Here is a 144179-nt window from a genome sequence, read left to right on the forward strand (position 1 = left end):
AATTTTAAGTTGCTTTCAGAAATCAGTGTCAAAAGCAAAACAATTGTGAAATATAAGGAAATTGAAAATAATATCTTATTTCTGAAGGATGAAATGCTTTCTAACCATGAAAACAATGGAAGAACTAAGAAAACAGACAATATATTTTAAAGGTATATGTTTAGAACTTCTATTTATCAAAAAATATCATAAAGTTAAAAGACATAACAAATTAGGAAAACACATGTCATAATTTTATAAAGAATGAATATTTTCAATATGTAAAGAATTCATAGAAATTGAATAATAGAAATATTAAGAATCAATAGCAATATAAGAAATGAATAAGAATAGCCAATTCATAGAAGAGAAATTTCCTGTGTCTGATAAACATGGGAAAATCAACTCAACCTCTTTAGTCATTTGAAAAATGCAAATTGAAAGAAAAATAAAATATTTTCAAATATCTTAATAGCAAAAGCATTTTTAAATGATAATTATCTTAGTAAGAAGTCAGGAAAATACATATTCTCTTATGGTGTTTGGACATGTAAATTAGTATAATTTTCTGGAAGCAATTTGTCAGTTTTAAGAACTATATACTCTTGCTGAAATAGTAATGACTAATTCTAGTGATCCACCTTAAAGAAAAGATCAGAAATGTGGTCAAAGACTTATATGCAAAGATGTTCATTACAGTACTATCATAGCAAAAACCACCCAATAATGAGGAAACTAAATTATGGTAGGTGCATAATAGAACACTAGTTATTATTTTAAAAGGTAATTATGGATATACATCTTTTGACAAAGAAAGATAATCACAATACATGTTTAGTAAGTGTTCAGAAATGAACATAGAGTATAATCTCAACCACATAAAGATATTCACACAGAAAAATGACTGCCTAAAAGTATTAGTAATGGTTATCTCCTGGTTGGCAGGCTTAAAGGTTAGGATGAAAGTTCAACTCCAGTAAAAAAGGCCAAAAATGAGCATAAACAGTTTTGGTTGATATAGTGGCTCTACACTGTCAGGGACCCTGGCTCTTTCCATCTTGTTGCTCTAATATCCTGGAGTGTTGGCTTCATTCCCATCAAACGGGACTCAGCCCTGCACTCACGTTACAAACAGCAGGAATGAAGAAAGAGGACATGCAAGGAGCACACGCCTTCCCTATGAAGGCACAACTCTAAAATAACATACATCACACTCACTTGTATCCCACTGGCCAGAGCTTAATCACACGACCACACCGAGGTGGAAGTGAAGCTGGAAAATGAAGTCATTAATTGGGTGATTTTGTAACTAAATAAAAATTCTATTACTATGTAAAAAATATAACAGGAGGCAATTTCTGCCACAGTCCACCTCTTTGGTCACCCAGAGATCCATGTGTACATAGAACATGCTTACCCATTTCTCAAGATGGTCCAAAAATTTCATCTAATTATTAAATTTATCGTAATGTCCAGGAATTCTGGAAGATTCCCAGTCCTCTCCATAAGATCAAGATATGGTTCCTCTTGGTCTGACATCCTACAAACTAAAACACAAGTTATGTGCCCTCTTCACCCAACACACATAAAATATATTGGTGAAATAGAAACAGGCTAACTGCATTAAAAATTACCACTCATATAATTGCTACAATGAAAATAAAATACTTAGGTATAAACTTAGCAAAACATGTGTATAACCTGTATGCTGAAAATTACAAAATGCTGACAAAAATAAAAGGAGACTTAAATATGTGAAGAGACAAATATTGTTAATGAATTGAAAGACATCATAATAAAGAAGCCAATTCTCCCCAAATTGATATATAGATTAAATGTGATTCCTAAGAAAATCCCAGCAAGGGGATCTTATCTATGTTTTTATAGATATATACAAGCTTATTATAAAATTTAAATGAAAAGGCACAGGTGCCAGAACAGACAATGCATTTTTGGAAAATAAGAATAAAATGGAAATAAACACTCAATTCAATATTATAGATTATAACATAGCCACCATAATCAAGACAGGGTAGTATTAGTGGAGGGATAGACACATGGATTAGTGGAACAGAATATAGAACTCACAAATAGACCCACACAAATATGGGTCTGACATTTGATAAAGATGCAAAAACAATTCAGTGGAGGAAAGATAACCTTTTCAACAAATGGTGTTATAGCAACTGGACATTCATAGACCAAAAACCAGAAAACAGCAACAAAAACTCAACCTAATCTATACTTCACACATTACATAAAATTAAATCAAAATGGGATCACAGACTTAATTGTAAAAAGTAAAATTAAAAACTTTAAAAAAAGAGAGATGATAAAATCTTCAGGATGTAAGGCCAAGCAACTTGACACCAAACCTTGATCCCTGAAAGGAAAAATTGATAAATTAGACATCATCAAAATTTAAAACTTCTATTCTGTGAAAGACCCTGTTAAGAGAATGAAAAGACAAGCTGTGAACTAGAAGAATATATTCGCAAAACACAAATCCTGCAAAGAACTAATGTCTAGAATATATAAGAAAGTCTCAAAACTCAACATCAAAAAAACCAAACAATTTAATTGTAAAATGAGCAAATTTTCACCAAAGCAAATATAGAGATGATAAATAAACATATTTTTAAAAGTTCAACATCATTGAATTTTTAGTTTAGTCCATTAAGGAAGTACAAATTAAAATCTCAGTGAGATATTGCTACACAACTATTAGAATATTTAAAATAAAAACAGCATCAAATGCTGAGGAGGATGTAGAGAAAGTGGATTATTCACACATTGCTAATGAGAATGTAAAATGGTACACCCACTCTAGAAAACAGTTTGGTAGGTCTTATATAACTAAATTTGCAGTGTAACTACCATACAACCTGGAAATTTAAGTCTTGGCCATTTTTCCCAGATTAATAAAAACTTACACTCACACAAAAACCTATACACAAATAGTTCATAGCAGCTTTATTTAAATAGCCAAAAACTGGAATCAATCCAGATGTCCTACAACTAGTAAACTGGTAAACACATTGTGGTACGACCATACCATGGAATACTACTCAGCAATAAGAAAGAACAGATGATTCATATGCACAACAGTTTGGATGAATCCCCTGAAAATCATGCTGAATGCAAAATACTAATACCAAAAGGTTACAAATGAACTATAAAAATTTACAAAAGGTACAATTCAATTCATATAACATTCTTGAAATGACAAAATAATAGAAATGAAGAACAGATTAGTGGTTGCCAGGGATCAAGGGTGGTGGATGTTGTTGAATGTTTATGGCAGCTGTATTCATAGTAGTCAAAATCTATAAAACAGCTCATTAACAGGAGAATAGATTAACAAGCTGAGGCATATCCATATGAACTACAACTCCACAATAAAAAGGGGATATGGACCTACACAACAGCATTGATGGACCTCAAAAGCATTATTAAGTGCAAGAAGCCACACATCTATTCATATGAGATGGAAACCAGTTTCCATTTACATGAAATTCAACTAGAGGCAAAACTAATCTACAGAAGAATCCAGAGTGGGTATAGGGGTGAAGACAAACTAGAAAGGGGCATGTGGGAACTTTCTGGAATGATGGAAATTATCTGTATCTTCTGCAGGGTTGTGTTTACACAGGTCTACACCATTGTCGAAAATCATTGAACTGAACATTTAAAATCTCTACTGTTCACATCATTTTAATTATAAAGCCATTTTTAAAAATGTAAGTGATTGTGAGGTTAGATTGAGAGTAATCTCCATATGACTTCTTTACTCTAGCATTTTCAGTGTCACTGTAAGAGTGTGAGCAGATTTAGTTTCAGCCTCCAGCTGGCCTTGACTCACTCCATATTCATCTCACACCTCTTGAGTTATTTTTTCATTCACTAACTACTAAACATTTCTTGAATCCCTACAAAGTGCCAGGCACTATTGTAGACAAACTCTTCTTCCCTCCCCCAGTATTTCAAGATTGGTGGAACCCAGAGACAGAACTTGTTCAGGAATAGTGTCATGCCTGTTCTGACCCACATCCTCCTCCCAAGCCCTGAAAGGAAGACCACAGATGTCAAAAGAGCAGAAATAGAGGCCACACAGGCCTCCATTCCTTCTTGCTTTGCCATCTTCTGTAACATACACAATGGCTGAGCACATCCACTAGCCCTGTAGACTGTTTAAAAATACAACAGAGATTCTGCACGAAAATCGCAGAAAGAAGAATGTCAAAGAGGTCAGATCCTGATGTGGAAAGACAGAATGAAGTTTTCAAAAGTTTCTTTGCTTTTTTCCTTCTTTCCCTCTTTTGCTTACCTATTATTATTTTCTTTTGATTCTTGTCCCTTTCTGAAACAAATTTGTTCCCAGACTCTCATTTCCTGTCTAGTATTTTAAATATCATAAAATCTTCCTTAAATTAAAATAAACATAAAATACAAATTTTGAAAAATAAGATAAATCAGGGAAGTATAGATATGCAGAAATGGTGAACTTCTGTCAAAGCTTAAAATTAGAAGCTAAAAATGGGGTGGAACCATTAATATCATTGCAAATAGTAAGTCATTAACTGTAACTGTAGCAAAAAATGGTACATTCACATGGCATGAACAAGTCTAAGTTTTAAACATTGAGGGATTATTTAACAACAACAAAAAGGATTGCCAATGAAAAAGATGAGCCTACTATTATTAATTTTGAAGGGTAGATGTGAAATCCATTCATCAGATATAATTAAAGTTTCAGGAAATGAAACCTTCCAAGACATTATTATAAGCAGTAGTTTCTTAATACTTGCTTTATTCACATAGTTGGGAGGTAAGTATTTTCATAGAACATATCTCAGGGTTTTAATGACTAGCTTTGATGATTAGGCGGTAACTGAATCATAAATAGAATCTAGATTTTCCAGATCTTGGTTTAGTGGCCTGGCTCTAGACTAAAGAAATATACCTTGTCTTTAAAAAATATACCTTTACATTTGAGAGTTCTCTCAATTATTTCATGGACCACCTTTAGCTAATAGCAGCTTAAATAGAATTTTGCACTGTACTCACATCGAACTAACATCTGTTCTAAACAATATATGCTTAATCGTTGTTGCTTATTTCTCATTTGACTCAAAGAAGATCATTTAATATTGAATTTTTAAAATAGTTTTGTGCTCTAAGGATCCATGCCATGAATTCAAAAAGGATAAATCAGCATATTATTTTTCAAAGAAAAAAATCAGAAGCTTATGTTTTAATATGTAAACTATAATAAAACCATTCTCATATCATAATATCAGTATTGATTTATGGATTAGTTGTTGTAGATAATCAGCCAAAGAGCTCAGAGACCCCCAAATCATTCTATAGAAGGCAAACTGTCGGTTTCTTTAGAATCCACTTATTCGTGCCCAGCGGGAGACCATGCCCTAAATAGGGACAGAAAGCTTGCCTTAATAAACTCAATATTTCATATAAACTGAAGATGGGATTATTTAATTTAACAGAAAACAAATATTACAAAAAATACAAGAAAGTAGCACAGGCTTCTATATTGAGGGTATTACTGCTCATATTACTAAACAGAATTCTAGTCCACAGCAAACAGTGCCAGCCTGGAATGGCAGTGGCATAAAGTTAGAAACTGGCATACCTCGGAAGATGCCAGGGCATGAGAAGTCTTACCGAGGTTAATTTTATCTGTCCTTGTGGGTTCTTACTTTTCTCTTTTGTCTGCAAACGCAACTATTAAGACTTATTATCAAGAAGTTGGTTTACTAGCATTTGTGATAAATCCACATAATATCAATAAAGTATATAATAAGCCCATCAAAGTTATTGATGTGGGTAATTTATGAAGAAAGGAAGGACCTATAATACCAGAATATCACCAGTACTATAGTACTATAACTAACACTAGATGTTAGTTCGATGTTATTCCATTTTGCCTTAAGAATGAATAATCTACTTTTTATTATTAGTGATTTTCTGCTTTAAAAGTCCACATCTTGCAAAGTTGTAATATGAATAAAAAAATGTAGCTACATAGGAACTGCCAGACACAGAAACTGCTTTTTTATATCTGTAATCTCATGAAAATTGTCATAATTCAGCTTTGTTAGTGAATTAGCGTGAAGATTCTACAATGCATAAGGAAGTAGTGGTAGAAAAATAACATTGCCAGGCAGAGGGGGGTGATATTAATACATACATAACACATAAGATACTTAAAATATCCTCTTCAAAAAGTCTTAAATGAACACTGTAACTCTGGTCGATTCTTATAGAATTTTATCAATAGTTATATATTGGTCTAGAAAGCTGTAATCATGGCAAAATGTCTAAACGTATGCTTTGTTTCTTTCTAATGGAAAACACAAGGTTTTGACATGAGAAGAGCTGAGTGATTTGACTTCTAATAAGCTGTGTGATCCTGAACAACACTTTTTAGAGGTTCAGTTTTCCCATTTGTAAACAAGGATAATACCTGATTTAGGGGCTTGTTGTATGGCTTATTTGGGATAACATAAAAATAACCTAGTGCTTGGTGAAAAATAAATACTCCATAAATGGTGATTTCTTCTCTTTTCCCTTCAGGCAAGGGATCAAGATTTCTATAACTTTTATGATTCCTCCACAACTTAAAGAATTCTGTATATAATGGACATTCAATAATTCTGATCACATCAAAATATTTCAGAAAAATGTGAATATGCAGGTTTTAATCACAACTACCTCCAAGTAATCTGGATTTCTACAACATAATTACAACTATAGATCCACAAAAAGGATTCATAATTAAGTTAAGGAGCAGTATATATTTATGGCTTCTATTGAAATAAATTTTAATGGCTATAGAAAAAAAAAATCTTTGAATTGGTTACATAAGATCAAGTGCTTTCCATCCTTCCTTTGTATCGAAGTTAAATAATACCCAAATACACAAGCATACAGTAGACTAGCAATAGAATTCAATATTGATTTTTTTTCCAAAATACATAAAAAGCAAATCTTATAGAGAGTTTTATGATGGTAATTGTTTGCCTAATCACATCATTTGTAATACAATACTTTTCTCTATTTTAAAATGAGTGTTAAAAAAAATCAATAATCCCCCCCAGACTATCTGTATGGTATGACTACTTGATGCACTCATAATATTCTGACCATAATTTCAAATCAAAATAGCATCAAAGTGGCACCTATATTGGCTTCATTCAGATCTGCCATGAGATTATTGTTACAATATGAACTACATTTGCATATGTTAAAATATAGCAGAAAAAGTAGCCACTATGCATGCTAAATAGTTGTCTTTTCTAAACTTAAATATCTCAGGTGGCTCCCTTTTATGCTCCCAAACCCTTAAGGACATTTTTCTACATTAAGAATTGCCTGTATCCAGGCAATTATTTGCAAAAACTCGAATCAACAATACCTTTGCTTATTTGTGATATTGTCTCTATTTTTCTATGTCTGGTTTCAAGCTGCAAGGCTACCATGAAAGCTGAATCTTTACGAGTTCATATTCTCCTGCTGTTTCTCTCTCACCTCAAGTCAGCCTCCCCTGTTGCAAAGGGCATGTGCTAATGATCCAAGTCACAAGTGAGTATATAAAAGGAGAAATGAAAAGGCTATAATCACATTAATGAAATGAATAAGGAAGTAGTTTTAGGCAGAAAGTCCACAAGGCTTTGAGGAGCAGCCCTGTTACCATTAGCATTATCTCTTCTTCCTCCTCCTCTTATGCCAGTTTCCTACCTGCGGCCTGGTTGATCCAGTATCACAAGCTTGTAAATGCTGCTTGCCTGAAATACCACTGAAACTCACATGCAAAAAATTGTTATTCATAAAATACACAGTTCTATTTTAAACCACATCTCTGACTGCAGGCTAGAGTTAGCCTGAAGGTAGGTCATTGAGAGTCAATGTAAATTAGGATAGTTCCCCAGCAGTTAAAAAAAAAAAATTAACTCAGGGAACTTTGTGGCCATAGGTCTTTCTCAAAGCAGCACCACTGATGCTCTTTAGGATGTGGCCTCGTCACCCAGGTACTAAGCCAAGGTCTCCAAACTGATTACTGAGAGTGGAGGCTCTCCCAGTAGACCTCTCAAAAGGTGACTTCCACTGATTCTGGGCTGCCATCACTTTAAATGAAAATAACATGGGTTACAATGGGAAACACCTGATACACTGTACACTACAATATGGTAATTACCTCATGTCACTCTGCTACTTTGAGTAACATTCATTAGAAAGTGTTAAACACAAATCACAGTAGAAGAGATACTACCCCTAACTTATCCTAACTTACAAGCACTTTAAAGTCATGGAAAATATAGAGTTAAATAGCTGAGCCTCTGGGGAACCTGGGTCTTAAGTCCTCACTGGCTTCTAGCTAAGTTGGGCAAATCGCTCTGGCTCGCAGACTCCCACCTGAAATTGGAGTTTTTTAAAAAAGGGATTCTTCCTGGAAGATCTCTTAGTTGACTAGAGATCACCAGTGCTCAAATTTCACTGCACATTTGGAGTTATTTAAAGGCGTTTCAAAAATTTTTAGACCTTGTATTCCACCTTCAGAGGCTCTGGTTTACTTGGTTATGGGGTGCAGCCTAGGCAAAGATTTATCAGATAATTCAACTGCACAGAAAAGTTTAAGAGCCACTGCACTAGACCAGTGTCTCTCAAAATGTAATGTGCATGTGAATCACCTTGGCATCTTGTTAAAATTCAGATTTGATTTGCTAAGTTTTAGTAGGAGTCTGAGATTCCACATTTGTGACAAGCTCCCAACCCGTCCTGTTGATCTGCAGACCAAGCTTTAAGTAGCAAGGCTTTAGACAAAACTGGTGATGTGGGCAATGATATATTAATTCCCCTTTATTGATAACCCAAATCCCCACCTTTAATCACAATAGAACCCATTCTGGTGAAGTACCTGGTATTTGCAAATATGTGTTTACTTTTTGTATAAAGTTAGGAAAAGATACTAGATTATAATAGGTAGACACTAAATCTGGCACTGGGATATCATCTGACCCTAACTATTGATTGTGTCCTACATCAAATCTAACATATAAAAATATTTCTTTTTATATCAGATAAATGTTTTGCCTTATAGGTCTGCTACATCAAAAATTTAGACTGAGGGAGGGAATCAAGATGGCAGACAAGAAACACCACCAGACAGAGTGTCTCTGCAGAAAAGACAGATTCTAGCAGAAATTAGAAGAAAGAAGCAAGAACACGAGTCTACATCGGACGATGGTCAGAAGGAAAAGTACCTGAGACCATGGGAGACTCCACAGGAGGAGGTCACGGAGGAGAACTGGAAGCTGAAACTGCTGGAGCAGCCAGGAGACCAGCGGGAAGGGTACGTGGATCGGCTGTTTCCCCTCCCCTGCATCTCAGACTACTGGTGGGCTCTCCAGCTGGTGGAGAGACCTGCAGACACCAGCCCAGAGACGGCCACTGCCAGTGAGCGGTAAGCCAGTAGCGGACCCAGCACCAGGCTCCCAACTCTCTCGGGGCACCTCCGTGTCCACAGACCCGAGCTGCGCAGCAGGCGCCATATTGCCTCCTTCTCCCCTCCCGACCCTACCCGCGGCTGCCCAGAGAGACAATACAGCCACCAGCCTGAGGCACCTCCAGGGAATGGGAACTTCCCTTTTGGGGCCCTGCAGCTGACTAAGGGGAACTCAGACTGTGAGCTCCCTACCCGCCAGCCCTCCCAGGTGCTGCTGGCATGGTGATCCCAGGAGAATGGGGCAGACCCTGAGACTGAGAGACATAGACCCAGCTTGGGCTCCCTGTGGGTGAATTGGGACCGGCACTCCTCTCCCTGGTGGGGATATAGTTTGAACTTTGGAACCCAGAGGTCAGACCTGCAGACCACATCCCGTGCACCAAGGTCTCTCATTGCCCGGGCACATAAGGGATATACGTGAACAGCCTACTGAGGTGTGTGTACCTTCAGGGGCAGATCAGCATCCTAGAGGGCAACCCTCCTCCCCAAAGGAGGCAGTGCCCCCAGCCCAGGTGGCATTCCTGCGCAGGGAACCTCCCCACCAGCATCACAGGCAGGGGATGCCTGGTGGCGTGTGGTCTGGCCTACTGGCAGAGGCCCAGGAGTAACCTCAGAGTTGGGGACTGTGGAAAGAACCCAGGCCCACTCCAGACTGTGGGTCTCAGACAGCCCCACCACCACAGGCAGACTCTTTGACTGAGTGGGGCCATTCCATCCCCTCCCTCTCAGCTTTGCCTGGAAGCAGAGAACAGAACTTTGATCCCTGCTAAGGACATTGGTGGTGCCTGAGGGCAGGATTACCCAACCCAGCTCCACCCAGACTCTCTCCTAGACTAGCCCTCACTGAAAGGGAGAAAAGGACACACCTGGAAGTCCCAGGGCCCCACCCCACTGCCTGAGGCACTAGAGTTCTCTCTACAGGAACAAGAGCAGATAACAGGTCATAAAAACAACAGCGTAGCCTGTTCCTCCAAGCAAGCGCCACCTACTGACAGGGAGAGCATCCTGCACACCCTTTTCACAACACCTACTGACTCATTATACAGGGAGTGGTCGAATCTCACCCACAGACACCACCTACCAGCTCAGAAACTAAACAAGGCATGTGAATACCCAAACAAAAACCTAAAGAAAAGACACAACAACTGATCGACATGGGAAGAATCAGTGAAGGAACTCAGGAAATATGACGAACCAAACGGAAAACACACCCCCAAGAGGAGCCCCAGCCCCCTAGAAACAGGCACCAACCTAAATCAGGCAACCAAAATGACAAAAGAGGAATTTCAAATGTGGATCATAAGAACACTCATCGACCTGCAAGAACAACTCAATAACCAACACAAAGAAACCACAAAAAGCCTCCAGGATCTCGAAAAAAGTTCACTAAAGAAATAGACACAATAAAGAAAAGTTTAACCGAACTCCTGGAAATGAAGAATCAATTCAGGGAACTACAAAATACAGTGAAAAGTCTCAAGAACAGGGTAGATCAAACAGAAGAAAGAATCTCAGAGATTGAAGATAACACCCTCCAATTAAATAAATCAGTCACAGAGATAGAGCAGAGAAACAAGAGAAAAGAGCAAAGCCTACAAGAGATGTGGGATTATGTGAAGAAACCTAATGTGAGGGTCATAGGGTTACCAGAAGGGGAAGAAGACAACACTCAAGGGTTGGACAAGCTATTTGAAGATATAATAGAGGAAAACTTCCCGGGCCTTGCTCAAAATCTCGATATACAAGTTCAAGAAGCTCAGAGGACCCCTGGGAGATTCAATGCAAACAGGAAGATGTGATGACATGCAGTCATCAGACTGACCAAAATATCAACTAAAGAGGCCCTTCTAAGAGCTGTAAGACGAAAGAAGCAAGTGACATACAAGGGAAAGCCAATTCAAATAACACCAGACTTCTCTAATGAGACTTTACAAGCAAGGAGAGACTGGGGCCCCATTCTCACTGTTCTGAAACAAAACAATGCCCAGCCTAGAATCTTATTCCCTGCAAAACTAAGCTTCATATATGAAGGAGAAATAAAGACATTCTCAGACAAGCAAAGGCTCAGAGAATTCACCAAGACAAGACCAGCCCTACAAGAAGTACTCAAAACAGAGTTTCACACGGAACATCATAATAATAACCCACGAATATAAAAACAACCAAAACCCAAAATTAAAGGCCAGATATTACAATGGCTCAAGGCAGAAATCATAGCAACAACATCCAACCCAACAGAATGATCAGTAATCTACCTTACCTATCAGTTCTCTCAATAAATGTGAATGGCTTAAACTCTCCACTCAAAAGACATAGGCTGGCTGAATGGATAAGAAAATACAGGCCAGGTATATGCTGTCTTCAGGAAACACATCTAACCTGCAAGGATGCATATAGACTAAAAATAAAAGAGTGGAGATCAGTATTCCAAGCAAATGGAAGCCAAAACAAGGCTGGTGTGGTAGTTCTAATTTTAGATGATTTAGTTTTTAAAGCAACAAAAGTAGTGAAAGACAAAGAGGGTCATTATATAATGGTGAAGGGCACAGTTCAACAAGAGGAGATAACAATTTTAAATATATATGCACCCAACTTAGGTGCACCCAGATTCATAAAGCAAACCTTACTGAAGCTAAGAAAATGGATTAATAGCAACTCCATAATCACCGGAGATTTCAACACCCCACTGATGGCACGAGACAGATCTTCCAAACAGAAAATTAATAAAGAAATAATGGACTTAAACAAAACCCTGGAACAATTGGGTCTGACTGACATCTACAGGACATTTTACCCAAAATCCATTGAATATACGTTCTTCTCATCAGCTCACGGGACATTCTCTAAGATTGACCATATCCTAGGACACAAAGTAAACCTCAAAAAATTTAAAAAAATAGAAATCATACCATGTATCTTCTCAGATCACAGTGGAATAAAAGTAGAAATCAACCCTAAAAGAAACTCACATTTCTACACAAAAACGTGGCAATTAAACAACGTCCTACTAAATGATTACTTCATAAATGAAGAAATCAAGATGGAAATAAAAAAATTCTATGAAGAAAAAGACAATGGAGAGACAAGTTATCAAATCATCTCGGACACAGCTAAAGCAGTTCTAGAGGAAAGTTTATCTCCATAAATGCCTATAACCAAAAGTCAAAAAGATCACAAATAGACAATCTAAGGAAACGACTCAAAGAGCTGGAAAAAGAAGAACAGACCAGCCCCAAACCCAGCAAAAGAAGTGAAATCAACAAGATCAAATCAGAACTAAAGGAAATTGAAAACAGGAAAGCTATTCAGGAGATTAATAAAACAAAAATTGGTTCTTTGAAAAAATAAAATTGACACACCACAGCTAAGCTAATGAAAAGCAGAAAAGAGAAATCTCTAATAAGCTCCATCAGGAAAAAAAAAAGGAGATATCACAACTGATCCCAAAGAGATACAAGATATAGTTTGTGAATACTACAAAAATCTTTATGCACACAAACTGGAAAATGTGGAGGAAATGGACAAATTTCCAGAAACACACAGCCTCCCTAGGCTCAACCAGGAAGAAATAGATTCCTTGAACAGACCAATCTCAACAGCTGAAATAGAATCAGCAATTAAAAATATCCCTAAAAAGAAAAATCCTGGTCCAGATGGTTTCACACCCAAATTTTACTACACTTACAAAGAAGAACTAGTACCTATCTTGCAGAAACTATTCCACAACATCGAGAAGAACGGAAACCTCCCCGACACCTTTTATGAAGCGAATATTACTCTGATACCAAAACCAGGAAAGGATGCAACAAAAAAAGAAAACTACAGACCAATATCCCTAATGAATATAGATGCAAAAATTTTCAACAAAATCTTAGCTAATCAAATCCAGACGCTTATCAAAAAAATAATCCACCACGACCAAGTGGGCTTCATCCCAGGGATGCAGGGATGGTTCAACATACGTAAATCTGTAAATGCAATTCACCACATAAACAGAAGCAAAAACAAAGACCACATGATCATCTCAATAGATGCAGAAAAAGCTTTTGACAAAATTCAAAACCCTTTCATGATATGAACACTTAAGAAAATAGGCATAGAAGGGACATACCTAAAAATGATACAAGCCATATATGACAGATCCATAGCTAACATCATACTGAATGGGGAAAAATTGAAAGCATTCCCACTTAGAACTGGAACCAGACAAGGCTGCCCACTATCTCCACTTCTGTTCAACATAGTGCTGGAAGTCCAGGCTACAGCAATCAGACAGGAAAGTGGAATCAAAGGTATCCAAATAGGGGCAGAAGAGATCAAACTTTCACTATTTGCTGATGATATGATATTATATCTAGAAAACCCCAAAGATTCAACCAAGAAACTCCTGGAACTGATAAATGAATTTAGTAAAGTTTCGGGATACAAAATCAATACACAGAAATCAGAGACATTCATATACGCCAACAACAATTTAATTGAGAACCAAATCAAAGACTCAATTCCTTTCACAATAGCAACAAAGAAATTAAAGTACCTAGGAATATACTTAACCAAGGAGGTAAAAAACCTCTACAGGGAGAACTATGAAACACTGAGGAAGGAAATAGCAGAGGATGTAAACAGATGGAAATCCATTCCATGCTTGTGGATTGGGAGACTCAACATCATTAAAGTGTCTATACTACCCAAACTGATCTACAGATTCAATGCAATACTTATTAAAATCCCATCAGTATTCTTCACAGATATAGAAAAAATAATTTTACGCTTCGTATGGAACCAAAGAAGACCCCGAATATCAAAAGCAATTCTAGGCAACAAAAGCAAAATGAGAGGCATTAATGTGCCAGATATCAAACTACACTACAAAGCTGTAGTAATTAAATCAATATGGTATTGGAACAAATATAGGAATATTGACCAGTGGAACAGCTCTGAGAATCCTGATATAAAACCATCCTCATATAGCCATCTAATCTTTGACAAAGCAGACAAAAACATACGCTGGGGAAAAGAATCCCTTTTCAATAAACGGTGCTGGGAAAACTGGATAGCCACCTGTAGAAGGCTAAAACAGGACCCACACCTTTCACCTCTCACAAAAATCAACTCACGCTGGATAACAGAAGGTTATCAGAAGGTTAAACAGAAGGTTTAAACCTAAGGTATGAAACTATTAGAATTCTAGAGGAAAATTTTGGAAACATTCTCCTAGACATCGGCCTAGGCAAAGAGTTTATGAAGAAGTCCCCAAATGCAATCACAGCAACAACAAAAATAAATAAATGGGACATGATCAAACTAAAAAACTTCTGCACAGCCAAAGAAATAGTCATGAAAGTAAACAGACAACCTACAGAATGGGAGAAAATTTTTGCATCCTACGCATCCGATAAATAGCACATACTTAGAACTCACGAAAATCAGCAAGAAAAAATCAAATAACCCTATTAAAAAGTGGGCAAAGGACTTGAACAGAAACTTTTCTAAAGAAGACAGAATAATGGCCAACAAACATATGAAAAAATGCTCAACATCTCTAATCATCAGGGAAATGCAAATCAAAACCACATGAGATATGACTTAACTCCAGTGAGAACGGCCTTTTTCAAAAAGTCTCCAAACAATAAATGCTGGCATGGTTGCGGAGAGAGAGGAACACTCCTACACTGCTGGTGGGACTGCAAACTAGTTCAACCTCTGTGGAAAGCAATATGGAGATACCTTAAAGCGATACAAGTGAATCTACCATTTGATCCAGCAATCCCATTGCTTGGCATGTACCCAAAAGATCCAATGACACGCTACAAAAAAGACACCTGCACTTGAATGTTTATAGCAGCACAATTCATAATTGCAAGGCTGTGGAAACAGCCCAAGTGCCCATCAATCCAAGAATGGATTAATAAAATGTGGTATATGTATACCATGGAGTACTATTCAGCTCTAAGAAACAATGGTGATATAGCACATCTTATATTTTCCTGGTTAGAGCTGGAACCCATACTACTAAGTGAAGTTTCCCAAGAATGGAAAAACAAGCACCACATATACTCACCAGCAAATTGGTATTAACAGAGCAGCACTGGAGTGGACACATAGGTACTACAGTAATAGGGTATTGGGCAGGTGGGAGGGGGGAGGGGGCGGGTATATACATATATAATGAGTGAGATGTGCACCATCTGGGGGATGGTCATGCTGGAGACTCAGACTTGTGGGGGAAGGGGGTGAAAGGGCATTTATTGAAACCTTAAAATCTGTACCCTCATAATATGCTGAAATAAAAAATATATATATGAAAAAATAATAAAATAATAAAAAGCTTTTGTGTCTTAATAACATAAATAAAAGCATTTTGATAGCATGGACAAAGTAAATAAACAACGCAAAGGGGTATATAAGAATCTCCTAAATAGAAATAAAAAATGTCAATTTTAAAATATGAGACAGTAATATCAATTTGATAAAAAAATATTCTAAAAGATAATAACATTTGTCAAAATCTCTAAAATGTATAATACCAAAAGTGTACTCTAAAGTATAGTATGGATTTTCAGTGGTTGTATTCATGTAGGTTCATTGATTGTAAGGGATATACTACTGTGGGATGTCAATAATGGAGGAGGTTGTGCATGTGCAGAGCAGGGGCATAGGGGAACTTTCTGTACTTTCTGCTCACTTTTGCTCTGAACCTAAATCTGCTCTAAAACTTAAAGTTTAATACTAATAAAAATGATAAAAAAAACTCTTTTTAAATTATTATTCAAAAGAAATTTGGCATTATGAATTTTAAAGATATTGATATACTAGGAGCCTATAATTTTTCATCTAGTAATGAATTCTAAATCATTTGCTAAGAATGCAGCAAAATTTTATGTATAGAGATGGTTAGTACTACTCTATAATGGTAAAAAAACAAACAAAGCAAAGCAAAAACTAATTGTCGATGAGCATTTCGGACTAAAGGATGTACAAAATTGCCGAAGCAAAAGCATGCCTGGAGTATTTAACAATTTAAAATTCTTAAGACAAAATATCACATAAACAAAAGGAAGATGTATATTGCATATGTATATGGTTTTATCTGAATCTAGAAAAATATAAACATAAATGCACCTTAAAATTATATGGAAGTTGATCGATATATTAACAATATTATCACTGGTGGTGAGATTTTGTTTTTTTTTCATATTTTTCTATATTCTGAATGTTCTATAAGCACATATTACATATAGAGTTTAAATACAAAATAAATATGTACTCACTATTAAATTGGAACTAACTGATGAGCACACATGTCCATGGAGGGAAGTAAAGCTCAATGGAAATCAAGCAGGGGGAGGAAGGAGGAGGAGTGAAAAGGAAGGATGGGTGAAAACTGACCTAACAGGTACAGTGAACACTATCTGGGTGATGGGTACACTTGTAACCCTAACTCAACCATTATAAAAGTGATCCATGTAACCAAAAACATTTGTACCCCTGTAATGCTTTGAAATAAAAACCATGATGCTGAGAAATATTTTAAAAAATTATTACTCAAGTCTAGATCAATATTTGAAAATCAATGTAATCATATTAAGTCTTTTTTTAAAAAAAACACATATCAATTAGTACACAAAAAGTATTTAACAAAATTCAATATATCTTCATGATAAAAACTCTCAGCAAACAAGGAGTGGAAGGGAACTTCCTGAATCTGATAAAAGACATTTACAAAAATACCACAGCTAGTATTATACTTCATGGTAAAAGACTGAATGCTTTTCCCCTAAGTTTAGGAAAAAGAAAACTTAAGACTTCTACCACATTTGTTAATAAGAGACAGTAACCTTGCCACTCAAAGTGTGATCCACAGACCAATAGCATGAGCACACCTGAGAGCACGTTAGACGTGCAGAATTTCAGGCTATATCCTAGACCTAGTGAACCTGATCCTGCAGTTTAACAAGATCCCCGGCTGGTCCAAATGCACATGCCAGTTGGAGAAGTCCTTGTGTAGAAGACCAGAATAAACTTCAAAACTAGACAACCCTGGGCTTCAATCTCATATTCCTACTGTGTGGCTTTGGGCAAGTCGTCTAACAATTTTGAGTCTCAGATTCCTTATCAATAAAACAGAGAAAATATCTCCCTGGCTAGGTTGCCATAAGTATAAGTAAAAATAAGGTACCTAGTGAAATCATGCTCCAAAATTGCTAGTGTTATTAAGGGTATTCTTCCAAGAAGCCTGAGACATACTGTCAGCCCTCCACAGGATTCAACCAACCACAGATGGAAAAAAAATTTAAATAACAATGCAACATTGAAGAATAATACTAGTTAAAAGCAGTATAGTGTAACTATTTACATATCATCTATATTATATTATGTGTTTTATATATAAGTAATTGAGGAAGGATTTAAAGTATACAGGAGGATGTGTGTAGGTTACAGGCAAATACATACATTTTACATCAGGGACTTGAGCACTGACAGGGGTCCTGAAACCAATCCCCCACAGATACTAAGGGTTAACTGTATCTGCTACCTCCTTCATGATAACCACAGCTTGCTAGTAGATAACAAGGAAAGTGCAAAAGTGTAACTGTACACAGAGAAAACTAACGTTCCCAAAACCGACAGAAAAAAAGCAAAAACAAGAACTCAGGTCTCCTGAGTGCCAGACTATCACACACTGTGTTTGACTTTGCTGGGCCTTTATCTGAAAACTCATACTCACCTCCACCCTCAACCCATTTTCTGAAGTGCTGAGTTATATATTTCTTGAAATAATATTGCAGTCATAGGTAGATTAGTATTAGTCTATGTGTCTATAGACATAGTACTGCAGCCATTTCTAAAGGCCAACTTGAGACCTAGGTAGGACATCTCCCTCTCCAATACGCAGTATTTATCTTTTAAAACTTTAAAAAAAAGTTCCTTATTTCAATTTTATAGATAGTTCAGAGAAGGAAATGTAAAAAATATTTTATCAGAGTGAAAAATGCAAGGTGGCAAGTAGAAAGACCTGCCCTAGAACTCAGCTTCAGCTCTAAATAGCAATGAGAGGATCAGAAAAATGAATTCCACCATTCATATTGGTCAACAGCAAAGAATTAGTGAGGCTAAGGAGTCAGAATGGGGCTTCTTACTCTTAATTCCAATATTTCAAAAACCTTATATTTAATAGTCATCATGTGCTCCTTGTGTCTGATTTATTACCTCCCTGCTGCTATTTTAGCTGATGTCCCCTTTTTGTCCTTAATGAGGATGTAGGACATTTGGTCACCAGTCATTTTTGCAAAATGTTCTAATGTCCTTATTCAATCATTCTTCACCTTTTTTCTCATCAGCTTTGCTAAATTTTATCTTATGAACAAACCATTTTTCTTGTTGCCTTTCCCTCAAACAGGATCCCAAATCTATTTCTTTCTCTTCATATTTTCCTTAAATCTCTTTCATCCTTTGTTGAGACTTGTTCTGGGTTTCTGTAAATGGTGTTTTTAGAAAGAGCTGTCTTGTTCCCATCTGCCACTCTAACCTTGTGCTGTCTTCACAATGCTGGGGAATGGCCTCCTGGAGAGCCTGATACCACATCCCAGACAGTGTCAACGGGTCTCTGGGCCCTCATCACCACTCAGGACTGCACCAATCCAAGACTCATGCCCACCAGAAACCATGCCCATTGGAAGGAGAAAATTAAAGGCACTGTAGTGAGTTTTCATAAAACTGTATTTGTTTCCATGGAAACAAGTCACCTTGTATTCTGAGATTGTATCTTTCTTGTTTTTTCTGTTTTTAAAATGTCCTTTGTTTTGTTGGGATAGAATATTAAAATCACTCCCTTTTAAAAATAATCTTTCTTTGCAAAACTAAAACACTTTCAGCTCTTAGTCTCTTTATCTTTGCTGTTGTTATTCCTTTTTTACTGCTCTGTGGAATTTCAGAGTCTGGGTATAGAGGTTAAGAGCACATACCTTGGCTTCAGTGGTCAGGGCTGGATGCAAATCCATGCTCTGCTATTTATTGGTAAAAGTAACCAAACACAAGTTCCTAAACCTCACTAAGTTTTTGTTTATTCATATGATAATGAAGATAACAGTACCTATGTTGTGGGGTGGTCAAATAATATATGTAAGGTATATAACATAATACCTGGCACAGAATAATGAATCAGGAAATAATTATGATTATTATTATATTCCCTGGTGTGTTATTTGGCAAACATTTAAAATAACCTCCCATCTGTTATCAAGTTCCCACTACCCCTTCTGAGCAAAAGATCAACATCTAGTCAACCTCAAGACCTCACCTTTGAAGTTTAGCCCTACAGGACTGAGCTTCATGATTAAAGCAAAGCCAATGTATTAGTTGTTTTTTATTTTTTATATTTCATGATGCTTTGACCTTTTGGGGGCCTTGGGGACCAGGGAAGAAACTGCCTCTCCCAGGGTTAGCTAATTCCTAGAGAAAACAAACAACCTGTCTACTAGCACACCTTTCAAATGCAAACCAACCCATCTAAGCCCATACCCTTAACCACCTCCTTTACCTAAGGTGGCAAGTCAAGATTTTCCCTGCCCCGGGGCCAGGTACTGAACAGCTAAAAACTACCAGATAGCCCAGAGCCCACCAGAATTATTCAAACTCAGAATCCCAAGATGTTTATCCTGCCCTACCCTGCCTTTCCCACAGAAACCACAATAAAACTGGTGACCATGCTTTCCCCTCCTACTTTTGCCTTCTGCCTGACTCAGGTACTTCCTCATGTGAGCCTCTATGCTGTGCTTCCTGTTTCCAGGGTAAAAACTTCTTTCATGGCAGTAATCTCTTGATCTATTGGCCTCGCCATACTTGATTAAAACAAATTCCAGGTACATTTTCATACAACGAGTATATCAAACCTGTCCCAGATTTCTTTTTTGCTAAATCCTCCTTCAATTTACACCAACCAAGGTATCCCCATCATAGTCTAAATGTATTAACGACAGACCCCTTCCCACTTCCACTCCAAACCCACCTGGTACTAGATGTGAATATCCAGAATGACTGGAGAATTGACTTGGCTTCCCTAGGGGAACTTCCAGGAATGAATATCATCCTCGTAGATTCAGATGCTCCCCACCCCTGAACTTGAGTTATAGGTATTGATTTTAAAGAATTTTTTAAAACCAGGCATTAGTGATCTTACAACTATCCCTTTATTTTCTTGGAGGTGTCAATAGCAATGCAGAACAAGCAGCATACAAAGAATAAGGAAGTAACTTGGCCACTGTTTCAAATAGAAGCCACAATAGAGCAAAAATCATGTTTTGCTTATTTCCTGGGAAGAAAGTAATTTCTTATTAATTTACCTTCTGTGTTTTGATGACGTTAAAATTTCTTTTGTTTTGTACACTATATGATTTCATGACTATTACCATCATTTTATTTTCTTATCACTTTTGATATAATTTGCTGAGATGCCATTGGGAGGTATGAATTGGTATTGATAACAGATGAGAACTGATCAAAATATGGGCTTTTGTTCCATATAAAAAGTAACCTTTTGAAGTTCAAAAACTCAGAATTATGTTTCTTCCTATCCTACTGACTCCCCTAGAAAAAGTATTCTTGGCCAAACGGAAAGTTCCTTGCAATCGCCTAAGAAATTGTTCACTCTCCAGAGAGGTTTATGCCCCCCACCTTCCATCCTTAAGGATGGCAAATGAAGCACAGAATTTTAGTAGCTCTGAATTCCTCACTTTCTTGATTCATTCTGGACACTGAACAGAATAACCTGCTGGGAGACCCCAATAAAAAGACTGCCTTAACAAACACTTTGCCTTTCCCTTCATTTATAATTGAGTTTGGGCTTGTCAATAAAGCTTTCCAAAGGCCATTCACCACAATACTCTTAGACAAGTATTTACATTCTTTCCTCCTCCCCTATCAAAAGCAAGACTACTTTTGTTACCTTAAAAAAAAATGAATAGTAGTAGCAGGCTATTGGAAGCAGACCTTAGCTTTTCTATCCTGGTATGGTTTTAAAAGATACCCTCTCTAACAGAAGTACATCATGGACAATGAGAACTTGTCCCATTTTTTTCTCCTGCTGTAGCTCTTGTGATGTGGTCTAAAGGAATTTCTTAAATAGGGTCCTGGAATCCTTTTGCTCCTTGCTTCTCCTGCTGTGTCTATTCTGTTGGGCATTCCTGGCTTTTTTTTTTTTTAAGTTTATTTTTTCTTTATAACAAATGAAATGAGAAATTACTGGACTTGGGCGCAGTTTTTTCCCCCATTCATTGTTATTGGGTATTTATGTTTGTGCTCACATTTATGAAAATGATCCTTTGTAGACTACTATTAAGAATGTAAAGTAAAACAACACTAATGAGCTTATTCCTTATCTTTTTCTTGTCAGTCATCATCACCCACTGCCTGCACAATTACCAAGTGCTGAAAGTGGCTCTTTTCCCTATTGGTAATGTTTATTTTACCTCAAAATTGATGCAAATAAAGATTAATTGTACCTAGACTATGTAAATCATTTTTTAATTAACAAAGTTCACCACACTTAGAGAATATAATGATGAAATAGGACAGCAAAATGGCTAATCCATCATAAAATTTATAAGTTCCTTACCCCCAAACTTTCAACTTAAGATGCTTTTATTCATTTGAACAATTCAGCCTTGCAGTAAAAGACAAGAAGGCAACTAATGTGAGTGAAAGTCCCATATTTGCATTTGCATCAGTCATATAGAAGAAAACAACGTAACCTATTTTTCATTAACATTCAAGGTGTTAATCCTATTAATCTGAAAATTATCCATGCAAACATAAATTCCACTGATGAAATATTACTTTCTACTGTAGTAGAAAGAGAAATAAAATCACCCTGGATATAAAGCAACGTGTGGTGAACCCTTCTTACAAACTCTTGCATGGTTTCCCAGAAAACCAAAACTCTGCAGGTGTACAAACTAAAATGCAGATGTGGGCATTTCAAAGAACTAAATCCAGATTTCATTCCTAATGAGGCCAATTCATTATCAGACTTTTATGCACAATACCATGTTCCTCTAAATTGAAATTAAAATGTGCTCTCCTAAGCATGAACACTGATGCTGTTTGAAGATTAACATTTATTCAATCAAATTTGATTTTTAAATTCATATAATATATGATCTCCATAGGCTGGTAACTAGTGAACCACCAGGTAACCTTGTTATTTGGTACCTCCCCAGGGGCCCTGCTGAATCATCGCCTTACAGGTTGTGTGCCAACTCTGGAGCAAACACAAACGTGTATTTCCTCTCCAAATGCCCCACTTCTGCCAGGAAACTAACAGATGCACCAACAAATGTTGCAAGTCTGCCTATTAAACATGGAGCTCATTGAATTTCTATTGCATTTCTCCAGCACAAGTGCATTTGGAGCAAAGAAAGAAATTAAAATGAAGTCAGGTGTCATTCAAGAAAATTACAGTCCCACAGAGGATAGTTTTGAGTTGCAGCTTTGAGTTGCCATGCTGTGCCTTTCACAGCTGCCTACAGTTCTCGTCATTAATAATCAGTAAATAAGATCTGCAGGTGGGCCTGGAAGGCACCCCGAGCCAAGAAGACGGTAGTTAGGGCTTCTGTCTCTAAGATGGGTGGCCAGGCTCATTTGCACAACCCAGCTTATGTTTCCACACAAAAGTGCAACCCTACTTAGCATAGCTTCAGGGAAGCTGCCACAATATAGGGAATGCTAATTACTGTAACCAACTGGCAAGGATGCATCCAAAATTAAATGGCCTGTGACTGAGCAGATGAACAATTTTTATGGCCCAAAGATCAGGGCACAGGGATAGTTTGTTAAATTAACTGACAGCCTCTTTGGTCTAAGTAGGTGAGTTGAAGTCATTTGAAAGCTGTGTTTGCGTGCAGTTACATACCAGAGTCTCTCCTGCGTAAGTACGGTTCCCCCTGCAGTTTTATGTGGGAGTATGGCTACATTTAGTACATAAAATTCACAAAGTTCCCCGGTTCAGTTCATAAATGACCAGGAGAAGCTATTCTGAATCCCTCTGGGGTTGATTTTTCACATACAAAAGATTTGATCTTTTTAAATTCACCTGAAACTAATTCATAGAGTTGTGAAGAGAGGGTTTTAGTAAACCTACAGAACCCTGCGTGAACAAAAGCTTTTAACCTCTAATTTCCAACATTGATCACACTTAGAAAACAAGCCATTTTACTAGCATATCAGAAGTTGCTGTTATCACACGTTCACTCCCAACTGTTAATGCATATTTAAAAGTCTTCCTGAAATACAAACAATATAGAGATGAGAACATGTCCTCTAAAATTTCCAAAGCACTGCTTCTAGCAAACAACACTCTTTCATATCACTATTTAAGCCAGAATGTCTCAGCTTTGGCACTATTACTATTTTGGATGTATAATTACTTGTTCTGGAGGGGTGGGGCTGTCCTGTGCATTGTGAGATATTTAGCAGCATCCCTGACCTCTCCCCCCTCCACATACCAGTAGCAACTCCTTCCACCTCCCAGTTGTGACAACCAAAAATATCTGCAGGCACTGCCAGAGGAACCCTGGGGAAAAAAATCACTCCTGGTTGAGAATCACATTTATTGAGTGCCTATGATACTACACCAGACTCAGTGCAAGATGGGGGATGGGTAAGGGTTAGATTGAGAAATAATAGTCCGACCATGACACAGTTCTGCCCTGGAGGAGTGTGTAGTTTAACAAGGGAGACAGATATATGAACAGAGCATTTTAACCCTGTATGATAAAGGCTGAAAATAGAGGTGTGTACAGGGTGCTCTGGAAATGTAAAAGAGTGGCAACTCCTAAAGATTCTGATAACATTTCCTAAAGGAGATGCCTCTGAGCTGGGGCTTAAAGAATGAGTTAAAGTTGGCCAAGTAAAGAAAGATGAAAAGAGCATTGTGCATTCCAGTCAGAGGGGAGTGCATGAGCAAAGGCATGTGAAGGTTTGAAACAGCAGGGTATACACAAGGTACTACATCCAGTTTTAAGCAGTTCTATCCATTGATACTACAACTTTTAAAAGCACATCGAAAAAATGCTATGAGGTTGGAGTGTATCATAGTTTTTGATGTTATGAGAAAGTTCTTCCTAGTCATTAATTCAACAAATATCAATTTACCATCAAATAGGAATACAAAAATGTATATGAGACTCTTTGTCATCTAGATGCTCACCAGCTGGTGACATGCCAGAAGTACAGATATGACACAAGTATTGATATGTTGCACATTAGAATAGAACTCTGTGTGTATTACTCCAGCCTCTAGAATCTTCTCTTCATATATTGAATTTCACCAGGAAACATTAGAATTGCCAGAGTTCTATAACAGCTTTATATATCTTGCTTATTTATTTATTTACTTAGAGATAGAGTTTTGCTCAGTCACCTGGGCTAGAGTACTGTGGCATTAGCCTAGCTCAAAGCAACCTCAAACTCCTGGGCTCAAGCGATCCTCCTGCCTCAGCCTCTTGAGTAGTTGGGACTAGAGGCATGTGCCACTGTGCCCAGCTAATTTACCCTATTTTTAGTAGAGACAGGATCTCGCTTTTGCTCAGGCTGGTCTCAAACTCCTGACCTCAAGTGATCCTCCCACCTCAGCCTCACAGAGTGTTAGGATTACAGGTGAGAGCCACCGCACCCAGCCTATAATAGCTTTTATATATGAAGAAGTTGAAGACTGCAGCCTGTAAGAAAATTATAATTTAGTCAGAAAGATATAATTCATAAAAAATATAAATCATACCAATTATGAAAAATGCCAAAGAAGAGTTAGACTCAGAGTAGCAGAAGAGACAGAAATAATGGTGGACTTTCATGGTCAGGCAAGAACTTGAGAAGAACTTGGGATTTGTTCTGATCTTAAAATATTGATCATGTTAAAATAGTAGGAAAGAAGAAAACATTTTAGGCAATGGAAAATATGATAATTACAATGAAAAAGATGTTGAATGGTGCCTAGCATTTGGGGGTCAGTAAGGAGTCATAGGTGGGCAAAGCAAAGTTTTTGCAGGGAGGGAGCAGGAAGGAAGAGTTGAAAGTAGACAGTAGCAAGATGTTTACAACCTTCAGGCTGGAGGATGGGCATTGTGGGTGGGGGTGAAGTTAGTGCTTGGTATTTAAGTCTATCCTTGAAAGGTAAATAGAATGTTAATAAGAGGGGAAGATACATGGAAAATGATAAGGAGGAGGGAAAGGATATATGTGTATATCCAACATGGCTAGAAATTTCTATCGGCTTTGGATGGTCTTACATGGTGGATGAAGGGCATGTTTTACTTGCCTGCAGTTTTTTTTTTTGTATTTCATGATAAATACCATTTCTTTTTTAGCATTGTGCTAACATAATGATTATCATAAACAGTTACAGGAAGGTTTATGTTTTGTTGGAAAAAAAATAAAAAGTCACTCCCGAATAGGCATTATATATATATATATCTGCAACCAAATGCAAACCTCCAAGAAACGACTTTTGCCATTCTCCTCCACTCCTGACTTCAATAAAATGACATTCACTTTTCTCAGCCCCACAGAACAGACAGTAAATAATGCCTCCCAACCACAGATGCCTCTTCCCCATGTCCCTTAGGGACTCTGTTGCCTGCAGCCAATAGACTTAGGTGCATTCCAGCCTAGAGCAGGTAATAATCCAGCCCAGCTAGTTAGCATCCTGCAAGTTAACTCCTTCTCTCCCACAGGCATATGTGGGAATCTCTTCTTTTTCTTACACTGTCTTTTGAAGCACATAATTTTGAATGTAAAAGGTATTAGATTGAATATAAATTTTGCCTTCCTAGACCCTTTGGCCCCAGCACAGAGGCCATCATCCATGTTATATAACTGAACATACAGGCAAGGAAAGATAATTCTGCACGGGGTTCTCAAATATGGGTATGCATAAAAATCACATGAAGACCTGCAGACTAGAAATTCTGATTCTGTAAGTATGGGGTTGGAAACAAATATCTGCTTTTATTAATACTTAGATGATTCTGAAATAACAACACATTTTGAGAAATGTGTCCTTTATAAAGGAACACAAACTATTGGTTTTTTTAAAAGGATATTCCAGACATCTCTCTGGAAATTAAAGCTTACCTTGACTTTCTCTCCAAATAAATAAACAAATGAAATGAAATGAGATAAAATGATTAGTCAAAAAGCAAACCAGTTATCTTTGAAGCCTTTGGATGATGACACAAATGGATCAGGAATATTCAATACTTTAAAATCACTTGAGGAGTCCTTCAAGGAAATCTACTACCACGAGTCACACGGCTCAGGCTCAAATCTTCCCCAACTTTCTCCATAACTCATATTTTGCAAGGGGGGATGCAAGGGACTCTAAGAAGACACTTGTAAGAGAATATCCATCCATTTAATAGAAAAGAAAGAAACCCCCTCAAGATTTTGAACCAGGATGAGTGCTAGTCTGGTGTGAACATAAGACCTGATGATATTGTCTATGAAGCCTCCACCTTAACCGATACTCCTTCACTCTATGCCTTAATTCCTTGCCACAGAAACCAGGCAATCACACACATATAGAAAGAGGGATGCCTTAACTAAACTAGGAACAATATGACAGGGCTCTGTTCAAATATCAGCCAAGGTGGAGAAAAGAATCTACCTCCCTCCTAGACTTGCAAGAATCAAAGAAATAAGGGAAGTAAAAAGCAACCAACTTCATCAAAATTAAACACTTTTGCTCTTCAAGACAGACTGTTTTAAGAAACTGAAAAGACAAGCCACAAATGGGGAGATAAGATTTGCAAAATACATCTCTGACAAAGGACATGTATCCAGAATATAGAAAGAATTCTTACAACTGAAACAGAAGACAAACATTCAATTAAAAAAAGGGGCAAAAGCATTTGAGCTGTTACTTCATGAAAGAAGATACATAGATGACCAATGAGTACATAAAAAGAGATCCTATAGGGAAATGCAAATTAATAGAGTAATAGATACCACTATATGCCTATGAAAATGGTTAAACTTATAAAAGCCTGACTGTACTGATTGTTGGTAAAAATATGGAACAACTGGAATTCCCATACACTACACTGCTGGTGGGAATGTAAAATGATAAACCACTTTGGACAACACTTTGGTGGTTTTTTAAAACACAGACACACTAAAAAACTAAAGTCTGTCAGTTGTAGGAGGGTTGCTGTGTACATAGCAATGGTGTATAAGACCTAAGAAATTCAAAATGGAGCCTCCCAATCTCCTTTTGAAAGCAAGAAAGATAATCTGCTGATATTTTCCCCTTGCTGGGCAAGTGAATTACAATAAACCAACTAGCAGAGCAGGAAGAGGCCTGCCTTCTTATGTCTATCCCAGGCCTGGTCTGCAAAGCCCCATGTCCCAGTGCTTAGTCTTGCAGATGCCATGTCACTTCTCTGGGTATTGAGCACGCCTGTCGCTAACAGCAGCGTGCCAGCGGGGGCTGTTGGTTGCAGCTGTTTCCCAACTGTTTACAGCAGAGCTACATTGCTTCAGGCTGAGCTTCTGTACTTTGTCCAACCACCTGGTCTGATTTCTTCCATCTATTTTCTGTAAATCTAATAATGATTAAGTTTCTATGTTATTGACAGCACCACAGTTTGGTGTTCTCCTTAGAGTTGAGTCACATTTTTGTGTACCCCAGAGTGGTCACAGGTATTCCCACTTGCCCTCAGCTTAGGTCACACAGCCCAGGAGGCATGTCTGGCCCCTATCTCTATATGCTGGGTTGATTCCAGATCTTTCTGAAAACTTGGTTTCACATTGGGATGGGGCATTCCTGTTTCTTTACTTTGCCGTTCAAGGGACATATGTCATTGTATTCCTAAAATGACTAGAGCCCTGATGGGAGTCAGTGGTATAATCTCACTCATCTTCATCCTCATCCTCACATCCCAAAACCTCCCCCTCAGCAAATCCGACTATTCTTCTATGCCTAAACCAAGTTATTCCTGCTGCAGGAAACCTTCCAATAGAAATCCATCTCTCTTATTAACGACTTATCATCACACTTACTGCTTAGTACCTTCAATAAACTTTAGTACATGCACCACATAGAATAATTTGCCTTTTTATTCCACAATCCATTTTATACACTGTTGATAGGTTAGTTTTTTAGATGTGTATATTTCCTTGCTCAAAAATTTCCACTGGCTCTCAAGAGCTCACAAAGCAAAGTCCTAGGGACATCTACCACTGGCCTCAGCCCATCTCACTGGCCTCTCTGCTGCTGTCCTTTCCTCAGTTCATGATCCAACTAAACTGAACCATGGATTGTCTCTTAATGCTGCACTATTTCCGTAACTTAGCCTACACTATCACCTCCACCTAGAACACCCTTCCATGTCTATATATAACTGGCTAAAATGGTGTTTTTTATGAAGTCTACTTTTTTATGTGCACTTAAAATAATCTCTCCTACTTCCCAATTCTTACTTGAATATCTCTTCATATTTGAATACTCTTAAGATTCTTGCCTTCTCATTCCTTTTTAGAAGCTACTCCTGTATAAGTTTTCCCGTCCCACTGGACTGCAAGTGCAGTCTCACAACCCAGTACCCATAAGAGTGGGCAGGGTCGGTATTTGATTTATCTTTGCCCATAGTGTCTTGGACATAGTAAGAGCTTAGTAAACAATTCTTTTCTAAAACAAGCTCAATCTTGTCATCCAGAGGCAGGTGGACCAGAATTTGTGAAACAAGAAGAATTTGAGTTTTTGCCCTAATGTTTGTTAGTTCTATAGGGCAAGCCCCTTAGGCTCAGTTTCTTCAAAGATAAAACTGGAATAAGAGCATCTTTCCAATCTACTTGTTAGGTCATTATGATGAGCTAATTAAATAATGTGTTAAAAGTGCTTTGAAAATTACAAAGTTTTATGCAAGGCTTATAGTCTCCAAAGTCAGCATCTAGCACATGCTTTTGGCATACATACATTGTTATACATTGCAGCTGAAAGTGTTAGGTACATAGCACCATCATAAAGTTAGAGTAGCTCAGTGACATCCCACCTAATATCCTTCCAGAGATGTTTGGGCACTTACCTCTAAATATTTGCATCAGAGCCACAATGTCTAACTCTCAGTCTTGTGCCATTTATAGCAAACACTCAAATACTTGCTGAGCCAAATAGATTCTGTGACATTTTGACTGAAAATTCAAAAGGCACTATATACTGAACTCCCTTTAGAACTTACCTGACTGGAAAAAAAAATACTACTGAAGCATAGTGATTAGGAGCACAGGCTCTCCACCCCATCAGATAATATCTATTCTATCCTGGGCAACATCTCAAAGCCTCTCTGGGCCTCCATCAGAATGTAAAGTCCAGGAAAGTAGGGACCTTATGTCTATTTTGTTCATTGCTACACGCCCAAAGCTAGATCATTGCTTGGCACATAGCACATGTTTACTATATATTCGTTGAATGAATGAGTCCCAGTTTTCTCAAGAGTAAAATAGTGACAATTCCATAGGGTTATGCTGTGAATTAAATAAACAGAATCACTCATATTAATAGTTCTTTAAAATAACTGTGATCCAGCAAGTGGAATCCAGTAAGCTGGCCATTATTATTCTCCTGAAAACAAATCCCTTACCATTCCTTTGAACTGGGACTGGGTAGAGAAAGAACTCCAAAAGGATGGGTTCTCTAACCTGACACCCAACTGTGGTTACTATGGATTGCAACTTTAAAGAGAATTAGAAATCACATTCTGGCAAATGTTAGGTACCCAAAGATGCCTCCACCAAATCAAGCTTTATTACTGAAGATCAGAACTTGGACCAACTAAACAGAAAGAGCTCACTGATGCCATATACCAACACCATATGTAGATGTTTTTTCTTAAACCAAAGAAATATCTTTTTCCTACCAACTCTCTCAAAAATTAATGTAGAAGCAAACATACAAACAAGGCAGTAGTAGGGCATCTAGATAATAGTCCTTTTATATTGAAGGAATGTTTTATCAAATATATTTACATCCACAGCTGAAGAGCAGTTCTGAAATCAAATGTGAATGTTAAATCCTTTTTTGACAAATATTCACGCATAGCAAATTAAAACATAGTTAATTAAATATTTAGGTCAAATGAGAGAAACAATGTATAACCCAGAATGATAAGCAATATTCAAATAATATAATAAAATATAATTAATTAACAGTAATATTGACCTTCACATAATTTTTTTTTCCAGAAACAGGGGTCTCACTCTGTTGCCCAGGCTGGAGTGCAGTGGCACAGTCATAGCTCCCAGCAGCCTCAAACTCCTGGGCTCAAACGATCCTCCGATCTCAACCTCCTAAGTATCTGGGACTATAGGCATGCACCACCATGCCTGACTAATGTTTTTATTTTTTGTTGACACAGGGTCTTGCTATGTTGCCCAGGCTGGTCTTGAACTCCTGGCCTCAAGAGCTCCTACTGCTTCAGCCTCCCAAAGTGCTGTAATTACAGGCATGAGCCACCACACCTGGCTAGCATAATGTAATATACCCTAGAGAATCTCAGAGCCATCTCAAGATCCTTCAGAGTCATGGAATTATTAAGAATTCCATTATAATTGTGTAGTATTGATACTGGTTATCTAAATTCTGGATAACAGGTGTTTGTCATTAGGTATATGAAGGCAGGTTTGGAAGGCAATGTGGGTGCACGTACACACATACAGCATGAATATAGTATAAATACAGAGTGCATATGTTTCTTTCTTGCCTTACTTTCCTTTTCTAGAACATTGCTTCCATTGTTTCCTAAAAAGCACAACGGAGTCTAAATAAAAGATTTTCAAAAATGACTCTAGGCAGTTTAAAATTTAAAAACATTCCATTCACCACATGCATTGAATCCTAGAGACTTGTGATTTTGTACTTTTAAAAGTGCATTTTAAAACAGTGATGGTTTGTCCTTTACAGAGCCATTCAAATAATGATTGGAATGACAAAACAAAACAAAACAAAACAAAACAAAAAACAGACAGAGCTAATTCAAACATCAATGAACTCAAAATGTATTTTTAATTATATCCTGTTGTCATTCAACTAGACTGCTGTATCTTCCAGTGATTACCTAACCATTATCCTCCTCCTACATCAGTTTCTCATAACTACGCAAACACTCTAAAACTGAGCTCTCGTATTTCATTAATCTTTTAGGTATAACTTTTAAATCAAAAGACAAGAGTTCCCTTCACTGAAAAATTTGTATATTGAAGCACACCATGTTGTATTCTGTTTTTCCAAACTAAATCCTTAAAATAAAAAAAACCAACCTTAATCAGCTTTTTCTACAATTTATTCATGACAAATATCAACCTCACAGTCTGGAAAGTGTTAATTCTTTCAAGTTATGGATATCTATGTGAAGGCCACAATATTGTCTTTTTTATTATTTGTTATATTTTTATTTTTTAATTGACAAATAATAATTTTATATATTTATGGAATACAATGTTATGTTTTGATATATGTATATATACACATATTACGGAATGATTAAATCAAGCTAATTAACATATACAGCACCTCACATGTGATGTATACGTTATTTGTGTATAAATATATGTATTTATATTTGTGTATTTGATGTATAAATATATACATAAAATATATATATTTTATTTGTGGAGTAAACACTTTAAATCTGCTCTCTTAGTAACTTTGACATATACACTACATTATTATTATCCATAGTCACCATGCTATGCAATAGATGCCAAAGTTCATTTTCTTGTGAAACTTTGCATTCTTTGACTAACAGCTCCCCATTCCCTTTCCCCCTTAACCCCTGGTAATCACAGTTCTACTTTCTACTTCAATGAATTTGACTTTTTTAGATTCCACATGTCATATCATACACCACAATACTGAACCTTGAGTAAATGTAAAAAAGTTAGTTATTGCCTATATTCTACCCCCCAACCTTGTTGTCCAAGATAAAAATCCTAGGCTATTCCCAAGTCTCCTTCCCTTTACACATACCGCTGGGACGGAAGGCACTCTCTTACCTAGTCGGTTTCTCTGTACTCACAGTCCCTTCTGTTCTGAGGGCCTTGCTGTCTGTGATTGCTGCTGGATATTCTAACCATTCTTTCCCAGAGATGGAAAAGCTTACCTGAGCCCTACCCTGCTCAGGGTCCCCACCACACTGTGCAAACCTAATGCCTGGCCGAAAGTAAGTGCTCCCTAAATGGTAGCTGTTATGTATATTATCTGACTACATTTGATCCAGTTTAAAAATATCTACAGCCCCAGAGTGACTCAAACTTCTCAAGGGAGGACACCACGTCTCACTCAGTTTAATATCCTCCAGGTTTCCTAACACATGGTTTCTAGAACATAGTACATCCTTGACAAAGGATTGTTGAATGACCAGCCACTGGAACATAAGGCAGAAAATCCATTAATGGCATTTAATAGCTATGTAGTTTTGCTACCTCTCTCAACTCCAATTCTCTGAACTATAAAGCAGGGAGAATGACAAGCTATCTATCAGATTTGTTGTAAGAAACACATAGTATACTCCACAGAAATGTCTGCTGGGCTGAACTATTCTCATTGGGTTACTTTTTGAAGCACTGCAAGAATTATGTGTCTGAGAAAGAAATTATAATAAAAGTCAAACTTTTCTTTTGCTTCTACTCAGATTTTGCAATGTCAAACAATGAAATTGAGACTAAATTTTGAAAATATATAATGTTTAACTTTACGCTTTGATGGATGAGTAAAGAGAGGAGGCAAGGAGGACATGGGAGAAAAAGAAATTCATCAAGGCACCTCTGGGTTAGTAAAATACCTTTTTGCTTAGGGTGGGTAGGTGGGGAAATACTAGAAGATTCATTTGCCCCAAGTCTTATGTTTATCAGCTGAAACAAGTTTTTACTTTTAGCATCATCTCAAAAAGAATATAAATACTTCATTGTAGAGACACACTGACAATATGAAAAAGAGACATCCATCATTCAGCCTAAACATGCATACTAAGATACTAGTTCTCAAACTTTTCAATATAAACCACAATATAAGAAATCTATTGTACATAAAAATCAGCACAGAACAGTACATATCCTTACCACATGCAATGCACTGTGTATTTGTGCTCCATTCTCATCTATGGCAAATTTCTTAAAGTGTTGGTTGTAATCAGGACAGATGGAGATGAAGGGGAGGGGAAGGGAAAAGTGGAGAAAGTCAGTATAAATTACTGAGGCCCTGTAGGCTGGATGGGGTGAGGGATACGGGGCAAACACAAATCAAAATGAACATTTTCAGCCCATCTACCCTGGGTGAAGGAGTTTTTTACACCTGCTCTTGGTTGTTCTGCTGTTCACCCACTAATTGATTTCATGACCCACTGATGAGGATGTGACCCACAGATTGAAAATAAACAAAATTAAATAAAACACTTTTACAAGACAACACTGCTTGTAGTGCCCCAGGATTTAATATTTTATAATGAATCCTATAATTATTCTGGGCAATGTGAAAGTAATTTTATCGCATCATATTTTTGTACTGAAGAAATGCATCTATTAAATGTAAATCTTCAATACCACCACAATATTTGTAATAGTGTATCCTTCATTTAAAAAAATATATACTGAGGAGCTTAAAAAATAAATTTAAAAAAAAATGCCCCATCCTCTTGACCTCTGAAAAGTCCTGCTTATACCTGTAGTGGATAAGGAATTTCCCCCCATTAGCTTTCAACAAAGAAAGGTCTTTTTCTGAAACTTGAATTTGCACATCTAACATACCTACTGGAAGGGGACAGATGGTCCCCGAGGCCCAGAGGAGCAGAGGTTGGCCACAGATAATCGGTAATAATGGCATATCTCAACAAGGAACAGGTCTTCATAGGAAGGAAGTGGGAAGAACCCGAGACACAGAAGCCTATTGGCAGCAGACATGTGTCCAACCTGCTCCAGCAGAGAGAGCCACTGTTGACAAAGATTTGAGAGAAGTTTCCTCAGTGAAATGTCTTCAGGATTCTCCATAGCCCAGAAACAGCGTACTCCCCAGACTCTGCACTTTCCTCTGCTCCAAAGTCATGGTCACCAAAGGAAAGATGCAAGTCACATGAAAGGGGTTCCCCTCTTTGTCAATTCACGGGATTTGCATTCTTCTTTATGTATCTGTGCTGGCAAGTTTAATTAAAGTCGAATCTGATAAGTATCACATTTTCTGGATTTTCAAGGCTGAAAGCAAAACCTGAAACAAGCTAAGTTCACCAAAATAACACCACCTGTGAAATGTCATCCAGTGTTCCCCAGCACATGTATCCATTTCACAATCTCTTGGGTGTCCCACGGGTCCCCTGGAATTCCTCAGCTACTTATAGCCTCCCTAGACTATAAGGATTTTCTGTATTTGGTAGTTGTTTTCATGCTATAATTAGATTTAGCAATTAGATTCAACATTTTAGACTTTTCATAACACCTGAAAGACTCTTCAGAGATTATTTTGTCCAAACTCCCTGACATGCAGCTGAGAGAACAAAGGCCCAGAGGTGCAGTGACTTGCCCTATGTCACACAGACAGGTGAGGTGCAGTGCTAGAATCACCTTCTACCTCCTGTGTCCCCAGGGCAGTTAACACTGAGATTACTATGAATCAAATGTGCAAGCAATGATCTCTTGAAAAATGCGTTTAGGTTGTCCTAATATGGAGGTCAGTAAGAGAATGTATAAAAAAGGGTAAGATGTTTCAGTGAAAATAAGGAGAAATGGAAAGTGAACCCCTGTTGTCAAATAAGTCCATGCAGAATCTGGGACACGGGCAGACAAATGATCTTCAGGCTCGAAATGTCTCTCAGTTCTCTCTCAATCACTCTCTCTTTCTTCATATTTGTCTTTCTTCCTCCCTCCTTCCTTCTCTCCCTCCTTTTCATCCTTTCGGTTGTTCTTAAACCCAATTGGTTCTTCATAGAATAAAAGGGATGTCCATGAAGCCAGGAATACATACACAGAAAATTAAACAGACATTTTCATTCATGCACACATGAGCACATGCATGCACACACATATACAGTCCCCCATATCATACACCAAGATCAAGATGTAATGCTGCAGGTTGGGCTCTCTCAGAAGCCAACTCGGAGACAGAGTTGAACGTGCAGGAGGTTTGTCAGGAAAGGTCCTTGTGACCAACACCAGTGGAGAGGAAAGGAAAGGAAGTAAGACTGGACAAAAGAAGTCAAGCTGGGGTGCAGGTCCATCAACACCTCCTCTAGAGCTAAACGACCTATCGGAGTTGTCCCCAAATACCCAGGCCTTTACATCCCTCCCTCCACTAGTCACCAGATGTGTGCCATTCCAGGAAGGTCACGACCTTGACTGAGACAGTTCTTTGTAGCTGAGGCTTGTAAAGTGTGAGCATGGAAGAGATGTATGCTACTTCTATTCATACTTCACTGGCCAAAGAAAGCCACATAATGGAGCCCACCTTCACAGGGACTATCAACATAATTGTCTCCTAGAAAGGGGATGAGAAGCAGATTTTGGTGACCAGTAATACAATTTCCCACAGCTACACCCATCCCAAGGAACATCCTAAGGAGACTAAAAACAATTCTGCAAGTCATCATTTAAGTTCATAAATCACAGAAATGGTGTGTGTTGTAACTGTAGAAAGAGAGGTAGGAGATTTGTGTAAGGCCCTTAAGTACAGCACCTATTAGAGCTTCGGCTGGACACAGCAGGTCCTTAATACATCTTGATGAAACTGAATTGAATTTAGGTTTTCATGTGGGTTTCCCTTGAATTTAGTTCACTATGAAGCTAACCAAGGTAGCACATCCACTAAAATATATGATACAAGAATGATGTTTTAAGGTTTTTTTTTTTTTTTTTAGTGTGAAAACATCTATAGTTATAAAAGTAATTTTTAGAAGTTTAAGAAAATCAGAAAGGCAGAAATTAAAAATCATAAATAGGAAAAAAGTGTAAATAATTAAGAAAACATATAAATAAGTATAAATAAGAAAAAAAGTATCCTAGCTCAGGCTGCCATAACAAAATAGCATAGGCTGGGTGGCTTAAACAACTGGAATTTATTTTCTCACAGTTCTAGAAGCTGGAAGTCTGAGGTCAAAGTGCCAGTGTGGTCAGATTCTGGTGAGGGCTCTCCTCTCAGCTGGCAGACAGCTGTGTTCGCCCTGTGTCCTCGTGCGAAGGGTGTGAGAGAAAGAGCTGCTGCCGCTTTTTCTTTCTTAAAAGGCCACAGTCCTATCAGACGAGGGCCCCACCCCTATGACCTCTTTTATCCATTATCTCCTAAAAGACTGTATCTTCAGATACAGTCACATCGGGGGTTAGGGCTTCAACATATGAATTTGTGAGGGGAGAAACACAATTTCAGTCCCTGTCAAAAAGTATACAGGAAATAAAAATAAATCATATTCCCAAAAGTTGTATCAGGAGAGTTTAGGTTATGCTATGGTAACACATCTTAGTCATTTATCGTAATAAAGGTTTATTTGTCATTCAGGCTATTTGCCTGTCAAGAGTCAGCTGGGGGCTCTGCTCCATGTTGCTCCATTCTGGAACCTACATTGAAGGAGCAGGAGCCAGTTCAGATAGTATTGGTCACCATGGCAAAGGGAAAGAGAGCTCTCAACAATCTCAAATAGTCAATAAATTGCTCCAGCCAAAAAGAATGATGGCTTAAATAAATTAATATACATTCTTAAATGGTGGGATGGAAATAAATATGGGAAGAAGGGAAAATTGCCAATCAGTGATTGTTTGCTGAGACCCACACTGTGCTCAGCACTGTGCCATGAATGAATAATACTGGATTCCCATGCTCAAGGACCTTCAGTTTAGCTAGGGAGAATTAACCCACTGTATAAATAATGGTTTACTAATATATTTGCTTTCCTGTATTTAGATTGTAACCTTCACCAGGACAAGGCTAGACCTATCTTTCAACTTTTTAGCTTTAGCATTTAGTATAGTCCTTTGCCCATTGCAAATGGTAAATAGTATAGGTAGAATAAATATAAGGTACAAAATTGATAGATACAAATCTTAAGTGGTAAAGGATTTGAAAAGCAAGGGGTTTATGAGGAGGCCAGAGCAGACAAGAAAAATATTATAAAGTAGATGAAGGCCAGGCGCAGTGGCTCACTCCTATAATCCTAGCACTCTGGAGGGCCGAGGCGGGAGGATTGCTTGAGTTCAGGAGTTCGAGACCAGGCTGAGCAAGAGCGAGACCCAGTCTCTACTATAAGTAGAAAGAAATTAGCCAAACGACTAAAAATAGAAAAAATTAGCCAGGCATGGTGGCACATGCCTGTAGTCCCAGCTACTTGGGAGGCTGAGGCAGGAGGATTGCTTGAGCCCAGGAGTTTGAGGTTGCTGTGAGCTAGGCTGATGCCAAAGCACTCTAGCCCAGGCAACAGAGTGAGACTCTCTCTTGGAAAAAATAAAATAATATAAAGTAGATGAAACTTGAGACTTGGTCATAATGAATGGTATGAAAGGGAAAAGAAAGAAAAACCACAGATCAAAGAGTTCAGGATGGTAATCTGGGGAAATAAAGCCATATCTTAAAAAAATACTTGTAGCATACGATTCAGCTGCTAAAACAATGTCTGGAAGCATTGAGTGTGTAACAGAGGTGTTGAGCCCTATTTCCAGGTAAAGCAACTTGGCAAGGCTCCAGACAGCTGCTAAGGACCCCATGGGCAAGTGCAGGATGCCTTTAAGGGCCAGGTGCCCTCATACAGAATGTGATTATTTGTAGAGTTTCAATAAATCGGATGATGAAAACATTACCTTTATTAAAAGGGACCTGGCTTTGGGTTTCAATGGAGGAACATCACGTTCAAACTTCTGCTCACACCTAAAAATAAGTGCAGGAAGAGAGTGAATGTGCTCTGATTGGCAACTTAAAACAAAAGCAAGTCAGTATCTCAGAGCTGGGTTCCCTATTCTACTACTATGGCAAATCCCACAACCTCTCTGCCTTGGTGGTTCCTGTTATAATATTCCCAAAGACAATATTACCTTCATTTATTCTCTAACATTCAACAAACATTTGTGAAGCACCACTTAGCCTTAGGTGGAACTAAAATATTCTTTTTTATATGACCTAATTTAAAACAATCACCCAATTTGCAACATTTTAAAATATTTAAAATTATAACTTGCTGTGGCACAGTAGCCAGGGGCTCACCAACAATAAGAGCATCCAGAAAAGAAATTACTGTAGAAATACACATTTTGTGATGGAATAGAAGTGTTGGGCTCAGTTGTTCCATTTATAAAGTGGCTCATTAATAGCACAGTGGCTGGCACCTCATTGGTAGTAAATAAAATATTGAATGAATAAATGAAGAGAGGAATCTTGGTTGTCTGATTCATGGCTGTATACCCAGCCCTTAGACCAGTGCCTGGTACATAAAAATATTTAAATACTGGTGGACTGAACAAATAAATAACTAATTACATTTTTTTTATTCTACAATCACTATATTGTGATTACATATAAACTTGATGTGTGGGTTCAGTAATACAACCTCAACTGCTACTTAGGAGGCCAAGTTTAGTTCCAAGCCAGTGAAGCATAACTTTCCCGCTAGAATGTAAGCTCCATGAGACAGAACTTTGTCTAAGATAGTTCTTCCTTAATGTTTTTAATAAGAATACATTAAATGAATAAATGCTAACTTCCATTAGTTTTGCAATAAAAGTAGATATGTCAATCTATTTGATTAAATAAAAAACAAAAACAAACCTACTGTGCATGAGAAACCCAAATTCCTCTGCAGTAACAAGCATCCGTCTTTCATGCCACCATCTTGAGAAATTTTAGCTCAGAATTCTCAGCCTGTGAGACGATGGTACCATGCCTGACGTCCATGCAACTGGGCCAACACCTCTGATTACTTTTAATAAAAGTTATGAGTTTTATCAGCGTTACTCACAATCCAGATGGGGGTGTATAAATTTAAAACAAACAAAAAATAGTCTTTCAGGAATGAAGAATAAATGTAATTTAAAATCAATATTTATGAAGTTGTGATTAATTGACTGATGACCAAATGATTGCAAAATGTCTGTCTGAAACATCTACTCAAATTTATTAGCTTTGACCAAAAAATTAAAAAACAATCTGAACTGGGTCAATGAAAGAATAATGCATTCCTAATCAATTTTTAATAGCACTTAAGATTTTATATTTTCTTAAACTTGCTTTTAAATAATTTATCATCAAAATGAATCTGATTTAAACATGGGGTAAAAGGTGTTCCATAGCTATTTGATGGTTTTCTTAGCAAAGAATTCAATTATGACTGACTTTTTATTACTGAACTACTTTATTAATAATAATACATCTTGCACTTACATGGAGGCATTGGGCCAATAATCTCAAAGAGTCCATCAAGTATGATCTAGGATTTAGCTCCAATTCTACTATTATATGCTGGTTTACCTTCCGCAGGCCTCAATTTCCTCATCTTTGATAGGAAAGATCTGCATAACAACAACTAAGAGCCTTCCTAGTTCTAAAAGTTTGTAATTCTAAGGATTTAGGAGGCTTTCCAGGTTTCATATGTAATAGAAATCCTCAGATCACAGGGCTTCCCATATGGCTACAAAGAAGTTGAGACAGAAATTAAACAGAAATCCAATGAACTATGTATTCTTTGTTTTCCTATTAGAGCAATGGCAGCATCATTTGACTATTTGGGCCAAACAACATCTATTTAGAACATGATTTGTGGAAAACGGAAAGTGTCCCTAATAGAAAAGAGAGAAAAGCTAGTTCTGGCCTTAAACCACTTGTATTGTTAAAAGCAAGGCTTAGAATCAATCTATACCTAGAGAGAGTCCTAGTCAACCTGTATTGCTAATAATATTATTTGTGTCTGTGTATCTGCAAAGCATTAAGTGAACAAGGCAGGTATGTTATGCTTTGATTTTGTTGGTACCTATGCATACAGTAATATATGAATTAAAATGTCTGTAAGGATGTAGTGCAGAATATTGATGGTGATTACCACACAGGATAGAGAGGTGAGGCAAAAGTATAGAGGAAATTTTGCTTATTATTTTATGCATTTTTAAATAGCTTAATTTTCTTAAAATGAGCCTGCATTATTTTTATAATTCGTAAAAAGCAATAGAGTCTTCTATTTTAAGGTGAAAAATGAGTAAAAATATTATTTAACATAAAACAGCCTGGGTTTATAATAAAGGTATGCTGTGGCTAAGGGAAATAGTCACTTAGTACCACATACTAGATAAATCAGATGCAATCACTGACCTCAAGAAACATAGTCTGTTGTGGGGCCAAACATATAAGCAATTCTAATACAATGTGACCAGTGCAGAAATAGCCATGTGGATGCAGCACTAAAACAGCACTGAGAAGCTATGACAATGGTATTTTATAAATGTGGAAAGTGATGTTGGAGCTAGTCTAGATTTTAAAATTTTACTTAGAATGCAGGTTGTGATTTCTAAAATTTCTATTTGTGACTAGGTATTGATATAAATCACTAGGATGGTGATTTATTCCTTGTAAACACAAGGAATGAACTTGACTCAGTAAACAATGGAAATGTCTTTTTAAATAAAAGTGCCTGGCCAGGTGTGGTGGTTCACACCTGTAATCCCAGCACTTTGGGAGGCCAAGGCAGGAGGATTGCTTGAGGGCAGGAATTCAAGACCAGCCTGGCCAACATAGCAAGACCCCATCTCTAAAAGAAATTTAAAAATTAGCCACGCATGGTGGTGCGCACCTGCAGTCCCAGCTACTCAGGAGGCTGAGGTGGGAGGATTGCTTGAGCCCAGGAGTTCAAGATTACAGTGAGCTATAATCACGCCACTTCACTCTAGCCTGAGTGACAGTGAGACCCTGCCTCTTGAAAAAAAAAGTATCTTCACAATAGAATACTATTTGGCTAGGAAAAAAAAGAATGAAATCCTGTCATTTGCTACAACACAGAAGGACCTGGAGAATGCTATGTTAAGTTAAATAAGTCAGACACAGAAAGACAAATAATACACAATCTCACTCATACGTGGAATCTAAAAAAGTTGATTTCACAGAAGTAGAGTACAGACTAGTATTTAGGGTCTGGGGAGGGTAAGGAGGAAGTGAGGATTGGGAGCAGTTTGTCAATGGATACAAAGTTACAATTAGAAAGTAGGAATGAGTCCTAATGTTCAGCACAGCATGGTTATTACTATAGTTACCTATAATGTATGGCATATTTCAAAATAGCTAGAAAGGAATTTTTAATGTTATCACCACAAAGAAATAGCAAATGTTTGAGGTGATGGATTTGTTAATTAACCTGATTTGGTCATTACACAATATATGTATGTATCCAAACATCACATTGTACCCTGTAAGTATCTACAATTATTATGTGCCAATTAAAAATAAAATTAAACTTACAAAAAATAAATGTCTTCAATGTGTCTTCCTGATGCACTGTTTCCAGGAATGGATGTGAGAGGCAAAACATTTTCAGTCCTACACTCCACTCAGAGGGTGTAGAAGGAGGCCTAAAATACCACTTCAGGTATAAGCATGAGCAAGGTGAGGACAAGGAAGAAAACAATTGGATGGGGAAAGGCAAAACTAGAATGACAAAAGGGTGGTGACCTAGAGCTTTCTTATTTCAAAGGCTGGGGTTTACAGCCAGGAATGTGAAAGATGCATCAGCAAAACATGAATTCTGGACCTTATATAAATATGGCGTTGCCTTCAAATAATCAGGCAATAGCCAAACTGAATGACATTTATGCCAAGCACTCTGAAAAAGTAGCCATAGACAGATGATCAATATAGCTACTTTGCTGGGTTCTCCAATTCCAAGCACATGATCATCTCCAGTTGTTTGGAAGAATTCTCACTTTCACTTGTGACCCAATTTTGAACTGGACTTGAGGCTTCTTCATGTGAACTACTAACTGCTCCAATCCCATGGTTGCCTGACCCTTTTATAGACATGATAGTAAGCATGTATTGACTTCATTTGATCCTCATATACACACTCAAAATTTCCCAATGAAGAAGCTAAGATGCAGAGAAGTTAAATAATTTGCCTAAAGCCATGGAGCTAGGAAGTTGTTGGGGGTGGGTATTTTCCTCCAGCAGTCCAGGTCCACAACTCCTTGATCTTAACCTCAAGAAAGAGGTTCTTTCTTGAGATCATGCTGCTTCTTTTCCAAAAAGATTAATAAAATTTGTCCCAGTGGTCTTGTTTCTAAATCTGACAACTCACAGATTGTATCTGTTGTGTAGTTTATCATATCTGCTCTCTCACTTAAAGTATATTGCAGTTAGATTCCAAATCTGTGATAATGCATTTAAAATTCGTTTAGGAACTTTTTAGATTTTTTTCTTTTTCATTGGTAGGAAATAGTTTATAACCTCACAAATTCTCTCTCGAAGTTCAATAACGCAGTGGTACATTTCATAGCCAATCATGTATCTGAAATGAAGACGTTAAAATGCCTTGCCCAAGTGAATGATCCTCTCACTGTTTGCAGTTCTCTCAGGTTGGGTATTAATGAAAGTCCATGACTCCAGTCTTTAACTTCAATCTCCTTTAGGCAGTAACCACAGAAAGGCCAACAGTGAAAGCGCATCTTCAAGGAAAGCTGAGATTAAATGTATCCAGACTGTCTCAGACACAGATAAGGAGACAATCACTGTGTGTTTTAAGTCAATTATTGTGCCCTCTGGAAGCACATTATATCACTTAAGAATGGAAAGGGAGCTGAGAAAGGTGGAAAGTTGTTTTGAAAAATTAAAATGTGTAGACATCTCTTTTCTTCGTGTTTTGATTGCGTCGTATGTTTACGGACTGTGTGGGGTTTAATCTTCAAGCGAAAAAACTCTCTCCTCCATTCAACCCCAGAAAAAGATTCGGGGATTTAAAAATCACCTTTCCGTATCTTCCTCTCTCCTCTTCACTATAACGCTTAACTTTAAATTTTCAAGATCCTCGATGCCTGTAGTAAACCACATTCCTTTCCATTCTCAGGAATTTTCAGCTCCCGAAACGGGGAAAGAGTTTATTTATTTATTTATTTTTGTAAGAAAGGAAAAAGCCCTGGGAGATCGCGCATTTTTGAAAGCGCGTTTTCGTTTCCCGGGCGGGCTATGGCCCTGCCGGGCTGCCGTAGCCGGCCTCGCGCGTCCTCAGTCGCGGCGAGGAGCTGCAGTCGGCGGGACTTCCGTGTTGGCGGGATTCTGAACGCTGCCATGGCTCAGACCGTGCAGAACGTTACATTGTCGCTCACGCTACCCATCACGTGCCACATTTGCTTGGGGAAGGTAATGGATGATTCCGGGCATAGCTACGAAACGGGGTCGGGGATGTAGTCGCCCGCCGGAGCTGAAGGCGGTCTCCACGCGGGGCGAGGAAGGGGCGTGTGGAGCCGAAATGGGAGAAGACGCTGACCCGCGTTCTCCTCAGGCGATGGGAGGCCGCGTCCTGGGGGATGGAGGGAGCGCGAGGTGATTAATGGGTTCATCAGGGCGCCTTTCCGACGAGGATGACAGCGGCCCGGGGTTTGGAGGGAGGGCGGCGAGACGGCCGTGCCACCGCCGGCGGCCTCACACGGGCCGACGCCGGCCTCGAAGGAGGCCCCATCAGAAACGCTTCGCAGCAATATTTTACGTCCCTGTGCAACCCCGCGTGGCGTGTAGTGAAGCTCATTAAAACACATTTCCTAGGAGCCTCGCCTCAGGTTCCTTAGTCTCCTGTATAATCTCAGAGTGTTCTTGTTTTCGGGCCTACAAAGCTGAGTTGAGTCTTTTACATTTCCACAATCCTTTCCTTTTCTTATCGGGGCCTTGTGGATGGCATTTGCTTTGGGTTCATAACTGGAAGGTAAATAGTACGTGCTCCTGGATGGTGTTTAGAATAACGGGCCTGGTCTTTAACTCCTAGAATGGATCTGTCACGAGATAGAATACTCTGTCTTTGTGATGCAAAGATGCCTAATGTGTTTGTGAAACAAGGTGGAGAAAGTAGTTCTGAATTACAGAGGGTGTTTTAAATATTCCCATGCACTTGTCTCCTCTTTCATTTCCGTTTGTGCCACCCATTCGATTTTTTAAACAGCATTTCTGTACCACGTAGATCATGATGGGAAAAGATACTATGCACAACCAGATTTTTTCCACACTGAATTGTTTTTACGTCTGTGGTGTGTCTGGGTATGTGTTTACCCCCAAGTGCAGATTGCAACTACAGCCGTAGGCTTAAAATTGAAAAATGCAAACTTCATAGAGCCAACTTTTGAGTGCCAGCCAATATGATCATCTGCCTTAGATGTTTGAGGTTCTTTGTGAACTCGAGTTCAAGAAGTAGAAGGAAGTCAGGATTGGAAGCAACTGATAACTCTTGATAGCAGTCAGTTCTGACAGGGGAGACCAAGGATGGCTTGTAGAAGGTGGTATTTTAGCTAGTGTTTTGTACAACTGCCTACATTCATGGCTAGGCGAAAAGGAAGTGATGTTTTATAATTGCTGCACTCCTCTGACTCCTGACATAAAGTTCCCAGATGTATGTGTTAATTTCTGTGTGAATTTCCTCCAACACTAACCTTAAAGGCTGATAAAAATATTCTTAGGAGGTAATTTTCCCTTGGTCTTAGTTGTACATGTTATATCCAATATCCATTAGTTAGGAGGCTGTCTTTTGCAATTGTGTGGACAGTGTGTTCTGTCTGTTAGATTTACAAAATCTATGCTTTTTGTGTTTAAGGAAAGTGATACCTAATAGTATATAGTGATTTGTATATTACAGAATGCTCTTGTATGCATTTATTATTTTGTTTACTTTTCACACCAATGCTGCGAGATAGGGCTGGTTTTCCCATCTTTACAATAAAGTTACTAAGGTTTAGAGCCTTGGTTGTTGAACCTCTATCATTATCATTTGTGTCTTAAGTAGATTACTTTGTAAAGCACTCAGCTGAGCTTATCCATGACAGCAGACACGTTTGGTGTGTGTTTTTTTAAATTTTTCTGTATTGGTTAGTTTTATTCTAAAATAAAAATCAGACAGTAAAAATGAAAAGATTAACAGTTTGTAAACAGGTATTTTTTTTCTGTCTACTATAGAAGCAGATACGTATGGTGACTGAGGGCCTGAGTTCTACATTCAGACTACTTGGGTTCTAATCTGGGTTCTACCACTTACAAGTCATAAGAACTTGTACAAGTTACTCAACCTCTTTGAGCCTCAGTTTCATTATCTGTAAAAATGGAAATGGTAATAGTTTCAACTCTCATTTTTGCAGTTTTTGGAGAATTCAGTGAAGCATATGCAATACTTAGCATAAAGTCTGTCACATAATGGTATTCAATAACTGTTAGCCTTTATTATGAACAGTGAGGCAGGTCCTCAAACTGAGGAAACCATCCTTTTCCAGTAACTATTCTTCCCAGTTGCTCTGGGAGGCCACTGTACTTCTAATTGAAGATTTGCATTCCCAGTAAGTAGGTAGGACCTGTTTGTTCTAGAAATTGCCACAGTACATCCAGGGTTTTTAACTGGTTCCATATGACTATTGCCTTTTGTACAGTTAAACCAAAGTTGAGCTGCTTGTGCTGCTCACCCTCCCACACATACTGTATTTGTGGGGTACTAAACATATCATGTTCCCAGTGTCACCACCACCTCCCTGACATACAGCATTTCCAGCCACCTCTGAGAATGGCCTTAAAGTCCTTTATACTTAGCCCTTTTTAATCATTCTTGTGCCACTCTCACCATTTTCTCTCTGATCTCACAGTCGGTATTTGATTATTCAACAGAATTAGGAGCCATTATCCCTGAAAGGTCACTGTAAACACAAACAAAAAAACCCACAAGTATGAATTGTCATGAAAGAGGTTGGGAGAGCCTTAAATCTGAAGAGATAGATGAGAGGCTGAAGGGGGGGGAGATAGGATGGGGATGAACAGAGGGGAGAGAGCCTAAGTATGCACCTGTTGATGCTTTGTCTTTTGACTGTAAATGCACTTAAAATTGGAAATTTCAGACATTTTTGCATTTACTACCTCTTTCTTCTACTTCATTCTTAAAAGGTGGGTTCTCTTTGCCCAATAATGTTTTTAGCAACGTTGCCAATATTGTAACTAAGAGCCCTATGTGGCTTGAGGAAGTTAGGGACTAATCCTGTGGAGTGATTTATGTAGAGCATATTTTCTTGCCTGTTCCTCCTTCATTTTTTCCCATGTCTTGGACTAGTGTGCCAGCAAACAGAAATGTAGTAAGGACCTAGTGCAAAATATTTGTTAAGTGACATTTTGATATTTCTACCATCCTGGTACAGACCAATTTATCTGTAGATAATCCCAGGGATTTATCTATTCAATTAGGACTCAAGTTAGGAAACCAAATTTTGTCATGAGTAAAAGCCAAGTGTGACCCACAATTTTATGAAAAGGTGAAGGGGGTTCTCAAGAGCAGTGCCAAACAATGAATGCTGTTCAACATTAATATATCATATTCAGTTATTCCTCATTTGAGTATGAGTACAGTTTTGGATACCATACTTTAAGGTAAATACAAGTAAACCAAAGTATTTTGAAAGCATTTGGGAAGGAGTTGAAATTGGGGTTGGCATATAGATGGAATAGAATAGTGTTAGAATGAACAGACTTAATAGTGAAATCCTGAGATAATTAAAGTATTTTTCATTTGGAAGGGAATCAAGCTTTGTATAGCTCCATAGTATTAAGATTTCTACTTAATATTAAGGGCAAGCTTTTTGGCTGAAATAACCACAAATGAAATCAGTTTCTTTACAATGTAGGGGTACCTCTCTCTTGAAGTGTTCAGTAATAGGACTGCCTGTTTCTTATAAGGAATACCATCAAAAGGATCCATTCTTTCAAAGATGGCTGCTTTGTGTTTCACTCATATCGTTGATTTAAAATGTTGAAAACATAGAGACTGCGACAATGCCTGGTGCAACTTAAAGAGTCGTCACTTTAGGTAGATGAAATTCATTAATCAGTGTTCCTTGCATGGTGTTGATTGGCCAGCAAGTCATCTTCCTCAGCACATTGAGCCCATCTTTAAGTCTTGATTGCCTCTCAGTTCCCAAGAGTGGATTTAAGAACCAGCCTTGCACATTATTGTCACAAGTAATTTGCTTTGGAAAAAAGCCATATGGAGTATAAGTTCTACATTTTTCTTTCTTTTCCAGATTAAAGTAGCTTGACGAATGCAGTCACTTTCAGATAGAAAAGTATAGCAATATACTTTTTTTTTACATAGCGTATAACAAAAATTTAATTAAAAAATGTGTCCATATATCCTAGAAATTATCAGGGTTGGTATGTAATAGCTGGCATATTTACTTCCCAAATAAGATAATAGTTTATACTAAAAAATTTCTGGTAGGGATGAAGGAAGGAGAGGGAAGATGCATTATCTTTCTTTTTACGTCAACAAGAATGGGAACCCAGTTCAATAGGCATTAAATGACTTAGTTCACAGTTTTAAAGTTCTAGTATTCAAATTCTGACCTAGAGCCTGGTGTTTCCTAAAACATAGCAAGAGTAATCCAGGAATTTTATTTTGAAAAGTTTCTAAATTCCCACGGTTGAAGTAGTAGGGCCTCTGCTTACAAATATTTTTACACTATAGACTAATTCCTTTTCATAATTTTTCTAAGTCTTCATTAGAGAAACCCATAAAGTTTTGGTAAGGTGCAAGAAAGAATAATATTCTTTCAAGAAGCAGGGTTGGCTTTTGTCTCTAGTGAGGGTGCCTAAAGGGCAGAGGAGTTGATTTTAACTGTAATTGCCAAGCCTGTTAGTAAAACTTAACAATAGCCTCTTCCCTCCCATCACCTCCATCAGTGTCTGGGATCTCACTTCTCTCAAGCCTGTGTTTTCTATATCCTACACGTAGATTATTGTTTTCTAACTCTGCTCTAAGGAAGAAAAAACTGTTTCTTGGTTGAAAAAAAAAATGTGATTTTGCAGTTGAATCACATTGAATACAAATGCTGGCTCTGCCATTTGTAACCTGTATCATTATTTCCTTGAGTCTCAGTTTCAACTGAAAATGGATTTGAAACTACCAACCCATTAGCCTGTTAGGTAGATTCCTGTAAATATCCTAGACCAGGGGTCCTCAAACTTTTTAAACAGGGGGCCGTTCACTGTCCCTTAGACCATTGGAGGGCCGGACTATAGTTTAAAAAAAAAAAACTGTGAACAAATTCCTGTGCACACTGCACATATCTTATTTTGAAGTAAAAAAAATAAATGGGCAAAAACACCCACATGTGGCCCTCAGGCTGTAGTTTGAGGATGCCTGTCCTAGACCAATGGTTCTAAATCAGGTGGAGTTGGATTTTGCCCTCCAGGGACATTTGGCAATGTCTGGAGATATTTCTCATTGTCTCCAGGGGATCACTCTTGGCATCTAGTGGGTGGTGCCCAGGAATGCTGCTAATTAAACATCCTATAATATACAGGGCAGCCCCCAAAACAAAAAAATTCTTCAGTCCAAAATGTGAGTAGTGCCAAAGTTGTCCTTTTAAGCCAATTTATAGCTCTTAATTAGGTGAGTCTTGGATATGGATATTAAAGGACTGTCATTTTAGGCACAACTCCTTCCAAATATATTTGCTTTTTTAAGAAAGGGGTTTTGGTGGTAGAGTGAAGTCTCTTAAGACTAAAATGTCTTTAAATAAAAGAAATGAAACAACATAGTAGAGTAAGAGATTATAGGGTTAATCTTTCTGCACCAAAGACTGCCTGCTTAGGCCCGATGAGAAGAGCCCATTTTTAATACCTTGTGTTCTCTTCTCTTCCTTTTCCTCCTTCTCACCAGCCTGAATGAAGGGACATTACCCCAGATGAGTTTGAATTGTACATGTCACTTACCATTGCCATTGTTGTCTTACATTTTTATTTCGTAAGTGTACTGTTTTATTGTCACAGATCTCATTTGAGAGTAAATTGGATAGAAAATATAATAATATTGGCAAATTATGATCATTTTTGTGTCTTAGGAAGATCTTATTAAAGAAAATTATGTGTGTGTTTGGTGTTTTATATAGCAAGATCTGGGTAGAGGAGAATGGGTGAATAGGAATTGAGGGAAGACTAGGTTATTTGTATTTTGCTACTACAGGTTACAGTCAAATACATAACAATAACATGTTTATAAATTTCTATCCTCCTAAGCTAAATTTATACCATTGTCTAGAAATTGTCATCTGATAAATACCTGGCTCAAAGAAATGAATTCAACAACTCTTTCAAAAATTCAACACAACAGCAGTAATAATACCAGTTGTCAAACAGTGAAAAATGTTCTCCTGTGGGTGACATTGGTAATGGCACTTAGCAGACAAAGCCAAATAGTCTGCCTGTGGTTATTCTTCTGTATCATTTTGGAATATTAAACCAAGAGGTTAAACTTTTGCTTTTTCACAGTTTGGTGCTGGCCTTTGATGTTTTGCTTCTTTAGACACTTCTGGGTATATTATCTGAGCCTTAAATTTTTGTACATCAAAATTCACTTTTATTAATTTTACAGTGTGCAAAGCATTGTACCAGTTGCTGCATGTAGATGCAGAGATGAACAAGATGCTGAGCTTGCCCCAAGAAGCCTGATATCTAATAAGGAAAACAACGATGTAAACAGTTTTCTAAGTATAGTACAGTTCAAAAGAGGTGAACATTAAAATAAATGGACAAGGGGTACCCTATCAGAGAAAGACTTGGTTAATTTTTTTAAAAGATGTGTGAAGGCCTTGCAGAGGAGGTAGCATTTGATCTGCATTGTGAAAGGTGGGAGGGATTTTATTTTGATTGTGTGAGATGGAGTGCAGAGATTAGCAGGACATGTCAAGCTAAGAAATGGGAGCTCTGTACACAGGAAGTACCCACTGTCCATATTCTTTTTGTTGAACATCAAATAGATCTGTGTGGTTGAAGTGTAGGCTGTGTCAAATATTGAAATGGCAGATGAAGGGAAATGGCTCTTTAAAGAACTAGATTATGTTACTCTTTGATTGCTATATTTAAGACTATGAGCAGAGAAAATCCATTGCTGTTTGGCAGGAGAGCAGTGAAAGCTGCTGATCCATATTTTAGGAAGGTAGCTCTGGCATCAGTGTGAAAGGTGAACTGAAGTGAACATTTGGAAGCTTGAAAGGAGGTCATTGAATAGATCAAAGGTATTAATAAAAGAATGAGAACCTAAACTCATTGGGATGAAGATGGCAAGGAAAGGATAGATAGTAGGTTAAAGAAAATTTGGAGATAGATTTGTCATGTTTTGGCTATTCTGAGATGTACATTTTTTTTTCAAATTATAACATCTCTGAAATCTGGTTGTATCTTACAGATGTAATTGACAGTGTTTTTCATCCTTTTTTCTTAATGATATGTAGAATATTGGTGAATCTTAAAATCTATGGCTTCTTAAACTCGATACATAACACCATCATCTGGTGACAATCTGGATGGTGAAGATAAATGAAAAGGATGAGTCAGAGACAGCTCTGACTGTTCTAGCTCAAGTGAAAAAGTGGTAACCTCATTGACTTAGACAGGAGGAAGTATAGGAAGAGAGCAGTGTGTGGAGGAGGCCAACCTTGATTTGGGGCATGTTATGGTTGAGGCAGCTTCAGGATCCTTATATGGAGTTGGTGCCTAGGCATTTGGATGTAGTAATACTGTTATCTCTTTTTTTTTTGAGGGATTGCTATCGAAATGTCTGTACTGACATCCATTATTTAATCTTAACACCTGAATCAAAAGGGTACCAGGTTAAGCCACAATTTTCAAAGGCAGAAACTGATGCCTACATTAACAAAGGGACTTACCCAAGATCAAACTGTTCAATAAGTGGCAGAACTAGAATTGGCCACAGTTTGTCTGTCACAGCCTAAGCTCTGCCACTTACTGAGGTCCAGTTACAGAGAGAGCCTTAGAAGTTGTCAGCATGGAATAGATATTAATGCCGTATGACATATGAGATTAAGAGAAAAAATAGAACATATCAGATAAGATGGCCTAGGACAAAACGTTAGAGGAAGCAGTTGTACCACCTCTAGTATTTTGACTGTCAGCATCTCACTCTGATCCTGTTTCCATCATCTTACTCTCCAGCATTACTGCAGCCTTATCAAGATCCATCTGTTGACTCCATCATTTTTTCACTGTCATCATTTACACTCAAGCACTATATTCCCTTATTATTCATGATCATTTTTTATCGTCCTTTGCTCACCCTTTCGTCTTGGCAAAACCCCAACTCTGGGTAAACCAAACTACTTATCTACTTCCTGCCTGAACCTGAGCAGCTAAATATTGTTAAGAAAAATACACACCTATGTTAATTGGTCTTACTTTGCATTTAAAACCACAGACTTCAAATATTAATAGGACTTCAACGATGTGTAGCATTGCTACATGTCCCTAGTAAATTTGCTTTCTCACTTTTCAAAATAACTGCTTTATTTTCCTATTTTCTCAAATCTGTAGCCTACCTCCCTTCTCATTTTCAGCTGATAACCTCACCTCATATTTAATGACAAAATATAAGCAGTTGAGATAGGACATCAATTCCCTCATCTTTCCATCAGCAGATCATTCTACCCCTTTGTATTTGTCCTCACACCCCCTGCTTTCCCTTCTATTACAAAGGAAGTCAGATCCTCACTCCTGTATAAGCCCAAATCTCCCCGAGTGCTTTTCCCTTCTTGACTTGTTAGGGACTTTGCTTCCTATAGCTATGATACCCCTTTCCTTCTTCTTCTATCACTAATATCTCCTCTTTACTGTATCATTCCCGTTGGTATTCCTAACCATGGTATTATTTTTATGCTCTCTTCTTTACAGCAAAACATGAAAGAATTGCCTATATTCTCTGTCTTCACTTCTTCATATTTCATTGTCTTTCAAACTCCAGTCAGGTTTCTATCCCCACCATTCACTGAAACAGTGCTTGTCAGTAACAGATCACAGTGACTTCCGTGCAGTTAAATCCCATAGTCACATCTCAGTACACATCAAACTCAATCTCTCATCAATATTTTACATGCCTGGCCACTGTCTCCCTCTTGAGAAACTTTCTTCTCTTGACTTATGTGATAACAGTATTCTCCCTTCCTAAACAAGCCGCCTCCTTTTCAGTTTCCTTTGCTGATTGCTCCTCCCCTTCCTCTGCTTGCTGGAACGCCTTTTCTCTAGCTGTGGTGTCCATGCAGGGGATCTCCTCCAGTCCTACGGCTTTAAATGCTATTATCTTTTATTCCAGTGACTCTCAAAACCTGCTTTGCTAAATTTGTTTACTTAAAGTGGGCTTGTCGTCACAAATTTAACATGGCCAAAACAGAATTCTTGATTTCTACCACATGTGAAACTTACTTCTCCTGTCTTTGGCACTTTAGTAAATGATAGCACCAACTACTGAGTTGCTCATAACTGATTTTTAGAATAACCTTTGTTGTGGAGCAGATAAAAAGAAATTGATTGCTTTTAAATGTGTATATAATAGGGAAAGCCTATGGGGGGTGGGAGAGAATCTTGAATCCTCTTTTATACTATGCATGGTTTTATGTCTTAAGCATTGGCTTTTATTCATTTTTTAGGTGAGTTCATGACTTATAAAAATCGCCACCACTTTAAAAGTAGATACCAGTCTAAGGAGATAACTCTTTAACCGAGTTTCTTAATTTCGGGGTACTTCTAGGAATATTGCAGGGCTATAGTGTGTGTGTTTGGGAAAGCTACAGAGTAGACATGGCAGTATCTTCCTGGTACTTAGTTTGGGGATTTTATGCTCTTGAAATATTTCATGACATAAAGATGAAATTAAAGCATACATGAATATATTGTGGTGTGGACTTCCAAATCATATAAATTTTTAAGGAAAAAAACAGGACCTGCAAAGAAAGCTTTGGCCTTGTCTGCCTCCTGAGACTGTGACCAGGAATACTTCACAGATAAGCGTTCACTTCTGGCTGCTCGTAGGAGCACTTTGGAAGAAGAGTTTGAGACATTGTGCTTCATGGCCCTTTTTTTTTTTTTAAAAAAAAAAAAAAAGAATCTTATCAAACCAGTTGAACTGAATGAATTAGAACTAGGTTTCTCCAAAAGGAAATTTAAATCCATCCTCAATTAACTTCTCTGTTTAGTTTTCTTAGGCTAGTGTCTAACCAAAATGTTTCGAAAGCCAGCCTAAGGCCAAGGAGCTCTTTGCAGTGAGACTCAAATGATTACCTGTCATGAATAGCCATGCATCTATGATTTCTTTGAGGGTAGAAACCCCTTTCAAGTTAATGAATACTCACTGTGTCTTTCTGAGGCAGACAGAGCAGCACAAGCATTTTCTCTGAGGAAAGTGGTTTATAGTAGTTCTGACTCTTCATTCTCCTTCTACTGCTTGATCTTCTAGTCTTCTAGTCCCTAGTACAGAAGGGCTCTACGCTGATATTGTTATTATTATTACAACAGGGGAATAGTGAAAAGAAAAATGACTATAAAATATTTTGAGCCCCACAGTGAAAGTACCATGTAAATCAAATGAAAACCTAAGTATTTCTATGTTGTTTGTGTTTCTATTGTTAAATTTGTAGTATTTGAAAAATATTGTCATTATTTCCTTCTGACAAGCTCCCTACCTAATTGAATATTAAATACTGTCTTAATAGCAATTAATTCATTCAGCAAACTTTTGCTGAGTACATACTGAGTACCAGGCTGTCTTCTAGGTTATAGGGATTTAGGAATGAATGAGACTAAAGAAAGTCTTGCTCTCATTGAGCTTCCATTCTAATAAGGTAGATAGATAATAAATATGTAAACAAACAAATAATATGAGGTGGTATGAATGCTAAGAAAAAAAACCAAAGCAACTTCTCTTTTTTCTGTTTTCCTCCTGGTAAAATAACTATACACAATCAAAACACCCAGTTGACCCCAAGCAAGCTACCTAATTTCTTCATGCCTACGTTTCCTTATTTGTAAATTATATTTACTTTGTTTACCTCACAGGATTGTGGTATTTAAAAGGGCAAGGGGAGATAGAGGATTCATGTGCAAGCTGTTTGTAAAATATGACTGTAAATGTATGAAGGCATCTGTACTTGTTTAAGTGGAGTCAAGGATTTGTGTATTTGGTGTATATTGTATTGTCAGTATATGTGGTGGCATTGTTTTCTGTTTAGATCATAAACCACTTGAGAGTGGGGGTCATGCTTTTTGGGTTGTTCGTTTTAGTTTTCATGACTGATTTTGGGGAATGTCTACTAGGATGTCAATGCTTAATAGCTGTTGGTTGCTGTTATTCTGTAATAGAGTGAAATGGATTGAGGAAAAGCTTCAAGAATCAGATGTATGATTGTGCTACATGATCTTTAAAATGCCTTCTAATCCTGCCATTCTATAATTTTAAAATAGAATAGTTTGAGGAAAATTGTCCCAGCGTTAGTGGAACAAAAAGAATTTTCTTTTAGGCATGAGAGTGGTTAGGTACAAATTAAAGCATTTCATAATATGTCAGAAGTTTCAGTCTCCGTGACCAACTATCTCAGATAGCATCTTTGTTATACGTACATAAGAAACAATGTGGTCAACAGAAGTGGAGTTTTTAGAAGTCTTAGATATTCTCCTAAACAACTGTTGTGCTGTATTCTAGAAAAGTAATTTGTTTGTATTTGGCATTCTAGTTATTACTGTTGCCCTGTACTAAAAGTAGTTTCTTTTTTTAAAGGTACGCCAGCCTGTCATATGCATCAACAACCATGTATTTTGTTCAGTTTGTATTGATTTGTGGTTGAAGAATAATAGCCAGTGTCCAGCTTGCAGAGTCCCCATCACTCCTGAAAATCCCTGCAAAGAGATTATTGGTAAGGGCCTATTTTATATACACGTAGGAATAGGTTTGAAACAATTTCCAAATAATGTATATTTTGGAGAAGACTGAAATAGGCTATTTTCAATGATGTTATTTGGCCAACATCACAGTAGGTGGATGAGTAATTTGTGTAATGTATATGTGGAACAACTGAGAGGCATGAGGCACTATGAGAGGTACTATGAGAAATAACCCTTATCTCCTCAGGGATTCTAGTAGGGACTGTGCATGCAGACCAGAAGGAAAAGCAGCAGATGCTAAGCGCCAAAATAATGCCCTGAAAGTTGAGACAAAAAAGTTCAGCTAGGAACATCGAGAAAGGCTTCAGAAGTAGGTGGCCTTTAAGATGGACATTTAAGGATGGGCTAAATTTTAACTGGTAAAGATCAGGGAGAGCATTTTCTTCAGGGAAAATAGCATGGACTAAGGTTCAGACATAGGAAAACATAGAGCAGGTTTTTTATTAATAGAAATAATCATTAGTTTAGTTTGGGTCTGATTACTATAACAAGACTATAAAAAGGTAAGTTGAGACTTTAGAGAACTATAAATGACAGCTAAATCAGGGATTCGCTCTATGGGTAAGAAGAAAGATGAAGTGGGTATGATGGTTTTATGCAAGGGAATGGTATGATCCAAAATGTGCTTTAGGAATGTTATTTGGGTGGTAGTCTGTAGGTGGGACTATAGGGGCAATATAGGATGTGAATAGGTCAAGTAAGACAGTCTTGCCCAGGTAAGGCAGCATGTGAGTCTGGATTAAGGGTAAGTAAAACATTCATTGTCACACTAATGTGGGTGAAAGTGGGGATAAAACTTGAACTGGAGGATCTCTGAAAAAGAAAATCTTTAAAGAGCCTTTTTGGTGTTTGGCTTTTATTGTGCTCGTGTAAGTTATTTCTTTTTTATTATTATTATTTCAAGAAAATATGAGAATACAAACATTTTGGGCGCATTTTATATCTTTGCCTCTCCCTAGCAAGGGTTATAGGTATGCCCTTCCCTTCCACAATGCTCACCACATCCCTCAGATGTGGGTCTACTCCACAACCCCCTAATCTCTGGTGAACACCACCACCATTTGAGCACTATAGTGTTAATCAGTCAGTACCAATTTGATGGCGAATACATGTGAAGCCCATTTTTCTCATCTTGTGTCACCTCACTTTGGATAAGGGGCTTAAGCTTAATCCAGGATAATATAAGTGGTGCTAGCTAAAATGATTTTTATTTGTTTTTGCTTTAGGAAAAATTGAAAGTGATTCTATAATTAGCCAAACATAGAAAACATCTTTCAGGAAACTTAAGAAGTCATTGTAATAGTCCAAAATTAGGGAAAATGAACTTAAAATTTTTACAAAGGAAGTGGAGAGGATGATATATGCTAGAGAGCAGAAGAAGAACTAGTGGGACTTCAGAAATAAGAGATCAAAGGAGGAATCAAAGTTGGTTCTAAGATTTCTTTCTTGAGAACCTGGGTGAATTCTGGTAGAGGACTAATTCTATGCTGTGTTGCATGCTACAGGGTTAACCTCTCTGTCTCTAGTTCTAGTTTTTTGAACCTCACCAAAGAGTCAGCTCTTCTCTTGAAGAATATGATACAATAATTTGAATATTTTCCCCCAGCATTTTTTCAAATCCCTTTTCCTGCTTTCACTCATGTCTAAGTGATGTCTCTTAACTTCCCTCAAATAAAGTAGTTCATCCTTCCTTGCATTTGGATAGAACATCCTAAAAGAGAACATCTGTAAAATGCCTTTGCTATTATGATGCTGAGAAGTATAAAGAAGATAGCCACAGCATAAGTGAAGAGCTTTCAGGAAGAATTCATTTTGAGTGTATTTGAAACAAGTCATGGCATACAATTAATGCTGTGACTCATTAGCCATTCATTGTAACTGGGTTGTTAGAATCAGTAAAAAGAAACATTAAATCTTTTCAATTGTGTTACCAGTAACCAGGCATGCTCAAATACCTTAGTTATAATTATTTATACATACATATATACATGAAATATATATTTTATAATCTGTTGGTTAAATATAAATATAATTGGTTTTATCATTATTTAACAATTGTTTAGTTTTCAGAATTTGCAGTAGTTCAAATGTGATAATAATATATAGGCTTTTCCTCCATTAAGTTTGCTATAATAAGATATGTAAGTAAGTAAATAAAATATGATATTTTCTGAGGGTGTTTCTTATGGTGTTATTTGGTACTTATCTTTTCTCAGGATTAGGATAGAGAAAAGGCCTAGATTTTGCAGCCCCAAGTGTGTATATAAGGGAAAGGGTAGATGTTAAGCTGGGGAACTTTATAAGACAGTAAGAAAAAGGTTCATTTTCATTCTGTCCAAATCAGAATGAAAAATTAGGATTTTTTCTTTCCTGTAGGAGGAACAAGTGAAAGTGAACCTATGCTAAGCCATACAGTCAGGAAGCACCTTCGGAAAACTAGACTTGAGTTACTCCACAAAGAATATGAGGTAAACGATAATTGAAATATCAGCAGTGAATTCAAGGTAAAACTGAGCTACATCAAGTACCAAGGAAGAAGGGAATAGGATTCTAGAGAAAGGAACAGGTGGAAGCATTTCCTTTTTTTTTTTCTTTTTTTTCAATTTAAAATTTGTACCTCTACAGATATGTCATTTTATATGTACTCTCTCAAAAAGTTGGGAGATATAGGAAACCCTTTTGTGAAAGTTATTCTGACCCCTGCATTCTTAATTTGTTTCTGCCTAAAAATTCACTGGTGATTATAAGCCTGATCAATTCTGGCAAAGTAAATACTATATCATATGTCAACTACCAGAACTGAGATTTTAGTAAAATATACTATTATACTATAGTAAAATATACTCTTTCCTAATTATTGTCTAAAGGTGAATGAGCAGGCTGATTTGCCATGGTGATGGGATTTTTCCAAATAAATTTATGGTAATAGAATACATATACTTTTGAATAGTACACATTAAGCCCAGTTGTCATTTTGTGTTGACTAATGGGAAGATATTATTGATCTTCTCTTTTGATTCAGAATATCTTTAAGTTAAACTGTATACATGGAAACTACTTCAGCTGCCTCAAAAAATTTTCAAAATACAGTGGAACATAAATAAATGATTGAATAAATGTTCATTCCTATATGTGTTTTCCACATACATGAATATATAAACACTGTGTTTATAATTGTTTATTAATATATTCAAGCTAATATAGTGATTTTTAAATTATATAATGCTGTTTAACTTGAAATGTATTGTAACTTAAAATTGTAAATAGTACTGTGTTATATTTAATTCTAAAATGTACTCTTACATACTTAATGAATATTTGTCATACTTAGATACTAATCAGATTAATCCTTTGGAAGATCACTGGCATATTGAGCTACTTGGAGTTTATTTTCTAACAACAGAATTTTTAACAACCTCAGTTTAAGGTGACGTACCTATTATAAATGAATAAATGGCAACTCTGTACATTCAACTCTCCATATCTGCAAGTTCCTTATCCTGGGATTCAACCAACCTTAGATTGAAAATTTTTGAGAAAAATAAAAATAATACAAATAAAAAATGCAGTATAACAACTAGCTACATAGAATTTACATTGTATTGATGTTAGGTTTTACAAGTGATCTGCAGATGATTTGAAGTATGTGGGAAGATTTGTGTAGGTTATATGCAAATACAGCACCTCACCATTTTATATCAGGGACTTGAGCATCCTTGGATTTTAGTATCCACTGGGGTCCTGAACCAAATCCCTGTGATAATGAGGGAATACTATACTTTTTAATTCTACTCAGTAAAACAATTAAATGTGCCTCAAATTTTTCATCTGAAATAGACTCTACTTCCCTGTTGGAATTCATGTGACTTTTCTTGTTTTCCGGATGACATCTTAAATAGAATCAAAGATTTGGCATTTTTTAAAACCACAAACATTCAAATGGAAAGCAGCATAAATGCTAATTTTTATTGGACTACATTTTGAGAATTTAAACTATATGTGACTTTATCTCTACAAAATTGTTCTAATGTATAAAGAATCTATTATCTATAGAATTTTGAATATAAAATTCAAAAACACATTGGCTTCAGTTTAGCATGTGTGTGTGTTTCATGTCTCTGTCTGCCTCATAACTGTGCAATGCTTTTTTAGGATGAAATAGATTGTTTGCAGAAGGAGGTAGAAGAGCTTAAGAGTAAAAATCTCAGTTTGGAGTCACAGATCAAGACTATTCTGGATCCTTTAACCTTGATGCAGGGCAACCAAAATGAAGACAAACATCCAGTTGCAGATAATTCAAGTAAAATTGACCCAGAAACTGTAGCAGAGTGGAAGAAAAAACTCAGAACAGCTAATGAAATCTATGAAAAAGTGAAAGATGATGTGGATAAATTAAAGGAGGTAAGTTGTGGTTTTAAAAAAAATCTATTATGGTTGTTTTAAAAATTCTATAATATTATAAGCACCTTCAAAAATACAAATAGCCATATTATCTTGACTCAATCATAAGATGATTTGTGAGGGAAGGACAGAATCTCTGGATGAGCATTTATATGCAATAAGAAAACTTTTTCTCATTAAATATCATTAGCTGCCAAGATATATCAGGTGGTTCCATTTGTGACTATAATTGGAGACTCTATTGCTTCTATATGAGATTGCATCTTCTTCTAGAAGAGTAACGTCAATTTAAAGAATGTGTTTCTATTCCCCCCCCTTTGTGGTTTGCCTTAGTTTTTTAAGGCTTACATTAGTAACTGCCCTGTGTGCATAAAAACAGACACATACCCACTTTCCTACTTATAAAAGGAAAAGTTTTGACCATATCTTTTGTAGCACTGCCATTCTCTGATTTTTACGATTGTAAATAGATATTAAAAAGTTAATAACTAATTCCAAAAGAGCAATGAGCAGCTTTAGACTATTCCATGCAAAAGAATATTGTGGCTTGTGAGGCTAGTTTGTTGTGTTTTTTTTTTTTTGTTTTTTTTTTTTCAATTATTCTTCTATCTGCTGTAACAAGATATAGCATAGGTGAAACAGGCAAACTTTTAGAATTTTCCAGTTTAGGAAGGGAGATAAGATCCATGTCATCAGCACTAGATGTTACAATCAAGTGCTATAGCACTCTCTTGATCCAAGTGATAAGCCTTTAGCTTGACTTCAAGTTTATCCACAGTGGAGTACGTTTGGAGATGGTTTTGTCCCATTCAACCTATCTGCATTTCCTTAAAATACTATTCCTGTGCTGAATTACTAAATCCTGCCTCCGGAAATCATTAATGAGCTCCATATGATATTTTAAAGAAGTACTCCTGCATATTGGTTCTCAGATCTTCACTGAAGTTAGTTAAGTAACAGAAAATCATCTGCAACTTAGGTGTAAGCCATCATCCACATATAAAATAAATGTTGTTTGAGCACAGAAAAAACCAAGATGAGAGGAAAAAGAGAACTTACTGCCTTCAGAGAAAAAAGAAACTACAGACATAATTGCACTGAGTTTGCTACAAGGTCAAGGAAATGTGTAGTTTCTTTAGGTATTCATGGCCAACATTAGTCTATTGCTTTGTTAGAAGACAAGAGGACACTAAAACGAATGCCAACTGGGAAGTTAGTTTTTATCAATCTGCCATGCCCTCTTTAACTTTCCTGCCTCTAATTGAGCATCAGTAAGCTCTATATGGTTTCCTTCATAGTTATTAAATTTCATTTAAATTTTTGGCAATAAATGCTTAGAGCCTGGGGCTCTGTGTAGAAACTACTCTGGGCTGATAAGGATGGTTTAGGGAATGTTTATAAAAGAAGAGTACATAAAGCACAGTTGGTTTTTCTTTGCTCTTTTAATGGTGACATGTTAAATCCAATACCCAAAGGTACCCTGAGACTTCAGAATTATTTAGGATATTTAATAAGCCAATTTTGGATGTCTAGTGATGGTATCAGGTAATAGGCTATAAACTGGGGCACAAATGAGTGAAAATGCATGGACTGCAGAGATAAAACTCAAATGTGAAGTGCAAGATAATATCATACTATAAATCAAATACAGGATTACAGAAGTTTAAAGGACTCCTTAGCGTGAATGAAATGGACCTTTTTTTTTTTTATGTTTCCTGAACTAGGTGAGTTTTGAACCATCATGAGGCCAGTATCATTACCCAATCAGTATTGAGAATGTAGAATAGTTAGCTGAAGTCTTTATTACTCTTTCAGGTGCAACAAGTAGGCAGAACTCTGCCCTTTGTAATCTTTACTCACCTAACCTTCCTGAACTTGAAAATACCTCTGATAGTTGAGGAACTAGCAAACCCTAATAAGAAGTATTAGAGAGCCACAGCACTGGTGAGAAACCTTGAAACAGAGCAGTACAGTAGTGGAGGGCAGGAATGGGGAAGGGAAATCAAATGAGTTTCTAATTTAAGCTTGTCATCATCATCAAAAAACATTCACTAAGTGCCTCTTCTTATTGTGCTATGCTTGAGAGCTTAATTCATTGTCTGTATGTAGGAGGAAGTAAATGGCTTTACTTATATCTTCAGAGAGGCATTAATGGTGTTTATCAGTCACTTAAAGAATTAACCCTCCACAATCCTGGTTGGTGTGCAACCATGAAGATGAGCAAATGCTTGGAGCCCCAGAGGAACCTGAATGAGTCTAAGAGAGGGAGTTAGACATTCCCAAAAGAATGTCTTTTACTCTACTTCTCTTAAGATAGTTATGATGCTTTTGTATGTGACTGGGCAAGTAATATAGTCAGAAGTTCTAAAATTAGTCAAAAGCATTGGTCAAATTTTTGAACTTTGTTTTTAAAGCTTCTTGGTTAAAACCTATCTTGTTGACAGTAGTTCTTCTGACCAATTCACATTGAATATAAATGTTCTAGTCAAAGAATTTCCCTTGCCACATAAGTGAGGTTGATTTCTAATCTACAGAGTCTTATTTTTCTTTGGAATACATAAATGCAATGACCAAAGAATCTAAAGAAAGTAGCTTTTAAGATGACTCTAAAATTTAAGCATACTACTTTTTAAGTTATCCAAAATTAATATTGAGCCTCTAGATTTTCTAGAAACAAGTGTCTTGTTAGGTAATTTTTAGGTGTCATACAATTCAAGAAAACAAATCATACTTAGAAAATTGGTTTTTAATCAAGGAAGAATTCATGAAATTTATTAGAAAATACTGACTCAATTTTGAGGACCCAGAGGTTGTGAGCCAGGGCATTGGGAAAGCCATTTTGAAGAAAGAAAGTAAGTAGCTTAATCATTGGATTTGTTATCACTGGAAAAAAAATTAAATATCAACCAAGAAATCAATTTCATAACTCAAGAATTAACTCTTCATCATTAGTTTGCAAATATTTGTATGTGATACAGTATTACCTTGCTTAGAGTATTCAGTTATGTGAAAAAGGAAAAGAAAAGCATATTTGCCATTGATATGGTTCTTTAATGACTCTGAGCTAACATAGCTCCATTTATTTCCCAGGATAGGAGACTTGCAAAGTGCTTTGTGGAATATGGATTAAAAATGCTTATTAGTTGTATTCATAGTTTCAGAAGTCATTCCTGGTGGTGATTTTAAGTTTCTGATGGCCATGTTCTAGTATTCAGTTTTCTAATATTATCACCTAAAAAATACAGATGACTCATGTCATAGTTTTTATAAGGCACCTTTGTTTTGGCTTGTGCTTAATTATTTTCAACTCTTTTTTTTTTTTTTTAAGGCAAATAAAAAATTGAAATTGGAAAATGGTGGCCTGGTGAGGGAGAATTTACGACTGAAGGCTGAAGTTGATAACAGATCACCCCAGAAGTATGTATTTTGCTCACAGAGCAATGTTTCAGATTATGTCAATATGTTAGACTAGACTGCTGTGATAGTGTGTTTTCCATTTGATTCTTTCATGTAAGCATGTAGGTTTTAAGTAGAATATTTTGCCTCTAAAAATCAAGTGTATACTTTGTGTTACTGGTAAAAGCTTTGTTAAGGCTCATTTTGAAGAAAGGATTTCATTGTTATCCTTTTTCCTTATCTGATTAGCAAGATTATTTTATGTGACCTAAGATAGGAGAGCATTCACTTGGCTTTACATATAACTGTTTAACAGTACTAACAAATATTAGTGAGTAAAATTAAGGTAATGTCCTTAAGCTATTTTCTGAGATAATAATATTAGTGATAATTCACATTCATATAGTGCTTTCTCTTTGCCAGATACAACAATGTGTAATGAAGAACTATTATTATTCTCTGATTACAGATGAGAAAATGGAAGCATAAAAGATTAAATTAATTTATCTAAACCTGCTCAGCTAGTAAGTGGTAGAAATAGCATTTGAAGTCAGGTAGTCCAGCCCCAATGTCTTTGTGCTCTTAACAAGTACACTGAAAAGCCTATATGAAATAGAATTTAGGGCATTGTTCATTGAATTTTGGACTAATTTTAAACTATACAATTAAATCAATTTCTTCTTCTCTTATGGAATAGTTTCCATCCCATTCCAGAAGATAAGATCTTGCAAGTATTGGCCCACTTAACAGTTAATTTGTTTAAAATGATAAGAAAGAGCTGGGATTTAAGAAAAGATGGCAGGCAGCACATGAGGTTTTTCTCTAGGAAAAGAAGGGACAAATGAGAAGACAATATGGCCCCCATGGTCATGTAGCCTTTCTGAGGGGTAGCACATCAGAACGCCAAGCTTCTGGATTCATCCAATTCAACCACTGGATTTCATTTCTTTCTAATGGAAAAAGACAAAGCAGGAATAAGAAAACAATGAAAATTTTATCCTACCAGCAGTCTCTCTCTGGTTTTCATTTGAAAAGGAGGAAATGTTGCCCTTAGTAAAACCAAGTGTGGTATCAGGAAATGGTAGAAGTAAACCATAATTACTCTAGACAGAGATTACTAACCAATAGGAAAAGAAGCATAGCTTTTACTTTTAAGTAGTTCCTTCCCTTGTGCTCTCAACCCTGTTTTTCTTTCACTTTAGATAATGTCCTACTTTGACAAATTAGTGAAATAGGCTTAGGAAGTGTTGCTATCATGTGGTGGTTTGAATCTCTACTCCCATCATTTATTGGCAGTTCGCCTTGCCAGTCATAGTAATGCTTGTCCATTAGCCATTTCCCACAGCATGCTGAATGGAACTAAAGCTATTTTGTTTGTAGCTTTTATTTCTTGAAAAGTTGCCCACCAGATTTCAAATTTAATGCCAGCCACAAGGATGTGTGTTTTTAAATATCCATGGCTCCAGCTGGATAAATTACTGAAGAATCTCACCTGAGGAAACCTGGCCTCTACTCCCAAACAAGCAGCCACACATCTGAATCCAATATGACTTTAGGCTTTGCCGTCTTTAACTTCCATTCCTTACCTTCAGGGGAAAGGACCAATTTCACTTGAAAAACGATTTGAGCTGACCCCTATTCTAGATCAATTTGCAATGCATTGAGGTATTAAATGCATTGCATTTGATTTATAGCCTTGTTTACTCTGTATCACCAAACCCTAGTGGGAGTCAGAGAGAAGCTGACCACAGCTGAAAATATCTACATCTGGTTCACCTGAGGAGAAGCTCCTATTTGTATGGAAAAGAATAAGAAATTTCAAGATTTTACAAGTAAATGCAAGCAAATAAAAATCACCCATTCCATTTTATTCCCTTGGTTTAGGAAATACCTTGACTAATTATTTTTCTTTTGTCTACTTGGTTAGCTGTCAAGGTTTATACTTTTTTATACACTTGGCTTGAGTCTCTGATTAATCCTACAAGTTGAGCAGAAGTAGGGAGGGATAAAAATTAGGAAGGTGTATTAGCCCAAGCTAATATTTTGCCATAACAAAATATCATAGACTGGGTGGCTTAAACAATGGATTTATTTTCCCACAGTTATTGAGCATAGAAGTCTATCAAGGTTGAATAGAGTCAGGTTTCTAATGTGGGTTCTCTTCCTGGCTTGCAGACTATCACCTTGTTGTTACATCCTCACATGGTGGGGAGAGAGATTGTGCTCTGGTCTCTTTATGTCTTATAAGGACACTAATCCTTTAGGATTGGGGCCCCATCTAATGACCTCATTTAACCTTAATTACCTCCTACAGACCTTATCTCCTAATACAGTCACATTAGGAGTTAGGGCTTCAAAATATGAATTTGGTGGGGGGGAAGAGCACAGTTCAATCCATAGCAGAATGTATGCTCAAACAAATATCATGCTATTCCCCAAAAACTAGACTTAAATCTGGTGCAAAGAAGGGGGACCCAAACATTTACATTGTTCTCAAGTAGCTAGCATTATATAAAAAGTAATATGTTTTATAATCTTTTAAAAATAGTGCAATAATCTTTTTAAATGAAGGTCTGTCTTATCATTGATTGCCTACAGTTTTTATGTTCTTTTATCTTCCATTATATCCAATCTTAAAGTGTACCTGGACATCCTCTCTCAGCTTTAACTTAAAAGCCCTCTTGAGCAGTGTGGCAGATAACCTACTAAGCATGTTCTTCTAGGTTTCAGTAATATATATTCTGTTCCTTATCAAAATTTCATTATTCTAATATCTAAATTGGTGGTCCAGAAAATGCAGTCTTTTTTCTTTGGCCTTATCATGTAGCCATTTCCTGAATTATTATTTCTCTTTAATATTAATAATAATATTTAATTATTCTTTCTCATTAATATAATTACTGTATTATATTTCACTGAAGGAAATCCACCTGTTTATTTGCCCTTCAGTTTCCCCTAACTTGGACTCCTAAGACAATTGAATTTGATTCTTCAGAACCAACAGGGTGGTGATATGTCCTTTAGTTTGCAAGACTACTATCTGAAGAAAACTTAACTCTGCCTGCCAACCCAGAAATACTAAATTTTTTCTTACTTAACATTGTATTAGGTACTTTGAACTACCGTGTTTCCCCGAAAATAAGACAGGGTCTTATATTTATTTTTCCTCAAGAAGACACCTTGGGCTTATTTTCAGGGGATGTGTTGTCTCAGCTTGCAGCACGCACAGGATGGCCAGGACCTGACAGGGGAAGCCAACCTTGTTAGCGGGGCTGCCCGCACCTTTCCAGTCACCTCTGGGATAGTAGCTGTCATGATGGGGCAGATAAGAAGGGCTGCTCATCTTCTTTACTGCTCTGTGATGAAATGCATGGGTTGTGCAGATACTCTGCATAGCCATGCCCATCACTAGGTCTTATTTTTGGGGTAGGGCGTATATTGCTCAAATGCTTAGAAGTCCTGCTAGCGCTTATTTTATGGGTAGGTCTTATTTTTGGAGAAACACGGCATATAAAATAAATACTCTCTCTGACCCCTAAAGTAGGTTAGAATTCCCTTGCCATAATTTATTTTATTACCTGTACTTTCCCTTAGCACAGGTTTTCTCAAACTTTTTAAACGAGGCCAGTTCACTGTCCCTCAGACTGTTGGAGAGTGCATACTGTGGGCCCTGGACCAGTCAGCTGCTAAGCAGGACAGACAGCAGCAGCAAAACACCCAGAGGCTGAGGTGGGGGCCGTAGTTTGAGGAGGCCTGCCTTAGCACATCTCACAACTGTTAACCCTTTGCACTCGGATGTCCAGTGTGGATAATGTCAAGTGGATAATGAGAAAAAAGCAAGCGAGTGCAAAGGGTTAATAATATTTTATGTAATCTTGTCATGACTTTCTTCTCTTTAAGCCAGAGCTATAGTTGTATTCACTTTTGTGGCCACTGTAGTTTATAGAATTCTGGCTCATATCCTGCTCCTAATACATATTTGTTGTAAGTGAATAAAAAACATAGCACCTAAGACTATAGGGTCTTCCCCATACAGACAAATCCAGACTATAGTACACTCAATAGGAAAAATGACTGGATTTCTTCATCAAATCATTGGCATGGAGTGGGGTGCTACTTTACAATAAGAGACTAAGAGACACAAATACCAAATGTGCAGTACCTGGATCTTGTTTATGATACTGATTAGTAACAAACTGTCAAAAGACATTTTTGAGGCAATTGGGTAAATTTGAATATAAAGTAGGTATTAGATGATACCAAGGATTATTGTTGATTTTGTTTAGGTATCATTGTTACTTAAGAGAACACCCATTTATCTTAGTCCTTTTGGGATACTATGAGAATATACCATAAACTGAGTAGCTTATAAACAACAAAAATTTATTTCTCACAGTTCTGGAGGCTGGGAAGTTCAAGATCAAGGTGCCAGCAGGTCTGATCAAGGCCCACTTCCTGGTTCATAGACTCTCATCTTTTTGCTTTCTCCTGCATAGCAGAAAGGGCAAAAGAGCTCTCTGGTACCTCTTTTTTAAAGGTACTAATCTTATTCATGAGGGCTTCAACTTTATTACTTAAAGGTCCCCAAAGGCCTTACCTGTAAATACCATCACTTCCAAAGGCCCTACCTCCTAATACTATATCACGTTGGGGAATGGGTTTCACCATAAGAATTTTGGGGGGACACAAACATTCATGCTATGGTACCATATTTTCTTTTAGAAATGTATACTAAAATATAGACTATAGAATACTTTAGCAAAAGAATAAAAAGAATATACATACAAGGGCAATAAGGCAAAACTCTCAATAATTATTGAATGTAGGTAATGAGTAAATAGGGTTTATTATACTGTTCTCTATACTTCTGTGAATGCTTAACATTTTTTAGAATAAAAAATTAAAAGCAACAAAGCATGGTCCCTGCCTCCAGGAAATTCATATTTAATGAAGGCAAGAGATGAAAATACATGAAATAATTAAATACTAAACAGATACTAAGCCAAATAACAGAGACCGCAGTGTGAGTTCAGAGAATGGCAAGTGGATTGAAGTAATAAGGAAAGTCTTTATCAGAAAGTCAGGACTTGAGTCCAGCTTTGGCAGATGGAGATTTCAGAGAGGAGAAAGGCATCCTGAGTGGGGAGATATGCTTGCACTGTTAGGAGTGGTCCCTTCGAGTCCAGTGTTTTTTCTCCAGTAGTAGCCACACATTATGTTACTCTTCAGTACACAGTGGCTTCCTTCTCAAATTCATCACAGCAAAAGTCCTCTGTGTAATTTTCACATCTCTTTATTGTGGCCATTATCACCCTACTTATATATAAACTGGTTAGCATGACTCCACTACATCTACCACCTTTTGGTCAAAGTAAAAAGGCCTATTTTTAGTCTGAGTACTTAGTGGGGAATGTGAAGTGTGCCATGCCTCCATGTGGTAAGCAACATCAGGAAAGGGAAGAAGCTGAAGGGAACACTTTAGTATTGGATTTCTTGTATTCCTAAATTCCCTTGACTTCAATAACTAATCCCACATTGTACCAGGAAATGTGAATGTATTTGTCCTTAATGGAGTTAGAAGTTCCTTAGTGATTTTTTAACTTGAAGAGGTGCGAAGAGTTGACTGACAAAACATTTGAAAATTCCCTGCCTTCTCTCCCGCATCTCTGTTCAGTTGTGTCTTTTTTTGCTCTACCCACTCTAGGCAGAGATTGTGCCATGTTGCCAGCTATTTTGCATTAGCAGAGCAGTTCTTGCCGTTAGCTACTAATTCACCTTATAGTAGGAATATAAAACTCCATATACAAAACTCATTTTTGTCATACTTGTTTATACTTGGATTATAACTTGGTTATTTTACCAAACTTCATTATAATCGGATTAGTGGCTTTTCTTTCTATAAATAAATATGCAGGATGTTATGTGTTCTGTCATTGTGTATTTAGTGAGATCTATGGATTTGATAATGTCTCTCTGCATGCAGCTCATTTAACTGCACAGCAACCTCAAGGCTTGTCATTATGGACCAATCTTCACCCATGCCTCAGCTCCTTTTGGGGGTAGATAAAGGCTCTAGACACTCTGAGCAGTAAGTAGCATTTCGTGTTACTAGATTATGAAAAGAAGGTCTCTGAAAAGGAAAGAATAGACTTCATAGATTACGTCCTGGGCTTTCTTCCTTTTTTGCTGTATTTGTGTTTTCTTGAGTCATCAGAAATCAAATTAAAAATCAGTTATACCATGGCTTTAATAATTGCTTAGCTATATGTCAGAGATTACAAAATAAAATCTTAATTTTTGGTGTCACCTTCTCTCCTGACCCCTCTCCTTAATCTTTCGTGTTACCTTCTCTCCTCATGTTCCCGTCTATCTATTTTGTACCCTTACCAGAGATTCTTGTACCTTAAATTTACCACAGAGCACAGTGATTAAGAGCTTAGCTCTGGAAACAAACTTCTGGATTCAAATTTCCCTGCTTCTACTCTGTCCATCCTTTTCCTACCCAATTCATTTTCACCATACTCAAAATTGTCTTTTTATAAAATATAAATCAGATTATTTAAATCTCTTACCTAAAACTATCCAGTGTTTTCCTGAAATAAAATCTAGACTCTTCACTGGCTAGTCTACAGCTGCCTCTTCTACTTCATCTCATTCTCACTCCTCCAGTTTATCCTGCTCCAGCTCTACTGGTTGCCTTCTGTTTCTGACACATGCCGGATTTGTTTCCTCCACTTAGAATATTCTGCTTGCAAATCTTTATGTGGCTGGCTGTCTCCTTCAGTTGTTAGGTGCAGAGAGAACTTTCTTGACCAATCATTCTATAGCAGACTTCCCACTCAGCACCTTCTACTTCTTTGCTCTGTCTTATTATAAGTCTATAATAATAAAATCATGGTGTGTTGAAACAGTAGAGCATGTTTAGAGATTATGAGCATAGGCCCTGGAGACAGACTTCCCTAAGATTGAACACTGGCTTTGGCTACATACTAGCTGTGTGATTTAGGCAAAGATATTTAACCTTTCTGTATTTCAGTTTTTGTCTTTTATACAATGAGGCTAATAATACTACCTACCTTATAGGTTGTAGTGAAGTTACTTAAATGAAATAAAAACTTAAAATACTCTTAAAACAGAGTCCATAGTTAACACTCAGCCAATGTTGTAGTATCATTGTCTTCATAGCCCTTATCACTGTCTGAAATCATCTTGTTCCTTTAATTGCTTGACCTGTTTGTTGTCTGTCTCCTCCATTCTAAACTCTTAAGCTTCACAAGAGTAAGGACCTTGCTGCTAGTCCCTTTTACATCCAAAACCCAGTGCCCAGTGCCACCTGATAAATATTTGTTGAATAATTAAATGACTAAATAAATAACATTGTATAAATTACTTAACCTCTTCAAGTCATCATTTTCTTTATGTAAAATATGGATTATGTGTTATTGTAAGGACTAAAGGAAATAATTTATATCCTTGACACAATATGTATCATAAAGAAGGTGTGGAGGTGGGATAGGGCACTGTGTGTGTCTAAATAATTGTATCCATTATCCTTTCCTCTCATCTCACTCAAAAGATAATTTATCCTCTTGTTTTGTTCCTGTCCTTCTGACTGGCTTTACTACTTATCTAATTTTGTAAGATAAAAACCCCAATCTTCCTATGTTTCTCTACCCGTTCCTCTCACGACTTGGTTGTGCAGTATGTTCCCTCTAACCTACTTTTTTAAAATGCCACTGTAACCCATCTTCTCATTCCCAGTAGTTTAGATCCACTTTATTTCTTGCTTAGCCTATTATAACAACCTTCCTAGTGCTTACCCTTCTTTTCTATGCGGAACTCTCAAGCATCTGCTGTATTGCTGCCTGAATTCTAGAATATAAATTGATCATCTCACTTCCCTGCTTAGTAATCTTTGGTGATCAATTCTTCACTGTCTGCATATTAAAGCCCAAATACTTAGTATAACATTTAGAATAGTATAAAAAGGTCTTTGTGACTTCAGATTAATCTTCTTGCCTCTTCTCTAGGCTCCCCCTTTGTGTACTCTGCACCAACTATGCTGGATTTCTCACTGGGCCCACATTCACCATATTGTGTCTTCCCTGGTCCTCCCCATTAGCTGCTATGTTTTTTGTTCTTCCTGGTTAATCTGTACATATCCTTTGAGATCTATCCTAATTGTTGCTTTATCTGTGAGGCCTTCCATAATTTCTCTAGACAGAAGGAACATTTTCCTCTTGTTTCTTTGATTGTTCTTATACCATATTGTTTTAATGATTACTTTGTCTATTGACTAGTTCCATGATTGTTGTGCCCGGTTAATTGGACAACTTCTTGGCACTAAGACTTATTTTCTAAAATGCACATGTGTGTATATTTAAACAAAGTCATATAGATGTTGTGTGTTTATCTTCCTTCTCTGAGATCTGATAGAAAGAAAGAGTCCTTATATTCTAATGCTCTATACTACCACTTGTAGGTTACTGACCAGGGCAATAAGATTTTGAGTCTGCTTTAAGTTTAAAGTACAAAGGTTGTAAGAGGGCAGGAAATCAGAAATCCCTGGAAATTTCTCCAAATGAGAAGAGCAAAGGATTTCCTGATTATTTCCTTTTTAAATTATGCCAGAGGTTAAGAGTTAAAATGAGGAGGCCGGGCGCAGTGGCTCAACGCCTGTAATCCTAGTGCTCTGGGAGGCCAACATGGGTGGATCGCTCAAGGTCAGGAGTTTGAAACCAGCCTGAGCAAGAGCGAGACCCTGTCTCTACTAAAAATAGAAAGAAATGAATTGATCAACTAAAAATATATAGAAAAAATAAAATTAGCCCGGCATGGTGGTGCATGCCTGTAGTCCCAGCTACTCAGGAGGCTGAAGCAGGAGGATTGCTTGAGTCCAGAAGTTTGAGGTTGCTGTGAGCTAGGCTGACACCACAGCACTCTAGCCCTGGCAACAGAGTGAGACTCTGTCTCAAAAAAAAAAAAAAAAAAAAAAAAAAAAAAAAGAGTTAAAATGAGGAAAGGGGGAGGTGATATTAAGGCTTGGCAGGCTGGAGTACTACGGTTCTTGTCTGAGTCTCTTCACTTTAACCAGATTTTCCTGTCCTTAACCTGTCTCCATGCTGACCTTAAGCTGTGGCTCAGTTCTAGTTCATAGGTCTGCTCTTCCCAAACTGTGTCTGATGATATGCCAGTATTGCCCTGACACTGTGCTTCCTTATCAGCACCACTGGTCTGGCTGGCTCTGGCTGTTGTCCCTTCTTGACCTATTCCAGCCTTTTTTGTTTCTCATGATTCTGCTGTGACAAATGCTGTGATTCCTGGTACTTGACCCTAGCGTGATCTGATGACTGATTCTGCTATGCCCTTTGGTTTCCCCGGAAGGGGAACTTGTAGACTGTCAGGGGAGCCTGATGATACCCTGGGGCCAGACTGTGACAGCCAGTTGTGCTCAGGCCCCTCAGCTGCCTGAGGGGCCCTTCTCTGGATATTCAGCTAATTGGGGATAGACAGTTACTACAGTTTTCTGTCAAGTTGTCTTTATTGTACTGATAAGATATTTTGGGAGCAGGCAATGCATGCTAATGACTAAGCAATAAGATAGTCAGAGAGATTATGAACTGCTTGAGAAGAAGGATGACGACTTCTCCTTCCTTTGTTTTCCTTCTTCATAGCCCCTGAGCACACATTAGTCCTTAATAACTGTCATCTGAATAATAATTACAGGGTATCTGTATCACAGTTTTTTTGTTTTGCTTTATTTTGCTTCAAATTATTTCTCATGCTGGGAGAGAAAAAGGGAGAGAATTTAGCTAATGTGAAAAATGTATAGACAGACACTAGTACAGAGATTTTTAAGTATGCTTTTATCACTCAACAATTATTGCACTCTTTTACACTATTGAGATTTTGTTGTTAAGATTGTTATATTTTGGGAACAGATGTAAGTCCTTTCTTTTTTCCTCTTAGACATGTAAAAAGATATGAAATAGCATGCTTTAATTTACTCTCCTTCCCATGAAAGATTAGGATTCCTATTGATATCATGCAAATTTCAAGACTGGTCTTTTTGGGGATGGCAGAAATTAGGGCATTTCTGCAGAGAATCAAAATGAAATATATTTATCAAATAGAATGAAATTTATCCCCCATTTAAAAGAACTGTCTATCTTCACAGGCAGTGCAGAGAAAGTAGTACTTAGGGTTAGTCATCCTGTTTTGAGCAACGTTGCCCAATGTGCTGCCCAGAGAGAAGGAAAGAAGCCTTGGAAATGGCCACTCACTATTTGTAATTTTCAAACAAAGGGTTAGAGACCAAGTCACAGCCACCACAGAAACACAGAGGTAAAGTGATCAGCGTGGAACAGAATTTTGTTCTGTATTTCTCCATATGAACCCTGCTAACCCTATACTATATGGGTCAGCCCTTATTACAGAGAAACTCACTACAAAGGGGACTATCCATTCCTCTTCAATACACAAATGCTGCCCAACAGTCGGGTTATTTTGGCTAGAATTTTCAACACCACAATTTTTTTTTTTTTTTTTTTTGAGACAGAGTCTCACTTTGTTGTCCAGGCTAGAGTGAGTGCCGTGGCATCAGCCTAGCTCACAGCAACCTCAAACTCCTGGGCTTGAGTGATCCTTCTGCCTCAGCCTCCCGAGTAGCTGGGACTACAGGCATGGGCCACCATGCCCGGCTAATTTTTTATATATATATATCAGTTGGCCAATTAATTTCTTTCTGTTTATAGTAGAGATGGGGTCTCGCTCTTGCTCAGGCTGGTTTTGAACTCCTGACCTTGAGCAATCCGCCCGCCTCGGCCTCCCAAGAGCTAGGATTACAGGCGTGAGCCACAGCGCCCGGCCTAACACCACAATTTTTAACTACAAATGCATGGTTGTTTAATAAAATAAAGACACAAAAATTTTTCTTAAAATTGTGTTAATAATATGAGCTATTAATTATAAATCCTGCTTTCCATTTGAAAGCTTGCAAAACAAACTCTACCTTGATTTTTATATAGTACTTTTAGAAGATGAAAGGAGGAGAAATTACTACAAGGGCCTAATTCTGTGTCTAGCTCCCCTGTTCATGTCAGCTTTGTCTGTAAAGGGAAGATTGTGGCAGTTTTTATTGTTAAAAATATTGAAGCACTTTCTGTTCTGTGATAAAACTTGGATGTAACATAACATAGCTTGTATGTTTTTTATTCCTCAAAATTAGACCCTGAGACAAGGAACCTGTGTGATGCTTAAGCCCTAAAATTTTATATTTGTAATTTTTCTCATTTCACATAAGCAATATCTTTTCCTTATAGTTGAGGATGCCTGCTGATTATGCATGAGGTAAATAAGTTGATCATGTATACTTTCCACATTCACACATTTAAATATGGTATTTTAAGTTTGTGGTTCTGGTTCATACTTAGTCTTCATATGTCTGGTTAAAATATTTGGATGATTTCCACCAGGGTAGTCTGTCTGTGCTATACTTTCCTGCAAGGCCATTTTAATACATGATCTTTGAAAGTTTCAAAGTATTCTTGAACTTGTGCCTAGGACATAGTAGTTGTTTAATAAATATTTATTGACTTTGTGTATACATATCTGTATGTCTTACAATTTTCTTTTTTCTTCTCTATTTTTATTAGCAAATGTGCATATTAATAAGTAGTACAACAATGCTAGCCAACTAACTAGTGTCCACAGACTTTGTGCTCAGTAAACCTAGCTTGCATTTTGATAATGAAGTGCAAGAAGAGAGCTCATGTTCAGGTACTTGATATGGTTTCAAACATGGCATTTGGAGTCAGAAAGACGTGGATTCAAATCCCATTCTTGCTGCTTAATTCTTTTTAAGCTTCTCATTTCTCATCTTTAAATAAGAATAATGGGTCTTGCTTCATAAAGTTGATATGATTAAATGGGATGATGTGTCTCAAGCATATAACAATGTACTTAATAACCAGGTAAACACTCAGTAAATTATGGCTGCTGCTATTCATATTGTCATCATCAGTCAATAGTAGTCACTTAGACTACTGTTAAAATTTCCATGTTATAGCTGGGCGTAGTGGCTCATGCCTGTAATCCTAGCACTCTGGGATGCCGAGTTGGGAGGATCACTTGAGGTTAGGCGTTCAGGACCAGCCTGAGCAAGAGCAAGACTCCGTCTCTAAAAAGAAAAACTAAAAAAAATGAAAAAAAATAATAATTTACATATTATATATTATGCTTGGTAAGTTTTATCCACAGTTTACTGTCCTTTTTATTTATTTATTTTTATTTATTTATTTCATCATATTATGGAGGTACAAATATTGTTAGGGTTACAAATATTGCCCCTGCCCCCCCTCCCGTGTCCTTCTTTTTTAAATGACAAATCAGGGATCAGATCCAGATCAACACTGAAAACCTATCAGCTAGACCACAAAAGCTGGTCCAGGTCCTAAAGATTGTTTTCAGTTTGTCTCATTACTTGACCTAGCAAGTAAGGAAAAGATATCAAATCAAAGATTCATGAGGAATCACTCAATCCCCAGTGTCTTTCTTGTTCTTCAAGGAGGTATTTCTGAAGTTTGGTCGTCTTGGCCACCTAATGGGCTTGCTGCCTTTATCCCTTTTATCGGAGTTATCATTGAGTACCAGAGAAGCAAAGTGAATTGCTCATGATTTCACAACTAGTTAACAGCAAGTAGCATAGCACTAAAGCTTAGTTTTTTTGATACTCAGTTCTGGCATTTATTTTTACCACATTTGCTTTCTTCTGACCCCTTTCACATACATCCTGTTCCTCCTTTGTGATGGGCCGTGAGAAAATATTGTCTTAGGTTTTTGTTGTTAAAGGTGTTCTTACTTATAGTACCCCAAAGGTCAAACCAATAGCACTTTTATTTCTTTCTTCAAGAAGGGACAGGAACAATTTTATATCTCTTTAGCTGTTTAGACAACAAGAACCCTCACCCTTTTCTCTCATCTCGAATGTATACCTCAGTTAACACTGCAAGCTAAAAAAGCCTTTAAGCTTCTGATAGATTTTAGCAGACTACGCTTCCAATATCAGCTGCAGCTCCCAAACTGCTCTATAATGTTTTCTCTGGCATAATGAAGCCTTTGGCCATCACTCCTACTTTGAAAATCAAAGCCTTTTGGTCTCTAATGGAATGTTTATAAAAATACTCCATTTTGAAATTTGCTCAGGAAAAGGAAGTATGGTAAATGATATTAGAAATCCCTCCGGCTTGCCTTGGCATTGCTTCATCTAACGTTTTGTGGAAATATCTGGAATTAGTGTGAATACAAGAGTATTAAAACCCAAAGATAGATAAGCTCTTATCTTCATTGGCTTCTATGGAAGTACAGCATCAGATGTGTGTCCCTAAGTGTTATTTCTATATGATAAAGTAAATTGCCTTGTGCCAAATTTAATATAGGTATATTTGATAAGCTAAAAATCTCTTAACACCTATGTCAAAAGTTTCATCTATTTGTGGTCTTTTACTAAAGTGAAAATTGAAGTTTTTGGATGGAGCAGTATAGAATGTCAAGCCTATAATTAAAAAGCTATATATATGTCGGTATCTGTTGCCTTCCTTGGTGTCAGTGAAAAAGGAGACAGTCAAATGTGTGAAACATATTTAAATGTTTAATAATATAGTGAATGTCATAGTATTTTACATGTAAAAGAGGACTGATATGACTCTCTTAATGTAAGGCAGTGACGTATCTTAAAGTAAGAGGACATTTATTCAAGAAGTATTTAACAAGGAACTGTTATATACCAGGAATTGTTCTGGGGACCTAGCATTGAATATAAGACAGTTAGACTCCCTGGTCTCCATGAGCTTCTATTCTGATGGGGAAGAAAGACAGAAAACAAATAAATTATATGGATTGATTAATTAATTGATCAATTCCATGGCGTTTGGTGTACATTTCTGTCAGTTTGCCCACCAGGACAGGTCCTTTATTAGAATGGTAAAAAAGTCTGATCATTCAAAGTATTATAGATTTGTAAAGTATTGAAATAGAACTTTGGGGAATTGGGAGCAGTGACCTTTTACAAAACAGCCTAACTCTATCAATGACTTCTACTTACTTGTCCCCCTCATGTGTGCTCTGTTACTAGCCTTTGTTCTTAGTTCTCATGCAACTTTCTTTCTGAATTAACATAAAAAATATGGTTAGAGCTATCACTGACTACAACTCGGAACTGTTTGTTACTTCTTTTAAAAATAATTAATTGCTTCTCAGCCTTTTGGCTAAGATCAAATGTAGTATCTGTTCTTATCAGTTTAATATCTGATACATCCTCTATCCAAGGACAATATATTAAATGGATTTCTGGAGCAGGAAGATAGAGTAGGAGCTTGTTCTGTCCATTTCATGTGTCGACTTGGTATTGAGGTATCTCCAGGAATGGTGTACTCTGTAAAAAAAATTAAAAATACGGGCAAATACAGTGTCTTCAAATATCATATTTGAAATTCCAAGCTAAAATCTAGAACAAGAAGCTGCTAATGTTTTAGCAAACATTCCTTATTTGTCACTAATTTTTTCTTATGTAGGCCTCTGAGTTCCCAAGGGCGTCCTCTGACGTACTATCTAGTGGCATTGTTTGATTTTAAGTCATTTGATTTTTCATCTGTGAGGATATCTTTATTATAAAAATTGTGCTGTAGAAAAAGAAAAATTTGATCTTGGTAAGCAAATGTAAGGCTGTCACTTTTGCTATTTGCATTAAATAAACATGCTACATAGTTTTTCCATTTAAAACCGTGGGGGTTATTTGATTATGCCAGAATAGTTACAATCAAGAATTCACAAACATTTTTTGCTTAATGTACTTTAAAAAGTCTTTGTCCACTGTTTTCAAAAGTTCTCTTGTAGAACTATATAGCTCTGTCAAGTACTATATTATAAACCAAAACATTTTTAACAAAGAAGAAAAATTTCTATCATTCATTTAAACAAATGTAATAGTAAACTTCATCTTTAAACTGGAGAGGCTTTTTATTGTAGTTGCTTTTGTTTTTTATAATACCTATGGTTTTTGCTTTGTTTTTTATATGTCAAGGGGAGTGTACTCTCTCAGGGGGTTTAGTTAATTGAAGTGAGTAAATCAATATTCAGCAATCATGTCTTCTAAAGCCCTTCCTAATCTTGAGATTTTTATGATTCTGTATTTACCTTTGCCTCTGCTTTTTTCCTTCAGTGAGAATAGAGCAGGGATCATGTCGAGGCTGAACTGGAAAGTGAATTGGGCTAGAGGTTTAGGAGGTGATGGGCATTAAGTGGGAGTCTAAAACATATTTTGGTTAATTCTAAAAGGTGCAATTACTGTTGACACCTGCTGCTCCCTCATAATTTTGTAAAAATATTTAATAAATGTTATTAATTGTAATTCTTTTTATAATGGACGGGGAAAAGGAATAAAAAGACAAGCCCAAAGATAAAAATAGTTTTTAGAAGTAACCTTCTCAAGTATCTTTCTACAAACAGTCCGTGAATTCTTTGAGATAGGTCAATATGTAAGTCATCAAAGAGATGATTAAGAAAAGGCTTTTGAAAAGAACTTTGGGGGAGAAAAGATATTTTTCACAGGGTTAGAATGTAAGGCTTATGTTTATTGGCTCATAAGAAGATGTTTCCTGAAAGATAGAATTTTCCTTAGTGATAAGATAGAATTTAAGTTAGGTATTTTATGTCTCTTGGAGCTGGGACAGTGTTTTTTATCTTTGTGTTTCCAGTCCCAAATATACCACCTAACCTATATTAGGTAACTCAAAAATTTTCTCAGCTGAACCCAGTACCCATTCTTGACAGGATAATGAAAACAAGATAATCCCAGATAAAAGGAGTGAATTTTTGATGTGTTCTTTCTAAGTCATTCTCTAAAATGTTCCCTTTCAGAAAATATAAAAATGTTTTTATGTGTAGTATATTGGAACCACAAGCACTGACTTTGTATTTCAAAGTTGGAAGAAATGAGATTGATGTCCCATACAACTGTAAAATGCCAAAAATAAGTAGAGCTGAAATGAATTAAAGCCCAGTGCTCAGAAAGGCCAGCGAAAAGCTTCAGATCTAGGGTGGCTGTAATCGAAAGGGTCCAAATAAGTATTTAAAACCACCCTTCCTGGGACTGCTAAGATTTCTGAATTTCAAATTGGCATTTTATGTTTGACAAGGTGACATTGTATAAGAAATGTATTGTAAAACACTGCTGTACGATAGGAAAATGATTGAATGTAAATATTTCAAGATGTAGACCACTGTTCAAATGTTATCATAAATCTTTGCCATTGTTTTAGGGGATAACTCTCATGCATATATGAGCTGAATTGTAGAGCTAGCTCTTGGAAGAAAAATCAACTACGTGTTTCTGCCTCCCCACTACCACTGTTCTGATTCTACCACAAAAAAACCCTATTAGATTTTGGCTATTATTATATGCTTATTATTACATAAGGGAGGAAACCCTTTTTTAAAGATACACATCTGACATTTGCCCTATTCACTGAGTGGTCTGAAATGTCATTGTTATGTGGCATAAGAATGGGCTGGGATAATTTGTACTCTTTATCTTCGAAAAGAAAAAAATTTGAACTGCAAGATTATCCTTTCATTCTTTGTAGGTTTGGAAGGTTTACAGTTGCAGCTCTTCAGTCCAAAGTAGAACAGTATGAACGTGAAACCAATCGCCTCAAGAAAGCCCTGGAACGAAGTGATAAGTATATAGAGGAACTAGAATCTCAAGTTGCACAGCTGAAAAATTCAAGTGAAGAGAAGAAAGCTATGAATTCCATTTGCCAGAGATCACTTTCTGCAGATGGCAAGGGGAGCAAAGGCAGCGAGGAGGATGTGGCATCAAAGAATCAAGGTGATAGTGCCAGTAAGCAGCCTTGCTCATCCACCTCGAGTTCTTCTCACCTGGCAAAGCCCTCCAGCAGCAGACTCTCTGACACGGGTTCTGCCAGGCAGGAAAGCACCAGCAGTACAGAGCTAAATTGTTCTAAGAACAAAGACCTATATCAGAAACGGGTAGAAATCATGTTAGATGTGACAGATACAAGTATGGATACTTATCTGGAAAGAGAGTGGGGTAATAAACCAAGTGATTGTGTACCCTACAAAGATGAAGAACTTTATGATCTTCCAGCTCCTTGTACTCCTTTGTCCCTTAGTTGCCTTCAGCTCAATACTCCAGAAAATAGAGAAAGCTCTATGGTCAAAGCTGGAGGTTCCAAAAAGCACTCAAACCATCTCAGAAAATTGGTGTTTGATGATTTTTGTGATTCTTCAAATGTTTCTAATAAAGATTCTTCAGAAGATGATATAAGTAGAAATGAAAATGAAAAGAAATCAGAATGTTTTACTTCCCCAAAGACAGGATTTTGGGACTGTTGTTCTACAAGCTATGCCCAAAGCTTGGATTTTGAAAGTTCAGAGGGGAATACGATAGCAAATTCTGTTGGAGAAATATCTTCAAAATTGGGTGAGAAACCGGGCTCATGTTTATCCAAGAGGTTGAATTCTATTCGCTCTTTTGAAATGAATCGGACAAGAACATCTAGCGAAGCATCAATGGATGCTGCTTACCTTGACAAAATCTCTGAGTTGGATTCAATGATGTCAGAGTCAGACAACAGCAAAAGCCCTTGCAATAACGGTTTTAAGTCAGTGGATTTGGATGGGTTGTCAAAGTCATCTCAAGGCAGTGAATTTCTTGAGGAATCTGATAAGTTGGAAGAAAGAACTAAGCTAAACCTTTCCAAAGGTTCTCTAACTAGTACTGATCAGTTAGAAAATGGAAATGAATGGAAACCCACTTCTTTTTTTCTCCTGTCTCCATCTGACCAAGAAATGAATGAGGATTTTTCACTCCATCCCAGTTCTAATCCAGGAACTAATGAAACCAAACCCCCAAGCTGTTTGTTTCAAACAGAGTTTTCCCAGGGTGTTTTGCTAAGCAGTTCACATGGACTATTTGAAGATCAAAGGTTTGGGTCATCTTTGTTTAAGATGTCCTCAGAGATGCACAGTCTTCAGAACCACCTTCAGTCTCCTTGGTCTACTTCCTTTGTGCCTGAAAAGAGAAATAAAAATGTGAATCAGTCAACGAAAAGAAAAATCCAGAGCAGCCTTTCCAATGCCAGCCCATCAAAAGCAACTAAAAGTTAACTCATTAGAAAGGTGTCATTTGTGTTTTTGTCCTGAGAGAAGTATACAAGTTTTTCTCTTAAAAATTCTATACAATTTTGAATTGATAATCTTTAGTCAAGGGTCAAGTCAGAATGGTAGATTAACCTGTACCTAGAATACTTTGGTTCATTTTGAAAAGACTTTAAGAGAAAAAATAGAAGACTTTCTTTCTGGGGGGAGGGGCTGTTGAGGGAGGGATCTTTTAAACCAGAGAAGTTAGGGAGAGGGGTGTTTTGTTGTTGTTGTTGCTGCTGTTAGTTTGTTTTTTGTTTCTTTCTTTGTTTTTTGTAATGAGTTTTATATGTATCTGGGTTGGGTGTATTTTGTTTTTTTGGAATCTTATTTAACTGTTAAATACAGTAACCTGTTACTAAGCCTCACTTGTCTTCAGAATTTGGATTTCTTAAATAAAACTTTTAGTGTTGTTTACATACTGCTCACAAAACACTTGAGTTTCTTTAAAGCTTTTTCTAAGGTGGAAATTATTTTGCCTGCCTTTTTAAATTTATGTTTAGTGACGGCTTAACTTTTGTTTAAGGCCATGATAGAGAAAAAGGACTCTAACTTTAGTCAAATATTGATTTACCTTTGTTTTTTAGGTTTTATGTATATGTTTGCATTTTTTCTAACATTATGCTTTGTACAGGTTTATGAAAACATTCTGCTAGTGTGAAAAGATACATTTACTATATGAAAATATTCATTTTATGTCAGGTAACATATTTGCTCATCTTTGTGTTTAAAATCAAAAATTGAGCATACTTTAGAAAGAAGGCATGGAACAGTTGTGTTTAATGGAGCCTAAACATCCTAGCTTCATTTTTCTAGATGTAAAGGTGCAGAAGTACTCATTGCCAAGTTCTTGATCCACTTATATCCCAGGGGAGGTGTTTTTTTTTTTAGAGTGATAAAATGCTGGATTGCATGTTACTGTTCTTTGTGGAAACTGTATGCATGGTAGCATTTTTGCTTGCTGTGTTTTCCATACTTAAGTTTCAGTTGACTAATAGCATATCTTTTATGTAGAACAAAAAATTGTTTTTTTCATGAAAAATATTCAGGGGGTGATGGTAGGTAAGAGGTAAGCACAATTTTTAATTTAGGTTCTGGAAAAGTATATTATTCTAAACATGTTTGTTATGCCTATATAAACCTTTAAGAATGGGTCTGTATGCTAATGATTTGTTTATCTAATGTGTAGTGAACATTTTACATTAATACCATACTGTTTTACATTAATACTGCATGCTTTTCTATGTGAATTGAATAAAAGATGTCATAAACACTGTATTCCTTGGTATTGATGATGATTCCTTGTCTCAGATAAAGACCAGAAAAACTTACCATTTTTAAATTGATTTTATAATACAGAAGTTAGCAAACTGTGGCCCATGGACCAAATCTGGTCTGCACTTGCTTTTGAAAGGCCTGTGAACAAAAAATAGTTTTTACATTTTAAATAGTTTTTTAAAATACAAAGAAAAATATTTCATGACACAGGGAAATGATATGAAATTCAGATTTTAGTGTTTCTAAATAAAGTCTTGTTGGAACACAACTACACTCATTTGTTTATGTATTATCTACAAAACCTAAAATATTTACTATCTGGCCTTTTACAGAAAAACTTGCTGACCCTTGTTATAACAGATTCTGGAGGATTCAATGAAGCCATAAAAGTATAATGAATATTTGGGGAACCATGCCCTTCACTTTCAGAAGTAATAACTAGAAAAGGCTAATTTAAATCATAACTTTTATTTTGTCATATACGTTTTCTAGTAATTGTTCATTTTATCTTTCTGCTATGTTAAAACTAATGGATACTTTCAGAGCTATTAGCAGTGTAAATATTTTTGATAATCTGGTTATACATTAGAAAATCAACAGAATGCAGAAAATGAAAATTTTTTTGTCACAAGGTAAATTTAGGGGTGCTATGGTCAAAATGTATGTGTCCCCCAAATTCATATGTTGAAACCTAACCCCCAAGGTAATGGTATTAAGAGGTGGGGTCTTTGGGAGATGATTAGGTCATGAGGGCTCTTCACCCTTACTGCGATTAGTGTCCTTATAAAAGTCCTGAGAGAGCTCCCCTGCCCCTTCTGCTATATGAAGACACAGGCTAGAGGTCACCATCTTTGAAGCAGAGAGCAAGCTGTCACTGAATCTGCTGGCACCTTGATATTGGACTTCCCAGCCTCTGGAACTGTGAGAAATAAATTTCTGTTGTTTAAAAATTACCCAGTCTAAGGTATTTTATTATAACAGCCCAAACAGACTAAGACAAAGGGTAAGCCTAATTCTAGTTTTGTTTGTAACCAAGGATGTGTCTTTTAAATCCAAATGTATCCTGACATTGTGACATGCATCTCTGGAGTGTGTAATCTCATTTACTAATGACAAACATGGGTGAGAGCATCAATATTGGACCAAAGTATTTCCCAGCTGCTTATTTTCAGAAATGTCTCTCTATCCTCCCTAGAACAGTATTTCATGCATTCTTTGAACCTGTGCCATTCCTCAGTCAAAGGTAATAATCTGTGCAGGATTTAATTTTATTCACACATTCTCATTTGTGCCACATTACCATAATCTAATGTCAAGACAAATATCATGGTCTCATAGATTTAAAATTACACCTGTTACATACACATACTCCAAACAAAAAACAACAAACTGTCTCTTATTGAGAGCAGCTATTTTACTAAACTAATTTCTGTCTCATCTAATCCCCTTTTAAAACTCTGTGAACCAAATACAATTATCCTCAATTTACAAAAAAGCAAATTGAGGATTAGTGATTACACAGCTGGAATTGGATAGAACCATATCTTGGAGGTGGGTCTGTGACTCCAGAGCGTGTGCTCTTCGTCTCCCAAGTGTGAGAATTCACATTCATAGGCCTAAGGATGAATGGATTTGAACTATTCCTAGGATTCTTTTTAAAGTAGTATTGGGGAAGTATTAGCATGTTACTTTTCATGTAGCATTTAATTCCTGCCTATGTTCCTGTGTCTGAATTTACTAAACAGAAGCTCAATGATGGGAGTTGTGTGTGTTCCACTTAAAGATTCACATTAACAGTAACATTTAGATTAACCTCCTATTGGTTAATTTCACTAAGGCTATGTTAGAAAGAGATGCACTCATGATAAGGAAGCAGACACTTAATATTTTTAGAAAATTCTGATCACTCATCTTTCTAAAATGCTACAGAAATGTGACAGGATGCTACATTTTTAAAAAAATCATGACTTTTAGTACTTTTAAAAATCTTCATCCAAAATGACGTCTTTTTCCTATTTCATTGAGTCAGCTGACATAAAAACTGAAGACAGTAGAATGAGATAGTCCCTTGATTTCAAATCTGCTTTGTTTTCCTATCGTTTTGTTGCCTATGTTGGTTTGAAACTAGTTCAGTAGTTCAGAAGAGAAGAACTTGGTCTTGAACCATGATGTTTCAGGAACTTCTTGTTTCTATATACTCAAATGGGTTTCAATTATTCAAAGTGTAATACATATACTAGATTTCCCCTCTTTTTTACCTGTGGATATTTGTAGAGCACATCAAACTGAGATTAACTGTTTGTTATGTGCTTTTTATTAGATTAGAAGGGTTTTCCAAAGCTTCATAAGGTCTTTCATCTCTATTTGTGGGAGTCCTACAACACAGTCTTTGCCTATCACAATGTAACCTGATTCCTTTTGTAATAGTTGGCAGAGAGAAAACCTTTTAAGCAATGATCTCAGAGTGCATAGTGAACATTTATTGCCTAATTCTCGGAACCCCACTCTGAGTGAGGAAGCATCTATTAAGACGCAGATTTCTTTTAAGAACCCATCTGGAGCCCAAGTTAGGGCGATCTGCAGTTTTATATGACTGAGACCATCTAGACTGCCTCCAGTTACAGCTCCACTTCTTGAAACGAGGTAGATGCCTAGGTCTGCTGGGTCTGAAAGGCAGCAGACCCTCTCTAATAATAAATGTTAATTGCGGCAAACAAGTGTGTAGAAGTGTGGGTCTTGTCTGACGTTTGTAATTTGGGGATATAAAGATCCCTTTGCCAGGGGCAGGTATCATTACTGACTCTTACTGGGAGGTGGGAGGAGGTAGTTCTGATCCATTTTGATTCTTAACATTTGTAAGTAGAAAAGTGTCGTGTTGGGTATAGCGTGGAGCAGTGAGGACTTCTGGCGGCTTCACCGAGGTGTTATTTGTACCGGGTCTTGAAGGATGAATAAGAGTTCTGCGCGGAAGAGGACCTCTTTTCTGTGAGCCGAGAGTATGCCAGTGGGCACGCCTATTTAGCTGCTGTCTCAGAAGAGGTGCTGAAGAAACCATTCCCTAACATCAGGGCTCCTGATTGAAAAAAAGGTTTCCCGGATTGCTTCATCCTGAGTTTGGCTTTGCTCCGCCTCCTCTCAAAATCCCCCGAGGCTCCCAGGCTTGCCCTAGCCGCCTGGGCCGGCGGCCTGATGGCTAGACAGCGGCTCCCCGGGCGCAAGAAGGCTTAGGAGGTGGCGGGGGCTGGCCCATCATCTGTCCATTAAGCTGAAGCTTGGCCCTCTGAGGACCTGCAGGGGCGACCTCACCTCACCCACGGGGTCATTCATATTTGTGTTCGGGGCGGGGAGGTGGGCTCTGGCCCGCCAGCCTTGGCTCTGAGTCCCCTTCCCTTCCTCGGATTCCAGCCAACTCGGCTTGGCATTCCGGGATTCCCGCCTCCAGTGCCCGCTCTCCCCAGCCCCTTCTACCCGCACCATCCATACCCGGACTCCCCAACGTCTTGGGAACACAGACCCGCCCTTGCCCTTCCAGCCGGAGTTTCCCGCGTACTTCTGGGCGCTCTCAGCGGGTCCCGCCCAGGCCCCACCCGAACAGCCGGCTCTGCGGTTTCCTTTCATTTTATTACCACTCGTGAAACCTGGCGATTAAGACGCGAAACCAACAAAGAGTTTTCTTTCCACCTTAACCTTGCACACAATCCTTTAACAAATTAATTAATCCTAATGAATTAACACTTCATTTATTTAAACGCGCTACAGTCCATGAATTAAATTTTCATGCAGTGATTAAAGGCTGTTAAAATATGCATGATTTCGTTAAAATTTTATAATAAATCAGGGCAATGTGTTACATGACAAGGCAACTATTTCCCAGTCCCTCGCAAGGGGCTTTGATTTGTGCGGGCGGCGGGGAGGAGGGGCGGCTGGCGGCGGCGCGGGCCAGCGTTGGAGCCGGGCGACGGGACCCAGCTCCGCACTCTCGGCGTTGGACTCGCGGCCTTGCGGTTTCCTCCACGGCCGCCAGACCCTTTGGGGGACCCTGCTCCTGGAGGCAGAGCGGAGCCTTCGGAGGACGACGGGCGCCCGCCTCTCGGCCTCGGAACCGCACGCGTGGGGGTCTGGGGTCCTCTGCTGCCCGTTTAGGCCAGTAGCGCTCGCTCCAACCAGGGCGTGCGGGTGACCTGGTCGGAGCGGCGGGCAGGCGGCTGTCACCAGAGGGAGAAGGCGACCAACTTCCCATCTCGTCGCGTGGGGTCATGAGCAGGCGTGTCTGTTGTAGAGTTTCGTTTGTTTGTTTGTTTGTTTGTTGTTTTAACCTGGAACCTGGAAGCCCCTTCTATGACCAGAGCGCTCTTCTAGCTTTGGAGGGGCCTGGCCAGGGCGGGGCGGGGGCTCCTCTGATCCTCTTCTTGGGACCGAAATCACAGGGGCCCGTGGCCACGATAAGCCGTACGATATTGTCTAGTTGGGCTGCAAAACTGGTTCTGGAAACTAGCAGGCGGGGGAGGCCAAGCTCCCGTTAGGACAGAGACGCAGTGGTCATGCATCACCCATAGGGCTTTCACAAGGTAGGTGGGTTTGCTGTCCGCAGAGAGATTAGGGTGGAGATATACATGTACAGCTGTATTTATATAAGTAACGCCAAGAGTGAGAATAACCAGCAGTAAACTTTGCTAAAAACGCACGCACCATCTGGGTCGCTAGGTCATCAGCGACACCTCAGGGTGGGGCGGTTAACGTCCAGGAAAATGTCCCCAAGGGAAGTTGCATTTAAATTAAACAACCGAAAGAAAGAAAACTGTATTTTACTGGTTTACTTGAGAATCTCCTCTGCTGGTCCCAGCTGGAGCCCAGTCTGAATGCAGAGTTGAGAACCTTATAAGAGGAAATCATCGATCACGACGGGCCCCCATATCTCACCCAGCCGGACCTTGGGTACCGAGGCAGGCGAGCGGCTGCGGGAGCTAGGCAGTGCGCAGTAGAGAGAGGGCACTGACGGCTCCAGGAAATCTCCGAGCCTTATCGAGCGACAGCACAGCCAGGGAATCGAGCCTCAGGGCTGGGCTGGGCCCGGCCGGCCGCCGAGGACACGACTGGGAGGGGTCGGCTCTGCCGCGTACGGGGCTGCGAGAGGAGGTCCCAGGGTCCCCAGTGGGGCCGACGAGGAGCCCAGTAGCCCCTCCGTCACCGAGGGAGACACGGGACCAAGATGCAACGAGTAGCAATAAGAGAGACTGGGGATCAAAGCAGCCCAGGCATGGCCCTGGGAAGGTGGCCCAAAGGGAAACCGAGAGTGCTGCTTTCCCTTCCCCATTCCTTCCTCCATTCCACCCTTCGACAGACTGGGTCGGACCCGGAGAGCGCTGGACAGCCCAGATGTGGGGGTGTTCCGAGACCGAAAACCCCTCCCTGGGCCTGTTCCTCCCCTGCCTGCCCCTTGCCACTGAGCTTAAAACAACCCAAGTGGCCTCTAAAGCCCGCCGACTCTGGGCCCTGGGGGCTTCTCCCGAATGCAGGACCCTGGCTGTACCGCGAAAAGCGCCTCGTTTCAAACTGGGCAACTGCCTGCCTGGAACGTGGCTGCGAAGGGCAGAGCTCCGGCTTCGGCCGCCGGACCGAGGTGGCGTAACCTGCAGGTGGGGCCAGGACCCTGGTTCTGGCAGGAGCGCGAGGCCCGATCCCTTTTCCTGCCCCTTCTACGCGCACAACCTCCACGAATTTACGTCAGCATTCCCCAGAGCCATCTGGGGTCCCTACACCGGGACAAGTAAGTCTGGTTCGACCTCGAGATAGTGGCTGCCGAGTTAAATACTAACTTTCCCGCACCTGGAAGGAGGAAGGCAGTGCCCAAGTGGGCAGCAGCTGTCAGGCGGTGAGCTGGAGGTGGCGGGGTGGGAGGACAGGTCAAAGGCGACGAGAGTTCAGCCCTGACAGCGTGGGCCCTCGCACAGAGCCTCTCCCGCTGGTCCTCACTGCAGCCAACGGATATGTGTTCCCCTCGCTCGGGAAAGGGGCGCTGCCAAAGGAAATGTGAAGTGAGGCCTGCCAAAGGAGGAGGAGAAAATTAATTAATGAGGGAAAGAAATGTGTCTCTGATCCAGATGATAGACTCCCTGTCCCTAGGGGCGGAAATTCCTTGGAAATCAATAGCTGTGCATTCATTATCCCTCTCTTGATAAAATGCAAAGCTATGAGATTGGGGGGCGCGGGGGTGTAAGCTGTGTTGGTCATTAAATAAGAAGGAGAAAAAAAATTGCCCAGGAATCTATGCCAAGGCTCAGACCCCATGTGGGCATCATTAGCACAGGCAGGGGCCAACTAGTTACAGCAGTTGCCAAACCGGGAAAACAAAGCAGTGACATATGGGTGAGCTGAGCCTGGGCCCACCACCCTTTCCTTTATCACCCTTTTCCTTCCTCGTGAGGTAAGTAGGGAGAGGCTTGATATGGTCCAAGGAACTGCCTGCAGATCCGCTGGTGGGCCCCACTCTTTAGCCTGGGGCTGAGGCCCAACAGAGATGTGGGCAGGTTAAGTCTCCAAGCATCACTCCATCCCATATTTCTGTACAACTCTCATCACACCTGTTATCCCTGCACCATGAATGCCTTTTACCTGTGGCTGCCCCATACACATAGATTGTCACCTCCTGGAGGGCAGATACTCATATTTCAGACCTGTTTTACCTCCAGTGCCTAGCACTGGCCCAGAATAGTGCTCAGCAAGCACTTGAGGAAGGAAGATAAAAGGTAGCAAGTATATTAGGGCGGGGTGAATAATTGGCTTCTGTAAAAGAACTGGCTGGGATTAAGATTTACAGCTCTGCTCTGAGAAAGCACATACCCCCTGCTGCCCAATCCCCACCTCCTTTTAAGGAGAGAGGAGACCCCTTCAGGGATCCTCCTGCAATCCCCAATCAGCCCTGGCTTGTTGAACCCACTCCGCCTTCTTCTCCTGCCCCTCCCCAATTGGCCTTTCTTCCTTTCTACGCATATGTATTGTTTGATGGGGACACTTTTACTATGTGACAAGCATTGTGTAGGTGCTATTGTGCAAGACAAATGTGCCTTAGATAGGCTTTCAATCCAAGGAGTAGAAGAAGGAATGTAACCACAGCCCTCATATTTCTAGCCCCAGCAAAAGGCCTGATATTCTGGGCAAAGGTTTGCTCTCACCTGGAAGTTGGGTACTCCTGTGTCCAAACAGAAGTGAGCTGGGAAGGGAATCTTTGCAGAATGGTAAACTCCTGACTTCAGGCTAGGCTGATCTCCTCACAGGATTTACTGGAAGCTCTCCAGGGTCAGAGGGTAAACTGAGGTGCCCTTTTGGGTACTCAGGAACTCCCTTCACTCTCTGCATGTCCACCTGACATAAACCTGTACTAGTTGACTTTCTGTCTGCCCAGTACCCATGGGGTCCTTTCTAAAGGCCTGTTTCCTGAGGAAGGGAGGACAGGCTCCAGGCTCTAGCCCTCTGCTGGGGCTCTTCCTCCCCACCCCCACCCCCAAGGGAGACTGCAGGGAACTGCTGCCATGGGTGTCAGGAAGGATTAGGTTAAGCTTGGACACCCGGTGAGACGACTACCAGAGGACTCACTCTTTCCCTCCAGCGACGTCTTGCTCATCGTCCATTCCCCGTTGAGATAAAGTTGCATTTAGCACTCCCAGGGGACCGCATAATGGATGGAGACTCGGCTCCCTCTCTCACCAGCAAGTGAACATCCTTCTCACTTCCCTCTGGAGCTAGAAGGAAGGGAGGGGGTAGGGGACAGAAAAGAAAAGAAAGAAAAAGCCACGGTGACGCCTGTGGGCTCTTCTTGGAATCTGAGTAGGTGAGTGGGTATGCTAAATACACATGCGTTTGTGCAGAGGGAAGATAAAATCCATGGGAACGCAAATTTAGGTTTATAGAAATGAGATCTGCTCTTTGGTGAAATACAGACCTCCTTGGTGTGGGAGAGACCAGGAAGATTATTTATCTGATCTCTACTTCCCATAAGCAGTGCCTTGCCGCTCTCCAGCTCTCTTGCTGCAGATGTGATAACATCTGGGCTGTTATTATCACCCCAGGCAAGCGCTGCATCCCTGGAGACTCAGGCACCTGAACTGTGGCTCCCTGGGGAGGCCCTTGATCTGCCTGCCACATAAGGGCCTTATAACAGGTTAGCTAATTGATTTATTTGTCTTCATGTGTCTTGATTTCACAGTAAGTAAAAAATAAAATTAAATAAAAATGAAAATTTAAAGGCCAGTCCTGAGCTTGTGGCTATTTTTTCAAACTGATTTGAATTAATATTCTGAATCAAGCTTTTCTATGTATTAGCTTGATCCTGCCTCCTATGAAGAAAAAAATATATCAGCAAAGCAGAGATAAGAAGCAAAAAGCCAAAACAATGAAAGGGAAAAGAAAGTTCGCTTTTCAACGTCTGATTCCCTTTTCTCTGAAGCGGGTTTCTTTTTCTGGAGTTTCCAGTATAAAGAGAGAGAGAGAGAGTGTGTATGTGTGTGTGTGTGTGTGTGTGTGTGTGCTGAGATGAGGAAAAGATCCCAACTACACCCTGTTAACTATTTTTTCCTTTTGATTGCTAGAAGCCTCAGATCACCCTGAGCTCGTTTGAAACGTGGGTTTGTACACGGTTAAAGGAGACAAACAATAAGAGAAATGCACAATTTCATTTCAACAGCCTTTCCCGAGTAGAAAGCACACGCTCCTTGTGGCTCCTAAGTGGCTGTCACTGGCGGTGCCTGACACAGTTATATTCACAACAACAACAAAAAAGTATGCGGAGGAAATTAAATTATATGGAAATCAATAGCGTCTGACTGCTTCAAACAAATGTCTGTCACCGCGATTATTCTCCAGGAACCTATTTATAAACCTTAAAAGAAACAGGTTCTTGCAGCAGAAGACAGCACCTTCTGCATTTCTGTGTTGTTATTTATACTGTATACAGAGGAATGCGCGGGAATAATTTAACATACAAATGCCCAGCTGTATACATTATATAACAGCTTGTTAGGCATCCCAGAGAGGAAGTGTGCCTAAGTAATGCGCATATATTCAGGGCTTGCGACGAGGGGGGAAAAAATCACATAGGGGCGTGCGTGCATCTCGTCTTTCTTCCACTAAAAGGTGCCTTACCCTTAGACAATAGCTGGCCCTTCTGATCTTGCCAGACCGCGGTGGGAAAGGTGAGGCGTGCAGTGCGCATGCCCGGGCAGCTACAGGTGCATCACCTGCGCTGTCCTTGCTGGTGGTCACTATAAGAGCGGCTCCCACGCGCCGGTCGCGGCCGGACGGGCGCGCGCGCGCGCGCAGACGCACGGCGCCGCCGACAGGGAGAGCGCGCGCCAGACAGACGGAGACAGCTGATGCCTGTCAGCGCGGCGGGGCTGCGAGCTCTCGCGAGAGCTCCCCGGGCCGGCCGCGAGAATTGGGGCTCAGGTGTAAGAGGAGTGCATCCCGTCGGCGCGCAGGGCTAGAGCTCTCGGAGAAGCGGGACCGCGAGGCCGGCGCGCGGCGCTCTGCGCGGTCGAAGGGAGCGCGGGGCGGCAGCTGGAGCAGCGGCAGCAGCCCGCAGTGCGATCGCCGCCAGCAGCCGCCACCGCCGCGGCTGCAGCCTCGGAAGGAAGGCCGGGGGAGCCGGCGTACGCACTTTCCCGCGGACTTTCGGAGTGTTTGTGGATATTCATGCCAAGCCGTCAAGATGATGTCCATGAACAGCAAGCAGCCTCACTTTGCCATGCATCCCACCCTCCCTGAGCACAAGTACCCGTCGCTGCACTCCAGCTCCGAGGCCATCCGGCGGGCCTGCCTGCCCACGCCGCCGGTAAGCGCCCCACGCCCGCGGCCCCGGCCCGCGCGCCCGCCCCCTCCCTGTCTCCGAGACGCTGCATGTCGGGTGCTGGTGTGTGCAGGTCCCGGTGCGGGGCTCTGCGGGCAGGGGTGTTTAGAGGAATCCCGCTGCGAGGCACGTTGTGTACAGCGGCGCTTAATGTGTTCCCGTCCGCCTCTGCCTCCGTGTCGGGCGCCTGCGGTCGGAGTGGGGAGCGCTGGGGCCAGGACTCTCGACTTCCCTCCACTTTCTCTGTTAATTGCTCGCCTCGGTCTCTGTGCGTGCTCGGGTGTGTGACACGGGTCCCCAGCTGCGAGTTACATTTCCATTTCTTCTTCTTCTTCTTCTTTCCCCCCTCCTTTTTCGTCTCCTACCCCCGTTCACGGAATGTATTCCTGTGTCCCCTTCTCCCCCTACTTCTCCCTCTCCACGCTCCCGTCCCTCCTCGTCTGTCCCCCTGCCTTGTCGCCAACGTGTCCCCCCATCCTGTCTTTCCCGCTCTCCACTGCCTCCACCCCTCTTGTTGTTATTTTGGTTGCTTTGTGTTTGCCCTTTGCACGTTATGCTTTCCGGCTTGTTTGTGCTTCTTTTGTTGTTGTTTTGTTTTTGCTCTTTTGGTTTTGTGGGTTTTTGTTTGGTTTGTGTCGCCTGCAGCTGCAGAGCAACCTCTTCGCCAGCCTGGACGAGACGCTGCTGGCGCGGGCCGAGGCGCTGGCGGCCGTGGACATCGCCGTGTCCCAGGGCAAGAGCCATCCTTTCAAGCCGGACGCCACGTACCACACGATGAACAGCGTGCCCTGCACGTCCACGTCCACCGTGCCGCTGGCGCACCACCACCACCACCACCACCACCACCAAGCGCTCGAGCCCGGCGACCTGCTGGACCACATCTCGTCGCCGTCGCTCGCGCTCATGGCCGGCGCGGGCGGCGCGGGCGCGGCGGGCGGCGGCGGCGGCGCCCACGACGGCCCCGGGGGCGGTGGCGGCCCGGGGGGCGGCGGCGGCCCGGGCGGCGGCGGCCCCGGGGGCGGCGGTGGTGGCGGTGGCCCGGGGGGCGGCGGCGGCGGCCCCGGCAGCGGGCTGCTGGGCGGTTCGGCGCACCCGCACCCGCACATGCACGGCCTGGGCCACCTGTCGCACCCGGCGGCGGCGGCCGCCATGAACATGCCGTCCGGGCTGCCGCACCCCGGGCTGGTGGCGGCGGCAGCGCACCACGGCGCGGCGGCGGCGGCGGCGGCGGCGGCGGCCGGGCAGGTGGCGGCGGCGTCGGCGGCGGCGGCCGTGGTGGGCGCGGCGGGCCTGGCGTCCATCTGCGACTCGGACACGGACCCGCGCGAGCTCGAGGCGTTCGCCGAGCGCTTCAAGCAGCGGCGCATCAAGCTGGGCGTGACGCAGGCCGACGTGGGCTCGGCGCTGGCCAACCTCAAGATCCCGGGCGTGGGCTCGCTCAGCCAGAGCACCATCTGCAGGTTCGAGTCGCTCACGCTCTCGCACAACAACATGATCGCGCTCAAGCCCATCCTGCAGGCGTGGCTCGAGGAGGCCGAGGGCGCGCAGCGCGAGAAAATGAACAAGCCCGAGCTCTTCAACGGCGGCGAGAAGAAGCGCAAGCGGACTTCCATCGCCGCGCCCGAGAAGCGCTCCCTCGAGGCCTACTTCGCCGTACAGCCTCGGCCCTCGTCCGAGAAGATCGCCGCCATCGCCGAGAAACTGGACCTCAAAAAGAACGTGGTGCGGGTGTGGTTTTGCAACCAGAGACAGAAGCAGAAGCGGATGAAATTCTCCGCCACTTACTGAGGGGGTTGGGAGGTGCCGGACAGAGCGGGGAGCAGAGGAGGCATTTGGGAGGGCGGCTTTCCTCTGCCTGCCTCCTCCCGGGTTTGGAGTGTCCGTTACCTGCTTGCATTTAGGGAGTCCCTCCTCGAGCTCTTTCCTTCGGCCCCTCTCTGCTCTTCCTGCCCTTCCAGTCCCCAGCCTAGAGGACGCGGGTGCTGGGTGTGGAGAAAGGCGAGCACGGCGGGGGCGAAGGGGGGAGCACTTGGGAGAGCGGGGAGTGGGGGGAAGGAAAGCGGAGACTGGAGCAGGGGTTTCAAGGAGCAGGATGGTTCTGGGGGTAGGGTGGGGGGACAAACGGGAAGGGTAGGGAAATGGACTTTTTGACCAGAGACACTTATCAAAATCTCCTGGGGACCAAGGAACAATGTACAAAAACAGACCTACCAACCACCAAAAACTGCACAAATAAAGACAAACTAAAACAGAACAAAAGCAAAGAAAAATGCTTTAGAAAGTTAACTCTGGGGACCCATAATCTGTAGCTTCATTTCCCCCCAAAGGAAGTGAAAAAAGAGCAACACCGTTATTATGACCGCCCCAACCTGACACACACGAACTGAGTCAAAAAAACGAAAACCAAATGAACCGGAAGGTGAAATTCTAGGCATCGAAGCTAGTTGTTCTGTGTATTTAATTCTTCCCTCTAAATCTCACCTCCACCCCATTCATATCCTCTTTGATTTATTTCCTCCGTTCCAGTGAGACTCCAATGGCTGGTCTCCAACACCGGGAAGTGAGTGGGGCACAGCAGTAAAGGGGGTGGGTGGCAGGCTGGCTGCTTGTTTAGGTGGAATCCAAGTTTTCCAGTGGCCTAGCCTACACGACTGTGGCCTGGTCCCCGTGGGGTGAGAGTCTTTAGGGAGAGGCACAGTCTCTGAGCTGACTAAAGGGCAGGATTTAGGGGCTTCGAAATAAATATTTTAGGAGAACAATCTTAAGGATTTCCTCTTTTTATTTTTGCTCTTATGTCTAAGATCTAGAAAGCAGACTATTTCCAAATAAGCCTTTTTCCCCACTCATAGAACTTTACCTTAGCTTGTCCTTTCATTTGTTTTTTAGAGTGGTTTATTTTAAACTACCTGCTTGTTCCCCCTACCATCAGCACCCCTTAATTCAAATTAACTGATAGGTTGGAAATTACAGGAGAGATAAGCACTCCCATTTTCTCCACTGAACAAAACTCATCTTGCTCTTCCAGGTCCCCTTTTCTCCTCTCTTGGAGAGGAATGAAATTATTGAAATGTTGAGAAGTTTCTGTTGGGGCAGGACTTAGCTGGAGAAAAATAACCTAAATCCCAGAAGAGGGGAAGACAGATTTAAAGCAACCCCCCATCCCATTTGTTTTAGAAGTCTGCATGTTGGGGGGAAAAGCAAACAAGTATTTCTGTTTTATTGTTATTATTATTATTCAAGAGTCATTTATTACTGGGGATAAATGTTGGGTAGCAAGAACTTTAATTTGCACTATCAGTCTCCCAAATAGAAAATTATGTATAGTATCTCATAGTAATAATCAAGGTACCTTACGAGCTGCTGATGGATTAAAATAAATGAGAAAGACAGTTGAAGGTGGTTAGGTAAAATGCCTGCTTTGTGCACAAGATACTCTTTGGATCTCATGTGGAGATGGTTTGTTACCATCCTTTAATCATAACTAAGCATTGAAAACAGAACAAATGAGAAAACAAACCTGTCGTTTAACAAGACTGAAATCATGCATGATCTGAAACTGTGGAAAGAAACACAATTAGGTCTCACTCTGGTTAGGCATTATTTATTTAATTACGTTGTATATCATTGTTTGCAGGGCAAACAGTCTATGCATTTGAAACTGAGCACTACTAAACTGGACTAGCTTTCTGGTAGACCGTTTTGTGGATAGTGTGATTTCACAGTCTACTGCCTGTTTCCACCGAAAACACAACATTTTTGTCATATTCTTGTATTTAGAGGAAAAGGAAAAAAAAGGAAGATTATTGTAAATATTTTATTTAATGCACACACTCACACAGTGGTTACAAACTGCCAGTGTTAATCCTAAAATGTCTCACGGATTGATCTACCTGTCCATGTATGTCTGCTGAGCTTTCTCCTTGGTTATGTCTTTTCTCTTTAACCTTCCTCCTCCCCCACTTCTATCAGAACCATTTCTGTGCGCCAAAATACAACAGGGGGATGTGTCCCAGTACACTTACAAATAAAACATAACTGAAAGAAGAGCAGTTTTATGATTTGGGTGCATTTTTGTGTTTTTACTGGGCCTTGTCCTGGTAGAGCCGTTCAGCAAATAAGACTTAATCTAACAACAACAAAAACCCAAACAAACAAAAAAGAAAAAAAAATGGGTGAGGATTTGAAAGGGGGATGAAATGAGGGAAAAGGATAAGAATGATGTATTTTTTTTTTCTGAATCAGAATTTGCTTTCAGATAACTCATGTGAAAAGTGGTGCTCTGAATAAAATGAATTCTACATTAGTAGCCTGTGTTTATAAAAGTTTTTTTTTTTTTTTTTAACTGTAGAAACTCTTAAACCACAGCACTCAGAGTGGTGAAAGGTAATACAAAACCAGGCACCGGAAAATCATTTAAACTGAGGTTCAGGGACAGAGGCATTTGGAGGTTTGTGTGTGATGGTTTAGCCCAAAAACACTTCTAAAATACTGTAACTAAGTGACTTTTCTTTGGAGGTTAATAAATTTTTAAAAAACATCCACTTGATCTATCCAGATACCTTCTCAAATGCTTCTGTTCATTTGGAACATTTAGTGTGCCACCTACTGCTCCAGAGTGACCAGAGATTCTCTATTTCTTGGTGACTTGGGACTAGATCAGATGCCAAATGGACAAAGTTTCTTAATAGCTGTAATTATATCTTCTGAAGTCATCCTATTTTAGCCAAATCTTTTTAATTTCGCCGGCAAATCTGTGAAACAAAACCCTTGATGTTCAAAAAAAAAAAATAGTACATTTTAAAAGCTGTGATTTTAAACAGTTGTTAATGTTTAAAAAAAAGCACTAGAGGTATTTTTAAAAATAGATCTCTTCCATTAAAATTGATTTGTTTCTGTTGTTATTGACTTGCAATATCATCAAAGTTTTAAATAAAATGCATTTGTAAAAAAATCACGTTATTTTATAGAAAAGTATGATCAGATTTCATTGTTGGAGAACCAGGAATGAACAAATGAAAAGATGTACAAAGGTTTTTGGTTTTCTTCCTAAAGTCTGCCCCAAAAGGAAATGTTGCAGGCAAATACATTTGTATTATATAATGATGATCAATGTATGTATTAAGAACTTAAGCATTTGTTTTATATTAAGTCAAATCTTTACCAAATAAAAAGATAACTATTATGTTAATAAAACAGATCATGAAAATACATGGTTTGCCGAGTTTCCTATTTTATGTAGTAGGAAACTGTGCAAAACAAAAACATGCTTTGCTTTCTGGTGAATGAATGAATCTGTATATGGCTGGATGGAATAATAAAATTATTCTAAGACGCCTTTAACTGTCAACCCAGGGAAGAACAAACAACAACAACAAAATGTCCTCCTGAAGAGAGTGTAAAGGCTTGCTACTCAGAGATAGTTGGATAGTTTGGCCTTTCAAAGTTTTCTGGTTCTGAAGAGCGGAACTTCACTCTAAACGGATTCCTGAACCCGTCAGTGGGTGGAAATGACAACATGTGTGGCTTGGAGTTTTCTAAAGAATAACCTCAAAATAAGCTTAAGAGAGTGGGAGAATTGGGCTCTGTTTGCATTTCAGCTTCTCAGGAAACCCAGACGGCGGCGAAGTAAGAAAGGCAAAAGAAAAATAAGCATTAATAAATGCATCTGCCACATTTATGCCATCTATTTAAATTTTCTCTTTCCTGGGTCCTAGCTCAGGGTCCCGCTCCTTCTGTAGGTCAGATGATGTTCTCAAAACCCATCGACTGGCTTCTGAATAGATTTTTGTTTAATTCCGTGCTCTGAAATTGCTCTCAACTTCGGCTACACTCTCGTAAATAAAGTGTAGGCACCCACTGCCGTGATTGTATCGATTTTTACTTTCTTGTGATACTAGGACCACTTCGTCCGATTTCCACGCGTAGCCAAGGAGTGCGGAGGACTCACTCGGCTTGGCCGGCCCCGCCTCCCGCCCCTGCTGCCCCTGCTGCCCCTGTCGCCCCTGTCGCCCCTGCAGCCTCGACGTCCCGGTCTGGGCCTCTCGCGATTGCACCCGCGTGAAGCATCCCTACTCATCTGTCACGTTGATAGGCTTTCATAGTTTTGTCGGGGAAGTTGGAAGTGAAGCTTCCGATCCTGGCTAAAGCTAGCTTTCCCGGCCTGGTTTCAACGGCCTTGGTGGCCAGCGGGACAGTAAAGGTGATGACCACAATTATTACTGGCACCGTGTAGCCACTGGTGTCATTGCCGCTGCAATCCTGGCCCCACGGTGAGAGCCACACGGTCCTCTCGGGCTGCTTCCTAGAAGACCGCAAGCTTAATTGATTTTTTAAAAATAGCAGCCGAATTCTAATTCTCACAGGGGCCTCTTTTCCACTTGCGAGATAAGCCTTGTCGCAATAATTACGTGATTTAATGTTTGATCAAACCTTCGCGCCACGGCGGCCGCCTGCGCGGGGCTGGCTCACGGGGCAGCCGGCGAGCGGCGCGGCCAGGGCCGGGCAGGGCACGTGCGGCGAAGGCAAGCGGCCGCCCCACTCGGGGTGGCTTGCTTTTTGAATAATTCATGGCCTGAGAGTTCTGGAAATTAATAAAATAAATGATAACAAGAAGCTAATTAAAAACTTTAGTAATTGTTGTCAAGTCAGCTAGATGGTAGTCGGGCAGCGCTGCCTGCCTCCTTCCCCAAATCAGGTGGCTCTGCAGGGCGCGGCGCAGGGCCGGAGGGGCCGGCCGCAAAACTTCAGCAGCCCAGCGCTCCTTGGACTCCGGGAGTTATTTCGGAGACAGCCTCGTGGGGCTGCTCCCTCCTCTCCAGCTGCCTTTTGCAGCTGGCTTGTCTCCCCGGCGTAACTTTCGGACACCAGGGCGGGTGGGCTGGCGCGAGCCGTTTCCAACCGCGGGCGGAGCTGATTGGGCCGAATTTGCAGCCAGGAGGGGACCCGCCCCCCCACCCACCCACGCAGGGCTCTGGCTCTCCCACCTCAACACCCACCCACCCGGGCGGCCCAGCGCCTCCAAGCGCGCGAGCCGCGGCTCTGGGTTCTGCGCGGAAGAGACCGTGGCGCATCCTGTCTGCACCCCTCCGCCGCCTGCCCGGAGACCCGCCGCCCCGAGGTTTCTAGCTGCCCGAGGTCGCTACTCTGCTCGGACGCCTGGACAAACCCCTGCTTGGGGGCCCTTGCCGGGACGCGACGAGACCCGGGAGGACTCGAGCAGGTTAAGGGCCCAGGCCCGGGCATCCGACGCGCGTGCGCAGGGACGGCCGGCGGTGCGGACCGCGGGGAGCGGGGGCGGACCGGGCGCGCACGGAGCGCGTGGGGAGCGCGCCCAGGCCGCACATGCGTGTTGCACGCGCCGGGTCCCCTCCGGGAGGTGAGCTGCGCGGAGTTCCGACGCTCCAGATTAGGCGCTTCCTGAGTTCCCCTCGGATTCCTAAGCGCCCGTGAGGACGTCCTGAGAGAAAAGGGAACGGACCAGCATCTCACAGAGGTTGAAAATAACTCCTTCCCACAGTTTGCCTAAGTCAACAGTCTTAAACCCCACAAAAGTTTCATAATTGGTTTACATGTTTTGAAAATAATTGGGAGAAATATCATCTTGGCTTTTGTTTTGCTGCCAAAGTGAGCCACATTACCAAAGCCCTGCTACAGATTTGAATTTATTATCAGGCACGGATTTGTATTATACCCGGAGCGAAAGGAATGCTGGCTGATAAGCTTTCGTCCCGGGGTATTCGGTGAAATCTTTAATGGCAAAGCTGAGGTTGAAAATCTGGGGTCTGAAAGAAGCCGGCGAAATCGCCCTTGTGGAAACCGGGGTGCGGCGAAAAAGCGCGAGTGTCCCAACGTGTGCCCAACCGCGCATCCGCGGGAGGTCGCTCCTTTAAGGTGTAGAAAGGAAAGAGCTCAAGAACAGGTGAAGGGAAACGCAAGGGGCTAAGAGCCTGGATGGAGAGTTGGCAAAGGGGATGGAGGGGCAAGAGAGACTCCCTCTATTGATTAGGTAAAACGAATTACAAACCAAAGTTTGTTTGGTAATCTGACGCCTGGTCTCAGTGCAACAAAATATATACAAATTTTGCAGACACAGATTAGAATAAAATAAAGTGTTGACACTTTCCAGCCGTGGAAATTCACTTACAACAGTCTCATTCTCCCCCTCCCCGTCCTCGCCAAGTGTTGACAATAAACATTTAATGAAGGCAGAGACCTGGCTGTCTCCAGACAGTGTCAGAATACTTTAAGCAGACCATTAGCACGGCTTCCTCCACTTCAAACATCGCGCGGTACACTCTAGCAATATATATTTATATATAAATAAAATACTGCGTGTGAGACAAATAATACGTTCGTACGGATATCTTAAGTGGTCTGCAGTAGTTCTGATACCCCCTGCACTTACTAACAGAAACTAACTCATTGTAGATTACTCGCGCTTAAAAAAAATGTTAAATACAGTTAATGCAATATTAATCGCCCTTTGGTGATATAAAATGCAATATTTTCAGGCCGCTATTGAGCTTTTCTAGAGGAAGAGCTGATGAAAAGAGTCACAGCTGAATAGTGGAGAGAAAAAGCCCGGTATTTATTGCTTTTGTTTGGCTTTTGGCTACAGAGACAGGAACCTTCTAATGGGGTAAGGACATTTATTTTATCTGCAATCTATTGCTGCGAGGAGCAGGGGCGGCAGATGGGGCTGGTGCGATATTCACAGTGTAATTTAGAGCAGATCCTAATAACTAATAATGATTTATGTTAATTTTGATCACTTATGCGACTTCACCAAAGCGTTGTGATGAAAGAAAGAGAAAGAAAAAAGAAGGTGAATGTGACAAGGAACTCTGAGGTTGACATTGGGGCTCAACTGTCCTGCACTCCGCTCAATCTGTGCTGTTGATTTAGCAGAGGAAATGCAGGCATTTTAAAAAGCAGGTAGGATCATTTGACTCTGGGAGAGAGGTATTACCCGGGGGCTTGCATTTCTTCTGAAAATGTACCTAAATATGACCGACTGAGACGCCTTTGCGAGGCTGATGCTTGCATACCAGTTTTAAATAAAACAGATATGTTTCAATTGTTTCATTTGCTTATATTAAACTAAGGAAGTGTGTGTGTGTGTGTGTGTGTGTGTGTGTGTGTGTGTGTGTGTGTGTGTGTGTGTGTGTGTGTGTGTTCGGGCGGGGAAGAGATCAAGTGTATTTGAGGCAGGAGTGCAGACTGGGGTCTTCTCTCCAAAGTGTAATCTGAACCTGAGGCTTGACAACAGCCTTAGCGCCTATGAACTGGCTCTAGCTCACCACCGCCACGCCTTATGCAAAAGTTTTGTTACTGGCTGCTTAAGCACATGGCGGTTTCCTAATCTTCAACTCCCACCTGATATTTGTCTGCCTAGAATCAACTTTTATAAAGCTTTTTGGTCTCTACCTCCCGTCTTTCCCCTCCCCCAAGGGATTCTAGGGCTTTTAAACTTAAAAGTGCCTCCTCTCTCGTCACCCTCCTGGTAACGTGGCACCGGTTCAGAACCCCAGGGGTTGCCAACGGGACGTAGTTCTGTGCAGGAACAGGGCGATTTTCGGAAGCCACGCAGTGCACTGCAGAGGGTAGGAGCGGTTTTAAAAGGGAGGGCGCGCCTTGCTCGTGGCAATTTACTTTTCCAGTTACCTTTTGCGCGTTTTAATGCCTCAGGGCTATAGTTTGAAAGTAAAACGGCATCAAAGCACCTCCTTATTAGCTCTGTATTTGAGAAATCCGAAGATGAAACTACCTAAAAGGTTTAATAGGGCGGAACAACATCTATTTGCCAAGCAAACAGCTAGAGTACAGTTCAAAAGGGGTACAGTGGTTTATCAGCAGGAGGCTGTAAGGAGAAGAATATGGGCAAAGCGAATTTCAAGCTTCAGTTACGAGGTTAAAGTGAATTAAACCAGCTTCAAGTGGAAAATATTCTTCAATTTTGATTATCATCTCCCTCGTCCAAAATTGATATATTGATATATATATATATATATATATACATTTTTTATGTCTAAAAATACACATACATCTTTGAGGCTTTCCCCACTTTTCACAATTGTTGTCAAGACTTTTTGTTTGTAAACTTTGAGATTTTGTAGAATAAGATTGGTTACTTCCCCAGGGATTTGATCTGCAAATGCATTTAAAATATGGTCTACATTCTTTAAAGTTAAATTTTCATTATTTTCTCCCTGTTTTTCTTGTTTTAAGGCTACACATATAAAAATGCACTTAATTTCTTCTAGGGAAAAAATCAAACTAAATGATTCAGAATAGTGTGTTTCTTAAACATTCTGCTATGTTTTGTTTTGCTTTCGAGTCATCTCTATCAGTAACTGTACTGTTACTGTACTGTTAGTATTCTGGGTATAAAGAAGACTTTAAGCAAAATAAATCTTTAAACAAAATAAATCCAGGCAGCTGACGTTGCCTGTTTACTGATAATACTCAGGAGCTGGTGCGTGTTTGTGAGCTTGAAGCTGTGCCTCCATGTGCATATCCATATACAAACAGATGTAAGCACATTTTTTACTGTTGCTGTTGAATGTAACTCACTCTTATTTCTAAACTTTATTCCGGTTTTGTCCCAGTGTTTCAGCACCAGAAGCAACTCCCTTAAAATTGAAGAGTGGTGCATTATTGAAACTCTCTATCAAACAGCTCTGGGGTGCAGCCTTTCTGAAAACGCTGGCTCTCGATGAGGTCTGACTGTCTGACTGCACATAAGCCCCTAATATGTTAATGGCCGTAGGGGATGCCTAAGGTACTATCTCAAGCTGCTTCGCACACCATATGTCAGGCCGTTAGCCACATGGATCTATTAATCAAAAAGAGCTGGAGAGGGAGGAGAGAGTTTTCGAAAGGGGGAGAATGAGAGAGATGGGGGAGGGGGAGCAGGAAAGAAAAAGCATTTATTATCCCCATCTTCTCATTTATTTTATTAAAAAAGAATAAAAAAATATCTTTAAAAAAACCCCAACCAATACAGATTTCCTTTCAAGTTTAAGGACTATTCATAAATGTCTACCAAAGAATTAGCATAGTATCTGGTTCTACTGACCAGAAGGAAATTTTACCTGGAAGGTCCTGTTTACGTTTCCTTTATTGCAAAACTTTTATAGGCAAGACTCTCTTGGTACAAAAAAGTTGTTTTTGTTATGTATTTTGTGTGTGTGTGTGTATGTGTATGTGGATGAACTTTATTAAAAGTAGTAGGGCAAGAATAGGAAAATTGTGTGTTTAGGGGATGTAGGGAGGGCATAGAGGGAGGTGCCTGGGGGATTTATAATGAATATATAATTTATTAATATATATCTACACAGACAGAAGAGTTTTCACCCCGTTTAGTTCTTCTGAGAGTAAATATAATGTGTTTACATTTTTTTATTTCCTTTGTACTGGTTTTATGATAAATGAAACTTCAGAATATACAGGATGGCAAATTAGTGTTTAATTCTTTTAGGAGGAGAGAAAATGAGAACATTTCTACCTTTTAAATTTCTTTGTTGTTTAGAAGTATCCCTTGCCTTTGAATGTTTAAAATAATTTTCAGTTAAATAACTATTTTAGAAAGTTTGTACAACCTTAGAAGTAATTATGTACTCAGCACAGAGATGATATAAATCAGTAAGTGTATTAAGTCTATCAGAAAAATACTTAAATTCTTTCTTGTAGTGATAAATATATTTGTCATGTGCTTAAAACTCATTTTAGGGAAATCAAACAGATTTTTAAATGTCAGAAACTATAACAGACACAGAGTAATGAAAGGAAAGCATGTAGGTACTTGGAGTTACATTCTTTCCATGTGTAATGCTACTTGGAGATAGAGAAAATATAAAATCAAAAGTCAATTCAGGCATATTTACTTATTGTTTTAATTGGCAGTCACTGATGATGGACCACATGAAGACTTAACTTCTGGATTAACAATTTTAAGTTTTAAAATGTATAATTAGTGATATAATTTAAGAAAGAATTTTCTTGGAAATGTTTCCTAAATTTTAAATTCATGATTAGTAGGCTTATACTACAGTAGTTAATTTATACAATAATAGAATGACTGAAAAGCTTTTTGATCTTAGGTTTAAAAAATATATATATGCAAATGATGGACTACTTATATATATTTGAGAGCATAGATTATTCGTCCACACCACAAGCCTCCTGTCATTAACATACACTCAAAGTCTCTATTTTATTGGACATGTAAAGGAGAGAGCCAGCAGAATGTTCTTATTTATGATTTAAAAATACATTAATGAAGATAATTATGAAATTGTCCTCAATGATGAGAAACAAAACTTACATAGTGAGATCTGTTACAATATTTTTAGTGCAAAAGTGGAGTACTTTGTACTGTATATTAGATTGGAGATATTAAACATTCTTTATTTTCACAAAGGCATCTATCTGTCTTTATATAGAAGTAAGTGCTCAGTTCCATGGAAAGGTTAATATTGATAGGTATCTTTAATTAAAAACACTACTACTTTAGATTATTTGGTTTGGCTGGAAAATCATCTGTGACTGTTTTAGTAAAAGAGGACATTTTAAAAATAGAAAATTGTATTGCATTGTAGAGAATCACAGTCAATCTGTAAATATAAAGGATTCTAAAACACTGTATTTCATCCAGGAGATGATGAATACATAAAGAAAGAATCATCCTGAATTTCAAGAGTAGCTAGGTAGAGAGAAACACTTATTATCTTTAAATTTTGGTGCATGCCACTAGCCTTCATTTCTTTCCCTGTAGTTAAAAGGTAGCCCATATATCTGTCGCTTTGGGTTTCCAAAGACTCGTAACTTAATTCCTTCAGGCTATTCATCAGCACAGTAATTAAACTAGCAAATGGATGTAAATAAAGTGAAATTGGTTTCATGACAGATGAGGCGAAGAGGCCTCTGACATGAAACAAGGCAGGACAATAATGATTTCGGCAGCATCAGGCCATGGAAGGAACCCCAGCTGGATTTATTAGGTGCTGCAAGTGATTTGCTGGAAGCGGGCAAGACATGAGCACTCTTTAATTTGACAGGAATTTTGCATCCTAAAGAGCATATTGAAATATAAATCCAGAAACAAGTTCAGGCAAACTGTAAACAGATGTATTGTTGGACTGAAGATACTATTCAGTATTTTAAAAGGAAGATGAAAAGAAAACTACACCCTCCTTACTAGTAGAAGAGCTTCATTTGCACAACTTATTTAATCCTGGGGAGTGGCAAAATAATTATGAAGCATTCCTTTCTATTTAGTAAATTCTATTGCCATTTTAGGATTAGTAATTTTGGGTTTCCAGGTTTATTTACCAGAAAAACAACTAATACAATAGAGGATTGAAAATCCAGCATGATGAAAACAGTTGTACAGATTAGGGGTACATGCACATATTGCAGGGATATATGACAAACTGGTCCAGAAGCCCGGATGGGCAGTTTATTTTACAGAGTGGAATTATTACTTTATTTAAATAAAACCTGGATAAAGATCTGGTACCAGTTTATGGCCTCTGGTGGTTTGTGCCTGGATGCCCAGAAAGTGAATATCTAGCTATAAAGAGAAATGGTCTCAAGTCCTTGATCAGACAAATTCTTAAAATTAAATATAGATTTGTCCTTGCAAAATAAGTAGTTCCATAAACTAGAGGGAACCAAACTGTAGCTGCAATTTGCAGAATAAGAGAAGGGAGAAGGAGAAAGTGTAAGGAATGGATTCTTAGCTGGCTCAACAAGACTCAAGTGGAAAGGAAGTCACACATAGAATAAATAAAAGGCAGATTTTCACACTAGGAGCAGATTAGTCCCCTTTCTTCATGAAAAGATGAGAAGTGAACTGCTTTATGTTTAAATGTAGTCTCAATTATTGAAGCCCCCTTTCATGAAGAGCAAAGATAAATAATTCCTCCAAAGCCTCCATGAATGGTGCTCTCCCTCCCCACGAAATTCACTCAAGATTTTCAGCACCATGGCCAGCTCCAGGGAGGGCCGGTGGCAGGGCAGCCATTGTCCCAGGAGGGGTGAAATCTAAATATTACTAAAATTCTATGGGCTATTTAATTATTTAGCAGTAGATTCCGATATTCAGTGGGATACTAAGGCCTAAGTCCTAAAATCTTCTAGAAAGCGATGTTTTCTAGGGAAGTGGGGGGAGGGGGGAGGACATCGCGGGAGCCGGAGCAGGGAAAGAATAAGTTATTAAAAGTTTGAATGAAAATAAGACAGAGAGAGAGAGAGAAGAGAAAGAGAAAGAAAGACAGGCACCCACTTTGCATGCACCCTCTCTTCTGATGGTCGGTGACTTTCAGGCCAAGAAGAAATTTATTGTGAAACTCAATTGGCATTCTCCCCAAGCCTGTTTTTTTTTTTTTTTTTTAAACAGGAAAATATGCCTAATTATTTTAAAGTTCTTTTCCGATCGCAAGGCATAGGCAAGTTCTTTAATTATAATACAGTCTGGATAGGGGGAGCATATGGAGGAGAATGTCAAGAAGAGGGTGCCAGGGGCAGATCCTCAGAAATCTGTATTCATTTCTGGCTCTTATTTGTTCAGTAATCTCTACCATCATAACTAAATCTTGAAGCACTGATGTAGTTCGAGTTGTTGTTGACTTAACGTCAAAATTCAATCACTGGGGGTTTTGCATCAGCCGGGCTACTTATTTGTCTAATAAATCCGTCATTTTGTAAGAAAAATATTTGAGCAGCCGTACTTGACCTCTTGGTATCCACAAGTCACATTTATTCCTCCCAGTTTACAAATGCAAAATCGAGATGATCATCTAATGCCTGGAGGAACTGTGTTGATTTCTGATTGGATTTTAGATGGAAATGTCTATTTTAAATACCTTGTGATTAAATTGTACATATAATAGAATCCATGCATTTTAAGCTGATTCCTGCTTGGAAACTTAACAACGTAGACTGCTAGCCACACATACCGATGCCAAATAAAAAAAAAAAAAGACTAGAAAAGAAAAAGAAAAAAGAAATAAAACCACAATGCCAAACTCACTTTCTCCAAATACTAAAATTTAGTTTCAATTGGAAGACTTTATTAAAACCAGATTTTTAAAAAATCCTAAAATAGTTCTTTAATAATGGATTCCCCCCTTTTCCCCAAAATTTCCAATTCCTAGATGGTAGAGCTTCATTACCCCAATCCCAGAGACAGCTCACACAGAATCTATGCAGTGTTGAGGCTACTGCCACACTGTAATTCAAGTCCAAGGAAACCCATATCACCATTTCTGAGTATTATTAGTTAAGGAAAACAATGTGTTATATTTGATTGAATTAACTCTATTCTCCAGGCCAGCAACGTGCCTGGACACTGCTTGAAAATGTTCAATTGTCCCTCTCCTCCCCTTCTTCGAAAACCTTTTGGGGCAAAGACCTCTTCCCAACTCAAGAATCTTTCTGAAACCTTTGGCTAAGGCAAAAATAGTCCATACCAGGGTTTCTCTTGTAGTGTTGGGAAGATTGAGACACCACTCACATGTTGTGGCAATAGTGCCTGAATAGAAAGAGTCGTCTTCAGAAATCAGACTGGAGAACTGATTTTGCCAGTTGGTGATGACACTGGGGGAACGCATGCTGCAGTATCCCCAGGCATGTCCTGTGGATTCAGTCCCGCTTGCGTAGCTAGGGTAGGGTGGGGTGGGGCGAGTGTAGACCGGGCACACTTTGGCTGAGCAGGGCCTGGCAACTCATTTAAGTTTTGGACAACCCTTTGCTTTTTTGCTTGGGGCCGCGCGCGCGCGCGCGCGTGCGCGTGTGAACTGTTCAGTGACTGGGGGAATGTGTAGAGGAAGTGTTGCTCTAACTTGTTTGCAACCGAAACACGATGATTCCACCCCGTATATGAGAGCTTGCATGCAAGAGGTGGCCGATAAAGAGGGAGGGTCCCTGACCCGGGCTGCCTCCGCCCTAGCTCTGTGCGGGGTTTCCCACGCCCTCAAAGTCCCGTGGCGGCTCCAGCCGAATTTGCGTCTTCGTATGTTTTTCCTCGGACCTTTTTCTCCTGTTCAGTTCCCGGTTTGGATCCCTGAGGCGTCCGTTTTTCCGGTGGTGTGATGAGGGGGTGCTGTCCCTGCACTTCTCTGCCCTTCCCCGCCCTGGGCCACTGGAGCTCTATGCCTGCTCCCGGGCTCTGTTGCCGCGTTTACGCGGGCAGGGCTGACTGTCGGCGGGGAGGCGTTTGCACCCGCGGCTACAGACGCTCCGGGACTGAGCTGTCCACCTGGTGGGCTCCTCGCCACCGGCTACAGCCCCGGGTGCCCTCCTGCCTCTGGTCGCTTCCCCCTACGACCTAGAGGGGTCGCTAGTGAGCAGCAAACTTGGCTCTGCAGACGCTGCCAGAGACACTCCGCGGACTTCCTGCCTCAACTTGCTTTCAGCCCTTCAGTCCGCACGCCTGTAGCTTAGTAGGTGTTTGTTACTGACCAGTCGTAGGCAAGGCAGCTGGGATACGGGAAACTGTACCTATACCAGGCCTTCCTGAGCCTCTCTCGTAAACACGTCACTTTCATTTCCAAGCCGGTCCTCCTAAGTCTGGCTACTACTTCATTTTTATTTTCCCCTCGTGGGACCTTAAGGCATTTAATACATTCAGAGAAAGGCACTGAAAAATAAAAATAAAAAAAATAAAAAATGAGTCCTCAACTGTAGGCCCATGCTTCCGCGTGAGAGCAGCAACCCACACGGCGCTCCTCGCAGTTCCAAGGCCAGTGGAGAGTGGAAGGACCAGATTGTGTTTCTGTGGGGCCTGTCATGGGCCTGGATGTACCGTTCTAGCATGAGGAGGAGAAGGGATGCTTCTTTAGTACGTGGCTGAGGCGGCCAGACTCAACTGACAAATGTGTCCAATGTTTGTTTCTGTTACAAAACACACTGATGGAGCTTTCGGAGTCATTACGCCCCCTTTCACTCTCCACTAACTTCCCTCCTTCTCTCAACTTCTCCTTCAGTTCTGGAGAGAAACATGGGGGAAGAGATGTTCTTGGATTTTGTGGGTCGTCGTGGCTTCACTCGTTGTGGTGTTGACTTTGCCTTCTGATTTCTAGAGATTTCTGAGGGAGTTTTCTTGCTTGAATGTGGTTGGGGTGAAGAGAGAAAGAATGAATCTGGGTGGGGTCCCAACTCCCGGGCTTCGTTTCCTGGGCAACGTTTGCTTGGGCCTCCCCTTGGCTTCCAGATTCTTCTCCACCCCTCAGTAATGTTGAGGAAAGGACTTCTGCATTGAGGCTGGTTTGCTCTGGTGTCTCCGAGTCAGTCAATCGGATTTCTTATTGAGAAACTGGTGTTACGTACAGGGACAGTACTGTGAAGGCCAGATGGAGCAAGGCAAAGTGTTTCTGAGAAAGATACGCTTTTACACTCAGATGCCCCTGAATGTACTAATAATGTATTAGACATCATTTCTTGGAGAAACCTGACATAAATGCTCAAAACTCTTACCTATAGGATTTTGAAGCTAGCCTTCACCCACATAAAGTAGTTACAAGTTTGTGAACTTTTTAATGAGAACAAAATTAGAGTGAGAAGAAGGAAGTGCTTTGGCAGTTTGAAAATATTAATGCTAGCTTGTGGAAATAGATGTACTGCACTGTAGTTATTAACAACTTATAAAATCTTAAATCAATATAAATTAATTTAATTATGATTTGTAATTGCATTATGCATGATCAATCTGAAGCACTACATTAAAGATAATTAGAGCTGGGACCCGTCACTCGTCACTCCCCTAATAGCTTAATGAAAAGGAATGTCATGTACCACCTTTGGGTTAAATCTGTAAATTAGGATAAATGCTTATTTTCCAATAAAAATGTGGTAAAATAATTGTACATTTAATAGGCATTTTTATGACTCAACTGTAAATGTGTAATGGATTTTGGGGGGGAATTGTATTATTATTATTTTTCATGGACCTAGTTAAGTATTTATTAGGGTTGATTGAGCTGTCAGTGTTTTTTCAGGATCAGACCTCGAGGATTTGAATGAAGACTAACTTTTATGTAAAAATATCATGCTGTCCTCGAAGCTTGTGCCAAGAGGTCACTGCAGATGGAGGTCCTAACTTAGCATAATGGGTTTAACATTTCCATGACATCATCAGGGAATCTGAAAGGAGTCTAAGGATAATCAGAGTGGTCATTCAGAAGAACAGTAAATATTTTATGAGGATATATAGAAGACAGGAAAGATGGTGAGAAAGGTGATTCTCAGCTCCTTAGAGTTCTGCAAAGGAGGCTTCTCAGTTACTCGCAGAGTTAAAAGAGCCACTGCATATTCTTATATTAGAAAGACATATTTGAGAAGCTCAAAATAGGTCCTGGATTAGGTATTAGTTTGTATTTGATCATTTTTGTTTCCTGAACTCTTCATATTTTGTCAAGATGCCTGTATTTATCCTTTATATGCTTGCAAACAGGAATACACATTCATTATTCCTTGGGACTATTTTAGTTTGTTGATTTCCCAATATTATCTTGTACTGCAGGAGAGATTCTTTTAAGATGATAATTGAAATTACCAGAAGCATATCATGAGTGCTTATGAATTAGATTAATTCAGTAAGCTCTATTATTTGTTTTATTTTCTACCTTTTATTAAATAATATTTTATTTCCTATATTACTACCAGTATTTTGATGAGATTCACCTTAATCCATCCCCAAATTTCCACCTCCAGCCCCAGGTAGATATTGAAAAAAAATGTATATCTATATATATATAGAGAGAGAAAGAAACAATAAAAAGTCCACAAAACTGCATTATTCAGAGTGTTAAACATTTTCTCTAAATTATGATCATTTGTATGTCATTTGATTTTACATGAATAGAAACAAATTTGTTTCATTAATTGAAAAAGAAACACATCTTTTTTCAAAATATGATTAAGCACATTTGCTCACGTTTATTATTCTTATTTTTATCTCACTTTGGATCATGTGGATTCAGTGTCTGGTATGAACCATTAAAATGGCTTACTTTCAAAAATGCCAACTGAAACGAGTATGGAATCTTCTTGAATTTATTTGTTTATTTTAATAAAAAATTTTCTTGACCCTTCTGAAAACAAAAGGGATTTTATTATCCCCTGCAGAAAACACAATTGCATAAATATTGGGAAGGTTAGATAAAATATTTTAAACTATAAAATTTAATCTTCTTTCTCCCAATCTTGACCTTTCAACATATTGCCCATCCTTCAAAGCTCAGATGCTGTCATGCCATGAAGTCTTCCGTGGTGTTCTGGCTAGGAAAAATCTACTTGTGAACTCCTAGACATGTTGCTCCCTCTTTTCTCACTTATTCACATTGCCTTCTATTGTAATGACATGCTTGTGCTCTTGCCTTTTCTACCATAGTAAAAGCTTCTCAAGAGAAGATAGTTTATCTTTTCTATCTTTATTTTTCCCAGAATATCTAAAATAGTATCACATAAAGTAGATAATAGCACTTCATAAATACACGAATTAAGGCACATACAAGATTTTTTCCTGATTATCATATTGAACATATGTAAATAATGGAGTTTCTTTCTCCTCTTTCATATAATTCCATTGTATCCATAATTTTGCATGTAGGTGGACAAATGGCAACACTGATCTTTTCAAGCTGGGGTTATTCTCACCTTTATATTTTATCTTAACATTATGTTAGATCAATTAGAATTTGTTTTTTTATCTCATTTTGAATTATGTGGATTTAGTGTCTGGCATTAACCACTAAAAGGATATCTTAGGCTCACTTTCAAAAATGCCATCTGAAATGAGTACTGAGTTTGATATTTATGTTCTATCTTAACATTATGTTGGGTCAATTAGAATTTTGTTTCACAAAAACCCATTATAGTTTTAAAGCAATTTAAAAGAGGCTAATATAAACATTGTAATTTTCTTTATATAATTTGTGGACACAAAATTTGTGCAATTGCATCTTATCATTGTAGTTGGTTATGAATTATTTTTATGACCAAAAGCCCCAAACCCTTTGCCTATACCTCAAATACACACCATTATTTACACCACCATAGGCAGATCTTGCCTTACAAATTTGGCAATATGTGGTTTCCAGATATTAACTTGAGAATGTCTCTGCATGATTTATCCTTTCTTTCCCCTTTTCTCAGTCACTGAATATTGCAATGTAATGATTTCTGCAAGTGGACCAGTCAAAAGTCAAATAAATCATTCCTTTATAAGATTCAAAGTTTAAAGCACCAGTTAGCAAGTTTTGCTTCTTGGTAATGGGGCTCAGCAAATTTTACTTTTTGACACATTTTATAACCCTTCAGAGTAGGTGCAGTAATTACAAGTAACTCCACCACCACACCTCGCTGGTGTCAGGCTCTGCTCTAAGTCTTCCTGAGAATGTTTGTGATTGCAACTGAGTAATTTTTAATGATTGATATTATGATATGATCAGTACATCAAAACTACTGTGTTATTTTATGGGATTTTTGAGCTCTATTGGTTTCCAATAAGGAAAGGGATTATTAATACTCTTAACAAAGAAAAGGGTGCTAAAAGTAGGTCTTAATAGAGAAACAAAAGTGAGGTTGATCATTTCTGTTTTTAAATATAAAATCCATGTTGTATTTTAAAACACAAAAGAAATTTTATTTACAATAGCTATGGTAATTCTGGTTTCTGAACTGAGGGAATATCTCCCATGTTTTAAGTTTTTCTTTGTCTACAAGAGACAGGAAAAAACAATGTTTCTAGGTCCAATCCTTTTCACATTCAACAAACCCCAAAAGGGGAAATGAACTGGTTATGGGCCTGTACATTAAATTTCATGACTTGAAGCCATAGTGACCAAGTATTTTGTTCATCAAAATCCATATTTTCTTCATGTTTTGAGCTGCTTGCCAAACAAAGAGAAGGTAAAAACTCCACACTTAAACAGATTTTTACATTAAATGTGGAAACATTAAAAAAATTAGATTAGGAATAGATGAATATAATGACCGACCTTACTCTCAATCATATGCTGCCAGCTAAGTGTTTGAGACTGAAAAATTGCACTAATGAAGCTATTTGAAGGCTTTTGTGGACAACTGCTTCCTCTTTGAAGATTAAATGAATGATGTTGATGTGATTAATCTTAGTACAGGGAGTGATGCAGCAGCTAGAAAATACCTTGGTGATTTTCATAATTAAACTGAATCAACATTTCAAAGAAATGCCAGTGTTATCACTTGTATATTAGAATTACATTCATTAGACAGAAGAAACAAATAATTTGAGCAAACAAGATTTTCCTTTTGGTGTACTGAGACTTCTGTCATGTCTCAGAGTATCTTACTATAAATCATCATTACTGTTTAATTTTGTCCTTGCCTTTTTAGCTGTTTTTGTATCTCTGTGTGCATGTGTAGTGCTGTTAATGATTCAAAGCATCTTGCTTCTCTTTTACTCACATTCAAACCTTTCTTAACCCTGCTTCCAAGGTGGCTATCTGCTCACTATGATCTTATATAGATAATACTTAAGAAATTTTATTTCTAGCAAAATAAGACATCTTGGAATTGTCTTGGTTACCTTGCAGAGAATTGAGGAAATCATAGCTCTGGTATCTTCACATATCTTTGATGTATTTAGATCTCATAGTGTAATGTTATCTTGACACATTTATTAGTTGTAAATAATTTCTTTAAAAAAGTTTTCCATTCTTTTCCTTAGAAGGATAATTTCAGCAGAGAGCCACATTTTTTAGTGCTTTAGTGCTTTATGGATAATTTAAAAAGAAAATCATCAGCACTATTCCCAATCAAACTATGGGAAATTGCCATGGTAGATCAACTAGAAACAGTTTTTCTGACTTCTTAGTGCAAGTACAAGTTAGGTTCAAGGGTTAAGGATTGCTGCATCAATAGAAGTGCAGTGTGTTACTTGTTCTATCACCACTTTAAATTATTTTAAAGGTTTCTAGGTGACTCTTGGTAACCCTGATATTTGCAGTGCTCTTCCAGCTGATGCACAATCTTTCCTTTCCTGGTTGTTTAATAGAAATAAGAAATGCTTTCTTTAACGTACTGGATAAAGTACTGGTTTTTCTCTTCGGGGACTCCAATTTGAGTTCAATCTACAGTCTTAAGTGAAATGAGTTTGGTATCTGTCACCCAGTCACTGGTGATTGAAAATACTCAGCCCCCAACCTGTTTTTCCTTCAACTTTGTAATGTAGAAAATGCTGGAATATCCAGGTGCCAACCAGCTCAGGAACAACATTTCTAAAATAAACAGTGCAAGAATTGATCTAAGATGCTGATACTATTCCCTGCTAGAAAGACTCAGTGAAAACACAGCTGAATGGTCTGTAATCTGTAGGCATTCTTCATGAAATTGTCTTTATGTATTTACCTGAGATGCCAGACAGTCATCCTGTGCCTGGAATTTGCCAGTTAACCATGACAGTAGATGAAGAATGATGCTTACCCCATTTGGGACTGTAGGACATTCGGTTGAAACAGACTTTTGAGCATTTTCTGACTATTCAAATCAAATCTAAGTATTTACTGAACCAAAAGCACAACTTTCCCTCAGATCTTTCCTCCTGTGCTTGTCAGCATAACCATAGCAATCACAAGAAACAGAGAAAAACAAAAATAAGAGGGAACTCATGATACTGGGGTGCAAAGAGACCTACTCTGGGAGGAGAACTCGGAAAATCTCCCTTTTACAGGGCGTTTGCCAAGAGGCAGATGGGGAAACCAAGAGATCATGGCTGAAGGAGGAGGGAAGGAAGATGGAAGCACACATGTAGGGATCTGATTTGTTTGGGAAGCAGACAGTCCTGTGTAGGATCAATGTGAAGGACGGATGGGAGATGAGAAAAGGGAGCAAGGACTTTGGGGCAGGGTATAAGCACAATGATTATGCTGTGTATGGGTGTGGAGTAAACACTCCTAAATGAGTTGGGCATATGGCAGGGCAGAGAAAGATACAGAGAAGGGAAAGTTGAAATCGCAGAAGCTCTGTGTAGAACTTAGGCCTTATTAAATAAAGAGGGAGCCCTGTTCTGCTTGTGCTGCTGCCTCGTGACTAACTGGAAAATTGTACATCCTTGAGAGGAAGCTCTTCTGGAGAACTCTACAGTTATAATTCACCAGACTTGTCTGTTGTCCAGTTCCAGAGAGCTGAGGGCGGAAAGAGATAATTGCTCAATAAATCATTCTTATCAAGGACACTTTTTTTTTTTCTGAAACACTGTAAGAAGTTGGAAACGATCAAGAGGTTATGAAATTGCTCCCTCTTATCTTTCCAATATTCTGTCGATGTTCCTGAGTTAGCCTACTTTGCCCTCTTTCTTAACTTTTTTGTTGATGTATTTAGACACTCCTGCCACCTTTAGCTGCACTGTGGTTTTGGCCAGGTCATATTTAGCATCACCTTATTCCCAGAGGTGATTTAGATGTCTTTCCATTTCCCCTCTCTGACTTCCTTTTCTGCTTTTTGCTGGGAGGACACAATTTCTCTTTGTCTCTCAGCTGGTTTTCCTTCAAGGATGATTTTCCAAAGAGAAAGAGAAGGTGGCATTGAGAAAATGCCACCAGAGTTCCCTTAACCTGCTTTTCCTTCAGGCAGACCTCATGGCTCTGACCACATTTCAGTTTAAATATAAGTTTGGTATACCTCTAGTGGACAGAGGTCACAGAGACTGAATGCAAATAAAAATGAACTGTTAGTTGGTAGTGAAACTCTGGCTCTTTTGGATGCCATTCTCCCAGGTTAGTTAGTTGCTAACTAATATATTTGCTTACATAACTCTATCAGAAGATGTCTGTAACATTGGATGGTTTCCTTCTGTGTAGGAGTAGCAAGATTACATCTAGGATACAGGCTGAGTTTACATAGGATTCTTCTTCTATATTTCTTATGCTTACTGAAGAATCAAACATAATTTTGAATATATGTAAGAAAATCCCAGAAATCCAATGTGACTTGTGTTTTTATTGAATACTTCAATTTCTGTATCAATTATATGGTTGATAGTAAGAGGGAGATTATGCAGAAGAATTAAAATGACTTTTCTAAGAAAGTTTAATTTAACTGAACGATTGATGTAAAACAAGCCTCATTTAAGAAAATCGCACTGCTCTTTGGTGCATCGAATCCTGTTTTGTAAAATAGTCCATTTTCAATGGACCACATATAGAACCCTCAAATACTGCAATATTTTTTATGTAACTCCAGTTAGATCCAGATTTCTGATGTTAGTTTAACTGTAGTTCAGAGCTAATTCCATTTCTTTTTTAGAAAGTATGTATCAAGACCATTTTCTATTGAAACCGCTTCTAAGGGTCACACAACAAATTCTGTTTCTGCTCTTTATTTCCTTGTTCAACCTTTTTCCTTGACCTAAATACACTCCTGTTGGACTCGAAGATTCAGAACATCTGTCTACAACCTTTTGCAGAATCCCTCTGGAGGCCCAGTTTTGCTCTTTATTGTATATTACTAACCACAGTAGAAGCTATGAACACATTTAGCTTCCCTACAGGTCCCAGGCTGCCTAATTGTCAGTGACAGCAATTTATGCTCTTATGACCACTCACTGCTACACACATTTAGATTTAATGGTATCAACCCATAGATCCAGTGATGTTTATGTAATTCAATTGTGTAATTTCCTTTGTTTTATGACTCTTTCTTCAGAAATGTTTTTCTCTTTAAAGTTTTTCAGAGTTCCAGATCCCTGAAAGTCATATTGCTCATTTTGCCTGCTTGTTCCTATGAATGCATATGCAATATCACAGGCTTAAGCAGATGTGGTATCAAATGCCATAAATGTATCCTGTATGGCATTTTATATTGCCATGGAAATGTCGAATCAATAGCAATATGAATAGATTAGCACTCTATTTGTCATAACCTTCACCTCATCATACTAAATATGAGAAATATAACTGAATTCACTTTTATGTAAATGGACTATCAGTACATCCTATTATTATACAGTAATTCTCCTTAAATTACTTTAAACTAAGATCCAAGTCTAAATTAGGACTCGGGTATCTTTCCTTACTGATTCTAAATTTGTCTGCAGACTATCCCTTTATCTGATTTCAGAAAGGGAGACAAATTTTGAAGATCCTGGAAATTCTTTTTTTTTTTTTTTGAGACAGAGTCTCACTTTGTTGCCCAGACTAGAGTGAGTGCCATGGTGTCAGCCTAGCTCACAGCAACCTCAAACTCCTGGGCTCAAGCAATCCTGTCTCAGCCTCCCAGGTAGCTAGGACTATAGGCATGCACCACCACGCCTGTCTAATTTTTTCTATATATATTATTTGGCCAATTAATCTCTTTCTATTTATAGTAGAGACGGGGTCTCGCTCTTGCTCAGGTTGGTTTCGAACTCCTGAGCTCAAAGGATCACACCCGCCTCAGCCTCCCAGAGAGCTAGGATTACAGGCGTGAGCCACCGCGCCCAGCCTGAGATCCTGGAAATTCTAATGTGAACCACTGGAATAGGCACAATTTGATTTGGTACATGAAGATAAAGAGGATCAAAGTCCTTTAGAATGGAAACATAGGCATTTTAGGCTGTTGTCAACTAAGAGAGACTTAATCAAAGCTGAACTGATTACAAGTCTCATAAAGAACAAGAATTTCAAAGAGCGAAAACACATCTGACCTGGCTTTTTGAAGGTGGGCTTAATGATTTATGGTAAAGCATATCGTGTTTGGAATAGAAAAGAGGAGGTGTGGAACAGCCACGTGGTGTCATAGCTAAATGCTTTAAGGCAAGAACAAAGGCAGGGAAAAGTGAACGGGTTATTGCTAACAAACAGAGTTGCAGAGTGCGAGCACCTTTGTGATTACAGTAAATCAGGGGATAAAGAGGTTAAAGGATAGAATGAATTACATATAAGTAGGTTTGTGAAATTAATGATGAGTCTACATGGACTGGCTTATTGTGCTCAAAGCAATGCAGTAATACCTCATGAATAGGAAACTGGATAGACACTCAGGTGAGATGGAGTCTTTTATTCCATTATCTATTCTTGCCTTATGGCTTAGGACAGGCAATTTAATTCTTTTACATATTAGTCTGTATAACTGTAAATTCATTCTCCATCTATTTATTTAGGAAGTTTAAGTTTTAGCGACGTATTGATACTTGAAGTCTTTGGAGCTCTTTGGAAGGTCCCATTTAAGTCCACATTTGTTTAGTAGAATAATTGTTCCTTGCTTCAGCAAGACAAAGCCCAAGTAACTAAACAATTTTTAAAAATTTGCAAGGTTCAAAAGTAAAAGCCCCTCAAAGGCAGAGGTTTTCTTTCTTTTTGTTCTGTCAGCACCAAGCTCAGTTCCTGGCACATCTTAGACACTCTCTGGTGTTTAGAATTTTGATGAAAAACAATTTTGAAAATGATTACATTAGATTATTTTGGAAAAAAAATGGATTCATCAAAGGCCTTGTAGGAATGGAGTTACTCATACTGATCATGTTCATTTTTTTTCATTCTCATCAGAAATAAATTTATCTGTCCTTGTTTTGCAATTCTTGAGTGATCTAAATCTGATATTCAATGCTATATATGGCTATATATAGTAATAGACAGGCTCTAGGAGGGTCCCTAATGATTTCTGCCTCCAAGTATTCATACCCTGTGTAATCTTCTCCCCTTGAGTGTGGGCTGGACCTAGTGAATTGCTTCTAATAAACAAAATATGGCAAGGGAAATAGCATGTAATTTCTCAGATTAAGTTATAAAAGACTGTGACTTCCTTAGTGGTGCTCTCTTGCACCCTCTGTTGGATCACTTGTCCTAGGGGAGGCAAGCTGCCATGTTCTGAGAAGTCCCATGGAGAGAGCCATGTGGCATGGTGAGGAATTGTAGTCCTTAGTCCAACAGCCCAGGAAGATCTTCAGCCTGGCAACAACAATGCAAGTGAACCCAAAAACCAACTCTTCAAGACCCAGTTGTCTTGAGATGACCCTAACCTCAGCTGACAGCTTGAGTGAACCTCATGAGAGACCTTGATTCAGAGGGACCCAGCTAAACCACACCTAGATTCCTTAACCACAGAAGCTATGAGATAATAAATGTTTATTGTATTTAATAGCTAAGTTTTGGCTGAGTGTGGTGGCTCACACCTGTAATCCTAGCACTTTGGGAGGCTGAGGCAAGAGGATTGCTTGACGCCAGGAGTTCAAGACCAGCCTGAGCAAGAGGAGACCTCGTCTCTACAAAAGTGAAAAAATTAGCCAGGCATGGTGGTGCGTAGCTGTACTCCCAGGTACTTGGGAGGCTGAGGCAGGAGGATCACTTGATCCCAGGAATTTGAGGTTGCAGTGAACTATGATGATGACACCACTGTGCTCTAGCCCCTCAAAAAAAAGCCAAGTTTTGGGGTGATTTGTAACAGATAATTAATACACTGTTAAATAAAAAGAGAAAACACTCAGGTAAAATGTTTAAAAAATAGAATCACTTGTAATAACATTCTTTATTGTTGTTGCTGAGGGTCCTAAAGGTAGACAGAGAGAAAGGAGCAGAGTGGGGGAAAGAGAGGAGGGAAGAAAGAGAGAGGAATATTGATTCTGACTTTCCTTCTACTCCATCAGTGACTCTAACTTTGTATCTTCCCTCTAAGATAGCAGTCTTGGAAAGCTGACTTGAGTGCATGTTTGCTTCCAAACTTGTCTTCAAATATATGAAGGCTGGTTATATAGAATAACATAAAAAATTAATCTACATCTTCTCTGTGCACAGAATGAGAATATAGACTTATAAAATAAAAATTGTAGTATTCTTAACCAATAATAGATGGCACATGAATATTTTCAACAGTATGTAGAAAAATGTGAAAAAAATTTTAAGGAGAAAAAGTAAAATACAGACTAAATTTACATTTAATAAAATTTATTGTATATAATTCCATTTTAATATATTTTACATTAATTTGTTTATACTAATAATTGCAAATATTTGCTCACAAATGTAAACTTGTTTCATGACTCTTGGAAATCCATATTGTATTTCTGTTGCCTGTACACTCATTTATTATATTTTGTCATGCATCTAATCATAGTAAGTAGCGTATTCTGGAGGCTTTGATAATACCAGGGAGTTAAATTATCTTCAAAATAATATTCTATTTGTGAGTATCTAGGGTCTGAGAGCATATTGAATTTTATTAACTATGACTGTAACTTCTGAAAATTCTTGGGATGGAGAGAAATGTTTTGTTTTTTTCTTTATTCTTGCCTCATATGGTAATTTTCTGAATCCATTATTTTTATAGCATGCCATTTAAATATGAATATTTTAGAAGTTAATTGCAAAGATCATAAATATGATAGCTGTGAAAAGCATACTGAAGCCAGTTAGATCTTTTTAATCAAAAACAGAATCCAAAGAAAATACTTTTTCATATCTTTCTTCTCATGATAATCAATGCATATTTATCACTACCCACAGGCACTATACTAATATCTGTATACCTTTTTTATTCATTCAGTGAGGGGTTTCCAAATTTACCTATTCCATGAAGATTTAATAGAAGGATTAGTCATCATCATGTCTTAAACTCGAAGAGTGCTTTATTGTACACAGAATGTTTTCACATACATCATTGCATACCTCACAGTGACCCTGGATATAGGAAGGCACTTATTATTATTCTCACTTTCTATATAAAGGAGGAAATTCAAGCTCAGAGAATTTAAGTGACTCCCAAAATCACAGAGTTAGAAAGTGGTATGCTTGGGTTTTGAATTTATCTACTAACTCCTGGCGCAGTGCTCATTTCTTATATTGCTTTTATTTTGCAAGTTCCTAACTAGTACCAAAAGCACACCAAATTTATGGTTAATAATAGGCATTGAAATGTTGAATGGCTCAGATAAGTGTATTAACTCTTGAATGGCTCAGATGAAGTGGGAAGCAATATACAACCACTTTAAGAATCTATGTTTTACTCCACCTGAAACTATTAGGTAAGTTTAGTAAAAATATACAAGTCCCACTAATGGGATATTTTCTTGGCACTTATTTCTACTTAAGTTTATGACCTGGCTTATTCAACAAATGACAAGGAAAGCATCTCTGGTTTCAGCTCAAAGTGTATTTAGTGTTATAGAAATTGGCACACTTACTATCCTAAACCAGGGAGCTTCTAGTTAAAATCTAATCCAGGACTTGATTGATTGCTTTACCTGTGTTAGAGTCATTTTCACAAAGATATGTTTGACACTAACTGGTCTTGAGGGATCTGAGTGCCAGGCAAAGTGAGACACCCAGTGAAGACTTATGCACTTGTGTGTTTGTGCAACCCCCTCCTCGCTACCACCTGGCCCTTGTTAGGCTTCAGATATGTCTGTCACATGCCTGCCTGGCTTCGAGACTATGGTTTAATCCTGTAGCAGGGATCAATGGCCCACAGGACATTGGTCTTATTTCTACAGGTTTTCATTCTCATGTGCACATTTTACCCATTCAGCAAATATTTGTTAAAAATTAATAAATACATACTTTAATAACTAAAATCCCAGAGAAAACGTGGTCCTTACATCACTGGGAGTGGGCCTGTTATTTTCCTTATCAGAATTTCCTTGGGTTGGATGAGGTGTCTATTAAGCACGAGCTTGGATACTCGTCACATATAGGGTTCCTGTTTTCTGCTCACTGGTTGAAAAGCAGCTTCTGTGTGGTGACAGGGGCAAGTGACAGGAAGGGGATCCCCAGGGGCTGGAGGGTGTTTCTGGAGGAGCCATGTTTTGTGCAAGGGGTGAATTCTGGGCTCAGAGCTCCTGGGTCAGCCAGTGGTTTTGATCGTTTACCCAGGAGGGAGTGATTGAGTGGGAAGCACCAAGGTTGATTTGTTGATTAAAATTATAATTCAGCATTTACATTTTTCAAGCTACTTTATAATTGCTAATGAGCTATTCCTCAAAGTAGGCCTGAAAGGGAGGTCAGCGCCGTGGTCCCCGTCGTACAAATGAGGAAACTGAGACATGGGGATGTTAAGTGACTCACTCAAGGTCGCACAGCAAGTTCATTGAGACGGCGGCTGCAATTGAACTTTAGAATATGGCTTTCTAACGCCGGGCTAGGGGTCTTGGGAGGTCTTCCCTAAAGGGAATTCACTCATCCTGAGGCTTAATGTGGGTCTAGGATCTTCTAATGAAATAAACTCAAACACCCCTGCTCCTGAAGGATGCTAGGGAAATGTGTTATTAACGGCTGAAAGGATAATTGTGGGAATGCACTACTATGGCCTGTGCTTGGGCCTGTGATTTGGGCAATACTGCTCAGGAAGATAATTTTCAGGGTCCCAGGGTCTTTGCTCTCCCTCTCCATTAAACCTCCCAGGAAACTTTTTCTCCTACAGACCCACTTTTTGAGATCAATCAACATTCATAATAACTTCCCCTTTAGATTCTTATTTAATCAAAATAAACAAACTGTCATAAACTTTTTTTTCTTGTTACAAGGAAGTGCAGCAACTGTTCATCTCTGATCAGTGTGCATGGGAGACACAGACTTTCAAAAGCCCTCTGAGTCATGTTGCAGAGGATCTTTCTTCCTCAGCAGCCCCCCACCAAGTTGCTATGCCTCCCTTTATTTTTGCATTAATAACATTAAAATAAGTAATTACTCTGCCACTTTCTAAGAAAATTTTCGCTACTTTGTGTCTCTAATATCTGGTATCATAGCTGTCTAATCACAGGTACTTGGTATTAAATACTTGTTAATAAAAAGATGTTTTTTGTTTTCTTTTATAAGTGGCCAAAGGTTTTCTTCTTTCCAGGAAGGAGTAATAGTAGTAGAGTGAAAAAGAGGAAAAGAGGAAAAAGGAAAAAAGGAATTGAAGTAAAGAGGAATAGAGCCAGCCTGCTGTTTGGAAACTGTTATTAATATATTACTATCTTACATAATCGCCTATGCTCTCATTGATGACCTGTTTATAGGGAAAGGAAGAAGAAGCAAAGAAAAGGAGGGGAAGAAAATAGGTAGATGGAAACTTTACTGGTGACCCAGGTGGAAACATGTCCAACAATTGTAGGTTTAATTATAATAGAAAAAAGTTAGCTTCATGTTGAAAAAAAAAATCACCTTTTCCTAGCCAAACACTGAGAAGAAAAATAAGAGAATTACCTTGAAATTGTGTAAATGCTCCTTTCAAGGGTTTAATCAAAAAATGAACGAGTTAATAATATCCCATTCCCCACCCCCAACCTTGGCTCCGAAAGAGCTTCCCAGATCTTCAGTATAACTTTTAATTACTGAAGTGTAGTGTGAGAAATGTCACCCTAATTCTTGGCTGGCAGCTCTTGAGACTATTTTCTGTTTTCATTTGTGATAACCTAAACTCTACGGTCTACACTGGGGACATTTAAATATCTGTTCTTGACGTTTTCTAAGGGGATACTTAGTCACAGTTCCACAGTTGAGGTACTTCAGGAGAAAATTTTTGGTATTGAGGGGTTAAGCATATGTCTCAGACCAACTGAGATAACTGATATATTTGCCACTATCTAGGAATACGAGTCAGAGAGTTCCATGTCTGTATCTGCCACTTGCTATGCTGAACATGTTACCAAACTTCTTTGTGCCTCAGTTTCTTCATTTATAAAATACGAATGATGTTATTTTAATATTTACATTAGAAAAATTATGAGGATTAAAAAATATAGAAAATAATAATTGAATTATGGGGAAAGGGGAAAAAATAAAGCAAAGTTATTCTTTAGAGAAAAATGTCAATTAATAAATGAAGAGGGAATGATAATATCAGAAAATCACCCTTTTATAGTCCTTAATGTAATAATTGATTCAGGTGAGTATGATCAAACCATTGGGTGAAAGGGTGTTGAGGAATAGGATATTCACAGTTTAACTGAAATGGGAAAAATGTAAGTTTACAATGGGGAAATCAGGTGGTCACCACCTTTACTAAGTGGTCAATTTTAGCATAGCTCCCATATGGATAGCCTGTCATTATTTGCTACTATATAATAAAATTTGCTACTAAATGACAAAAAAATCCAGTATCACCTATGAACTATTCTGGCCCAAAATTTAGTCTAAATCTAATCAAGCCTGTAATCTAAGTTCATTTTAAGGAACTCCAGGTGATGGAGGTATAAGTTAAAGTGGGCCATAAGAAAACAATAAGAATGTGGAACATTCTGTATAAGACAAGTGGACTTGAATTCTTTAAAAAGTCTGTCATGACAAAAAAAAAAGGAGAGAGACTGTTCTGGATTTAAAAAATAAGGAGTTATAACAACTCCATGAAATATGTAAAACAGCAACAATTATGTCAATAGAATATGAGCCATAAGACATTATTTTTTTATCAAAGGCTATTAGGAAAATGTGAATATCAACTGGACATTATGTGATATTTATGGAATAATTTTTTTCCATACAAATGATATAATAATTTTTAAATTTTATAGGTATAATAATGATATTGGGGTATATTTGACAACGTCTTTATGTATATATGTACATGGAGAAAAATAAAGCAAATATGGAAAAATGTTAACAATTGTTGAATCTAAATGAAAAGTATATAAGTGTTCATTATATTATTTTTTCAAAGTTATTGTGTTTGGAAGTTTTTATGAGTTAGAAAAAAATTTGTAGAGGAAATATATGCAACATACTCAAATCATAAATTTATGAAAAAATATAAGCTATGGTTAATGTATCAGTAGTATCTATAATGTATCTATAACAGCATAGCAAATTATTGACTAATATGTTGATCACAAAAGGAAATAAGAGTCACATAGAATAAAACAGTTCAGAGACTAACACCTAGAAAAATATATAAAATATTTTTATTTTCTTCACTTTAAAAAAGCGCAAGTTTTATTAGATTTACAAAATACTCTGTCATCCTTCTGATCTGAAGACAAGTCTACATAATGATGCTATGGGGCAAACTCAGTACATTGCATTTGTAAAGCATTCTTTATTTTCTTAATCTGAATGCACTCACAGTTACATAGGCATCCTCATGAAATATATCCAATCATTTGTCTGCACTCACACATTAATTCTAGAAGGCAAAAAAGTCAAGAATTTATGCCTCTATTTATTAATGAAGAAGCTTAGTCTACAATGACACATGGATTACAAATGTAGAACTAAAACCAATTATTATTTCCAGCTCAATTAAAGTGGATGGGAGAACATTTTGTTTCAGATTTACTTGACAAAAATTCCCTGGAAAAAGTAACCCAATTTTCTATATTATTACTAAGATATTTTGAAATTGTTTATGCCTGTAATTGTGAAAAGGCAGCTTGGATTTTGAAGTTATTAGTTATGGTTTTGAAATAGTCCATGTGATTATGATGCCACTCCATTAAATAATGTTAAGTATTGCCTCTATAAGAACAAATGCAATAGACCATACATTTACAGCATGAAGCTAGGTATTTTTCCACTGTAAATATAGAAAAGAGAGAAAATGAGAAAATTTGTGTTGTAAATATCTAAGTAGAACTCCAAACATTTATTACATTTTTGGTACTATTTATTAAAAAGTTAAAGAGTTGCTAATATTTTTAAAAATTGAATTAGATTGTTACACCTCAGGGTTTTGTTAAATATTAAGTTTATTTCTCTATAATTTGCTCTTTCTTTCCTCCACCCTCTTATTTCTTGTCTTTCTTGCCATTAGTTGTATGTAATTCAGGACAAAATGTGTTGTGGATATGTCTATGGAATAAAGTTTTATGTTTTTTGTATTAAATTTCTAGAATCGATATGTGAAATATAAACATCGCAAAAATAAACAAAGACAAATCAAAATACATTGCTCTTTGGACAGATGTCTCTTTTCCTGAATCGCTATCATTTAATAGAATCAATTTTATTTTTCACTGGAACACGCTCATTGGTAATACTGTAGTCCTTTTAAAAACTAGTGAATATAAAAGTAAGACTTGCCCAAAGCAAAAAGTTTTCAAATAATTATCATCAGAAATACCACCTTGAAAATATGAAGTTACCACATTTATCCAGAATCATCAGGAAAGAGGAGTTCTACATAAGTGAATTTTCCAGAATAACTTTAAAGTGGCCTGAACTTTTAAAGGAGATTACATATTTAAATGAAATGCTTTAAAAATCTATTATGTACCTTCTTTCATATTAAAACTTAATGTGCAGAATATAAGCTAATATGTCCTTAATGATTCGAGGTTACCATTATGAACTGGATGCCTGTAATTCACATAGTACTCTAGATCATTTTCACACACATACCTTCTCATTTGATCTTCGCCACAGCTTTATGCCATAGATGGGATAGGTATCGATATTACTGTTTAACAATAGGGGTGACTGAGACTCAGTGTGGCAAAATGACTTTCCCAAGGACCTCTGGTAAGTGACAGAACAAGAAATCAAGCAAAAATCATCTGGCTTTGAGCCTAGTGTTCGTTCTCATAAACAATACTGCCTCTCTGGACAAGCGATTACACAGCGTATTTGCAAAGATAACAAAAGGGTAACATGGACCTTTTTTTCTTATTGAAAAACATTCTCAGACTCCTAAGGTTCTGCATTTTTGCATTTGCTTTTCATAGCATTTACTGCACTATGTCTGGCATATGTTAAACATTTGGCCATTGTTCCTCTAGACTCTTGTCAGCTGTCTGTTGTTGCATACTCAGCACCAGAGGCTGATCCTCTGATTAATATTTATTCATTCATTAATTCATTCATGTATTCACTTGTTAATATCTTCAACAAATGAGTATTGAGAATGTACTATGTGCGTGGACACTGTCCTGGATGTGGGGATAAATGTTGAATATGTAAAAAAAAAAAAAAAGCTTAAAGTGTAGGAAAGTACATCAATCAAATGGTCACTCAAATGCTTCCCCTTCAAAAAAGCTACTTTGGGGAAGATGGCGATGACTGTAAGTATTAGTTTGCTAGGGCTGCCATAACAAATCACTACCAATCTGGGTGTCTTACACAAAAGAAATTTATTTTCTCACAGTTTTGGAGGCTAGAAGTCCAAGATCAAGGTGTCACAGATTTGGTTTCTACTGAGGCGTCTCTCCTCGACTTGCAGATGGCTGTCCTCTTGTTGCTTCTTTACGGGGTTGTTCCACTGTGTATGTGTGCCCCTGGTGTCTCTCCGTGTGTCCACATTTCCTCTTCTTAAAATGATACCGGTCAAACTGGATTAGATTCCACCCATATGACTTGTGTTATCTATTTGAATTACCTCTTTAAAGGCCCTGTCTCCAAATAAAGCTGCATTCTTGGGTACCGGGGCTTAGGGTTCGACACGAATGGTGGGAGAATGCAATTTAGCCCAGAACGCTCTACCAATTACATTCTGTGGAGGGCCTATTAGGTGCGAGCACTTTCAAGGCACTGTCGTGAAGGCTAATTCAACCACAACCCCATAAATTAGGGTACAGTGGAAGACATGCTCAAGGTGGTAGAGTGACTTGTGTAGAATACAGTTCACATGTGGCGGTGCCTGGATTTGAGCCCAGGTCAGTCTAACTTGACATTCTGTGATAGGTATTTGAGGGTGCAGAGGTCTTTTCTTGCCCTGGTTGCAGCCTTCCTGGATAGTTGGGCTAGTAGGATATATAACTTTTGAGCAAGTTTATGCTGCAGGGTATTACTAGATACTTATTCAAATTGTCAATCTCACTTATTTTTTTTTTTTTTTTATTTTGGGCAGAATATTTTCCTTGTTTCTTTTACATAACACTGGACCTCATCTTAGTTATTAGATGCCACACAGACACAATCATTCACAAATTTCTCTCCATTTGATATTACTATCAGACATGTTTTCATTTAAAAATATTTTGGAGTCAACTATGAATAAATGCGCTATTTAACACATGTAAATATTTGATGATTAACGTTGGTTGACTTGTATCATCTCAGTTCATTCTATAAATTCAGACAAGAAAGAAATATCTTAGACAAAATACTCAGTCTGAGATGTGAGCAAAAATAAATTAAAATGCTTATTTTGTACTAGGTAATGCAAATGTAACCTAGTTAAATTATCTAAGATTTAAAAAATCAATAAACATCTTGAATTCAGGGAGAATGTTAATACATCATTTTATCTTGTTGGATAATGTTAAGTGTAGTATACTTTGCCATTTCCAGTAACTCCTCCCTGGGCTCTGCAGAAGGAGCTCTGTTATTTTAGACTAATGGGTGGGCCCTTTTGGGAAGCTGTGTTGTAGTTGGCTAGTGGCCAACTGTATCTCCTTAAACATCCTCTGACCTTCCAAAACATTTCTCCAATTAACTACAAACTAAGCAGAAACTGGTTGTTCATAATGAAAATCTGTCTTCTCAAGGAACACTTTGAATCTTCCTTTCTCTTCTCTATTTTGATATTGATTTGTGTATTACTGGATTTTAATAGTTAGAACCTTAGAAATTGTTGAGTTTCCTTGACTAGCTGGGTATTTTCTCAGTTGTTATTAGAAAATCATCTAAGTATACATAAAACACTACAGTAAAGCCTCAAGAAGCTATAATTGTCAGGGAGTGGTTAATTGATTTGAGCTGTGAAAAGCAAAAATTCTCACTCCTTAAAACTATCTCTGATTGTTTAGCCTTGTCTTAAAATATTTTGTATAACTTTCCCATTTATAATAAATTTATAGTGGGCATATATAGTATATACATTGCATATAATATAACAAATAGACTTGTCTATTCAGAGGTTTGTTCAAATGGTCTAAACATAAATTCTTAATAAATTCTAATGGAGAAACTGAATGAATGAAAAACTGAGGTCATAATGCAGCTGATTTTGTACTGCTCTGGGAGGACACTTTAGATGTGTTTTGTTTTTAAAATTAAATCTCTGTTATCTTATTTTTTGGTTTGCTCTTTCCAATATAAGTGGAACTCAGAAAAAAAAATTAGATTGATTGAGTAGTTAGCTATTTGGATTTAGATGTTGGTACCTGAGATTAGAGATTGGAATCATAGTGGCCTGCATTTGAATTACAACTTTGCAACCTATGGTATAAGCTTGGGCAAGTTACTAAACCTCTCTTAGGCTTCTGTTTTTTAATTTATTTTTTTATTGTGCATATTTAAGGACTACAACATGATTGAGCCTTTTTTTTTTTGCGTATTGTTGAAATAGGGATAAAAGTGGTACTTACCAATAAAGTTCTTGTAAGGACTAACCTGGAGGTAATGGAATTAGAGGACTTAACTGGGTTCTATTAATAAAATGGCATCTGTTATTACCATGCCACTCCATGATTACAGGAGAATTTGGTGGGTTTAGTTTGTGCATGTTCTGTTTCCTTCTTTGTTGAACATTGACTTGCATTCTGCTAAAGCTGCCTAGTGCTCCCCTTGCCTGGATCAGACCTAGGTGAACTTCCTCCACTGTATCCCACACCTCCTCTAGAAAACGAAAGTCAAGTGGAGAGACCTATTTGATTTAAATCCTTGTAGTAGCTCAGGAACTTGACACACAAGTAGAAGTTTTCCAAATGGCAAAGGAGGTAAAGTTATGAAGTTACTTACATTCCTCCCATTATAGTTTAATCTCATGCTCTTATTCTGACTGATAGAAAAAAATGGAGAAAATGTTTGATAACATCTTTCTTATAATTAATTCTATAAGATCCATAGACTATTTTTTGCATTCTCTGTTTTTTTCCTTCCATATTAAATTATCCAATTTCTTGGCAATCCTGTTTCTAATTTCCCATTTGTGTTGCCCTTCCCTCCCACAAGTTTATTCTCCAGCTAAAGAGTAACGTCTATGATAAGGGAGGATCTTGTGCTGTCCACAAGCACTGTGCTTTGAATGAAGTTATGTCTATAATACACTACATCATTAGCAAGGAAAAAAAAATCAAAGATGTTGAACATATAACCCCCAACACAATTACCATATTTTCTTAACCTGTTCTTCGTTACACCACATACATCAAAGCTAGAACACAGAGAGGAGAACTGGCCAAGATGCTCAGCTCTCTCTGCTGCTGGGAGTACTGTGTGGCTCCTTGATGGATCAGAGAGGTAAAACCTTTTTCTGACCTCCTATCCTCACAACCTATAAAATACCAGGATCATAATCTGGCCCATCAGGGTTGTACTTATTCCAATTTTCTGAGGCGATATATCCTGATGTGTGTGAGAAATGACAGCAGAGTAAGGATAACATCCACAAAAAATGGATTTTGAAATAAAAAAGGCTGGGGGTGCACATATGAATTCTTATGTATTAGTTTCTGTTTCATCACCTTTTTTCTTCCATCCTTCATCTCATGTGGATGATGGTTTAGGGGGAAGGAGGAAACATGGTTACAACAGTACTTGCCTTGTAGGATTGAGAGTTAAGTAAAACAATGCAATGCCTAGGTCCATTGAGTTAATCAATCCATCTATCCAACCATCCATCCATCCATCCATCCATCCATCCATCCAGCCTCTATTTATTCAACCACTATTTATTTATGTGAACCTATGATGTAGCAGGCATTGCATATAGTGCCCTAAAGTTGAGAATGACAGGTAGTCAGCACAGTTTCTTTTCACCTGGCCATGTATTTCTGTGATTAAACTCCAAAGGTCTAGCCTGAGAAATGAAGCTTCTGATCCCAGAATAAGGAACAGAGTTCTGACCAGAATCTCTGCCCATCTGCTCTGCCCTATGTCTCTGACAGCCCTGGGCAGGGTTGACATGCCTTCCTAGTTTTGCTCACAGGAATTGAAAGTTTCATGTGTTATTAAAAATTCTCCCTCTCCCCTGCAAAGCATCATTCACATGAGGCAAAGGATGGATGTGAAATTGAACGGTATATCAGCAGATCTTCTGACATTTACCCAGGGGGTGAGACTGGGGAAATAAGCATCTGACCCCTCGGTCAGTTGGCACCCCCGGGGGAGGAGCTGTGCAAAAGCGTGAAGCTTTTAGACACATCTGGCCCAGGGCAAAAATATGAATTTGACCGAGATTGGCTTCTACCTGCTGGCCTCTGGGCCTGGGATCCTTTCTCTCGCCGCAGTGTCCACTCTCCCCGCTAGGTCTCTCAAAGTGCTGCCCGTCGTCCTTTGTGTTGCCCAGAAGACACTAAAAATGCTTTCCCTCTTAGGCACTTTGCACTTTTTCAAATAGACTTTATTATTTATGTGTTATTTTAAAAGTATGGATACATAATAATTGTATATATTTATGGGGTACGTGTGATAATTTGATACAGTGTGTAATGATCAAATCTGGGTAATTAAGATATCCATCACCTCAAGCATTTATCACTTCTTTGTGTTGGGGACATTCAAATCTTCTCTTCTAGCTATTTTAGACTTAAAACTGCCCTAAAAGTTTTCTGTGCTCCACCTGTTTATTTCTCCCTCCTCCTTAACCCATGGCAACCACTGATCTTTTTACTGTCTTTGTAGTTTTGCCTTTTTTAGAATGTCATATAGGTGGAATCATACAGTGTGTAGCCTTTTCAGATGGGCTTCTTTCACTTAATAATATGCATTTGAAGTTCCTTTCTGTCTTTTCATGGCTTGATAGCTCATTTCTTTTTAGTGCTGAATAATATTCCATTGTCCAGATGTACCACAGTGTATTCATTCAACTACTGAAGGACAACTTGGTTGCATACCCGCAACTACAAATAAAGCTGCTATAAGCAAAACATCTGAGTGCAGGTTTTTGTGGCACTGTGTATTTAAATATTGTCATTAAAGTTTTAATTTAAAGGAAGTTTCAGCTCAGAAATGGTCTGTAGGGCAGGGCAGCCTCTGCTCTGGATCTACCTGGAGTCCAGCGTTTTAATAGAAGGTGGAAGGATAAATTGTCAAAGAAGCTGGAACAAGTAGGAAAAGGAGGGAGTCATGCAGTTTCTCCTTGCTTTCCCTCCACTCTTTCACCTTGTGTGGCATGGCACAGGTTAATTCTGAGCTAGGATTTAGGTGGCTCTTCCCACCCTTTAATACTTATCCACCAATTTCCAAAGAGAGGTGGCAGCAACCCCAGACCCTCTCAAGCCTTTACTTCCACATTTTTGGGTGCACTGAATTAGAAGAGCAGAATTAATACTGCTTGTGCTACCTCTGTATGGCTCGCCTTGCAAAATGCCAATGGAACAATCTTTAGATAAATCACCCTGAAGAGCATTTCCCTTTTTTTCTACATCTGAAACAAACCACTTGGTGAAATTCTATCAAATGAACATTTAACAAGATATGCCAAATTGCAATAGATCATTCAAGAACTTCCACTTCTAATCTCAAGCCATCCTTCCCCTGTGTTGGGAAGAAGGGCAAGGTAGTATTTGACTCTTTGCTTCCGATGGAAAGGGCAAACCAAAAGACCAATATAGATTTTGGTCAATAAAGACCAACTGTGGATTTTATATTCTCACTGTGCAGGGTAATGTCGATGTGCAATGTTGCCTTCCCTTGAACAAATTTGATTAAAAAATATTATTAGTAAAAATAAAAAAGAGTCTGAGAAAAGGAAATCTTTTTATGACAACTCACTTGTGGTTTTGAAGTGTGCTTTAAATGGTAAGATCACAGTAAGTAATTTAGCTGAAGTGTAATAATTGGGTTCCAAGTGTTATGATTGATACATTTCATTGAAAATAGCACCCTGAGGTTTTTCCAAATTAAAGATGAAATCTAAATAAAACCTTAAATAACCCACGTGGAAATACTTTATTGTAGTTAATAACCAGGCAAAAATATGCTTATTTTATTTGTAGACTTGTTCCAACACATTATACCTATTGTTGCTTCCATTTGAAAGGAATCACACTTGGCTTATGTAAAAATAATAGCATTCCTAACTATTAATAGCAAATAAGAGAGACATTTATGGACATTCATACATCATTTATAAATGACCCTTATGAATAAAGTGTTACAATGATTTCCATTAGCATAAGTTCCACAATTATAGCCTGCATAAGAGACACATTTTTCTTTCTTGAATGCACATATAAAAATCTGTCATTTATTTTGTTGAACTTTTATCCATAATGCTTCAATATATTTCTGGGCTACTAAAGGACTATAAACTGAAATATCTAGTCATGGATGTGTCCTGTTGGGCATGCAGAGATAAATCCCTGAGGCCCTTAAGAAGGTGTTTCAGCTGGACCCAGGTGCTCCTTGGCGCAGTTTAGAATGAGTTTGAGCTTCCAGGACTGGCTTGGACAAACCTATAGGGTTTAAAGAACCTGACGGGGACCTCGATCTTGTTTTCCCCTTTTTCTGGCATTTCTCAATCTGGGATTCCTGGTACTAGCATGTCAGGGATGTTCAACTTTGGAGTGAATTTCCAAGGTAGTACCTTCCTTTGACAATGGGGTGAGAGAAGCAGCTCTCTGTGATGAGAATGTAAAGCAGTAAGAACTGATAATTATTAAGCTCTTGCTTTGTGGCAGGCATTGGATACCCATTATTTTGCTGACTTCTCATAACCAACCTGTGTTCACGTATATGTTTATGATGTACCTATGAGCTAGATTTTGTCATGCATTTTTTCTATATGAGGAAACTACAACTCGAAGAAGTTATATTAATTGCCCAAGACTACATATAACATGGCTGAAAGGGTTTGACCTAAAGTTATGCCTGTCCTACCATATATATCTCCTGACCCTACAATTCTTCCTGAGATCAAGTTACTAGGTGTCTTGGCCTAGGCGAGGTGGCTTATGCCTGTGATCCTAGCACTCTGGGAGGCCGAGGCAGGAAGATCATTTGAGCTTAGGAGTTTAAGACCAGCCTGAGCAAGAGTGAGACCCCATCTCTGCTAAAAATAGAAAGAAATTAGCTGGACAACTAAAAATATATAGAAAAAAGTAGCCGAGCTTGGTGGTGCATGCCTGTAGTCCCAGCTACTTGAGAGGCTGAGGCAGTAGGATTGCTTGAGCCCAGGAGTCTGAGATTGCTGTGAGCTAGGCTGATGCCATGGCACTCTATCCCGGACAACAGAGTGAGATGCTGTATCAAAAAAACAAAAAAGTTGCCAGGTGTCTTGAGCTCTCCATATTAATTGTGAAGAAGTAGAGCTGCTTTGAACACAGGTCACCTTATGCAGAACATTATCATTTATTTGGTCTCACAATGCTGGAAGACTTTTTGGGCTATTAGTTAGAAAGCTTAACTCAAGGACAATGCCAGAAAGGAAGCATGTCCTACAGTGAGTTAACTACCATTATACTGTTATCCCTGTCATAGTCCTGTATCTCCTTAGCAAAGTCACTCAAAGTTGGTAGGATGTTCTAGCTATAGCAGGGCCATTATTATCAGCTGCTGTCATGGCCCCCTTTCTTGATTTTCTGAGATTCTTGAGGAAGGGAAGAGCTGGCTGTGGTGCCATTGCCTCATTTCTTTCAGTGACTTTCTTAGGAAGGCTCTTCACTCCTTCCCACCCCATAGTTCCTGGAAGCATTTGGGAAACAGAAAAAAGTAGCTCCTTCATTAAAAAATTAAAAAAATAAATAAAACAAAAAAGAAGAATAAAAGGAAAAATATTCAGAAAATCCTCTGCTTGGGAGTGCAGATACAACTGAGGAATGACAGGTTTTAGAAACAGAGGATGACCATTTGGTTCACTCTCATTATTTGTACAGATGACAGTGTTCTGGTGGTTAAGAGCCAGCCAGACCTAAGTTTTGGTACCCTTGACTCTCCCATTCACTAAATGTGTGACTTTAAGCAGATTATTAACCTTCTCCCTAAGTTCTTCCTCTGCAACATGAGACTAAGAATTGTGCCTACCTCACAGGGTTTCTTGTGAGGATTAAATGAGATAATCTCTGGTTCAAAGAAAACTTCTAATAAATAGGCTCCCACTATTACTATTACTATTATTCATTAGTCCAACTGAGATTGTACAGCTAGTTCGTAGCACTCCTAGCCTTGGCCCTAGAACTCAGATCTTCTTACTCAGACCAATTCTTTTTCTTCTTTATTTTAACCCTAGACAGATTTATATTTTTGATATCAACATTGATATCAACTTTTATTATCAACCTGTAAAAAAAGCTTATAGCTGGCCAGGAAAAACAGGAAGAAAACATTATGTTACTAATTTTGGCTTTGTGAAATATCTCTAGTTGTTGCTTTAGAATAAGCTGCTTTTGCCAGTCTACCCTCAATTATATGTTTTAGCTTTACATCAGCATTCGATCAACTCCAGCAAATGCCTATTGCTACATATGTTACTATTTACCAAAAACAGAATCAGGTTTTTTTTTCTCATTCTATTCTCCATTTTCATGCAACATGTCAGTTTGATCCACCACCTAATTCTCTAAGGGTTTGTCACCTCAAAATTATATTTTACCCTTTAAGAACAAATCAGATAATGATCTGTTCCAAAGAAAGCAATTGGAGCATATGAATACTGACGTTGTAATTCGTAGAATGAAAGCCCAGCTGATATTTATAGAATAAAGCCTAACTTTACAAATAATGTATTTTGTTTACTTTTTTTGAGATATCAGCCTTAGCCCTAAAATCAATTCCAAGGAAACCATTGTTTTTAATGATAGTATTTTTTTTCCTCCATGAAATTTATTAATGCATAAAATAAGATCATGAACAAAGAATCACTATTTTTCCCTATAAACTGTAATGGTAACATACTTTTTAAATGTCTTTAAAGACCTTTTACACTAAAGAGTTCTAAAGCCAAAATACCTCTTTTGTAAAGAAACAGGAATCAGAATAAAATTTTAAGGTTAACTGTGTTTATATGCATGAGTGATTATTGTATAAGGATATTAATAATAAATTACAGAGATTTATAAATAAGTTATCTATGGTAAACTAAACCAGGACTTCTAATTTCCTTTTACCTTGAATACATTGAGCTATTATTTAACTATAAGCTTTTTAGCAATTAAATACAGATGATTTTGCAATTTTATGGATCTCATCTGGAGATAAGCAAAACCAGGTATCTGTTGTAGAAGATATTAATTCTATAGCCTTTATTTTATAACCAATAATTCTTTAGGGATTTATTGGTTGGTTGTTAAATATTACCTTAGAAATACCTATTTATGGCAAACAGACATATCATAATTACATTCAAATACTTGAACTGAGTGGTATGAAAGCCCTTATTTTAACAGATCAAGGCAAACTGAATGTAAATCACACCAGACCTTCAAATAGTTTTCAAAAATCATCAGACCTGAAAAAGACCATTTATTCCACATAATTGGAATTGAACTGCTCGTTTTAACCTGAGCCTCTCTTCTCCTTGCTTGGTTCTGATCTCAACATCCCTAAGAGAATGCCAAAGCTCATCTGCCTCTAGCACAGCCTGTTAAATCATGATTTTATAAAAAATATCTTAAGCAAGAGATGCAAAATATAAAATACTGTAATTATTGAAGCCCAACAATCTGGTACTTATTAGGTCTACTCTGACTTGTATTAGTCATATTGTACATAGGGACCAATATTTATTGTTACACTTGGGTTCCTTTATGAGACAGAGGGTTGCCAATTTTGTAGTAAATTGAGTGTGTCAAAGACTTGGCTGAGGGCCAGTGTCAAAACAGGCCCAGAAAATGTGTTCATACTGCAGGTGAGAGGAGACTAGACAAACGCGTATTGTTTCTGTCAGCTCTATGATAATTAATTTCAACCATATTATCTGAATTAAAAAGTGACAACTATTTATTCCCTGGATTGATTTTCTGGACGCTTTCCAATTTTCTACCCTATTTCGGAAAAAAGCTTGGCTCAAATATGAACAAATCATTAAGAATTCATGCATAGGTGATGTACCTATTCACATAAAAGATGACACCTTTAAGACATGATTTTTAAACAACGTTAATAGAAATGAAAATGTATATGAGAATGGACTGTGACTCTCCCTGGCACAGGTGGAGTGCCGTATGCTGAAAAGTCAAAAGAGCAAACTGTTCGCAGGCCTCTGGGCCTGTGGTACGGGTCTCCAGCCTCACACAGACCAGTGCTGGCTCCTTTGCTGATAGCTGTGATTGACTGTCGGGGGTCGTATTATCCCCTGCTGTTCCCCCTCCCTCAACGCTGGGGTCATCAACAGCAGGAATCGTCAGTCAGGGCTCAATTGATTATCCTCAAAATTTGCTCCTGCTATTGACTATAATGAGAGAAAAAAAAAAAAGAGTCTCGCCTCTGAATTATTCAGAATGAAAATATACACAGAAGAAATCGATAAGGCACATCTGATATTAAAGACAAATTAAAACAGGCATTAGAAGGGGGCTTGAGGCAGTTGCTACATACAAAGACGAAGGCATTTTGGAGATAAAGGCAAAGTGTTTTTGCTTTCTTAAAAAAGCTGTTATAGCTGTCAAAGCTTTTCAAAATTAATAGCTTTATTAATGGAGGCATTAGGGCTTCCTGGCCGGCCAGTTTCTTACAAGTGTTGGAATCGTACTGGAGATCCCAGCTCTGTAATGTCTTTCTAATAGTCCTATAGTCTTTTTAGGTTCATTGCAACATGCCATGCTGAAGGGATACAATTAATGTAAAATTAGGTCAAAACTAGGACACTAAAAAATATCTTGATTTAGCCACTAGTCTTGACAGAATAAAAAATTAAACAACCAAGGAAAAAAGTTCCCTTCTCATGAACACACTGGTGAGAAACACACCTATGTTGCACTTAAGTTCTTAAGAAGAACTTAATCCCTGGGAGGCTGTTATGTGCCAGTGTGGGTGGGAGATGTGTAGGGAATCTCTGGTGTAGGCACTTTACCCAATTTAATCTGGATTTCTGAGAAGAAAGGGATGTTCTCAGAGTTACTTCAATGGCATTGAAGTCAACAACTTGCAATTATCTGGAAATTTGATTCTCTTTGAGAGCTACATAGAACTTCAACCTCTCCTCTTTCCTTTATTAACCGATACGTTTAGTCCAAATTATCGAAAATAATTGTTTTGGCTTCTTCATCTCTTCCTGTCTGTGAGGTTTTAGTCTTGGGTATTCACCTGTTCTCTTCTGCAGGAGACAAATTTAGCCATTAGCTGAGTGAACCTGAGACAAACACTGCCCCCTCACCCCCCACCCACTCACACCAAGAATCAGGAACCAGCTTGAAGAACAAGCAGCTTTATTAGGTAGGCGGTAACAATCTCCCTCGACTCCTGGTTAAAATGTCACTCAATTAGGAGCCTTCCCCTGGACTGCTGAGCGGAGAGAGACAATTCCCCTGGGACGCTTCTCTTTTCCATCCCTACTTCTGAGATGAGGCCTGGTACCTGGGGAAATCCACTCTTCCTCTGAAATTAGTAGAGGCACTTTAATATCACAGGGCAGCACTTGGTCTGCTGAAGACAGAACTTACAAAATCTCTTATTGGGCTCTCCTCTTAACATTTTTCTATTCATGAGTAAAGTCACTGCTTTCAAAAATTACATATTTATAGGAGTATATAATTAAATGCATATTATCTGTGAGGTGTAACTTTTTCATTTCCAGCAGAAGCATGTGCAACATCATCTTATTTCTGCCTCGTAGCAGTTGAGAGGAAAGTTTCCCAGTACTGGGGGCGTGAAGATTTTTGCAACATTTTAAGGTGACAGTAAGGATTTCAAGGGCTTTGCCATTGCTTCAGGAACTTCCCTTAGCGTGGCCTGTCTCTCAATTCAAGTTTCTGCTATTGACATGATCAGAAGAGAGAAGAGTTCACCCCTGCACTCCGAGGCACTGGTCTTTCTTTTTTACATGCATGCGAATCACTTTCTGAAAGTGAAATGCTGTTGCTGATTCTCCCTCCCACTCTCTTGAGGTGGCCATGTCACCCCTTTTTTCTCTCTCTTTAAAACTCCAACACCCTGTACTTCTGCCACCATCCTCACTCTTCTCTGTGAACTCGCTTCCCCCTTGGGTGAGAAATCTGATGCACTCACTCAGACAGGATTTGCACACCTGCCTGCACGCAGCATCCACACTCTTCCCCCTGCCCTTTGTGGCTATGACCAGTGCTTCCACAGAGACACCAGGTTGCATCTTTCCTCTTTAAGGACATTGCTTCAGCAACGCTCATCTCTTTCCTATCTCTTACCTTTCTACCAGATGATTCCCATTGGCATACAAACATGACGTTGTTTCTCCTAGCCTAAGACAAACAAAAAACCAAGCCAAACAAACAGAAACCTTTCTTGACCCCATTTCCTCAAGCTACCATCCATCTTTTCCTACTGTTTTAAGAAAACTCTATGAAAAAGTTGCTTATACTACTATCTCCAATTACTCACTTCTCATGTACTTTTCCAAAATCTTTGTTCTGCAACAATTGTAGATTTGCAGAAAAATTGCAGAAATAGTACAGAGAATTCCCATATGCCCTTGACTTAGTTTCTCCTACTGTTAACATTTTATATAACCATAGTATGATCATCAAAACCAGGATCTTTTATTTACTCTTTGTTTTTAATTTCAGCATATTATGGGGGTACAAACATTAAGGTTACGTATAATGCCCTTGCCCACCCCTCCCAAGTCAGTGCTTCAAGCGTGACCATCCCCTAGACGGTGCACATCTCACTCATTATGTATCTATATACCCGTCCCCTCCTCCCCCTCCCACCTGCCCAACACCTGATTAATGTAATTCCTATATGTCCACTGAGGTGCTGATCAGTTAATACCAATTTGCTGGTGAGTATATGTGGTTTCCATTTACTCTTGAACTCACTGCAATTATGTTCTGATCAGTTAATACCAATTTGCTGGTGAGTATATGTGGTTTCCATTTACTCTTGAACTCACTGCAATTATGTTCTGCCTTGCCTTGTAATGATCTCTGTAACACTAATTCCAAAAGTCAGTCGCAAACCGGATCTTATTAGACCTACAAACAGCATTTCATGTGATTGATAATTCCCTCCTCACCATATTTCTCCTTGTGGATTCATGTCACTAGCACCAAACTCTTCTTCTTTGGTTTCATTTTCAAGCTTTGCCTCTTTTTGGTGTTCTTTGCTGGTGCTGCTTTATCTCTTTTTTTAGTTTTTTGAGACAGAGTCTCTCCCTGTTGCCCAGGCTAGAGTGAGTGCCATGGCATCAGCCTAACTCATAGCCATCTCAAACTCCTGGTCTTAAGCAATTCTTCTGCCTCAGCCTCCACAGTAGCTGAGACTACAGGCACGTGCCACCATGCCTGGCTAATTTTTTCTATATATTTTTAGTTGTCCAGCTAATTTCTTTCTATTTTTAAGTAGAGATGGGGCCTCGCTCTTGCTCAGGCTGGTCTCAAACTCCTAAGCTCTAAAGATCCTCCTGCCTCGGCCTCCCAGAGTGCTTCTTTATCTTTTGACCTCTTAACATTGGAGTCCCGTAGAGCAGCTGAGTTCTTAGAACAACTCTTCTCTTTTCCTACTGTTTTGACTCAATTGGTGACCAATCAACTCTTGTTGCTTTAAATACCATCTATCCACTGATGACTTACACATTTTCTATCTCCAGTTTGGACTTTTCCTCCAAACTCTAGATTCATATGTCCGGTTGTCTACTTTTAATCTTCATTTGAATATTTAACAGACACAGGAAACATAATATTTCCAAAACTGATCTTCTGCCCTTCCCTGTACCCCCAAATTATTTCTGACACTGTGTTACCTGCGTCAATTAATGGCAACTTTGTCCTTCTAATTGTTCAACAAAATTTTCGGAAAAGGATGCCTCTCTTTTGCACACATCTAACATCCAATTTCTCAGAAAACTTTATTGACTATTTCTTAATAATATATATTGAATCTAGTCACTTTTCAATACCTTTTCTACCAGGACCCTGGCCCAAATCACCATGATCTCTTCCTAAGATTACTCCAATTGGTAAATTGCTCTTAGCCTTGCCTCTTATCTAGTCTTTATTTAGAGTAATCCTTTTAAAGCAAAAAACAGATCATGTTATTTCCCTGTTCAAAATGGTGCCCCATCCTCAATGGATCCCCATCTCACCAGAGCAAAAACTAAAGTCCTGACAATGGCATTCAAGGCTCTATACAATCTGTCTTCTCCATTACCTATCTAACCTCATATCTTACTACTCTTCACACAGCTTCCTCTGTTCCAGCTACACTAGCCTTCTTGCTGTTCTTTGAACATTTCAGCCAACTCCTCCTTCTGGACCTTTACATTTGCTGTTTCCTTTTCTTGAAATGCTCTTTCTTCAGATACCCTCATCGCAGGGTCCCTCACTTTCTTCAGGTCTTCACTCAAATGTCACTTCCCAGTGAGGCCCATTTTGATCACTGTATTTAAAATGACTCTTCCTCTTTCCCAAGAAGCCCTATCCTTCTACCTATCTTTTAAAATTGTACTTATAGCCTTAAAAGTACTGTCTGTATTATTTTTTATTTTCTGTTTCTTTCTACTGGAATGCAAGTTTGCCAAGATTAGCAATTTTTGTTTTGTTTTTTCCCCCTTGGACTATTACATCCTTAGTGTCTTCCACATTGCCATAGTAGGTACTCAAGTAATATCTACTTAATGAATCTATGATCTTCCTGTATGTCTATGAGACAGTCCAAGTAAGTATTATTGTTCCCATTTAATGGCGGTAGAATAAAGCCTTCAGAGGTTAAGTAATTTGTCCAGAGTAAATGAGAAGTCTGCAATGAGAAAGCCTAGTTCTCTCAACTCCAAGCACTTGGACATTTCGCTACATGTGGCATTTAATTCAGGAGAGGCTTCATCTATCTATCTGAAGATCTTGCTGAACTTTGATGGGCAAGGGTTATAGGAACTGACCCAGGGAAGAGGAGTGTGTTAACTCGGTGGTGGTCAGCTGATTACATTCTTTGGATCCAAACTGCTTTTCACAAGAGAAGAATTCCAAGTAAGCTTTCACTGCAGGGTGACAAAAAGGAACATCAATCTGCCAGAGCAGCTGCTTGCTCTTATAAAATACATCAGTCTTTATAATAATGGAAAATCCAAGATGCAGCTTCGCTGATTGAATTGAAAGTCAACGGGAATCAAGGAATTGTCCATGTTGAATTATTAAGTAACTATTTCTAAATTAAGCCTTTTGGATGAGCAGCACACTGGACTGCAGCTTCACAAATGTATGTTTTCCTCACTTCCCTATTAAGAGAAGTTATATTAGATGCATGCCAACACATTGATCAAAGACTCGAAAACAGGTGTGTAAAATGGCCATCCATCAAATGGGGTCTTTGGCTTCTTCACAGCAGAGTGATTTGGAACTCATTCAATGGATAATGCACAGGAAAAGGGAGAGGCTGTGCAGAGCCATGGTTGCATTCAAAAGAGCATGGAAAATACAAATTGATGCTGGAATGAAATCAGAAGACATACTCAGCAGTTTGCTCATTCTAATTTAGACTGCCAATTTGAGAAATGGGAGGAATAATTCAGGCATGTGTGGAAAAGGCCTATTTTTTTTTAAATAAACTTTTTATTTCAGAACACTTTGAGATCTACAGAAAAATTGCAAAGATAATGTATAGAGTTTCCTTATGCCACACACTGATCTCCCCCATTAGTGACATCCTACATTGTTATGATACATTTGTCACAATCAATGAGTCAATATTAGTATTAATATATTCTTATTAACTAAAGTCCATATTTTATTTAGATTTCCTCAGTTTTTACCTAATGCCATTTTTCTGATCTAGGATCTCATCCAGGATATCACATTACATTTAGTTGTCATATCTCCTTAGGTCCCTTTTGTGATGATTTCTCAGATTTTCCTTGTTTTTGATGATCTTGACAGTATAAAGGGCCTCTGGATAGCTATTCTGTAGTATGTCCCCTTACCTGGGATTTTTCATGATTAGACTGGAGTAATATGTTTTTGGAATAAAGACCACAGAGGCAAAATGCCAGAAATACTACAGGGAAAATTCTCTCATGATATATTAGGGGTATATATTATCAATATTAATTATTGCTATTGATGTTAAACTTGATCACCTGGCTAAGAGAATATTTATCAGATTTCTTTACTGTCAAGTTACTCTTTTCTCCTCTTCCCATATTATATTCCTTGGAAGGAAATCTTTATGTGCAATTATACTCCACATCCTTGAGGGTGGAGTAGTTTCATACATTATTTGGGATTGATTCTTCTGCATGGGAGATTCGTCTTTTCTCCATTTATTTATTTTGGACTCATAGATAATTGTTTTATACTCTGGGTTATAATCCAATACTACTTTATGTTTTGCTCAAGTTGTTTCAGTTTTGGTCATTTGGAGGTCTTTCAATTGGCTTCTATGTCCCTTCAGCATACTTCTATCATTGTGGCTTTGGTTTTACTAATATACAATACACATGTATGTATATTAATATATATAATTTTATATATATGTATGACACTATATCTATATTTAAGCTAAATACATATTAATACTGATGTGACTAATCTATTACCATATGGATCATTTTTAGCTTCCTGTCCTTGCTTATCTACAACTTTCCACTCCAACAGTGAAAATTTGGCTCCCACAATCAAAAATTTACCTACTTGTTTAATTCTGGTATACATGCATAGTAGTTTCAGAATTATTTACTCATACCATTGTGGGAAACAACTTTATCAACTAGAGTACAGCATTTATGGTTTT

General features: G+C 38.7%; 2 protein-coding genes and 1 non-coding gene across 6 annotated transcripts; all 3 read left to right on the top strand.

The window, feature by feature from the left end:
* The first annotated feature begins 43707 nt into the window (after nucleotides 1-43707).
* OBI1 (ORC ubiquitin ligase 1) lies at nucleotides 43708-85710 on the top strand. 4 transcript variants are annotated; one of them, XM_012785744.3, is made up of 6 exons: nucleotides 43708-43844; nucleotides 55276-55411; nucleotides 57816-57907; nucleotides 59697-59840; nucleotides 63169-63257; nucleotides 79877-84824. In XM_012785744.3, exons 1-6 carry the CDS (start codon nucleotides 43773-43775, stop codon nucleotides 81420-81422), a joined length of 2079 nt encoding a protein of 692 aa, XP_012641198.3. In that variant the 5' UTR covers nucleotides 43708-43772; the 3' UTR covers nucleotides 81423-84824. The 4 variants fall into 4 exon arrangements, with proteins under 4 accessions (XP_012641198.3, XP_012641197.3, XP_075865464.1 ...); XM_012785743.3 differs by having other exon boundaries at nucleotides 59592-59840; nucleotides 79877-84765; XM_012785748.3 differs by lacking the exons at nucleotides 43708-43844; nucleotides 55276-55411 and adding an exon at nucleotides 58771-58866 and having other exon boundaries at nucleotides 59592-59840; nucleotides 79877-85710.
* On the top strand, nucleotides 77481-77671 carry LOC142875247 (U2 spliceosomal RNA). Its single transcript, XR_012922651.1, has one exon. It is a non-coding gene; the product is annotated as a U2 spliceosomal RNA (small nuclear RNA).
* A 6717-nt stretch (nucleotides 85711-92427) lies between the features above and the next one.
* Nucleotides 92428-97808, top strand: POU4F1 (POU class 4 homeobox 1). The gene is made up of 2 exons (XM_012785742.3): nucleotides 92428-92559; nucleotides 93220-97808. Exons 1-2 carry the CDS (start codon nucleotides 92437-92439, stop codon nucleotides 94360-94362), a joined length of 1266 nt encoding a protein of 421 aa, XP_012641196.3. The 5' UTR covers nucleotides 92428-92436; the 3' UTR covers nucleotides 94363-97808.
* The last annotated feature ends 46371 nt before the right edge of the window (nucleotides 97809-144179 follow it).

This window comes from Microcebus murinus, chromosome 13 (assembly GCF_040939455.1).
Source record: "Microcebus murinus isolate Inina chromosome 13, M.murinus_Inina_mat1.0, whole genome shotgun sequence".
NCBI classification, from domain to species: domain Eukaryota; kingdom Metazoa; phylum Chordata; class Mammalia; order Primates; family Cheirogaleidae; genus Microcebus; species Microcebus murinus.

Excerpts from the sequence above, each read along its gene's own strand:
- POU4F1 (XM_012785742.3), top strand. The coding sequence starts at position 92,437 with ATGATGTCCATGAACAGCAAGCAGCCTCACTTTGCCATGCATCCCACC. Across the intron at positions 92,560-93,219 it reads CCTGCCTGCCCACGCCGCCG|CTGCAGAGCAACCTCTTCGC; the intron begins GTAAGCGCCCCA and ends TGTCGCCTGCAG.
- OBI1 (XM_012785743.3), top strand. The coding sequence starts at position 43,773 with ATGGCTCAGACCGTGCAGAACGTTACATTGTCGCTCACGCTACCCATC. Across the intron at positions 55,412-57,815 it reads TCCCTGCAAAGAGATTATTG|GAGGAACAAGTGAAAGTGAA; the intron begins GTAAGGGCCTAT and ends TCTTTCCTGTAG. Across the intron at positions 63,258-79,876 it reads GATAACAGATCACCCCAGAA|GTTTGGAAGGTTTACAGTTG; the intron begins GTATGTATTTTG and ends CATTCTTTGTAG.